Raw genomic sequence first — 136,209 nt, forward strand, 5'->3', positions numbered from 1 at the left:
CTAAAAATGAACTTTCAACTAAATTTATTTTTATATGATTAGAAATCAAATTATAAGTATAGATTTATTTGGATTGATTTTAGATTTACTTCCAGTTAAGTAAATCATTTACTTTTGCTCAATGACAAGACCGAGAAATAAATTAAATCGGATCAAATATAAAACGTGCTTTAGAGTATCAACAAGGCAGTTGCACATTTATATTAATTAAAGAGAACAAATAATATATAATTTATTTGATTATAATTTTACCCAGTGATAGTTTCTATACAAGGAATTTAGAAAAATTAAACTGAGCTCATTTAAATCTCCTCCTTGCAGATCTGTAATATTTTAATAGTAATAACTTTTGCACTTGCATGTTTATCAACTATTTCCCCTTTATATGATTAAATAGTGTGTATTAATTTGATGTTTTGTCAAATATTTCAGACTTTATGAGATAAACTGTCATATGGAAAGCTGCTGTTTACTGACACTGAGTGAAAAATACTTTCATTTTAAATATGAAATATTATCTAAAGTTTTTTGCAGCTGCAAATGATCCTTGATTGAATACTTCAGTGTGGTTTTATTGTATTCATGTGTTTTCTCAACAGCTCTTAAAAAATATGATGAGACTGATTTTTTTTAATTATTTTTATGATTCGCTTCAGAAGACTTGGACCACAGAGCATGAGATGAATGGACTACTGTTACGACACTTATTTAATCCTGGAAATGATGCTGAACAATCAGAGAAGAATATAATCTAAATACAGTATTTATTACACAAACATACTACTAATAATAACTACTAAATATAAGAAAAACTACAAAAGAACTAAAAAACAGAACAGGAACAAAACAGGGCAGAATGTAACCTAAAAGTCCAAATAACACAAACACAAGGTGAACTAAACCAGGTTTACTGTGTGTATCAGTTCTTTTAGGAGCTTGACACTCAAAATCAATTCTCTTCAGAGAAGCTCAAACAGAAAAATAACAGAACATTTAAAACTTTCATTTAATTTAATTGTAATTCAGTGAAATACAAAATCAATGAGAAATCAAATTAATAATAAAAAAACAATAATTAAAAACATTCATCCACCGACAGCAAACAGTGTTGAAGGAGAAACAGTGAACTGCACGATGAGCTCTTCATGATGCTTTTCATTCATCATCTACAGATCAAAACATTATTCATCATAAAGTAAAGCCTCTGTCTCTTAAAGAAATTCATATGTACATATAGGCATTATTTATATTTATTTACAAAAAAAGCAATTTTAAACATTTAAAGCAGAAGTCTTAAACCCAAAATATTTTATGATCACAGAAAACATAAAATCACCCTTGTGTGACCATATTTTTGGCTGGAAGTGCACATAATATTTAATATTTATTGCTGTTACACTGTTTAAATTGCATTTTGGTTTATTTCTGTGGATCGTGTAAATTCAGTCACTGATCTCATTAGTAATCATCACAGATAATCAGTGGAGTGGGGTCTTCATTATACAGATGCCCCAAACTAACAAATGGAAAGAGTTTCTCCTTGAAAGACTGATTAGTGAAAGAGTAGATAAGAGACATGGACTCCACATCATAAAAGAAGACGAGACCCTTCTCATAATTCACAAACACACCGATCCTCTGAGGATTCACACTCAGAGAAAGAGAGACAGATGAAGACTCATGAGCCTGATACACCCCATAAAACTGACCCACAGTCCAGTATCCATTCACAGGACTCAGACTGTTCGACCCCTTCCTTCTAACAGATTCTCTGCTCACTCCTAAATCCCACCAAGTTTGTCCCTTCACCTGCACCTCAAAGTAAAAACACCCCGAGGAGAATCCATCCTTCCCAAGAACACCAAGATATATATCAAATCTGTCTTTTCCTCCATCCACTCTTTCTGTTCGTCTCTTTCCATCTCTCACTTGTTTCCCATCATCAGACACGGTGAGACGAGGATGAGCCGAATCAGCATCCAGAATCACATTCACTGTGGAAAATATTGAAAAATCTGCTTTACAGATGAGTACATCATGAAATAAAGACAATTACTTATTTTTATAAGAATCATGAAAACTTTACAAGACAAACTAAAATAAAGATACACCACTTATCATTTAATACATTATATTATAAACAATAATGTTCATAATTCTGATAAATAATTATTATAAATAATGTATATTTAAATGAATAATTATGCCATGAAACATGCCTTTAATTAAAATAAATAATTATGTCTTTTACTCACCCTTGTGTGTTCTTGAATGTGTGAGAGCTAAAAACAGAAAGTATGAAGTTATGAAAGCTTCATCTTCAGATCAATAATGAAATCATCACTTGAAGACCAACAAAACCCAAGAAGACTTTATACAGTTCATATATCTTATAATAAAATTACAATGAACTGAATAAACATATGAATGCACAGCATGTTCATTCACTGTTTTGCAGAATAATTCAAAGTTAATCATTTATATTTTAATTAAGCATTATAAAACAAATTCACCTTGAGGTATGATAGTCTTCAGTTGATCACGTTCTAAAGAAATTCATAAAAAGAAGAGAAAAGAAGATTAAAGTTCTGTTATGTTTATTACTCTGACAAACAAGTAATGATCGTGTAGTTGTGTGTATAGTGTGTGTTAACGTGTGTTAACATCACAGGAGTGTGTATCAGGGGCTGTGTGTGTATAGTGTGTGTGTTAACATCACAGGAGTGTGTATCAGGGGCTGTGTGTGTATAGTGTGTGTTAACATCACAGGAGTGTGTATCAGGGGCTGTGTGTGTAAAGTGTGTGTTAACATCACAGGAGTGTGTATCAGGGGCTGTGTGTGTATAGTGTGTGTTAACATCACAGGAGTGTGTATCAGGGGCTGTGTGTGTAGTGTGTGTTAACATCACAGGAGTGTGTATCAGGGGCTGTGTGTGTATAGTGTGTGTGTTAACATCACAGGAGTGTGTATCAGGGGCTGTGTGTGTATAGTGTGTGTTAACATCACAGGAGTGTGTATCAGGGGCTGTGTGTGTATAGTGTGTGTTAACATCACAGGAGTGTGTATCAGGGCCTGTGTGTGTATAGTGTGTGTTAACATCACAGGAGTGTGTATCAGGGTCTGTGTGTGTATAGTGTGTGTTAACATCACAGGAGTGTGTATCAGGGTCTGTGTGTGTATAGTGTGTGTTAACATCACAGGAGTGTGTATCAGGGGCTGTGTGTGTAGTGTGTGTTAACATCACAGGAGTGTGTATCAGGGGCTGTGTGTGTATAGTGTGTGTGTTAACATCACAGGAGTGTGTATCAGGGGCTGTGTGTGTATAGTGTGTGTTAACATCACAGGAGTGTGTATCAGGGGTCTGTGTGTGTATAGTGTGTGTTAACATCACAGGAGTGTGTATCAGGGGTCTGTGTGTGTATAGTGTGTGTTAACATCACAGGAGTGTGTATCAGGGGCTGTGTGTGTATAGTGTGTGTTAACATCACAGGAGTGTGTATCAGGGGCTGTGTGTGTATAGTGTGTGTTAACATCACAGGAGTGTGTATCAGGGGCTGTGTGTGTATAGTGTGTGTTAACATCACAGGAGTGTGTATCAGGGTCTGTGTGTGTATAGTGTGTGTGTTAACATCACAGGAGTGTGTATCAGGGGCCTGTGTGTGTATAGTGTGTGTTAACATCACAGGAGTGTGTATCAGGGGCTGTGTGTGTGTGTGTGTGTGTATAGTGTGTGTTAACATCACAGGAGTGTGTATCAGGGGCTGTGTGTGTATAGTGTGTGTTAACATCACAGGAGTGTGTATCAGGGGCTGTGTGTGTATAGTGTGTGTTAACATCACAGGAGTGTGTATCAGGGGCTGTGTGTGTATAGTGTGTGTTAACATCACAGGAGTGTGTATCAGGGGCTGTGTGTGTATAGTGTGTGTTAACATCACAGGAGTGTGTATCAGGGTCTGTGTGTATAGTGTGTGTGTTAACATCACAGGAGTGTGTATCAGGGGCTGTGTGTGTATAGTGTGTGTTAACATCACAGGAGTGTGTATCAGGGGCTGTGTGTGTATAGTGTGTGTGTTAACATCACAGGAGTGTGTATCAGGGGCTGTGTGTGTATAGTGTGTGTGTTAACATCACAGGAGTGTGTATCAGGGGCTGTGTGTGTATAGTGTGTGTTAACATCACAGGAGTGTGTATCAGGGGCTGTGTGTGTATAGTGTGTGTGTTAACATCACAGGAGTGTGTATCAGGGGCTGTGTGTGTGTAGTGTGTGTTAACATCACAGGAGTGTGTATCAGGGGCTGTGTGTGTATAGTGTGTGTGTTAACATCACAGGAGTGTGTATCAGGGGCTGTGTGTGTATAGTGTGTGTTAACATCACAGGAGTGTGTATCAGGGGCTGTGTGTGTATAGTGTGTGTTAACATCACAGGAGTGTGTATCAGGGTCTGTGTGTGTATAGTGTGTGTTAACATCACAGGAGTGTGTATCAGGGGCTGTGTGTGTACAGTGTGTGTTAACATCACAGGAGTGTGTATCAGGGGCTGTGTGTGTATAGTGTGTGTGTTAACATCACAGGAGTGTGTATCAGGGGCTGTGTGTGTATAGAGTGTGTGTTAACATCACAGGAGTGTGTATCAGGGGCTGTGTGTGTATAGTGTGTGTGTTAACATCACAGGAGTGTGTATCAGGGGCTGTGTGTGTATAGTGTGTGTTAACATCACAGGAGTGTGTATCAGGGGCTGTGTGTGTATAGTGTGTGTTAACATCACAGGAGTGTGTATCAGGGGCTGTGTGTGTATAGTGTGTGTGTTAACATCACAGGAGTGTGTATCAGGGGCTGTGTGTGTATAGTGTGTGTTAACATCACAGGAGTGTGTATCAGGGGCTGTGTGTGTAAAGTGTGTGTTAACATCACAGGAGTGTGTATCAGGGGCTGTGTGTGTAGTGTGTGTTAACATCACAGGAGTGTGTATCAGGGGCTGTGTGTGTATAGTGTGTGTGTTAACATCACAGGAGTGTGTATCAGGGGCTGTGTGTGTATAGTGTGTGTGTTAACATCACAGGAGTGTGTATCAGGGGCTGTGTGTGTATAGTGTGTGTGTTAACATCACAGGAGTGTGTATCAGGGGCTGTGTGTGTATAGTGTGTGTTAACATCACAGGAGTGTGTATCAGGGGCTGTGTGTGTATAGTGTGTGTTAACATCACAGGAGTGTGTATCAGGGGCTGTGTGTGTATAGTGTGTGTTAACATCACAGGAGTGTGTATCAGGGGCTGTGTGTGTATAGTGTGTGTTAACATCACAGGAGTGTGTATCAGGGTCTGTGTGTGTATAGTGTGTGTGTTAACATCACAGGAGTGTGTATCAGGGGCCTGTGTGTGTATAGTGTGTGTTAACATCACAGGAGTGTGTATCAGGGGCTGTGTGTGTGTGTGTGTGTATAGTGTGTGTTAACATCACAGGAGTGTGTATCAGGGGCTGTGTGTGTATAGTGTGTGTTAACATCACAGGAAGTGTGTATCAGGGGCTGTGTGTGTATAGTGTGTGTTAACATCACAGGAGTGTGTATCAGGGGCTGTGTGTGTATAGTGTGTGTTAACATCACAGGAGTGTGTATCAGGGGCTGTGTGTGTATAGTGTGTGTTAACATCACAGGAGTGTGTATCAGGGTCTGTGTGTATAGTGTGTGTGTTAACATCACAGGAGTGTGTATCAGGGGCTGTGTGTGTATAGTGTGTGTTAACATCACAGGAGTGTGTATCAGGGGCTGTGTGTGTATAGTGTGTGTTAACATCACAGGAGTGTGTATCAGGGGCTGTGTGTGTATAGTGTGTGTTAACATCACAGGAGTGTGTATCAGGGGCTGTGTGTGTATAGTGTGTGTTAACATCACAGGAGTGTGTATCAGGGGCTGTGTGTGTATAGTGTGTATTAACATCACAGGAGTGTGTATCAGGGGCTGTGTGTGTATAGTGTGTGTGTTAACATCACAGGAGTGTGTATCAGGGGCTGTGTGTGTATAGTGTGTGTTAACATCACAGGAGTGTGTATCAGGGGCTGTGTGTGTATAGTGTGTGTTAACATCACAGGAGTGTGTATCAGGGGCTGTGTGTGTATAGTGTGTGTGTTAACATCACAGGAGTGTGTATCAGGGGCTGTGTGTGTATAGTGTGTGTTAACATCACAGGAGTGTGTATCAGGGGCTGTGTGTGTATAGTGTGTGTGTTAACATCACAGGAGTGTGTATCAGGGGCGTGTGTGTATAGTGTGTGTGTTAACATCACAGGAGTGTGTATCAGGGGCTGTGTGTGTATAGTGTGTGTTAACATCACCGGAGTGTGTATCAGGGGCTGTGTGTGTATAGTGTGTGTTAACATCACAGGAGTGTGTATCAGGGGCTGTGTGTGTATAGTGTGTGTTAACATCACAGGAGTGTGTATCAGGGCCTGTGTGTGTATAGTGTGTGTTAACATCACAGGAGTGTGTATCAGGGGCTGTGTGTGTATAGTGTGTGTGTTAACATCACAGTAGTGTGTATCAGGGGCTGTGTGTGTATAGAGTGTGTGTTAACATCACAGGAGTGTGTATCAGGGGCTGGGTGTGTATAGTGTGTGTTAACATCACAGGAGTGTGTATCAGGGGTCTGTGTGTGTATAGTGTGTGTTAACATCACAGGAGTGTGTATCAGGGGCTGTGTGTGTATAGTGTGTGTGTTAACATCACAGGAGTGTGTATCAGGGGCTGTGTGTGTATAGTGTGTGTGTTAACATCACAGGAGTGTGTATCAGGGGTCTGTGTGTGTATAGTGTGTGTTAACATCACAGGAGTGTGTATCAGGGGCTGTGTGTGTATAGTGTGTGTGTTAACATCACAGGAGTGTGTATCAGGGGCTGTGTGTGTATAGTGTGTGTGTTAACATCACAGGAGTGTGTATCAGGGCTGTGTGTGTATAGTGTGTGTTAACATCACAGGAGTGTGTATCAGGGGCTGTGTGTGTATAGTGTGTGTTAACATCACAGGAGTGTGTATCAGGGGCTGTGTGTGTATAGTGTGTGTTAACATCACCGGAGTGTGTATCAGGGGCTGTGTGTGTATAGTGTGTGTTAACATCACAGGAGTGTGTATCAGGGGTCTGTGTGTGTATAGTGTGTATTAACATCACAGGAGTGTGTATCAGGGGCTGTGTGTGTAGTGTGTGTTAACATCACAGGAGTGTGTATCAGGGGTCTGTGTGTGTATAGTGTGTATTAACATCACAGGAGTGTGTATCAGGGGCTGTGTGTGTAGTGTGTGTTAACATCACAGGAGTGTGTATCGGGGGCTGTGTGTGTATAGTGTGTGTGTTAACATCACAGGAGTGTGTATCAGGGGCTGTGTGTGTATAGCGTGTGTTAACATCACAGGAGTGTGTATCAGGGGCTGTGTGTGTATAGTGTGTGTTAACATCGCAGGAGTGTGTATTAGGGGTCTGTGTGTATAGTGTGTGTTAACATCACAGGAGTGTGTATCAGGGGCTGTGTGTGTATAGTGTGTGTTAACATCACAGGAGTGTGTATCAGGGGCTGTGTGTGTATAGTGTGTGTGTTAACATCACAGGAGTGTGTATCAGGGGCTGTGTGTGTATAGTGTGTGTTAACATCACAGGAGTGTGTATCAGGGGCTGTGTGTGTATAGTGTGTGTGTTAACATCACAGGAGTGTGTATCAGGGGCTGTGTGTGTATAGTGTGTGTGTTAACATCACAGGAGTGTGTATAAGGGGCTGTGTGTGTATAGTGTGTGTTAACATCACAGGAGTGTGTATCAGGGGCTGTGTGTGTATAGTGTGTGTGTTAACATCACAGGAGTGTGTATCAGGGGCTGTGTGTGTATAGTGTGTGTGTTAACATCACAGGAGTGTGTATCAGGGGCTGTGTGTGTATAGTGTGTGTTAACATCACAGGAGTGTGTATCAGGGGCTGTGTGTGTATAGTGTGTGTTAACATCACAGGAGTGTGTATCAGGGGCTGTGTGTGTATAGTGTGTGTTAACATCACAGGAGTGTGTATCAGGGTCTGTGTGTGTATAGTGTGTGTGTTAACATCACAGGAGTGTGTATCAGGGGCCTGTGTGTGTATAGTGTGTGTTAACATCACAGGAGTGTGTATCAGGGGCTGTGTGTGTATAGTGTGTGTGTTAACATCACAGCAGTGTGTATCAGGGGCTGTGTGTGTATAGTGTGTGTTAACATCACAGGAGTGTGTATCAGGGGCTGTGTGTGTATAGTGTGTGTTAACATCACAGGAGTGTGTATCAGGGTCTGTGTGTATAGTGTGTGTGTTAACATCACAGGAGTGTGTATCAGGGGCTGTGTGTGTATAGTGTGTGTTAACATCACAGGAGTGTGTATCAGGGGCTGTGTGTGTATAGTGTGTGTTAACATCACAGGAGTGTGTATCAGGGGCTGTGTGTGTATAGTGTGTGTTAACATCACAGGAGTGTGTATCAGGGGTCTGTGTGTGTATAGTGTGTGTGTTAACATCACAGGAGTGTGTATCAGGGGTCTGTGTGTGTATAGTGTGTGTTAACATCACCGGAGTGTGTATCAGGGGCTGTGTGTGTATAGTGTGTGTTAACATCACAGGAGTGGTGTATCAGGGGCTGGTGTGTGTATAGTGTGTGTTAACATCACCGGAGTGTGTATCAGGGGCTGTGTGTGTATAGTGTGTGTTAACATCACAGGAGTGTGTATCAGGGGCTGTGTGTGTATAGTGTGTATTAACATCACAGGAGTGTGTATCAGGGGCTGTGTGTGTAGTGTGTGTTAACATCACAGGAGTGTGTATCAGGGGCTGTGTGTGTATAGTGTGTGTGTTAACATCACAGGAGTGTGTATCAGGGGCTGTGTGTGTATAGAGTGTGTGTTAACATCACAGGAGTGTGTATCAGGGGCTGTGTGTGTATAGTGTGTGTGTTAACATCACAGGAGTGTGTATCAGGGGCTGTGTGTGTATAGTGTGTGTTAACATCACAGGAGTGTGTATCAGGGGCTGTGTGTGTATAGTGTGTGTTAACATCACAGGAGTGTGTATCAGGGGCTGTGTGTGTATAGTGTGTGTGTTAACATCACAGGAGTGTGTATCAGGGGCTGTGTGTGTATAGTGTGTGTTAACATCACAGGAGTGTGTATCAGGGGCTGTGTGTGTATAGTGTGTGTGTTAACATCACAGGAGTGTGTATCAGGGGCTGTGTGTGTATAGTGTGTGTGTTAACATCACAGGAGTGTGTATCAGGGGTCTGTGTGTGTATAGTGTGTGTTAACATCACAGGAGTGTGTATCAGGGGCTGTGTGTGTATAGTGTGTGTTAACATCACCGGAGTGTGTATCAGGGGCTGTGTGTGTATAGTGTGGTGTTAACATCACAGGAGTGTGTAATCAGGGCCTGTGTGTGTATAGTGTGTGTTAACATCACAGGAGTGTGTATCAGGGCCTGTGTGTGTATAGTGTGTGTTAACATCACAGGAGTGTGTATCAGGGGCTGTGTGTGTATAGTGTGTGTGTTAACATCACAGTAGTGTGTATCAGGGGCTGTGTGTGTATAGAGTGTGTGTTAACATCACAGGAGTGTGTATCAGGGGCTGTGTGTGTATAGTGTGTGTTAACATCACAGGAGTGTGTATCAGGGGTCTGTGTGTGTATAGTGTGTGTTAACATCACAGGAGTGTGTATCAGGGGCTGTGTGTGTATAGTGTGTGTGTTAACATCACAGGAGTGTGTATCAGGGGCTGTGTGTGTATAGTGTGTGTGTTAACATCACAGGAGTGTGTATCAGGGGCTGTGTGTGTATAGTGTGTGTTAACATCACAGGAGTGTGTATCAGGGGCTGTGTGTGTATAGTGTGTGTGTTAACATCACAGGAGTGTGTATCAGGGGCTGTGTGTGTATAGTGTGTGTTAACATCACAGGAGTGTGTATCAGGGGCTGTGTGTGTATAGTGTGTGTTAACATCACCGGAGTGTGTATCAGGGGCTGTGTGTGTATAGTGTGTGTTAACATCACAGGAGTGTGTATCAGGGGTCTGTGTGTGTATAGTGTGTGTTAACATCACAGGAGTGTGTATCAGGGGCTGTGTGTGTAGTGTGTGTTAACATCACAGGAGTGTGTATCAGGGGTCCTGTGTGTGTATAGTGGTGTATTAACATCACAGGAGTGTGTATCAGGGGCTGTGTGTGTAGTGTGTGTTAACATCACAGGAGTGTGTATCAGGGGCTGTGTGTGTATAGTGTGTGTGTTAACATCACAGGAGTGTGTATCAGGGGCTGTGTGTGTATAGCGTGTGTTAACATCACAGGAGTGTGTATCAGGGGCTGTGTGTGTATAGTGTGTGTTAACATCGCAGGAGTGTGTATCAGGGGTCTGTGTGTATAGTGTGTGTTAACATCACAGGAGTGTGTATCAGGGGCTGTGTGTGTATAGTGTGTGTTAACATCACAGGAGTGTGTATCAGGGGCTGTGTGTGTATAGTGTGTGTGTTAACATCACAGGAGTGTGTATCAGGGGCTGTGTGTGTATAGTGTGTGTTAACATCACAGGAGTGTGTATCAGGGGCTGTGTGTGTATAGTGTGTGTGTTAACATCACAGGAGTGTGTATCAGGGGCTGTGTGTGTATAGTGTGTGTGTTAACATCACAGGAGTGTGTATCAGGGGCTGTGTGTGTATAGTGTGTGTTAACATCACAGGAGTGTGTATCAGGGGCTGTGTGTGTATAGTGTGTGTGTTAACATCACAGGAGTGTGTATCAGGGGCTGTGTGTGTATAGTGTGTGTGTTAACATCACAGGAGTGTGTATCAGGGGCTGTGTGTGTATAGTGTGTGTGTTAACATCACAGGAGTGTGTATCAGGGGCTGTGTGTGTATAGTGTGTGTGTTAACATCACAGGAGTGTGTATCAGGGGCTGTGTGTGTATAGTGTGTGTTAACATCACAGGAGTGTGTATCAGGGGCTGTGTGTGTATAGTGTGTGTGTTAACATCACAGGAGTGTGTATCAGGGGCTGTGTGTGTATAGTGTGTGTTAACATCACAGGAGTGTGTATCAGGGGCTGTGTGTATAGTGTGTGTGTTAACATCACAGGAGTGTGTATCAGGGGCTGTGTGTGTATAGTGTGTGTGTTAACATCACAGGAGTGTGTATCAGGGGTCTGTGTGTGTATAGTGTGTGTGTTACATCACAGGAGTGTGTATCAGGGGTCTGTGTGTGTATAGTGTGTGTGTTAACATCACAGGAGTGTGTATCAGGGGCTGTGTGTGTAAAGTGTGTGTTAACATCACAGGAGTGTGTATCAGGGGCTGTGTGTGTATAGTGTGTGTTAACATCACAGGAGTGTGTATCAGGGGCTGTGTGTGTATAGTGTGTGTGTTAACATCACAGGAGTGTGTATCAGGGGTCTGTGTGTGTATAGTGTGTGTTAACATCACAGGAGTGTGTATCAGGGGCTGTGTGTGTATAGTGTGTGTGTTAACATCACAGGAGTGTGTATCAGGGGCTGTGTGTGTATAGTGTGTGTCAACATCACAGGAGTGTGTATCAGGGTCTGTGTGTGTATAGTGTGTGTGTTAACATCACAGGAGTGTGTATCAGGGGTCTGTGTGTGTATAGTGTGTGTTAACATCACAGGAGTGTGTATCAGGGGCTGTGTGTGTATAGTGTGTGTTAACATCACAGGAGTGTGTATCAGGGGCTGTGTGTGTATAGTGTGTGTGTTAACATCACAGGAGTGTGTATCAGGGGCTGTGTGTGTATAGTGTGTGTGTTAACATCACAGGAGTGTGTATCAGGGGCTGTGTGTGTATAGTGTGTGTTAACATCACAGGAGTGTGTATCAGGGGCTGTGTGTGTAGTGTGTGTTAACATCGCAGGAGTGTGTATCAGGGGCTGTGTGTGTATAGTGTGTGTGTTAACATCACAGGAGTGTGTATCGGGGGCTGTGTGTGTATAGTGTGTGTGTTAACATCACAGGAGTGTGTATCAGGGGCTGTGTGTGTATAGTGTGTGTTAACATCACAGGAGTGTGTATCAGGGGCTGTGTGTGTATAGTGTGTGTTAACATCACAGGAGTGTGTATCAGGGGCTGTGTGTGTATAGTGTGTGTTAACATCACAGGAGTGTGTATCAGGGGTCTGTGTGTGTATAGTGTGTGTGTTAACATCACAGGAGTGTGTATCAGGGGTCTGTGTGTGTATAGTGTGTGTGTTAACATCACAGGAGTGTGTATCAGGGGCTGTGTGTGTATAGTGTGTGTTAACATCACAGGAGTGTGTATCAGGGGTCTGTGTGTGTATAGTGTGTGTTAACATCACAGGAGTGTGTATCAGGGGCTGTGTGTGTATAGTGTGTGTGTTAACATCACAGGAGTGTGTATCAGGGGCTGTGTGTGTATAGTGTGTGTTAACATCACAGGAGTGTGTATCAGGGGTCTGTGTGTGTATAGTGTGTGTTAACATCACAGGAGTGTGTATCAGGGGCTGTGTGTGTAGTGTGTGTTAACATCACAGGAGTGTGTATCAGGGGTATGTGTGTGTATAGTGTGTGTTAACATCACAGGAGTGTGTATCAGGGGTCTGTGTGTGTATAGTGTGTGTTAACATCACAGGAGTGTGTATCAGGGGCTGTGTGTGTATAGTGTGTGTTAACATCACAGGAGTGTGTATCAGGGGCTGTGTGTGTATAGTGTGTGTTAACATCACAGGAGTGTGTATCAGGGGCTGTGTGTGTATAGTGGTGTGTGTTAACATCACAGGAGTGTGTATCAGGGGCTGTGTGTGTATAGTGTGTGTGTTAACATCACAGTAGTGTGTATCAGGGGCCTGTGTGTGTATAGTGTGTGTTAACATCACAGGAGTGTGTATCAGGGGCTGTGTGTGTAGTGTGTGTTTAACATCGCTGGAGTGTGTATCGGGGGCTGTGTGTGTATAGTGTCTGTGTTAACATCACAGGAGTGTGGTATCAGGGGCTGTGTGTGTATAGTGGTGTGTAACATCACAGGAGTGTGTATCAGGGGCTGTGTGTGTATAGTGTGTGTTAACATCACAGGAGTGTGTATCAGGGGTCTGTGTGTGTATAGTGTGTGTGTTTAACATCACAGGAGTGTGTATCAGGGGTCTGTGTGTGTATAGTGTGTGTGTTAACATCACAGGAGTGTGTATCAGGGGCTGTGTGTGTATAGTGTGTGTGTTAACATCACAGGAGTGTGTATCAGGGGCTGTGTGTGTATAGTGTGTGTTAACATCACAGGAGTGTGTATCAGGGGTCTGTGTGTGTATAGTGTGTGTTAACATCACAGGAGTGTGTATCAGGGGCTGTGTGTGTAGTGTGTGTTAACATCACAGGAGTGTGTATCAGGGGTATGTGTGTGTATAGTGTGTGGTAACATCACAGGAGTGTGTATCAGGGGCTGTGTGTGTATAGTGTGTGTTAACATCACAGGAGTGTGTATCAGGGGCTGTGTGTGTATAGTGTGTGTGTTAACATCACAGGAGTGTGTATCAGGGGCTGTGTGTGTATAGTGTGTGTGTTAACATCACAGTAGTGTGTATCAGGGGCTGTGTGTGTATAGTGTGTGTGTTAACATCACAGGAGTGTGTATCAGGGGCTGTGTGTGTATAGTGTGTGTGTTAACATCACAGTAGTGTGTATCAGGGGCCTGTGTGTGTATAGTGTGTGTGTTAACATCACAGGAGTGTGTATCAGGGGCTGTGTGTGTATAGTGTGTGTTAACATCACAGGAGTGTGTATCAGGGGCTGTGTGTGTAGTGTGTGTTAACATCACAGGAGTGTGTATCGGGGGCTGTGTGTGTATAGTGTGTGTGTTAACATCACAGGAGTGTGTATCAGGGGCTGTGTGTGTATAGTGTGTGTTAACATCACAGGAGTGTGTATCAGGGGCTGTGTGTGTAGTGTGTGTTAACATCGCAGGAGTGTGTATCGGGGGCTGTGTGTGTATAGTGTGTGTGTTAACATCACAGGAGTGTGTATCAGGGGCTGTGTGTGTATAGTGTGTGTTAACATCACAGGAGTGTGTATCAGGGGCTGTGTGTGTATAGTGTGTGTGTTAACATCACAGGAGTGTGTATCAGGGGCTGTGTGTGTATAGTGTGTGTGTTAACATCACAGGAGTGTGTATCAGGGGCTGTGTGTGTATAGTGTGTGTTAACATCACAGGAGTGTGTATCAGGGGTCTGTGTGTGTATAGTGTGTGTTAACATCACAGGAGTGTGTATCAGGGACTGTGTGTGTAGTGTGTGTTAACATCACAGGAGTGTGTATCAGGGGTATGTGTGTGTATAGTGTGTGGTAACATCACAGGAGTGTGTATCAGGGGTCTGTGTGTGTATAGTGTGTGTTAACATCACAGGAGTGTGTATCAGGGGCTGTGTGTGTATAGTGTGTGTTAACATCACAGGAGTGTGTATCAGGGGCTGTGTGTGTATAGTGTGTGTGTTAACATCACAGGAGTGTGTATCAGGGGCTGTGTGTGTATAGTGTGTGTTAACATCACAGGAGTGTGTATCAGGGGCTGTGTGTGTATAGTGTGTGTGTTAACATCACAGTAGTGTGTATCAGGGGCTGTGTGTGTATAGTGTGTGTGTTAACATCACAGGAGTGTGTATCAGGGGCTCTGTGTGTATAGTGTGTGTGTTAACATCACAGTAGTGTGTATCAGGGGCCTGTGTGTGTATAGTGTGTGTGTTAACATCACAGGAGTGTGTATCAGGGGCTGTGTGTGTATAGTGTGTGTTAACATCACAGGAGTGTGTATCAGGGGCTGTGTGTTTATAGTGTGTGTTAACATCACAGGAGTGTGTATCAGGGGCTGTGTGTGTATAGTGTGTGTTAACATCACAGGAGTGTGTATCAGGGGCTGTGTGTGTATAGTGTGTGTTAACATCACAGGAGTGTGTATCAGGGGCTGTGTGTGTATAGTGTGTGTTAACATCACAGGAGTGTGTATCAGGGGCTGTGTGTGTAGTGTGTGTTAACATCACAGGAGTGTGTATCGGGGGCTGTGTGTGTATAGTGTGTGTGTTAACATCACAGGAGTGTGTATCAGGGGCTGTGTGTGTATAGTGTGTGTTAACATCACAGGAGTGTGTATCAGGGGCTGTGTGTGTATAGTGTGTGTTAACATCACAGGAGTGTGTATCAGGGGTCTGTGTGTGTATAGTGTGTGTGTTAACATCACAGGAGTGTGTATCAGGGGCTGTGTGTGTATAGTGTGTGTGTTAACATCACAGGAGTGTGTATCAGGGGCTGTGTGTGTATAGTGTGTGTTAACATCACAGGAGTGTGTATCAGGGGCTGTGTGTGTATAGTGTGTGTTAACATCACAGGAGTGTGTATCAGGGGTCTGTGTGTGTATAGTGTGTGTGTTAACATCACAGGAGTGTGTATCAGGGGCTGTGTGTGTATAGTGTGTGTGTTAACATCACAGGAGTGTGTATCAGGGGCTGTGTGTGTATAGTGTGTGTGTTAACATCACAGGAGTGTGTATCAGGGGCTGTGTGTGTATAGTGTGTGTTAACATCACAGGAGTGTGTATCAGGGGTCTGTGTGTGTATAGTGTGTGTGTTAACATCACAGGAGTGTGTATCAGGGGCTGTGTGTGTATAGTGTGTGTGTTAACATCACAGGAGTGTGTATCAGGGGCTGTGTGTGTATAGTGTGTGTTAACATCACAGGAGTGTGTATCAGGGGCTGTGTGTGTATAGTGTGTGTGTTAACATCACAGGAGTGTGTATCAGGGGTCTGTGTGTGTATAGTGTGTGTGTTAACATCACAGGAGTGTGTATCAGGGGCTGTGTGTGTATAGTGTGTGTGTTAACATCACAGGAGTGTGTATCAGGGGCTGTGTGTGTATAGTGTGTGTTAACATCACAGGAGTGTGTATCAGGGGCTGTGTGTGTATAGTGTGTGTTAACATCACAGGAGTGTGTATCAGGGGTCTGTGTGTGTATAGTGTGTGTTAACATCACAGGAGTGTGTATCAGGGGTCTGTGTGTGTATAGTGTGTGTTAACATCACAGGAGTGTGTATCAGGGGTCTGTGTGTGTATAGTGTGTGTTAACATCACAGGAGTGTGTATCAGGGGTCTGTGTGTGTATAGTGTGTGTTAACATCACAGGAGTGTGTATCAGGGGCTGTGTGTGTATAGTGTGTGTTAACATCACAGGAGTGTGTATCAGGGGCTGTGTGTGTATAGTGTGTGTTAACATCACAGGAGTGTGTATCAGGGGTCTGTGTGTGTATAGTGTGTGTTAACATCACAGGAGTGTGTATCAGGGGCTGTGTGTGTATAGTGTGTGTTAACATCACAGGAGTGTGTATCAGGGGTCTGTGTGTGTTTAGCTAGAAATATGAGACAATGTTCTTGTTAATGTTTACTAATGTACTTATTAAAAGTTACCTAATGATTAACAGATCAGTATTTAATGTAAATTAAAATGTTTACAAATGTCATTAAACTTTCAATTTCATATGATCATGCACTTTTTAAAAATCTACAAATAATTTGAACAGAAATTAAACAGTGATTACAATCTTATTTGTTACTGTACTTGTGAATACTAACAAATGTCATTAAACTTCAGTTCATATCACATAATGCTCTTCTTTACATTTACAAATGTTTATTAAATAGCTTAATCAGACATTTTTAACTCTTTATTATTCAGTGAACTATTCATGTTATATTATTATTCATTAACTCATAATCACAATCTGTAAAGTTCATAGATTTGGTCTATGTTTGTTGTGTACACTTCTTCTCTTTACACATCTTTACAAATCATTTATTAATTATTTGTTCATGTTTTTGCAGAAGCCAGTCTAAAGTGGAAACTATTCATCATTTGTAAATGTTTATAAATGTTTAATAATCTTTCAGTATCTTTATGATCATTAGACTTTCATCTGCTGTAACAATGTTTGTGTAAAGAGTGATTAGTTAAGTTTATGTAAATGCTTCTTAAAGACGTAACACACATTAATTTGGGTGAAAAACATGTTTTTATTGCCTCAACACTTATATTAATATACTATATCATTAAACAGGGTATTCCTTTAATCATATTTCAGCAGAAGAAAACAATCTTTTTTTCAAGAAAAATACAATGTAATATAAACAGATTGAACCATGTTCTCTTATAGTAACCAAACTGACCCCTCCACACTCTTGACCTCTTACCCATCCCTTAAACACCCACCAAACCCTAACCTTCACCATCTCTCACCTCAACAGCAGCAAAAGTGTTGAACATTAACAAAAGCTTTAAATGATTGTATAACATCTGTTAAAATCATCTGTAGATTTTCAAAACGTGCATGATCATATGAATTAAGTTTAATGACATTTATGAACATTGTAATTTACATCATTTATCTGTTGATCCTTAGAAAATGTTTAGTAAACATTAACCACACATTATTTTATATTTCTAGTTATTTGAATATATATAAACTAGTGATCTGTTAAGCGTTATATAATGTTTGTTAACCCTCTGGCCCTCTTCGTTTAGGAGTCACACTTGCCTCATTTGTGGTCAAAAGTGACCGAAGCCTTGAAATGTAACTTTTTTATTCCAGGAAAATAAATGTAATATATTTTTGTTCAATAATATTTTTTTATTATTATTTATGATTTTGAGGGAATTTTATGATACTATGCAATATTTATACAATTTTAATGAGCTATTTTCTCCATTAGAATTCATATATATATTTTATTTATTTACTATTTTTTAATAAATGCAATATTTTACATAAAAATAGAGTGAAGGCATTTAAAAAACATTTTGTGAAGTGAGAATTGGGTCATCTGGAGGCATTAAAAAATTAAAACTTGTGCAATGTTGCATAACTTCTTGAATTACGACCCTGTACAGATACTGTATATACAGAGGCTTTTGGATTCTCGCTGTTTTTAGACATAATTTCTACATTTATGTAGGTTTTGCATTTAGATATATATCTAAACATTCTTAAAGACTATCTTTTGTCAAGGTTTAGATATTTTTGGTTAGATAAGTATCAGGTTTGACATTATGATTACAGTCAAATATTAAAATCTTGTTAGAAAGGGAACACATAGAAAACATTTTTGTTACTCAGTATTTAAAAATTAAAAAAATCTAACAAAATAAGGAATGGATAGTGATAATTCAAAACATTTTATACAAACATTTTGTAGTAAACTGACATTTTATTCAATGTTCAATAAATGTTATTTCATATATTTTCTAAATTTGCTCTGTTGCAGTCTTACCAGTTCATTTCTGTGTATATTTACAGGTGCATCTCAATAAATTAGAAAGTCGTGGAATATATTTAAATAATTCAACTCAAATTGTGAAACTTGTATTAAATAAATTCAGTGCACACAGACTGAAGTAGTCTAAGTCTTTGGTTCTTATAATTGTGATGATTTTGGCTCACATTTAACAAGAACCCACCAATTCTCTATTAGTCTGCAGAGAATTTCAGGCCGTGGTGAACTCAATGCGGTGTTTAGAAACATTATTTTTTCTTCTGCTGGTAAGTTAATACTGGGTCTTTCTCTTCCTTTGAATTGCATATGATTCAAGTTGATCATACAGATCCCTTTTATTGTATTTTAATTTATCGTCCACCTGGTCCTAACAGCTCCTTCTCAGATGATTTTAGTGATTTTTTATAATCTATTCTTGATCTCTCTAGAATTGTGATTACTTGTGTCTGGTCCAACTCATATAACGGGACATACTTTAAATCTTGTTTTTAGTCTTGGATTTAATATTGGTTCTGATCTACTGTATCTGAGGATCTTTTTATTTCAGATCTTAATTGTATTCTATTTAACATATTTATTAATTAAAATTCATCATCATGTAGACTGGTAATTAAGTCTCGCCTAACCTTTCTGAAGAAAACTTTTGTGCTGCTTTTGAAAATCCCTCAATTATTACGTCAAACAGTAGTGTTGATGTTCAAGTACAAATATTTAATGAGTATTGACTTTTTTTAAATCTTGGATGAAGTTGCTCCAATGAAACCCAGATCAGCTCATCTGTTTAACTCTCCTTGGATGAATTATAAATAAACCTGTCATAAAATTGAGCGTTTGAAGATATCTACTCGACGACTCACTAACAGCATTTAAAATAACTTCTAATAAATATAATAAATCATTTTTAAGTTGGTTGCTCAGTTTGCTGTGTTTTTCGCCAGTACACTCGGTTTCTTTTGTGTTCACTAAAAAACTACTGCTTGTGTTATATATTATTTTTGCAACCAGCCATAACATTATCTGAATAAATATACATTATAGAAACAACTGGTGCCCATTTACCAGATCCAAGATATACACAAAATAAAATTAATACACAGTTAAAACAGTGTTTAACAGTGACTTTAAACGAATAAAGAATCAATAATGTAATAAAGATAAATTCACCATGTTGTAGTCTGCTCTTCTCATTCTGTAGTGTACTCTTCTCATTCTGTAGTCGATCGTGATCTGAAGAAGATTCAGAATAAAGACAAGAGAAAACAGCATTCAGACAACAAATACAAATATAATATGTGAACAATAACTAGAAATTACATGACCTAAGATATACTCAAAAGTATATGAATACACAAGTTTACTAATGTACTTATTAAAAGTTACCTAATGATTAACAGATCAGTATTTCATGTAAATTAAAATGTTTACAAATGTTATTAAACTTTCATTTCATATGATCATGCACTTTTTAAAAATCTACAAATAATTTGAACAGAAATTAAACAGTGATTACAATCTTATTTGTTACTGTACTTGTGAATACTAACAAATGTCATTAAACTTCAGTTCATATCACATAATGCTCTTCTTTACATTTACAAATGTTTATTAAATAGCTTAATCAGTCATTTTTAACTCTTTATTATTCAGTGAACTATTCATGTTATAATATTATTCATTAACTCATAATCACAATCTGTAAAGTTCATATATTTGGTCTAAGTTTGCTGTGTACACTTATTCTATTCACACATCTTAACAAATTATTTAATTATTTGTTCATGTTTTTGCAGAAACCAGTCTAAAGTGGAAACTATTCATCATTTGTAAATGTTTATAAATGTTTAATAATCTTTCATTATCTTTATGATCATTGGACTTTTATCTGCTGTAACAATGTTTGTGTAAAGAGTGATTAGTTAAGTTTATGTAAATGCTTCTTAAAGACGTAACACACATTAATTTGGGTGAAAAACATGTTTTTATTGCCTCAACACTTATATTAATATACTATATCATTAAACAGGGTATTCCTTTGATCATATTTCAGCAGAAGAAAACAATCTTTTTTTCAAGAAAAATACAATGTAATATAAACAGATTGAACCATGTTCTCTTATAGTAACCAAACTGACCCCTCTACACTCTTGACCTCTTACCCATCCCTTAAACACCCACCAAACCCTAACCTTCACCATCTCTCACCTCAACAGCAGCAAAAGTGTTGAACATTAACAAAAGCTTTCAATGATTGTATAACATCTGTTAAAATCATCTGTAGATTTTCAAAACCTGCATGATCATATGAATTAAGTTTAATGACATTTATGAACATTGTAATTTACATCATTTATCTGTTGATCCTAAGAAAATGTTTAGGAAACATTAACGAGCACATTATCTTATGTTTCTAGCTATTTGAATATATATAAACTAGTGATCTGTTAAGCGTTATATAATGTTTGTTAACCCTCTGGTCCTCTTCGTTTAGGAGTCACACTTGCCTCATTTGTGGTCAAAAGTGACAGAAGCCTTGAAATTTAACTTTTTTATTCCAGGAAAATCAATGTAATATATTTTTGTTCAATAATATTTTTTGATTATTATTTATGATTTTGAGGGAATTTTATGATACTATGCAATATTTATACAAATTTAATGATCTATTTTCTCCATTAGAATTCATATATATATTTTATTTATTTACTATTTTTTTAATAAATGCAATATTTTACATTAAAATAGAGTGAAGGCATTAAAAAAAAAAAAACATTTTGTGAAGTGAGAATTGGACCGTCTGGAGGCATTAAAAAATGAAAACCTGTGCAATGTTGCATAACCGCTTGTATTACGACCCTGTACAGATATTGTATATACAGAGGCTTTTGGATTCTCGCTGTTTTTAGACATAATTTCTACATTTATGTAGGTTTTGCATTTAGATATATATCTAAACATTCTTAAAGACTATCTTTTGTCAAGGTTTAGATATTTTTGGTAAGATAAGTATCAGGTTTGACATTATGATTACAGTCAAATATTAAAATCTTGTTAGAAAGGGAACACATAGAAAACATTTTTGTTACTCAGTATTTGAAAATTAAAAAAATCTAACAAAATAAGGAATGGATAGTGATAATTCAAAACATTTTATACAAACATTTTGTAGTAAACTGACATTTTATTCAATGTTCAATAAATGTTATTTCATATATTTTCTAAATTTGCTCTGTTGCAGTCTTACCAGTTCATTTCTATGTATATTTACAGGTGCATCTCAATAAATTAGAAAGTCGTGGAATATATTTCAGTAATTCAACTCAAATTGTGAAACTTGTATTAAATAAATTCAGTGCACACAGACTGAAGTAGTCTAAGTCTTTGGTTCTTATAATTGTGATGATTTTGGCTCACATTTAACAAGAACCCACCAATTCTCTATTAGTCTGCAGTGTATTTCAGGCCGTGGTGAACTCAATGCGGTGTTTAGAAACATTATTTTTTCTTCTGCTGGTAAGTTAATACTGGGTCTTTCTCTTCCTTTGAATTGCATATGATTCAAGTTGATCATACGGATCCCTTTTATTGTATTTTAATTTATCGTCCACCTGGTCCTAACAGCTCCTTCTCAGATGATTTTAGTGATTTTTTATAATCTATTCTTGATCTCTCTAGAATTGTGATTACTTGTTACTGCTCCTACTCATATAACGGGACATACTTTAAATCTTGTTTTTAGTCTTGGATTTAATATTGGTTCTGATCTACTGTATCTGAGGATCTTTTTATTTCAGATCATAATTGTATTATATTTAACATATTTATTAATTAAAATTCATCATCATGTAGACTGGTAATTAAGTCTCGCCTAACCTTTCTGAAGAAAACTTTTGTGCTGCTTTTGAAAATCCCTCAATTATTACGTCAAATAGTAGTGTTGATGTTCAAGTACAAATATTTAATGAGTATTGACTTTTTTTAAATCTTGGATGAAGTTGCTCCAATGAAACCCAGATCAGCTCATCTGTTTAACTCTCCTTGGATGAATTATAAATAAACCTGTCATAAAATTGAGCGTTTGAAGATATCTACTCGACGACTCACTAACAGCATTTAAAATAACTTCTAATAAATATAATAAATCATTTTTAATTCGGTTGCTCAGTTTGCTGTGTTTTTCGCCAGTACACTCGGTTTCTTTTGTGTTCACTAAAAATACTGCTTGTGTTATATATTATTTTTGCAACCAGCCATAACATTATCTGAATAAATATACATTATAGAAACAACTGGTGCCCATTTACCAGATCCAAGATATACACAAAATAAAATTAATACACAGTTAAAACAGTGTTTAACAGTGACTTTAAACGAATAAACAATCAATAATGTAATAAAGATAAATTCACCATGTTGTAGTCTTCTCTTCTCATACTGTAGTGTACTCTTCTCATTCTGTAGTCGATCGTGATCTGAAGAAGATTCAGAATAAAGACAAGAGAAAACAGCATTCAGACAACAAATACAAATATAATATGTGAACAATAACTAGAAATTACATGACCTAAGATATACTCAAAAGTATATGAATACACAAGTTTACTAATGTACTTATTAAACGTTACCTAATGATTAACAGATCAGTATTTCATGTAAATTAAAATGTTTACAAATGTTATTAAACTTTCATTTCATATGATCATGCACTTTTTAAAAATCTACAAATAATTTAAACAGAAATTAAACAGTGATTACAATCTTATTTGTTACTGTACTTGTGAATACTAACAAATGTCATTAAACTTCAGTTCATATCACCTAATGCTCTTCTTTACATTTACAAATGTTTATTAAATAGCTTAATCAGTCATTTTTAACTCTTTATTATTCAGTGAACTATTCATGTTATAATATTATTCATTAACTCATAATCACAATCTGTAAAGTTCATAGATTTGGTCTATGTTTGTTGTGTACACTTCTTCTCTTTACACATCTTAACAAATTATTTAATTATTTGTTCATGTTTTTGCAGAAGCCAGTCTAAAGTGGAAACTATTCATCATTTGTAAATGTTTAATAACGTTTAATAATCTTTCAGTATCTTTATGATCATTGGACTTTCATCTGCTGTAAAAATGTTTGTGTAAAGAGTGATTAGTTAAGTTTATGTAAATGCTTCTTAAAGACGTAACACACATTAATTTGGGTGAAAAACATGTTTTTATTGCCTCAACACTTATATTAATATACTATATCATTAAACAGGGTATTCCTTTGATCATATTTCAGCAGAAGAAAACAATCTTTTTTTCAAGAAAAATACAATGTAATATAAACAGATTGAACCATGTTCTCTTATAGTAACCAAACTGACCCCTCCACACTCTTGACCTCTTACCCATCCCTTAAACACCCACCAAACTCTAACCTTCACCATCTCTCACCTCAACAGCAGCAAAAGTGTTGAACATTAACAAAAGCTTTAAATGATTGTATAACATCTGTTAAAATCATCTGTAGATTTTCAAAACCTGCATGATCATATGAATTAAGTTTAATGACATTTATGAACATTGTAATTTACATCATTTATCTGTTGATCCTAAGAAAATGTTTAGGAAACATTAACGAGCACATTATCTTATGTTTCTAGCTATTTGAATATATATAAACTAGTGATCTGTTAAGCGTTATATAATGTTTGTTAACCCTCTGGTCCTCTTCGTTTAGGAGTCACACTTGCCTCATTTGTGGTCAAAAGTGACAGAAGCCTTGAAATGTAACTTTTTTATTCCAGGAAAATCAATGTAATATATTTTTGTTCAATAATATTTTTTGATTATTATTTATGATTTTGAGGGAATTTTATGATACTATGCAATATTTATACAATTTTAATGAGCTATTTTCTCCATTAGAATTCATATATATATTTTATTTATTTACTATTTTTTTAATAAATGCAATATTTTACATTAAAATAGAGTGAAGGCATTTAAAAAACATTTTGTGAAGTGAGAATTGGGTCATCTGGAGGCATTAAAAAATTAAAACCTGTGCAATGTTGCATAACCGCTTGTATTACGACCCTGTACAGATACTGTATATACAGAGGCTTTTGGATTCTCGCTGTTTTTAGACATAATTTCTACATTTATGTAGGTTTTACATTTAGATATATATCTAAACATTCTTAAAGACTATCTTTTGTCAAGGTTTAGATATTTTTGGTTAGATAAGTATCAGGTTTGACATTATGATTACAGTCAAATATTAAAATCTTGTTAGAAAGGGAACACATAGAAAACATTTTTGTTACTCAGTATTTGAAAATTAAAAAAATCTAACAAAATAAGGAATGGATAGTGATAATTCAAAACATTTTATACAAACATTTTGTAGTAAACTGACATTTTATTCAATGTTCAATAAATGTTATTTCATATATTTTCTAAATTTGCTCTGTTGCAGTCTTACCAGTTCATTTCTGTGTATATTTACAGGTGCATCTCAATAAATTAGAAAGTCGTGGAATATATTTAAATAATTCAACTCAAATTGTGAAACTTGTATTAAATAAATTCAGTGCACACAGACTGAAGTAGTCTAAGTCTTTGGTTCTTATAATTGTGATGATTTTGGCTCACATTTAACAAGAACCCACCAATTCTCTATTAGTCTGCAGTGTATTTCAGGCCGTGGTGAACTCAATGCGGTGTTTAGAAACATTATTTTTTCTTCTGCTGGTAAGTTAATACTGGGTCTTTCTCTTCCTTTGAATTGCATATGATTCAAGTTGATCATACGGATCCCTTTTATTGTATTTTAATTTATCGTCCACCTGGTCCTAACAGCTCCTTCTTAGATGATTTTAGTGATTTTTTATAATCTATTCTTGATCTCTCTAGAATTGTGTTTACTTGTTACTGCTCCTACTCATATAACGGGACATACTTTAAATCTTGTTTTTAGTCTTGGATTTAATATTGGTTCTGATCTACTGTATCTGAGGATCTTTTTATTTCAGATCATAATTGTATTATATTTAACATATTTATTAATTAAAATTCATCATCATGTAGACTGGTAATTAAGTCTCGCCTAACCTTTCTGAAGAAAACTTTTGTGCTGCTTTTGAAAATCCCTCAATTATTACGTCAAATAGTAGTGTTGATGTTCAAGTACAAATATTTAATGAGTATTGACTTTTTTTAAATCTTGGATGAAGTTGCTCCAATGAAACCCAGATCAGCTCATCTGTTTAACTCTCCTTGGATGAATTATAAATAAACCTGTCATAAAATTGAGCGTTTGAAGATATCTACTCGACGACTCACTAACAGCATTTAAAATAACTTCTAATAAATATAATAAATCATTTTTAAGTTGGTTGCTCAGTTTGCTGTGTTTTTCGCCAGTACACTCGGTTTCTTTTGTGTTCACTAAAAAAATACTGCTTTTGTTATATATTATTTTTGCAACCAGCCATAACATTATCTGAATAAATATACATTATAGAAACAACTGGTGACCATTTACCAGATCCAAGATATACACAAAATAAAATTAATACACAGTTAAAACAGTGTTTAACAGTGACTTTAAACGAATAAAGAATCAATAATGTAATAAAGATAAATTCACCATGTTGTAGTCTTCTCTTCTCATTCTGTAGTGTACTCTTCTCATTCTGTAGTCGATCGTGATCTGAAGAAGATTCAGAATAAAGACAAGAGAAAACAGCATTCAGACAACAAATACAAATATAATATGTGAACAATAACTAGAAATTACATGACCTAAGATATACTCAAAAGTATATGAATACACAAGTGTAAATATTGTGTGGATGAAAACTGACTTAATACTGAATTAACTTAATGATCACACTTTAGTTTGGGGACCAATTCTCAATATTAACTAACTAACTAACTAACTATTAACTGCAATGTTTGCCTCAAACTAATTTGCTGCTTATTAATAGTAAGGTAGTTGTTCAGTTTAGATATGGACTATTTTTTGGCTAAAGCCATGACACAACCAGTTTTAAATTTGGCAAAATGTCTATTTATTACAGTGATAAAGCAAAACCACATTAAGCCAGAATATTATTTACAACTTATATACACTGTAAATCAAGCAAAAATAACGACTTACAAAAGAAAGAGGAAAAGGGAGAAGAACGAGACCGTGCCAAAACAAAGAAACCAAACATAACCAACCTTACAATCTAACTCAACCATCAATATTCACAAACAAACCCCTATATAAAAAAAAGAAAAGTCCTCAGCGTCAAAGACACCCTAAATAAACTGCTCTATCTACCAGCCAAAGAAAACATACAATCAATTGGCACATGTGACTAAACTTGTCTTCTATATATTTACATTACATTTACACTTATTCATTTAGCAGACGCTTTTATCCAAAGCAACTTACAGATGAAGACAGTGAAAGCAATCAAAAACAACAAAAAGAGCAATGATATATAATTGCTATAACAAGTCTCAGTTAGGTTAACACAGTACACCTAGCATGGGATTTTAAATAATATAATAAATAAAAAGAAAACAGATAGAATAAAAAAAAGAATAGAGCAAGCTAGTGTTAGAGGTCTTAATACACACACACACACAGATACAATTGCATAATAAATGAAAAGAAAATAGAATACAAAAAGATTAGAGAGGTAAGTATTTTTTAAGAATAGAATTTGAGTAGTGAGTGTTAAAGTTAGAGGGTCAAATAAAGATGGAAGAGATGTGTTTTAAGCCGATTCTTGAAGATGGCTAAGGACTCAGCTGCTCGGATTGAGTTGGGGAGGTCATTCAGCTCGTTCAGCAGAGAGATGTTGCTGTCACAGGTCTATGGTGGGGGCTTGTAGTCTGTAATGGTCTGTATCCCCTGCCACAGGTTCCTAGTGTCTCTGCTGTCGTTGAATTGATGGGCTATACTCCCGGAGTGCTGTCTCTTGGCCTCTCTGATGCCGTGGGACAGGTTGGCCCTGGCTTCTCAGGCCCACCTCATCTCCAGCTCTGAAGGCAGCATTCCGTTAATAACACTACCAAGATATGTGAAATCATTAACATCCTCAGCTGGCTCTCCTTCGATGTTAACTGGGTCAGAAACAAGAGCATTAATACGCACAGTCTGCGTCTTCTGTTTGTTTATATGTAACCCATATTGTTTAGCATATCTGCTCAGCCTATTTGTTTTTTCCTTAATGTGAGTGTGTGTGGGAATCCATTGAATGCCATGGGAATGGTCAGATGTTGTTTGACACATAACCCAGTCAATGGTGATCAGGAATAGAAGAGGTGAGAAAATACAACCCTGCCACAAGCCAGATCTGACTTCAGATGACTCTGTCATTATCGAGAATGATGAAAGTGTTCACAAAACTTCCCAATAAGTTTTACAATTTTAGGTGGTATTCCATAAGCTCTTATTATCTTCCATAAGCTCTCTCGGTGGACACTGTCAAATGCTTATGTGTCTATGAAATTTATGTAAAGTGGTACATTTCATTCCAAACATTGTTCTATGACAGGGATCCTCAAGTCGGACCTCGAGATCCACTTTCCTGCAGAGTTTAGCTCTAACGCTAACCAAACACACCTGAGAATGATAATCAATGCAAATCAATGTCTTTGGGATCATTAGAAAATCACAGGCAGGTGACTTTGATCATGGTTGGAGCTAAACTCTGCAGCGCATTGGACCTCCAGGGCAAGATTTGAGGAAGGGGGCTCTATGATGTTGCGAAGTGCAAAAATCTGGTCTATGCATCCTCTCCCACTTCAAAAACCTGCTTCTTCTTCTCTCAATTTGTGGTGTATGGCTCTATCGACCATCTTCAACAGGATCCTACAGAAAACCTTGCTGGGAATAGAAAGAAGTATAATACCCCTGCAGCTGTTAAAATTGATGATGTCTCCTTTCTTGGGCAGTTTGAATATGAGGCCTTTGCTCCAATCATACAATATCATATACATATCTGCCTTTTGTAGTTCTATTTGCAAGGAATCAATCCCTGGTGCTTTACCAGATTTCATGGCCTTAATAGCATCCACTACCTCTTTTTTGGTAGGAGGGTGAATGTCTATTCCTTTAGTATTATTGGTTGGGTTAGGATTGACTCATCTGGTTCCGGGCAGTTTAGTACTTCTTCAATGTATTGAACCCACCTGGCAGCCTGTTCTTTTTCTGTTGTTATTAGCTTGCATTTTTTGTCCTTTAATGGTATGGAGCTTTTTTATGACCAGTAAGCTGCTTAGTAATCTTGTAAACCGTATTCAGTTTTCCCTGTAATGCAGCATTGTCGGCTTCATATGCCAGTTTCTCTACAAAGGTTTTCTTGTCATTTCAGACACTCTTCTTTACTTCTCTATCTTTGGTCTTATACTCTTCCTGAGCTTTCTCGGTGAGTCTGGGTGATCTGGCACGCAGTCGTTTTCCCTTAGCTACTCTTCTTTCTCTTCTTTTAGTGTTTGGAATAACGGCGTTTAGAAGAACGGAGTTAGGTAACGACGTAATTTTTTCAGTAACAGGCTAATCTAACTAATTACTTTTCCTGTCGTAACAACGCCGTTAACATTACTGAACGTTAAATGTGGTGCGTTACTATGCATTGATTTAATAAACTAAGCAATCCGAACGCACCCCTGGCTCACAGCGATTGAACAGGTGGGGTAATAACGAGATAAGCAATTATGATTGGCTAAGACAGAGTCATGTGTTTCATGGTAGCCAATCAGAGCAAATGTTTTTACACATGCAGGCACACGCGCCAGCGGCGCCAAACTCACACACACACACACACACGCAACAGCAGAGATTCGCAGCAGCAGCAGAAATGGTAAGTCAGGAGCAATCCGATGAAAAGCTGGCATTTTCAAGGTGGAGATATAAGCACTACTTCAAATTCATTGTGGTCAAAGGCAAGAACGTGCATGTAATGTGTACATGCAAATGTGTGACACGCATCTACAAAGCTGGTGGCCAACAACACTTTTCTTACAAAGATAATACTTGAAGTGCAGGATAAAACTCTTGCTGTCTGTTGATGTGCAATGCATATCGAAAGTTATGTACGAACACCTGTCTGTTCAACTCATTTCAACTGACTTGTGAAAACTGCAAAAAAATTTAATAAAATAAAAATATATTTGACATTAGCATTTAAAAAAAAAAAAATGTACAGTAACGCAAATAGTTACTTTCCTTGGTAACGAGTTACTTTTATTATAGAGTAATTCAGTTACTAACTCAGTTACTTTTTGGAACAAGTAGTAACTATAACTAATTACTTTTTTAAAGTAACGTTCCCAACAGTGATCTTTTTCTAAGTAAGTAAGTAAAGTTTATTTATATAGCACATTTATCACAGCAAAGCTGACCAAAGTGCTAAACAAAGTCAAAGATAAACATAAAATAAACAAAACAGATTATACAGTAAAACATAACTGATAAAAACTGTTCTTGACAACTGTATTAATTTGTTTAGTTAAAGGCCGTGTTGCAAGGTTAATTTTTTTAAACGAATTTGTGCAATTTGCTTGTTGGTAATAAACATTTAAACTGTTATCCATTGTATTTTATGTTGTTGGGTATCACATAACGGAATATAATATGAAAAAGTAGGCACTATCTTACATGCTGAGATAGGAAATTTGGGTTTTCATGAGCTGTATGCCAAAATCATCAGTATTAAAACAATAAAAGACCTGAAATATTTCAGTTGGTGTGCAATGAATCTAAAATATATGAAAGTTTAATTTATCATTACATTATGGAAAATAATGAACTTTTTCACAATATGCTAATTTTTTGAGAAGGACCTGTATAAATTAAAAAGGAGTGGCCCTAAAATGGATCCTTGAGGCACTCCACAGATAATAGGAGCAACAGATGAAGAAAACGTACCCAACTCAACAGAAAAAAATCTGTCTCTAAGATATGAATTAAACCACTGCAAAGCAATACCCCCAATACCAAACACATTTTTAAACGGCAGAGAAGAATATAATGATCAACTGTATAAAAAGCAGCTGTAAGATCAAGAAGTAGCAGAACTGATTTTTTTACCACTATCCACTGCAAGCAAAATGTCATTGAATACTTTAAGCAAAGCAGACTCAGTGCTATGATGTGCAGAGAAACCAGATTGGAGAGGTACTGTTAAATTATCTGCATTTAAAAAGGAAATCAATTGTGAATATACAACTTTTTCTAAAAAGTTTTGATAAAAATGAAAGCTTAGAAACAGGCTGATAATTATCATTTTCCTCCAAACCCTGTTTCTTAAGCAAAGGTTGAACTACAGCATGCTTAAAACATTTCGGGACTACCCCAGCACTTAGAGACAAGTTAATCAATGACTGAATGGAAGTCCCAATTTCAGAAAAAGAGGCCTTAATAATCTCAGAAGGAATGACATCAAGTGAAGAGGCAGTTTTGTTCATCTTATTGACCAAATCACAGAGTTCCCTCAAAGAAACATTTTGAAAACAAGAAAAGGAAGCCGGACCTGCCAGCGAAAACAGTGACAGATCTGATGACTGCAAGGTAAAAGAGGAGTAAATAGCTAACACTTTCTGAAAAAATTTCACAACGTTCCACATGAAACTGAAAACCTGGATTATATATTAAATTAAGAGAGCAAGCATTGTTGTCGAGCCAATAATACGATTTCTGCCTGGGTGACTTTAACTTAAAAGGTGCAATAACATCTAAAATATTAGAACAATTTGTATAGAGAAGAGAAGTCAGTTCATCAGGCCCAATGGAAGACTCAACAGCATTCAAAATAGATCTTTCAACATTGTTAGCATGATAGCTTTCACTAAACTGAGAAGAAATAGATGAATTTATACAGATGATGTTTTTCCAGAACTGCAGAATTCTCAGCATGGACATTAAAAACAATAGGGCCGTGATCAGAGAAGGAGACATCTTCTATGTTTACATCTTCTAGTTCTACAGCAACACCATTTGACAAAATAAGGTCCAGAGTGTGACCATGAACATGAGTCGCTCCAATTATATGTTGCATAAAACCAAAAGATTCCCAAATATTACCAAATTCACTGACCAAGGGTCGACCTGGGCAGCACACATGTATAGATGGTTTCAACGGCAACAACATAAACAAACGTTACTGCGAATGCACGCTTTTGTGGCCCCAACTTAACTTCCGGTAAGTTAGACTCCCAACAATAGAATCAATAACAACAGTCAAGTCCCTCTAGAGTAGATTTTTTTTTTTTTTTTTTTTTTTTTTTGATAACAAACAAAATATGTTTGCTGCGTAAATCAGGTGGACTTAATGAAAATCCAAATTAATTATTTCCGAGCAGGAGATGCATAAAGCGCGAGAAATAGAGGTTTCCCCGGTAACAGCTGCTACGCTCACAAACGCTGCATTATCAGGCATATAACATGCATGTCTTCCTTCAGAAATAGTGAATAAACAGTTTGCGTCTCCAATACGCATTAATCCACAAATGACTTAAGCTGTTAACTTTTTTAATGTGTCTGACACTCCCTCTGAGTTCAAACAAACCAGTATCCCGGAGTAATTCATTTACTCAAACAGTACACTGACTGAACTGCTGTGAAGAGAGAACTGAAGATGAACACAGAGCCGAGCCAGATAATGACTCGTTCACGAGTCAAGAACCGGTAGTTTCAGTTTTCGGATCACCAGCAGTTCTTTCGGACAGTTCAATTTAATAAAGTAGTTGAAGAAAACGGTTCACCGGTTCTTTTGCGCTCGATGTAAGGACGTCATTAGTGATGATTGCCCTTGATTCAAGCATTCGGTTTACCCGCGCTCATAACACTAGCACACAGAATCAGTTGCGTAGCCACAGGTGTGCCAGGGTGTGCCTGTGCCACCCAGAGTGGCAGCTGGCACACCTAAAAATAGATGCAGAATTATTTTTTATAGTCTCAATAAAAATGTTTACTAAACTTGGGCTATTGTTGTTTACTTAGAGAATATATATATTTTAAATCAACCCTTTCACGCATAAATTACAAATATTTTAAATGACCCCTTGTTTCCATGGCGACGCGTCATGATTGTCACGTGACACACCGCAGCCACTAACAGATGTATCGGTATTCGTTTTATTTAGTTTTTCATTTTTTATTAAAATATATTCACAAACTTGCTTACCATGTCAACTATCTGATATTCCGATTCTTTGTTTAAAGGTCCCGTTTTACGCGCTTTTTTGAAGCTTTGATTGTGTTTACAGTGTGCAATATAACATGTGTTCATGTTTCGCGTGTAAAAAAACACAGTATTTTTCACACAATTCACCTATCTGTATACCGCTGTTTTCACGGTCATAAAAACGGGCTGATGACTTTCTTGTTCTATAAAGTCCCTCCTTCAGAAATACGTAACAAGTTGTGACTGGGCCAACGGTTCCTGTGTTTTGATTCGACAGCAGCTTACAGCACGCTGCCCTCCTGCAAACGCTAGTTTTGAGAAGCAAGTGGGCAGGAGCGTGTGCTGGAGATGTATTTATAGTCACAGGAGCGTTTTTACTGATGAGATGCGCATGAAAATCGCAATCGTTTTTTTGCACAGCCCTAACATCTAGTTAACAAAGCTAAACAGCGTTGCCCTTTGTGTAATAAGTTACAGAAACTGTTAAACGCGCCAACTTAAATAATAAATACACTTACTGGTTGTGGTCCATAAACAACACCTTCTCCAGAAAAAGAGGAAACTGCTCCATCTTTCAAGAATAATCTTTGTGCGAATCCGGCATTAAACTGATTGAGAAAGTTGTCCTCAGCAAGCTGTCCTCAGCAAAATTTGCTGCACATAGTTTTACATGTGGATTATAATTTTCCAGAACCGAGTTAAGCATAAATTGTAACCATTAATCTCCAAGTACAGCGTCCCTAAGAAGCCCAAAGATGACTGGACTCAGAGATGAAAATAACAGCGTTTCAAACGACATGGTGACAAACACAGCTCTTCCTTCTCTGTCGGAGCGAAACAAGGCCACGCCCCCCTGTTTGTGAATTCATGTGGGCGGAGGTTAGTCAGAAAACTGTTTTAGTGACGTCATTACTGCAGGAACTAGAAGGATGTAGCCCAAACGGGTGGTTTTTTGTAGGCGAATTCTGTTAAATCAAATATATCTCGCTTGGCATTGAACTTTGAGCTTTAGAATTTTACAGATATTCTCAAAAAAATAGCATATTGTGAAAAAGTTTATTATTTTCCATAATGTAATGATAAAAATTTAACTTTAATATATTTTAGATTCACTGCACACCAACTGAAATATTTCAGGTCTTTTATTGTTTTAATACTGATGATTTTGGCATACAGCTCATGAAAACCCAAAATTCATCACAAATCTAAAACAAATTGCATATTTCATCCGACCAATAAAAGAAAAGCGTTTTTAAAACAAAAAAAAGTCAACCTTCAAATAATTATGTTCAGTTATGCACTCAATACTTGGTCGGGAATCCTTTTGCAGAAATGACTGCTTCAATGCGGCGTGGCATGGAGGCAATCATCCTGTGGCACTGCTGAGGTGTTATGGAGGCCCAGGATGCTTCGATAGCGGCCTTAAGCTCATCCAGAGTGTTGGGTCTTGCGTCTCTCAACTTTCTCTTCACAATATCCCACAGATTCTCTATGGGGTTCAGGTCAGGAGAGTTGGCAGGCCAATTGAGCACAGTAATACCAAGGTCAGTAAACCATTTACCAGTGGTTTTGGCACTGTGAGCAGGTGCCAGGTCGTGCTGAAAAACACAAAAAAATCTTCATCTCCATAAAGCTTTTCAGCAGATGGAAGCATGAAGTGCTCCAAAAATCTCCTGATAGCTAGCTGCATTGACCCTGCCCTTGATTAAACACAGTGGACCAACACTAGCAGCTGACATGGCACCCCAGACCATCACTGACTGTGGGTACTTGACACTGGACTTCAGGCATTTTGGCATTTCCTTCTCCCCAGTCTTCCTCCAGACTCTGGCACCTTGATTTCCGAATGACATGCAAAATTTGCATTCATCCGAAAAAAGTACTTTGGACCACTGAGCAACAATCCAGTGCTGCTTCTCTGTAGCCCATTCCTGCACATGCCTGTGCACGGTGGCTCTGGATGTTTCTACTCCAGACTCAGTCCACTGCTTCCGCAGGTCCCCCATGGTCTGGAATCGGTCCTTCTCCACAATCTTCCTCAGGGTCCGGTCACCTCTTCTCGTTGTGAAGCGTTTTTTGCCACACTTTTTCCTTCCCGCAGACTTCCCACTGAGGTTCACTCTGGGAACAGCCTATTCGTTCAGAAATGTCTTTCTGTGTCTTAACCTCTCGCTTGAGGGTGTCAATGATGGCCTTCTGGACAGCAGTCAGGTCGGCAGTCTTACCCATGATTGCGGTTTTGAGTAATGAACCAGGCTGGGAATCTTTTGCAGGTGTTTAGAGTTAATTAGTTGATTAGGTTAATAGCTCGTTTAGAGAACCTTTTCATGATATGCTAATTTTTGAGATAGAGCTGTATGCCAAAATCATCAGTATTAAAACAATAAAAGACCTGAAATATTTCAGTTGGTGTGCAATGAATCTAAAATATATGAAAGTAAAATTTTTAGCATTACATTATGGAAAATAATGAATTTTTTCAAAATTTTTTGAGAAGGACCTGTATTTATACTCTAACAACAACATTACACACTAATTAAAGTTTAAAACATGGAATCACGAAGAAGGGGACCTTTAAAAACCTTTATAAATTATCTTGATCTATAACGAGATGAGCGCTGCAGTTCAGAGTCCTGTCAGCCGGATTTAACGTACAGCACTTGAATTCCCCAGTTTCTCCCGAAATACATGAAAGTAAGTAGCTGTTAAACTGGACGAAGAATAGAGTAAACTTTATTGTTCTGCTATGTGTGTATGATATATGAATAAAACACGTCGGCAAATTACATTTGATTAGATAGTTTTTGCTGCTTCCATAGACATCAGTGTGTATTTTACAAACTTTACCAATGTATTGTTTTACTAGTGATTATGTATATTTAAATGTATGAAACCTAAAATAAATATTATGTGGTTGAAAACACTGCATATTAATTGTGATACATGACAAGCGCTGAGCGCGTCCGTCTCTGGCTCAGCGCCATGCAGCAAACACGTGAAAGCTGTTTGAATCTGGCAGTTCTGTGACGCCACTGAACATTCTTACTCATACTCTCAGGGGCACAGAAATAAGAATCCAATATATGGTGCAATAATGCTAAAAATGTTCAAATGTAATTTACATTTTAAATTATTTTTGTTAAAATATATCTGCCGACATTTGGACTGCCAACCAATCAGCAAATAGCAGCTGACTGTGACCCCAGCAGTCTAAGATCTAAACAGATAATTTTTGATTGCACATTGCTAGCTAGCAATATGTTGCAGAGCTCCTTTCTTAATTTTTTAACCTTGGCTTGATGGACAGCCGGACACAAGGCCTAACGTTACACCTGATGAGGATGTTTCTCCCTCCCCGGGACCAACATCAACAGACAGTGTTGCCAGATTGGACGGAAGCAGTGCGACAAAAATACTATCCCATAATTTTGCACAGTAATCTGACAATAAATGTGGCACACCCAGATTTTCATATGCACACCTAGAGTCTCTTTTCTGGCTACGCTACTGGTTCAGAATCAATCACCAAAAGAATCAGTTCGGTTCAGACGCTCTGTGCTTCACGCTGAATCACACATGCGCAGTATCATCAGCTCCTCGGTTCTCGAATCGGACGCGTCTGACAGAAACGGTTCTTGACTCATAAACGAGTCATTATCTGGCTTGGAACCCTAACAATTGTTTCATATACAATATTATATTACAAATTTTATAATGATGTTATATCTATAAATGTTTATTAATTATAATAAAAAAGCAATTGAGTAAATATATAAATGTAATTTCTCTGTATAGTTTAGCTCAGAAAAAAATAGAAAAAAATAAAGTGTATGTTTTTTTATGTTTTTTTTTTTAAAGGATTTTCTTCTGCTTACCAAGCCTGCATTTATTTGATCCAAAATACAGCAGAAACAGTAATATTGTGAAATATTTTAAATATTTAAAATAACTGCTTTCTACTTGAATATATTTTAAAATTTAATTTATTCCTGCCATATCAAGACTGAATTTTTAGCATCATTACTACAATCACATGATCCTTCAGAAATCATGTTAACATTCAGATTTGCTGCTCAAAAATTGTTATTATTATTATCATGTTGAAAACAGCTGAGTAGAATTGTTTCAGGTTTCTTTGATGAAAAGAAAGTTTAGAAGAGCAGCATTTATCTGGAATATAAATATTTTGTAACATTATAAATGTCTTTATCAATTGAAAACATCTTCATTAAATAAAAGTATTAATTTATATAATCCCATTTTTTATACCACGGTGGAGTAATACACTGATTTTCTGTCATGGACCTCCTGAATTAGCCTTGGCCACTCCCTGGCCACCCCAACATTGTGTGTCTTTTCATTTACGCAGATGACACTCAAATCTATCATACAGTTAAGAAAAACAACTCCACTGCAATCACTTCCCTTCTCCAACATTTAGAGGAGGTTAAATTATGCCCAAAATTTCCTCTTCTTAAACGAGGACAAGACCGAGGTAATTGTTTTCGGTTCAAATGATAACTCTCAGTGTATAAGCCCTGAGCTAGAAAGTTGATCCGTTTTTAGATCCTCATGGGTGAAGAACTTAGGTATTATTATTGACCAACATTTAAAATTTGATAGACATATCTCCTCTGTTAGATTCAGCTTTGTTTATGGTCTAAAATTAAACACTTTCTCACGCCAAAATCTTTAAAAAATGCCTGTTCATGCGTTTGTTATATCACGTCTAGATTACTGCAATTCTTTGTCAGAGAATAGACTTTAAAATTCTCCTCTTCAATTATAAATTCCTTTCATAACAAAGCTCCTGTCTATTTATCTGAACTTCTTCATCCGTATACTCCATCTAGAAGCCTTCGATCCTGTGACCAGGCTTTTTTGGTGGTACCTCATGTTAGACTAAAGCGTAGAGGGGTATGTGAGTTTGCGGTGGCAGGCCCATGACTCTGGAATACCCTGCCTTTAGAGATTAGACTGGCATCTTCCTTGTGTATTTTAAGTCCTTGCTAAAAACCTTTTTATTTTCTTTAGTGTATTGACTACTGTGATATGTACAAATTTTAAATGGATGGTTTTAAATTTGTGTCTGCTATATTTTCCATGTATGTGTAATACTCTTGCTCTTCTGTAAAGCACTTTAGTCAGCCTGGGGGCTGTTGTAAATGCGCTATACAAATAAAATTGAAATTGAAATGTATAAAACCGCCACTGTTTGAATTACCATTGTGTATGAAATGTGCTTCATAAAAAAACATGCCTTGCCTTAAAAATGATCTCCGTACTGCTTTATTTACATACAATATATGAAATAAGAAAACAAGTATTTTACCTCTGTTTTTACGAGCAAACACAGCTATCAGTATTCCAGCAATCACACTGAGCACAACAGCAACTGAAATCATGATGACTGAAGTCCTCCAAGAAATAAACATATTACCTGCAAAACAAAACAGTAATTAAGCACATTGTGTAAAATAAACATATTTTAATGAAATTATTAAAACATATAATGTTCAGTTCTGAGATGTACATAGACAGTAATATGTTTTAGCTTTGAATAATGTAATGGATTGAGCTGGTAATTATTAGATAGTTTTACTGCATCAAAAATACCACAAAAAGATGACAAAATAACAGTAACAGAAGTCAGTACTTACTTGAGCTGATAATCAGTGTCTCCAGCATGTGATGTCTCAGTCTGACTCTGCAGTGAATCTTGTTGTCGCTGTGATGTACAGTAGTGGTGTGTTTCACACTGAATCTGTCTGTGTTTCTCTGTGTCTCTTTAGTTTCTGAACTCAAACTGACTCCTTCACTGTCCAGCCACTCAAGATCAGGTTCAGGATACCAGCCTTCAGATTCACACTGAAGATGAAGTCCTCCTGAACGATCAAACCCATCTACAGTGATGACTGGAGGACGTCCTACAGCTACAGATCAACAAGAAGAACATTATGTTGTTGTTCTGGCTTTTTAAAGTTAGTTAGAGCATGTAAAGGCTGGAATACACTACACCACTTTTGCCCTGATTTTATCCCAATTTACGGTCTGGAGAAGTTGACTCTAGTTTTTGAAAGTACATAGTCTGCAGATCTGAGTTGACAGATATCCTAGAAAACCATGCAGTGTATGATGTACACAGACTCAGATTTTTTTGGATCAAACTTTTCAGCCAATTTTAGAACACATATTGTTTTCATTTGTCATGCGTCTCCTAGCAACAAGACCCATGTGAGTTTATCAGAAAAACTTGAAAGGCTGGTGTGTGATGGCCAGCTTTATTTTGTGATTAATTACAAAGTCTGTAAGTGTATGGTTTTAAAATCCGTAGGTTTTAGAAGTCGTGTATTTCAGCCTTTAGTTTTCACTGGTTTACTTACCTTCAACTCTGACTTCAACAGTGGTATCATCATACCAAGATTTGGACTCAATAAAACACTTATAAAGTCCTTCATCAGAGACTTGGACTGATGAGAGTTTGAGTGATGCATCTCCTCTCTGTAGTTCTTGATGATTCAGTTTTGTTCTCTCTCTGTAGGACTGACTCTGATCTCTGTTTCTGTCTTCATGATCCTCATAAAGATGCACTTGTGAGTCTTTCTGATCAGATCTAAACCACTCCACTCTCATGTCCACAACACTGGTGTTGGGTTTGACTGAACAGGGCAGAATCACATCTTCACCAGCTACAGCAAACACAGGATCTGCAGATCCCACGACTTCATACTGCTCTGTTAAAGAGAAAGAGTGCAAGTCTAATTAAATGTGAACCTCCGGTCAGTTGAACTGTCATCCTTCCAGGACTACAGTGTTCACATGTAAAGCAGTGACTGTCCTTCTCCACACAGCTCTGCATCTGATCATCTCTGCTTGAAAACACTGCTTGTGTCTGTTTTTCCTCTTGTTTTATTAAACATTAATAAATGGCTCTCTGTAAACTTAATTCTAATCAAGTAGCCATGTAATAAATGGCATAATGTACAGTGACCTGGTCACCTGAACTATAAGCTAAAGTTTAATTATAGCCTAAATATAGCTTCAGCTCTTTTCATGGGTGTGAATAATTACCTGATATTGAATCTGTAATTCCACTAATAATCAGCAAAGTCAAACAAATGAACTTCATCTCTAAAGGACACAAGGGGAAATAAAACATTTTAATAAACAGTCAGCTCGTGTTTTAACATGCATGTGTTCACTCTGAATACTTACACATCTACAATCAACTAGTTAAATTAGTCTAAAGCAAGACACAAAAGCAAAGCGTGTATCAATATGTAGTATTGTTTCAATTTATCTTTTTTTTTAAATGTATTTGTATGGTTTAGTATCACTTCTAGACCTAACTAACCGGTTAAACACATCTGAAGTCACACACTTGTTCAGGTAAATGTGTTTTCGGTCGGTTCTCGACTTACCTTCAGTTGAGCATTAATGTGTTCACAGGAGTTTCTGAAGAAATGATTTATATGATTATTAGATATTAACAAAATGTTGATACGAGAGTTGTTTAAGATCGAAAGGAGAACATCCTGCCTCAGTTTCTCTTTCACAATCTACCTGTTCACAAAGACACGCCCTAATCCTCCTGCAGCTGTATACTTGAAAAAATGTCCTACAGCACACAACAGACTGAGAGCAGAGGAGACGCTCCACACCATCATCAGAGACACCACAACATTCAACATCATGTTTATGAGCATTATACTGATCAAAAGTGACATCTATAATGTCAAAGATTTATATTTCACAAAATGTGGTTTCTTTTTATTCATCAAAGAATCCTAAAACAAAACATCACAATTGTTTTCAATATCAATAGCATCAAATCAGCGTTTTTGGCGCCACATATTGTTGTGGTTGTATCACTGACATGTCAAATATATATATTACACAGGCTTAGTGAACATAAGACACTTCTTGAAAACACAATTTAAAAAAACTTACGATCTAAAACATTTGAATGGTAAAGTTTCAGAAACTAAGGTTATAGTATACTATATGTATTAAAATGTTGAACATAAACTACGGAAGTTCTAAGCGGCCATGCATTATAATTTTTTTCCTTTTTGTTTTCTCGTTATAACGACTTAATTTTCTCGTTATCTCGACATAACGAAAGTTTGTTTTCTCATTATAACGACATGACAGTTTTACTGTTGCTATAGTAACGAACTCAACTTTGACAGGCATCTGATGGACAACTATGCAGGCGCTCTTACTGTAGCCTATATTTCTGCAAATTTAGCTTCGCCTAGGTAATAACGTCTACAATACTGTATATAAATAAAGGCTGATCAATCACTGTTGATTTTTCCAGAGACAGTACAACGAACGTTTTGTTTTTGTAATTAACATGTTTAAATGGCAACACCGCGAAATTAGAGCTGCTTGGATTAAACTCACTTTTCATTTTCCCTTTATTTGAAATAAAATTATATATAATTTGTAATTTGTAGTAGTCATTATATGATGTGGCAGATATCATGTGTGTTACAAGCTTCTGTTTGAAAAGAGCGTCCATGTGTACGTGTAATGTGTGTGTATGTGTGTGTGTAGAAAAAAACGATTACAACATTATAGAACAAAACTGAATTAAATAAGCCTATGGATTTTACATATACATCACATTTCTCATTAATATGGTTAACAATAAAGATTAGTAATAAGGAAAAGAAGCACATCAGCCTACATCGTTAAATCCCGTCCTACTGTAGATAAACAGAATACAGTGATGTCAACCTTGGTTTTGATAAGCAGTTATTTTATGACACAGAACGCGTTGGTGAAACTCATGCATCTAGCAGGAACTTAATACACAAAATATTCATATTTATTCAAGCATATTTAACATTTATGAATTAATTAAATGTCAGTAATGAAGACTGCACAAATTATAGCGATCACGAGGAAGGTCCGCGTACAGTAAAGTGTATAGTATACAACACCCCATCAGTTATATTCAGGTCTATAGTGCCACCTGCTGGTGCAGTTTTGTAACTTCTTAGAGAAAACTAGTTCGTTATAAGGAGAAAACGAACTTCGTTATGTCGAGAAAACGAACTTCGTTATGTCGAGAAAACGAGAAAATGAAGTCGTTATAACGAGAAAACGAGAAGAAAAAATATTATAATGCATGGCCGCTTAGAACTTCCGTAGATAACCAATACACTTGTCAGGCTAATTATTTGATTTCATTCAAGTTTTCATCATTAATCTATAATTTATCTGCAATATATTTCCCCACTGTAGATTTATTTGATTAAAAACTAATCACATAAGTACATATATTTAATCAGCTAGTATGGCTTAATAATGTAAATTGTCTTAGCTACTGGAAAAAATTTTACACTAATAAATGTCATTTTTATTTTCATAAAACAAAAAAAAAAAAAAAAAAAACCCAGAAATATCCACATAAATTGTAATAATAATAACAATGCATAAATGGAAGAAAATTATTTATATTGATCAGTCTGTAACTCAGTGGTTTTCTGGCACACACCTGCTCTGTCAGGTGTTCATCCTAGCGCTCAAAGACACCTTCACCATCCAGGTTCCTTCAACACACACAACTCATCCATCACGGCTCTGTGAGGGGCTCGAGAACAGAATCATGCATCAGAATCAGATTCAACAGCTGTTAATCCTACTTGTTTCAGACCACTCGTGTTCCGTTAATGTCACTCAATTTAAATTATCAAACGTTGCAAGGGAAAATGATGAAGAATAGCTTTTCTATTGCTAATGTGTGTAGTTCCACCTAAGCTGTTTTCAGACCTTTCAGTCATACAAATAATCAACCATCTACAGATCTCTCTAGTGCACATATGCCTCTGTGTGGTCATAGCAGTCATTGCAGATAAAAAGGTGTGTTATTGGTTGAAACGCTCAACATTGCAAAAAGCAATGCATTAAAATGAATCTTTGATGCAACTTGAGCAGATATAACTACAAAATGACAATTGAAATGTGCATTTAAAGCACTAATTTAAAAAAATTTCTAATTTAAATGCAAATATAAGCATTCAAACTTAAGTTACAGTGTTATTTGTTATACATTAAATTTAAAATTGAACACATATATAAAAAGTATAAATATTATGTATTGACATGTTTTAAAATTATATAGAAATGATTAATGTTATTTTAAATTAGTCTAATATATCAATAAAAAACTGAATAATAAAGCACCAATTCATAAATAAATTGTATGCAATTATATATTATATTACAGTTAAATTTATTCATTTAGCAGATGCTTTTATCCAAAGTGACTTAAAAATTAGGACAGTGGAAGCAATCAAAAAGTGCAATGATATATAACTGCTATAACAAGTCTCAGTTAGCTTAACACAGTACACGTAGCAAGGGCTTTTAAAAAATATAATAAAAGAAAACAGATAGAATAGAAAAGGAATAGAGCAAGCTAGTGTTAGAGGTCTTATATATATATATATATATATATATATATATATATATATATATATATATATATATATATAAATTCCACCAGGAGGGAACATTTAATTTAAAAGTCCGTAAAAGTGACTGTGCTTCTTTGGGATGGCACAATCGAGCAACGTTCACTTGCAGAACGCAAGCTTCTAGAGGGCACATAAGTCTGAAGTAATACATTTAAGTAAATGGGTACAGAGCCAGTAGTGGTTTTGTAGGCAAACATCAATGCCTTGAATTTTATGCGAGCAGCTATTGGAAGCCAGTGCAAATTGATAAACAGAGGTGTGACGTGTATTCTTTTCGACTCATTAAAAATTAATCTTGCTGCCGCGTTCTGGATTAATTGTAAAGGTTTGATAGAACTGGCTGGAAGACCTGCCAAGAGAGCATTGCATAGTCCAGCCTGGAAAGAACAAGAGCTTGAACCAGGAGTTGTGCAGCATGTTCCGAAAGAAAGGGCCTGATCTTCTTGAGGTTGAATGAAACAAATCTGCAGGATCGGACAGTTTTAGCAATGTGGTCTGAGAAAGTCAGCTGATCATCAATCATAACTCCAAGGCTTCTGGCTGTTTTTGAAGGAGTTATGGTTGATGTGCCTAACTTGATGGTGAAATAGTGATGAAACGATGGGTTTGCTGGAACCACAAGCAGTTCTGTTTTTGCAAAGTTGAGTTCAAGGTGATGGTCCATCATCCAGCCATCCAAGAAATGTCTGTTAGACAAGCTGAGATGCGAATAGCTACCGTCAGATCATCAGGATGGAATGAGAGGTAGAGTTGAGTGTCATCAGCTTAGCAGTGGTATGAAAAGCCATGTTTCTGAATGACAGAACCTAATGATGCCATGAAGACAGAGAAGAGAAGTGGTCCAAGAACTGAGCCCTGAAGCACCCTAGTAGTTAGATGTTGTGACTTGGACACCTCACCTCTCCAAGATACTTTGAAGGACCTATCTGATAGGTAAGACTCAAACCACTGAAGTTTAGTTCCTGAGATGCCCTTTGCCAGTAGGCTTGATAGGAGAATCTGTTGGTTAACCGTGTCAAAAGCAGTGGACAGATTGTGACGAGTGGGGCGGGCCCGAGGGATGTGGGAACACGAGCGAGGCCGGTGGAGTGATTGGGAAATCAGCGACACCTGCGGCCCAACACCGGTCTGGTGTCCCACAGAGGAGATGGAAGGATATAAAACTGGAGCGACAGTGAAGGACGAGAGAGGACCAGACCTGGGCTTTATTTTATGTTTGCTTTTTATTTGTGCGCATCAGTCGTCCGCGAGGGGCTGGTGCACTGTTTTGTTTATTTTGAATTATTAAAGTTTCATTTGATTGTCCCCCAGTTCCCGCCTCCTTCTTCCCGATGATTAGGAAGTTTTTATTATTACAGTGGTACCGGAGCCCGGGAGAAGGAGGGACGCGCTACTGAAGATCCCTCGCTGCTGTGGTGAATCCGCGGTGCCATCGAGCAGGAGAGGAGTGTGCTGCCATGGACGCTCGAGGCGGTGGAGGGGCGGCTGCCATCTGTGAGGGAGCGGAGGAGTCGGCGCCGTTCGCCAGGGGGCCGGAGCCTTCTGCCTACGTGAAGGAATCCGGAGGAGCAAGGAACGGGGGACTCCTGCCGGCTGCCCAAAACCGGAGAAGCCATCACCGTCCACCGGGCAGTGGAGCGGTTTCGTGCCGTCCGCCGAGGGCCGTCCAGTGCCACCGCCAGGCACCGTGGAGGAGATCGCCCAGCTGGTGGAGGGCCGAGCAGCAGTGCGTCTGGGAACCGGAATTTTTTTTTTTCCTCTCTCCCCTCTCTCATCTCTGTCGCTCCTCCTTCCATCTCCTTTTCTCTCGCCTCGTCTGTCCTACCCCCAGGTTCCCGCAGGTCCCCGTGAGCGGTCCCCCCCGGAGGGAGGGGGAGAGTAGAGCGCAGTCTCGGGAAAACCCCCCCGGCCTGGGAGGGGCGATGGGGGTATGTGACGAGTGGGTCGGGGCCGAAGGATGTGGGAACATGAGAGAGGCCAGTGGAGTGATTGGGAAATTAGCGACACCTGCGACCCACCACCGGTCTGGAGTCCCACAGAGGAGATGAAAGGATATAAAACTGGAGCGACGACAGTGAAGGACGAGAGAGGACCAGGCCTGGGCTTTATTTTATGTTTGTTTATTTTGAATTATTAAAGTTTCATTTGATTGTCCGCCGGTTCCCGCCTCCTTCTTCCCGATGATAAGGACGTTTTTATTATTACACAGATCAAGCTGGATAAGTACTGAAGATTTGGATTCCGCTCTTGCCAGTCTTGGGGCTTCAACAACTGAGAGCAAGGCAGTCTCAGTTGAATGTCCACTTCTGAAGCCAGATTGGTTGCTGTCAATGAGGTTGTTCTGTGTGAGAAATGCATAGGCTTGGTTGAACACAGCTCATTCAATTGTTTTGCAGTGAAAGGAAGAAGGGAAACTGGTCTGTAACTCTCTAAAAGAGATGGGTTGATGGTGGGTTTCTTAAGTAGTGGAGTTATACAAACCTGTCTAAATGATGAGGGAAAAACACCAGTGTGGAGGGAAGTGTTGATGATGTGAGTGAGTGCAGGTACAACTGCAGGAGAAATGGTTTGAAGGAGATGAGATGGAATAGGATCAAGCGGGCAAGTAGTAAGGTGATTAGAAAGGATGAGTTTTGAGACTTCTGCCTCAGAGAGTGAAGAGAAGGATGTAAATGAGTGTATGTTTACAGGTGATATGAGCTTGACTGATTGTGGTGTGAAAAATTGTGCGATGATGTTTTTAATTTTATTAATGAAAAACGGGGCAAAGTCGTTAGCTATTAGAGATGAAGCAGGAGGGGGAGGAGGAGGGCATAGAAGTGAGGAAATTTTTTTTAAAAGCATGCAAGAGTTAGATGAATTGTTAATTTTGTTATAGTAGTTTGTCATTTTAGCAGTGGAGACATTATCAGAGAAGGAAGATAGGAGTGACTGATACACATTAAGGTCAGTAGTATTTTTGGATTTGCGCCACACTCTTTCAGAAGCTCTAAGCTTAGAACGGTGTTCACGTATAACATCAGATAACCAAGGGGCAGAAGGGGTGTTATGGGCTGGCCTGGAAGACAAGGGGCAAACAGTGTCTAAACAAGATGTAAGAGTGGAGCAGAAAGTATCAGTAGCACTGTTAGCATCAAAAGATCAAAAGATGCTAACAGTTTAGGGGAAGGAAGTGAAGATGAAACGATTGATAGCCTGGAGGGTGACATTTGGAGGGGTAAGTGATGTGTCAGGGACCATGTTGAGGTTAAGAGTGAGGAGGAAGTGATTGGACGTGTGCAGTGGAGTAACCAGAACATGATCAGTAGAGCAGTGTCGCGTATAAATAAGGTCCAGTTAGTTGCCTAATTTGTGAGTAGCAGTAGTTGACATTCGGTTGAGATCAAAGAGGCAAGCAGAGTGGGGAAATCAGCATACAGAGGTTTATCTAGGTGGATGTTGAAATCTCCAAGCATAACTAGGGGAGTACCATCCTCAGGAAAGGTTGAGAGCAACACATCCAATTCATCCAAAAAGTTACCCAGTGGTCCTGGGGGTCGATAGACAACTACAAAATGTATTTTAAGAGGGTAGGTAACAGTAGCTGAATGAGATTCAAAGGAGCTGTTGATACCCAAAGATGGTAAAGGATTAATTTTCCAATCATTGGAGATGAGCAGACCAGTACCTCCACCTCTTCCAGTCAAACGGGGGGAGTGGGAAAATGAGAAATTATTGGAGAGTGTAGCAATGTCCTCTGGTTTGATCCAGGTCTCTGTTAGGGCCATGAGATGAAGCTTTGAATGACTAATAATAGAAGTAATGAAATCGGCTTAGTTTACAGCAGACTGGCAATTCCAGAGACCAGTAGAAAAAGAAAGTAGTGTTCTAGCAGACATAGGCAAAGTGTGCAGGTTGTTAAGATTGTGTCGCCTACATTGTGCGATGCATCGTTTGCGAGTGGTAGTGATAGTAGGGATCTGGAAACACATAGTAAGAATGTGAATTATACATATCACTCTTCTTTCTTACATAAATTTTCAACCCAAATGAATATTATAGGTCCATTTGTTTGGTAATCAGCTTATTAATGATTCTTTGTTTTGTGATGTTTGTAAATATGTGTGAGCAGAAAGCTTCCATGTTTGTCGTGAGATGGTCCAGTGTGGCTCTGTACAGCAGGAGGTTCAGATCCAAACCAAAGACACACACATTCTTCTCAAGTGACTGCGGTTCCTACAAGCTTAGATGAGCATCCAGATACATGCATGAATAAACTTTAAATATCCATCCATCCATCCATCATCTTCCGCTTATCCGGGGCCGGGTCATGGGGGCAACAGTCTAAGCAGAGACGCCCAGACTTCCCTCTCCCTAGCCACTTCTTCCAGCTCTTCCGGGGGGACCCCGAGGCGTTCCCAGGCCAGCCGGGAGACATAGTCCCTCCAGCGTGTCCTAGGTCTTCCCCGGGGCCTCCTCCCGGTGAGACGTGCCTGGAACACCATCTGCAAAAAGCAGCGACGAAATCGCATAGTCCCCAAACCGGACACTCTCTGGCCTTTGGCTGCGCCTAGAAATTCTGTCCATAAAAATTATGAACAGAACCGGTGACAAAGGGCAGCCCTGCCGGAGTCCAACATGCACTGGGAACAGGTCTGACTTACTGCCGGCAATGCGAACCAAGCTCTTGCTCCGGTCGTATAGGGACCGAACAGCCCTAAGCAGGGGACCGCCGACCCATACTCCCAGAGCACCCTCCACAGGATGTCGCGAGGAACACGGTCGAATGCCTTCTCCAAATCCACAAAACACATGTGGACTTGTTGGGCAAACTCCCATGAACCCTCCAGCACCCTGGAAAGGGTATAGAGCTGGTCCAGTGCTCCACGACCGGGACGAAAACCACACTGTTCCTCCTGAATCCGAGGTTCCACTATCGGCCGAATTCTCCTCTCCAGTACCCTGGCATAGACTTTACCGGGGAGGCTGAGAAGTGTGTTCCCCCTATAGTTGGAACACACTCTCCGGTCCCCCTTCTTGAAAAGAGGGACCACCACCCCGGTCTGCCAGTCCAGAGGTACTGTCCCCAGCCGCCATGCGATGTTGCAGAGGCGTGTCAGCCAAGACAGCCCCACAACATCCAGAGACTTGAGGTACTCGGGGCGGATCTCATCCACCCCCGGTGCCTTGCCACCGAGGAGCTTTTTAACTACCTCGATGACTTCAGCCCGGGTGATGGATGAGTCCTCCTCCGAGTCCCCAGCCACTGCTTCCTCAACGGAACACAAGTCGGTGGGATTGAGGAGATCCTCGAAGTATTCCTTCCAGCGCCCGACGATATTCCCAGTTGAGGTCAACAGGTGCCCATCTCCACTGTAAACGGTGTTGGTAGGGCACTGCTTCCCCCTCCTGAGGGCCGGGTAGTCCGCACTGCCGTTCGGCCCGTAGGCACAAACAACAGTGATAGACCTATCCCCGACTCGAAGGCGCAGGGAAGCGACCCTCTCGTTCACCGGGGTGAACCCCAACACATGGCGGCTGAGCTGGGGGGCTATAAGCAAACCCACTCCAGCCCTCCGCCTCTCACCATGGGCAACTCCAGAGTGGTAGAGAGTCCAGCCTCTCTCAAGAAGTGTGGTTCCAGAGCCCAAGCTGTGCGTGGAGGTGAGCCCGACTATCTCTAGTCGGTAACTTTAAATACATTATTAGATTAATACAAATATGTTTTAAAAATAAAGGAAAATTGATTGTCATGTGATTGCATTTGCGGACATTCCTTTGAACCTCAGCAGAGAGCTTCTACAGGAAAGTGGTTTAATCAGGTACAAACCTGCCTGAAATATGATGGTATACCTTCTGCATTGTGTAAAAAAAAAAAAAAAAAAAAAAAAAAAAACCATAACATACTTTTTTCTTTCAGGGAACTGCAGGATGTTTTACAGCAGCGGGTCATTGGGTTCCTGTTGGAACAGAGCAAGAAGGATCCGGAGAAACACACTCGCTTCTTTGACGACTACGGGCTGTTTCTGCGCGAGGGCATCGTGACCACAGCAGAGCAGAGCGTAAAGGTATGAGACGCCTCATTTGGCCTTCTTAATCAGCCTGTTTCTCACTGATTGTTGTGCCATGACAAGTCTCAGTTAGTCTAGTATAGAATGCATAGCCAGTTTTTTTTTTTTTTATAAATGAAAAGACAAGAAAAGTAAAAGTGCTAGTGTTAGTTGGTTAAGTGCAGGCGAAAAAGATGAGTCTTTAGATGTTTCTTGAAAATTAGTAAAGACTCAGCTGTACGAATTGAGATTGGGAGGTCATTCCACCAGCTCGGCACAGTTCAGGAAAAGGTCCTTGAGAGTGATTTTGAACTTCTTTGGGATGGTACCACAAGGCGTCTTTCACTAGCAGAGCGCAAACTCTTGGAGGGCACATAAGATTTAACCAGTGAGTTTAGGTAAATTGGTGCCGTGCCAGTGGTCGTTTTGTAGGCTAGCATCAGTACCCTGAATTTGATGCGAGCAGCTACTGGTAGCCAGTGTAACCTGATGAGGAGTTTAATTGAGTTTAAATCCGATCTGACTGGTAGAAGCATGGTAGTGAATACTGGGCCTGCTCATCTAGATCAGCACCGATCATGTGTGGTGTGCCTCAAGGCTCCATCCTTGCTCCTGTTTTATTCTCTTTATATGATTTCTTTGGGAAATATTTTCAAGAAATATAATAATGAAATATACAAATGTATTTGCCACTGTCACATGAAAATGGTTTAGGCAGGCAAGGCAAGTTTATTTATGTAGCACATTTCATACACAATGGTAATTCAAAGTGCTTTACATAAAAGAAAGTAAAATAGTAATGAAGAAAAATAACAAGAATAAAACTAGCAATTTTAAAACTTTTACAATTATTTAAAAAAAATGTACTTATTTAAAATAAATTTAAAACAGAAAATGATTTTACATTAAAAAAAAAACAGTGAAAGTATAGTGCAATCAGTTCGGACATTGCACAGTGCTCATTCAATAAATGCACAATTAAACAGATGAGTTTTGAGTCTAGATTTAAATGTGACTAGTGTTTTAGCACATCTGATCTCTTCTGGAAGCTGATTCCAATTGCGGGCGGCATAGAAACTAAAAGCAGATTCCCCTTGTTTTGTGTGAACCCTTGGTATTTCTAACTGACTCGATCCTAGTGATCTGAGTGCTCTGATAGGTTAATATTCAGTGAACATCTGCAATATATTTCGGTCCTAGGTCATTTAGTGACTTATATACGAGTAAAAATACTTTAAAATCAATCCTAAATGTAACTGGAAGCCAGTGTAAGGACCTGAGGACTGGGGTGATATGCTCAGATTTTCTGGTTCTTGTCAGTATCCTGGCAGCAGCGTTCTGCATGAGCTGCAGCTGTCTAATGGTCTTTTTGGGAAGAACGTTGAGGAACCCTTTACAATAGTCCACCCTGCTGGTGATAAAGGCATGAACAAGTTTCTCCAAGTCTTGACTGGAAACAAAGGTTAAGAACCTCTTATGGCTGTCTTTGCACTTAAAACATGGTTGGCTTCTAATTTTTACATTTAAATGAAAATGTAAAATGAACAGAGACTATAATTTTCAGTTCCAGTGTAGCCAGGGGTACAGCACAGCTAAATGTTGGCTCTGTCACCTCGCGACAAAAAATGTGTTTAAAACTTAAGTGTGTATATTGACAGCTCTCTAAAACTGGACAAACAGTTAAATTATGTTGGAAAGTCAAGCTTCTAGCAAATATGAAATCATGTTTTGACATTTAAAGGCCTTGAAATTGTGATCCATATTTTGATATAATCAAGACTTGACTACTGCAATGCATTATAGAAGGGAAACAGCCAGTCATATATTTCTCATTTGCCAAAAGTTCAAAACCCTGCTGCTAGACTCTTAACGTGAACATATTACTCCCTGGTCTCCCTGTATTGGCTTCCAGTTTTTTTATAGAATTGGTTTTAAACTTTTGTTATTGGTGTACAAATCCTTTCATGGACTCATACCGTTCCTCTTTCAGATCTCTTAACTGAATATCAGACTGAACGAAGTTTGAAATCAGTGACTCAGAAGTTACTCAAAATTATGGCTGTAAACCATTGCTTCAGGCCAAAATGTGAGGCCATAAAAACATAAGATGTAAATGGATGGACTGGAATTATGTGGATTATTGTGATGTTGTTAACAAGCTGTTTGAGCTCAAATAAAGCATACTGTACTTGTATAATATATGTAACATCAAAGATTTGTCTCCAGACATGATCTGATCGAGAAGCTTCATGCACTGAAGGACTCAATCCCTGAACTGGCACAGCTTCTCCTCGAGCAGTTAAAGAAAGAGTTTCCACCTCTCTTTCATCTCAATACTATTTCTAATTAAAAGCTAAATGTTTTTTTTTTATATATATATATATATATATATATATATATACGTTCCAGATTTACGACAACGCCATGATCTCCTCTGGCCTCAACGAGGACCCTCGTCCGATGATCTCGTGGCTCAATCAGCTCCTCTCTCAAGCTCTGGAGAAACACTGACACCTGTGCTGGAGTTCAGCCTGATGGACTTGTTGTGCCTTTATTAGAGCCATGCATGGATGCACAAAGGGGGCTTCCAGCGCCACAGAGGTCATCATTGCACTCTAAACACAAACAAACATTGTTCATATGAAGACTTGAGAATCTTTGTGCAGGTGTGACATTGTGGTTTTGTTGGGAGTCATGTTTAACAGCTGATATGACTGAGATTTGTCTTTCCATTCAATGATAAAACAATACATTAATCAATTCAGTAGTTTGTTTTGCTACAGTTGTACTCCTGAATTTACATGGAAAGATGCAAGATAATGAATGATACCAGGGAAAACATTTTCTGTTAAATATTAATGTCTTGTCTGTTTTTTTCATGTGTGAATTAAAGTTGGATGAAAATAAATCAAACATGCATAGATAAGCTATGACTAACTGTTCCTGAGATTGCTTAGTTTGAACAAAAATAACAATTTCATAAACTCGAATGCAAAGCCGTCTTTCCTAAATAAAATGTGATTATGTCCAGCTCTTTGAAATGAAACAGGAATCCAGGAGAACTGCGCCTGAGCTGCAGTCGCGTCATTCAGACAGCAGGAGGCGCAGTGACGCCATGATGATGAGCACATAATGAGATCCGTGACGCTGATAGAGGTAAAGGCTGATGGATTTTAGTTCACGTTTCTGTTAGAAATCAGGAAAAAAAGAGAAAACAAAAAGAAACCTGCTTTAATGCTGCAGTGCTTGACTCTGGATTTTCAGACAGTTCAGACAAAACGGATCAAATCTTTGGGTGAACTATCCCTTATATTATAAACATTTATGTGAATCTATAGAAAGTGTTTTTTTCATTCTCGTTCTAGACATTTTTAGTCTTATTGGCATTTCATTTTTTTTAAGATGCTCCTGCCGCGTTACATTGAATATTTGGACGTTTAAAAATTAATGTAATTGTTGAATTCATTTGAGCTCATATAACTTACATGCTGCAAGTATATGATTACAAAGGAATGAACAAACTGTTTCCAGCTTTAGATGGGGAGCTAGATTAAGCGGTTTCATATACTCTCAATACAGTTCACGAAGCCTTAAACACGATTGCACGCCTTGCTGCTGTGGGCCCTTCACACAGAACTCGTTCTTGCGTTTAAAATGTGAGAAACGAATGAAGAAAACTTGGTCTCGAGGCGCGTTTAACTTTATTTAGTCTTAAACGCTTCATAACGATGAATCAACAGCACGGTTACGAATGAAAACTATTACAACGCAGCGCGATATGAATGGAACGCAAAACGTGTTCTGTGTGCGCGGTTTGAAAAGAAGTGCTGCCACAATTGTCAGTTTATTTTGCTGGACACCCTCCAAAATAAGGCAAATATAACGAAGACACATTTTCAAATTAAATTGTTTAGCGCCAACACAAATGGACCGTTTCCCTGTTCACTGCGCTTGTGCTCCGGAACACAACGAGCACGAGGTCACGTACCCACTGAGAACTCAAGAGTGACACCTGCATTTAAAAACAGCAGTATTTTTGAGGATTAATTTTGTTATTGTACAACTATAGTGCTCTTGGTCAACCCAAAGTATCAACAAACCCTAAAATCTGAACATTTTAGTAAAAGTGAAGTTTTGGCGTTTTTTAAGAGAATCTACATGTACACCATTATTAGTCAACTATTAGTGTGCAGAATTATGCAACTAAATGAAAAAAGACTTTCCCATCTCGTTTGTTTATTATTATCTCGTTTCCCATCCCTGTGAAAGACGTTTTACAATTTTTGACTTTTGAGATTCAGTTAAATCTCTTTTTGGCCCATTTTTCCTGAGGAGAAGAATCTGCCTAATAATTATGCACACCTTGATATAGGGTGTTGATCTCCTTAGGCCACACCCTCCCTCGTTACACAAATACACATCAGATGATATGCATTAACTCCAATAAGCATGTCACTTTATACAACTTGGACTTGGAAATTATGGATAAGATGTGTGTGCACATGAAGTGATTATTAGGCAGGTGATTATTTTGACCATGTGTGTAAATAAAGATAACTGACTCACAGCTGTAAACCCATTTCTGCCACACAAGAAACATGCTGTGGTTATGGTTATGAGATGAAGAGTCCACATTACGGTTTCAAAATCATGAGATACAAAGGCATTTTGTCAAAAATTTAAAACTTATAATTGATATAAAATTTTATGCATCAATTTAAATCTTTTATATCATGAATATAACTTTGACAATTTAGATTGTCATTGTTACGACTTGGTATGTCAATTCCAACTGAACCCTGAATATTTTAGAACTTAAAAATCTATTTTCTCTTTGTGAGGCAGACATGGGCTCCCACCTACAGGTGCTGGTCATATAATTAGAATATCATCATCAAGTTGATTCATTTCACTAATTCCATTCAAAAAGTGAATCTTGTATATTCATTCATTACAAACAGACTGATATTTCAAATATTTATTTCTTTTAATTTTGATGATTATAACTGACAACTAAAGAAAATTGCAAATTCATAATCTCAGAAAATTAGAATATTGTGAAAAGGTTCAATGTTGAAGACACCTGGTGCCACAGTCTATATCAGCTAATTAACTCAAAACACCTGCAAAAGAGGCTGGCTGTTCAGAGAGCTCTGTGTCGAAGCACATTAATAGAGAGGCGAAGGGAAGGAAAAGATGTGGAAGAAAAAAAGTGTACAAGCAATAGGGATAATCACACCCTGGAGTGGATTGTGAAACAAAACCCATTCAAAAATGTGGGGGAGATTCACAAAGAGTGGACTGCAGCTGGAGTCAGTGCTTCAATATCCACTACACACAGACGTATACGAGACATGGGTTTCAGCTGTCGCATTCCTTGTGTCAAGCCATTCTTGAACAACAGGCAGCATCAGAAGCATCTTGCCTGGGCTAAAGACAAAAAGGACTGGACTGCTGCTGAGTGGTCCAAAGTTATGTTCTCTGATCAAATTAAATATTGCATGGATAGAGTGCCAGAGTCTGGAGGAAGAGAGGCGAGATACACAATCCACGTTGCTTGAGGTCCAGTATAAAGTTTCCAGTAAGTGACTGTTTGGGGTCCATGTCATCTGCTGGTGTTGGTCCACTGTGTTTTCTGAGGTCCAAGTTCAACACAGCCGTATTCCAGGCAGTTTTAGAGCACTTCATGCTTCCTGCTGCTGATCAACTTTATGGAGATGCAGATTTCATTTTCCAACAGAACCTGGCACCTGCACACAGTGCCAAAGCTACCAGTACCTGGTTTAAGGACCATGGTATCCCTGTTCTTTGATTCTTATGGCCAGCAAATTCACCTGAACTTAACCCAATAGAAAATCTATGGCTTATTGTGAAGAGGAAGATGTGATGTGCCAGACCCAAGAATGCAGAAGAGCTGAAGGCCACTATCAGAGCAACCTGGGCTCTCATAACACCTGAGCAGTGCCACAGACTGATCGACTCCATGCCACGCTGCACTGCTGCAGTAATTCAGACAAAAGGAGCCCCAACTAAGTACCGAGTGTTGTACATGCTCATACTGTTCATGTTCATACTTTTCAGTTGGCCAAGATTTCAAAAAATCATTTTTGGTCTTAAGGACTTTCCTTGGCAAAGGAAAATTTGGAATTTTCCTTAGTTGTCAGTTATAATTATCAAAATTAAAAGAAATAAACATTTGAAATATATCAGTCTGTGCGTAATGAATATAATATACAAGTTTCACTTTCTGAATGGAATTAGAGAAATCAACTTTTTGATGATATTCTAATTATATGACCAGCACCTGTAACTAAAAATTTTATGCGTCAATTTAAACTTCAGTTTAACTTCAATTTAAACCGTCATAACCATGACAATTCTAAATTGACAAAAAGTTATATTCATGTCAGTTCCAACTGAACCCTGAACATAAAACTTAAATTCGATTTTCCCCTTGTGAGGCAGACATGGACTTTCATGTAAAACAAATGATCCTGTCCATCAATTTTTAATAAATGATTAGTAATAATTGCCAGAGAGGGGCAAAGTTTTTGACATCTCGCATAAATGTAGTATCTGCAAGACAAAGCATTTCTAGGTAAGTGAAGACACATACCTCAGTTTCTGTGATTTTCTATCATCACTCTTCAGACAGCGTCAGTGTGCAAGAGTCTAGGGTTTCTCTAGAAGGGAAGATTGCGGTCATCCTATTACACTTATTGCAAAGAACAAACTATAAAGAGGCCAAATTTAGAATGTAACAACATTATTTTCACAAAAAATTTATAACGGCATATTTCACAATGCTAATCAAATGTCGGAATGCGCATAGAAATTGTGAATTGCAGTACAAGGGCTCTAAACTGCAGTTGCATCTCTCGGGCTCCAGGAGGTGCAGTGAAGCCAGTGCAGAGCACACACTGCAATCTGACGCTGAAGATATGTAAAACGGCCAGTTTGTTGAACTAGCTAAACATTTTCAGTTGCAATTAAACAGTAAATCTGATCATTACATTTCTAATGTAATGTTCTGGTACATTAAAACTACACTGGCTTTATGTAAAAAACAGTCAGTCAGGTGTTCATTTAAAACTTTGCTAAGATCAGAATTTTGCGAACATGCAAATCGAAGTCACCAGAAGCATCACATCTGTTGCACACAGTTTATTTAACAATATTGTATATAAGTACGAAACAAGTTCTTAACCAGTTTATACAGCGATCTCAATCTTTTTTCCTTTTATTTACAGTATGTCATCAAGCTGCATGATTTACATTAAAGAATCGTTCACCTTCAATTCAAGTTTCATGAGAAGAAAAACAAAAGAGGTTGATTGAAGAACTCTTTGAACAAATCAGCAGTCAGACGAAGCTCCGGCCTCATACGCGAGGTGGAGGGGACATCATTGATGTTTCAGAGATCAAACGAGAAAACAGGAACATCTTCCTACAAGAGACAACTACTGAATCCAGGCCAATAAATTAATGCATTTGGGCACCTTGAAAAATAAGAGCAACTTTCACAATTTGCTCACGTTTGTGTGTGTGTGTATGCGTGTGCGCAGTATCCAAGCTCCTTTCTGTACAAATGAATACAGGTCCTCTGTACAAACTCCACAGTTTGGAGAGAAAAAGGCGGCGTGTCCTTTACCAAACCTGGTAAATGTGAATACTTAGCAGACAGGAATAAGGATTGATCCTGATCCTAATTCCACACCGAGTATCTTACAGTCCCCTAAACACGCACACACTCACAAAACACAAAAAAAACTAAACAAAAACGCAATTCAGTTTGCAAACATACAAAACGAAAGTCTTCAATAATAAAATCAAATATTTTGCCTTGAGAAATTCCATTTAAAAAGTCCATAAGCTCAAAATACCCCCTTCCCCGAAAAAAACAACGAAAACAAAACAATTAAAAATGTAACTCGTAGACCAGGACTGCAATTCGGCCGGTCTGACAACCCTCCCAGAAAAAAAAAACCCTTTGTGATTCCGCTCTTTACACAGTAATTTCAATCCCTCCAACAAGGAAGAAAAAGTAGTCCATTGGTTGTGTAAACCTATTAGTTCATTTAGTCGTCTTCTCAAATTTTATTTTTTTTGTGTAGAAAACACACCTCTCTTTTCAAAAAGAACGTCTCTTAATGCTACAATCCCTCGACAAACTTCTCTAACGTGTCTCCCGTGGTGTCCCCAACCATACTCAAGTCGTTGGTCAGCCCTCCACGGTTTGGCGTGTTCAGCTGCGGAAGCATTGCATTCTGTTCGGGTGTGCACAGGTGAGCCTGGTCCATGGGGCCGGACATGGGTCCCGCCAGGCTGGGGTGGGACACGCCAGAGTGCAGGGCGGCGTGCTGAGGCGACGGCAGGGGCTGCATGCGCGGGGACGGGCTGGAATGTGGCGGCTGTTGGGACGGGGGACGGGGCGATTGCACAGGTGCAGGCGACCTCACTTGGTTGCCCAGCACGTTGGCCATGGCCTGTCCGGACAGGTGAGCTCCCTGCGGCTGTCCTGCAAGCATGTGGGGCTGGGGACTCATGGAAGCAGCCTGTGCCGGTGATCCCATTTGCTGCTTCAGCATCTGCTGCTGCTGCTGTTGTTGCTGCTGCTGCTGCATCATGCGCTGTTGCAGCATGTTTTGCTGGGCGTCCATGCTCATCCCAGTCTGGCCCATCTGAGCCATGGGCGGCATCTGACCCATTGGCCCAGTGCCTCCTTGCATGGACATCTGCTGCTGCATGCGGATTTGCGAGTAACTGGCCGGGCCTTGAGGTTGCGGGAATCTTCCTTGTCCTGGAGGCATTGCTCCCTGTTGTTGCTGTTGCTGCTGCATGCGCATTAGTTGCCTGCGGAACAGCTGCTGGTTTCCATTGTGCGCAGCGTTCATCATTTGTCCCTGGGATCCTAGGGCGCCCATGGCTTGGGTGGCGGCTGGCTGAGGCTGCTGAGGTGGCATGACGGGTCTCTGAACGGGGCCTGTTTGCATCGCAGCCATGTTCTGCATCCCTGGCTGACCTGCGAGCATGGCCTGCGGGTTCTGCTGCTGCGGTTGGCTGGCTTGGTATTTCGCCGTCCGCTGTTTGATAAACGCGGCCATGAGATGCGGGTTCGACTTGAGGATATTGAGGACCTGCTGTTGCTGCTGAGGGGAACTTGGTGATTTTAATGTGCGCAGCAGATCCTGCAGTGCTCCTGGAGCAATGCTGCTGGTCAACCCTCTTTGCTGCATGCCTTGTTGCTGCGGGGCTTGTGGTTGCGCTTGTTGGGGCGGCATGACGGACTGCATCTGTCGTGGCTGCTGCTGTTGCTGCATCATGGCGCGCTGCATCATTTGCGCCTGTTGCGGTGTCTGCGCTACCTGAGACTGCTGCGGGGCCATGGCCATCTGCTGCGGTGGCACTTGCTGTGGCGGAGGCGCCTGCGGATTCTGCATGGACCCTTGCATCCCAGCTGGCCACTGGCCAGGCTGCATGTTCTGAACCATCTGAGGACCACGAGGTGCCATCATTTGCATGGGTGTCATCATACGAGGTTGGTTCATCGGCATGCCATTCACGTTCATATTCATCCTGTAGTCTTGCTGCTGCTGCTGTTGTTGTTGCTGCTGCTGAACTTTGGTCATCATCTCTATTTGTTTCGCAACCTTCAAAGCCTGCTGTTGCTGCGGAGAGGGCTGGGGCTGTTGTTGAGGCGGCATGGGCAGGGGTGACTGCTGCTGGGGCAGAGGTGAGGACTGCGGGCCTGGCTTACCCTGCGGTCCTGGTGTAGGTGGTTGGTTGGGGAAGGTCTGCACCATTCCAGCCACATTCGGATGGGTCTGCTGGGGCTGGTTGGCTAATGGCTGCGAGGTCTGAGGCGTGTTAGGCTGCTGTAGCTGCTGAGAGTTGGGCGTCCCTGGACCTCCTGAGGTAGTTGGGGAGGGCAGACTGGAAGGCATTCCTCTGCCCTGCATGAGTGCCATTCGCCGGCGCATCATCTGTGCCTGCTGCAGCCGCTGCTGAATCTGCTGCTGCCGCAACTTGTGCTTGATATTGAGACAGAAGGGCACGGGGCACTTGTTCTCCTGGCAGTGCTTGGCATGGTAGCAGCACAACGCGATGAGTTGCTTGCAAACGGGGCAGCCTCCGTTGGTCTTGCGCTTGCAGCCCTTGGTATGCTGCACTACACGCTTCATCTTCTGACAAGATGGCAGAGAACAGTTGGCATTGCGGCACTGGCAGGCATGCACCAGCGACTGGATGCAGCGTTGGATGCTGAGGCGTCGACTCTCCTGTGGGCTCTTGTTGGCTTCACCGCCCTGGTTGTTGCTGTCGTCGTCCAGGCCCAAACCCCACTTCACCATTTGGTGCTCATGGCCCTTGGAGTTGTAGCAGTTAATGCATAGATCAAAGTCCTGAAAGAAATCAGAAAAATAATTGATATAATCTTCTGGACATTCCTAGCACAGAATGTTAATTCACTGTTGTATGACTGGAGATTGGTGTTACATTCTCTGTTGGAGAAACAGTTGTCAAGCAAGGTTCGCTCCTTGAGAGGTTTGAACCTGCAACATTGTAGTTTAAACCTTATTTATATCTTAATAAATTTGTGATAAAATAGTAGTGTCGGTTTTTACAAAACATCTGTTGGATTGCAAACAATGGCAACAGACTTAACAGCTCTGTCAAAGCCACAAAGAGAAGACTGACCTCGCAAACGGTGCAATGCCAGCGTGTCTCTACGTGGTGCTTGCATACGTTGCAAGTGTACACAAATCGGTCATGGCCCTGATTGTGTAGCTCCACCAGCATGCACATAGAGCTCCATTTGCAGCGGCGTAGGGAACTGAACTCCCAGTGCTTGTCCCTGGCCAGTGTCAGGAAGGCATCACGGCCGTCCATCAGATCGCAGGTCAGCAGCGGGTCAGGATCCATGATCGGAGGCAGGGTGTTGATCATTGGACCAGCATGCAGGTGGATCACGAAGAAGACCTGGATTTTAGGAAGCAAAAGGGGTTCTGGTAAGTACTTGGCACACCAAGCGAAATAAATGGTATTCAAGTAAGCAAAATTGTCAGGTCCAACCTCTTTGTGCTTCTCCATTGTTGCATACAGCTTCTGGGATAGGTCATTAGCTACATTCGGCATCCCAGGCTTCTTTTTGTTTGCGCGGCTCATGCTGCTCTTATTTTTATTGGTCTTTTTATTGTTCTTCTTTTTGGCATTCTTGCTGTCAACTTGGGTTCCCTGTGGAAGAAAACACTATTTTAAAAAATGGCTACAGACTACACTAAACACTCATTCACACCGTTTGACTCTCTGACTAACCTCTGTTGTCTCAACGGTGGCTGTATTCTCCTCCTTCTTCCTTTCCTCCTCCTCTTGCTCCAGCTCCTTGATGCTTTCCTCTAGAACATTAGGCCAGAAATCACCCTCGAAATAGGGCAGCTCGTTGGCACTTGTAAGCCGGTCCTCTGTGGCCTGCTTAAATATGTCCTGCATAGCACAAGTGAGTCATATTTGTGTAAGTGTGACATTAACCTGTTGTGAAAGAAAACTAACAGACCGCGTATCAATAAAAACTAATTCAGTATTGGCATACTTTATAGTCATGGAGTATTCTTTCTGCAAAGGCTTTGTCCAGCATTTTGCGGTACCACTCCTGCAGTCTTTTAGGCTTGGGAATCTTCTGATCAGAGGGGTGACAGTGGAAGATGTAGTCGTCTCCTTCACTAGGTGGGCAGGCCCAAATATGGCCAGTCACATACCTGTAGGTGGGAAAATCAAACCCATTAGTGTATAACCCTACCAATTAGATCACAAAAGCATTTAATGGTGAAGTGAAAAATAAAAACTTTTAAACAAGTTTCCCGGTTTATTTTTTGTTGGACCAACAGCTTATGAATGGTTTATTTATTGTGTACTCGTCATTTTAAGCTGAGATTTGAGAAAGCAAGTATTTTAACACTAAAAACAATTACACACATAATCTTTAAGAAACGATTTTAAACTTCAAGGTGGTACATACCCAAGTTTCTTAACATACTCCAAATAACCGATGAGGATTTCATGGTACACTGCGGTTCTTAGCATCCGAGGCTTGAAGAAGTGAATACTGTCAAGATATGATATGTATACCCGTCTGGAAAGAGAAGTCAAATAAGACAACCAGTCAGTTAAGTCTGTTCAAGACAATATCCCTTTTTCTAGGGATGCACCGATACCACTTTTCCAGTTCTCACCCGAAACGATACTTTTATTTCTGGTACTTGCCGATACAGAGTGCTGATACAGTTTTTTTTATAGCATTGTAATTTTTTTTTTATATTGGGTACAGAAACCAAAAGGGTATGTATAATGTTAGCTGGTTGACTTTATTAAATAGATAGTTAAACCAAAATCTTCAGACACCTTCAACATTTTACATTATCACAGTTTATTCTCTATAGTTTAGGATATGGTAATAAAATATGACAAGAACTCATAGTTAAACTGTGTCAGAACAAATTCATCTTGATAAAATTAGATAGCTGATAGAAAGGAATGCAATGGATTACAATCAACAATCAACTAATCAATACATAGTCGGGCAACCCTTAGACTTAATGACAGTCCACGGTTTAAAGAATTTTGGGGTATAATTTCTCAGTTTATTTCGCAATCCTCACTTACATTAATTAACTGTAGTGTCCTGTACCCACTAGTAAAAAAATATATATACATAATACTTTTTCCACATTGATCAGTATTTGCATGATACCTGGTGTTAGGAAAGGGACACTCAGATCCGTATTCCTGAACGTGCATGCCGAAAAAACACACATCGACTCCATCAATCTCCTCAAATGCAAAAAGTGCTTTGGTTCTGTAGGGAAAGCTTTCTGACATCTCTCCTGAGTCAACAAACCTGCAGAGAAATGATGTGATGCAACATCAGCTCCTGTCAATTCAGGTACATGCCAGACTTTGTCAACATGAAATCAAAACTGAACCGGTTTACTTCTGAATACATTAAATTACCTGGATTTCATCCCAGGTTTGATCTCCACGGTCTTATCAGAGCTGGCCACCACCCGCACAAACACCTCTCCGGCCTCAGGGTGATTCTGCCTCTTCAAGTACTTGTTCACTCGGTCCTCTATGTATGAACCCAGTCTTGTGCTCTGCAACCCTGATCAGAAAAACACAGAGGGTTACTAACTTCCCTCTGCAATAGACAGAGACAATCAAGATGTGTCAAAAGCACTCACTTTTAGCAGAAAACTTGTTTTCCTTTCTCGTTTTCCCTGACTTCTTCAGGCAGTTGTCACAGATGAAACTGTTAAAGGAAGAAGAGACAAAGCAGTTGTAGGATCATGTCATGTCCTGCTAAATATCAGGAGAATAGCGGGACAAGATGCCTACCCTGATGGCCAGATGACGTCATAATGCAGTACACAGATTTGATGCATCTTCCGACCACAGTCTTTACATTCGACAAAGCTGTTAGACAAAAGGTGTTAAAAACCCAACTTCGACAAACATGTTAACTTTCATATATATATATATATATGCATTATTATACATACTATAAAGACATCATTCTGTATATAATCTAAACCTCATTGGAGAAAAATAATTAAATGCATTAAAATGGTCTTACGGCTCAGGGTCCAACATGTCATTTTTCTTCTTTTCAAACTGCTCCTTTGATATCATACTGCAGAGAGATATATAAGATCAATTCTACACCGCACCTTCATACGTGCACAACTGAAAGATAAACTGTGTAATTTAACAGAAGTAAAACCTCAAAGCCTTCTGGGCGGCAGATACGTACGTCTGCGGCTGGGCTGGGTCGTCTCCCAGGGTGACACTGTCGCCCTGAATCTCGTTGAAGCACTTCTCACAGAAGTGATACCTGTCGGCAACAAGGCCATATTTGGGTGAACTGGGGCCAGCACACAAGAGCACAGGCAAACCGGCACACGGAGAGCAGCACAAGAGCGCAGAACACAGGGTCGGGCAGAGATCGACACACAGCAAACAGGCCAAGGCAGAGCACAGGTTAGCATTCAAACTCACAAATGAACGTGAAATCAAAAAATGATGGATGACTACAAGATGGTATGTCTTTTCATGCACTAGAAAGTAACTACATGCCTTTTCTGGTTGACTTTAAGAAAAAATTAAAAACATGAAACAGAAATGAAGACAATGAGATGGAGATGAGAAACATGCTAGGGCTGTGCAAAAAATCGAATGCGATTTTCATGCGCATCTCATCAGTAAAGATGCTCCTGTAATTAGAAGTATATCTCCAGCACGTGCGTTCAGATCAGGGTTGCTAGGTTTTCACAACAAATCCTGCCCAGTTGCTTCTTAAAACGAGTCCAAAACTAACCCAGTTGCTAGTCGCAATAAAAATTCCTCCCCGGGGTTAAAATATAAATTTTTTGGAAGGGTTGCCGTGGTAAAATTCGCATTTTAGGGGATAAATATCACGTTATTGGTATTGGGATTGCTTCAAACCGCGGACATGAAAAACAATCGCAGACTTGGCAACACTGATTCAGGTGGAGCGGCAGTTAATACACAGAGCCGAAATCTACTGACAACTAACACAAAATCGCTTTCAAAATTGACAAAGAATCGCTTGCGATTTTAACATCGATTTTGTATAGATTGTCAGTGAATTTCGGCTCTGTGTTGTAAATTCCAACTGGTGTTGCCAAGTCTGTGGTTGTTTTTCATGTCCGCATGTCTAAGCGACCCCAATACAAATAACGTGATATTTAGCCCCTAAAATGCGAATTTTACAAAGGCGAACCTGATAAAAAAAAAACGCATATTTTAATCATGGGAAGCAATTTTTTTTACCAGGGAACCTCCCGGAAACGCAACTGGGCTAGTTTTGGACTAGTTTTGAGAAGCAACTGGGCAAGATTTGTTGTGAAAACCTGGCAACCCTGATCTGAACGCATGTGCTGGAGATATACTTCTAATTACAGAAGCGTCTTTACTGATGAGATTTGCACAGCCCTAAAACATTCACTAATGTCAGTTATAGAAAAGTGATGCACTAGAGATAAAAACTGTGATTTACAGGGTTGCAGTTCTGTAAAAATTGTGAAGTCATATTTTGGTTTTATTCTGATTAAATGTGCAGCCCTAAAGAACAGTTTTCAGGATTTACACAAGCACTATTGGGCTGGTGGGTTGGAGATCGAGGCTTGACCCACAAAGTATCACCAATTTAACCTTAAGCAAGACGCTTAACCTTTGAGCTTGTTTTTATGACTGTTTATTAGGTGCAAACAACTTTTAGTTAACTGAGTGGTAAAAATCACAAGCCTGATCTCAGTGCATCACAGTCCCACTCAGAAAGTCATTAATGGCCTTCTCATTTCTCACACCACTGATCATGTCAAGGGTTACCTGTTTTGGTAGCTGTAATATGTGCCGTCTCTGGAGATCGTACAGAGCTGTTTGCCATAGCAGCAAAGCGTCTGAGGTGAAAACTCGTACTGTGGAGACAGAGAAAAAGCAATTCAAGTTCCAGGCTTTTTAACAAACAGAATTAAGTTTTCAATCCAACTTGTTGAAAAAATGTAATATAAACTGTGGCTGTCAAATGAAACCTGACAGAAATTACAGATTTACTAAAGTTTTCAAAATTATAATTTGATAATAGTTATAAAACTGACAGTTTAAAAGCTCAGACTTTGTTTTATATCAAATGTAAAAAAAAAAATTCGTATTGCGATTTTAGGATGGAAGGCGAGGTATAAATGCTTTACAATTGTATTCATGCACTGAAACAGCACTGACTAAAATATATTGATTAAGCGTTGGTTTTGGCTGGAACCAAAAACTTTTTTAACAGTTTATATTGTAGTTAATAATAACAACATTGAGTTGCACTTCAGAGATGCTCTCAGTTTCAGGTTAATGGAGTTTGAGCTCATTTGAAGCATTCACTTAAGCTAACCACTCTTTTCCTGGAGAAAGAAGCTCCAGTTCTCACCTTGCGCCCACAGCAGTATCCCAGACTTTGCATGACAGGGTCAATTTCCTGCTCGAACACCTCGGACAGCTTCGAGCAGTACTTGTACACTCGAGATGTTTTGCGGTTGTAGAGCCAGGCATTGTTGAACATCAGCCAGATGTCGTCGACATACTGCCAGGGCTCCTGGTACTGTCCCGTGTCTAGCTTCCTCTTGATAGTGGAAAGGTCGATTGGGTTCTTTACAATGTCAAAGTAGTCCTGAAAAAAAGAAAAGAAAAATCAAATACATGGTGATAACACTGCCCTGCAACATACAGGTGCCGGTCATATAATTAGAATATCATCAAAAAGATGATTTTATTAATTCTATTCAAAAAGTGAAACTTCTATATTATATTCATTCAGTACACAGACTGATATATTTCAAATGTTTATTTCTTTTAATTTTGATGATTATAACTGGCAACTAAGGAAAGTTAGAATATTGTGAAAAGGTTCAATATTGAAGACACCTGGTGCCACACTCTAATCAATTAACTCAAAACACCTGCGAAGCCTTTAAATGGTCTCTCAGTCTAGTTCTGTAGACTACACAATCATGAGGAAGACTGCTGACTTGACAGTTGTCCGAAAGACGACCACTGACACCTTGCACAAGGAGGGCAAGACACAAAAGTTCATTGCAAAATAGGCTGGCTGTTCACAGAGATCTGTGTCCAAGCAAATTAATAGAGAGGCGAAGGGAAGGAAAAGATGTGTACAAGCAATAGGGATAACCACACTCTGGAGAGGATTGTGAAACAAAACCCATTAAAAAATGTGGGGGAGATTCACAAAGAGTGGACTGCAGCTGGAGTCAGTGCTTCACGAACCACTACGGACAGACGTATGTAAGACATGGGTTTCAGCTGTCGCATTCCTTGTGTCAAGCCACTGTTAAACAACAGACAGCGTCAGAAGCGTCTCGCCTGGACTAAAGACAACAAGGACTGGACTGCTGCTGATTGGTCCAAAGTTTGGTCCAAAGTTATGTTCTCTGATGTAAGTAAATTTTGCATTTCCTTTGAAAATCAGGGTGCCAGAGTCTGGGGGAAGAGAGGAGAGGCACACAATCCATGTTGCCTGAGGTCCAGTGTAAAGTTTCCACAGTCAGTGATGGTTTGGGTTGCCATGTCATCTGCTGGTGTTGGTCCATTTTGTTTTCTGAGGTCCAAGGTCAACGCAGCCGTACAGGAAGTTTTAGAGCACTTCATGCTTCACCTGCACACAGTGCCAAAGCTACCAATACCTGGTTTAAGGACCATGGTATCCCTGTTCTCAATTGGCCAGCAAACTTACCTGACCTTAACACCACAGAAAATCTAAGGGGTATTGTGAAGAGGAAGATGCGATATGCCAGACCCAAGAATGCAGAAGAGCTGAAGGCCACTATCAGAGCAACCTGGGATCTCATAACACCTGAGCAGTGCCACAGACTGATCGACTCCATGCCTTGCTGCACTGCTGCAGTAATTCAGACAAAAGGAGCCCCAACTAAGTACTGAGTGCTGTACGTGCTCATACTGTTCATGTTCATACTTTTCAGTTGGCCAAGAAAATCCTAATTTTAGAAAATCCTAATCCCTTTTCTAAAAATCCTTTCTTTGTATTGGTCTTAAATTATATTCTAATTTTCTGAGATACTGAATTAGAGATTTTCCTCAGTTGTCAGTTATAATCATCAAAATTAAAAGAAATTAACATTTGAAATATATTAGTCTGTGTTTAATGAATGAATATAATATACAAGTTAAACTTTTTGAATGGAATTAGTGAAATAAATCAACTTTTTGATGATACTCTAATTATATGACCAGCACCTGTATTTGCTGACTGTATGGAAAGTTTATAATGATATATTTTAGCTCAACATCTAGAGATGTTCTGATACCCTTTTTCTCTTCCCGATACCGATTCCGATATCTGGGCTCAGCATATCGGCCGATACAGAGAACTGATCCGATACCTGGGTGTGTATCTGTATATACAGCTGTATAAACTACTAGCCCTGTGTAAATTGCTAAAATTATTTTATGGTGTGCTTCAGACTGATCCCTTAATAAAACATGAACAAATACATGGTGAACTACTGTATTCATTACAGTATTTTTATTATCTGACATAAATTTGACAGTATTATTTACTTTCTTATGCGAAAAAGAACTTCAAATGCAGCCAAAAATCTAACAACGCAAACTAAAAAAGGTATTTTAGTTTTACAATATAACTGTATAAAAAACTGCAACAAATAAGTCTAGATATATATGATATATTAATCAGATAATCTCTTTACAACAAAAGTTAAAAACAAGCAACCGTCTGGGCATAATTATTATCATTAATAGAGACGTATTATTATTACTACATAGAGACATAGCTAAATCTACTGTAGGCTACAACAGTAGCTTAATATATTGTCAATTTACTCGCCATGAAGATCTTTGAGTGTCTGTGTTTTTGATATGAAAGTTGTCTCAAATGAAACGGTAAATTCTCATGAAGTGACGGTTTATGCGTTTGTGTCCTCATATTGTGACACACGGCAGAGACTACAAAACAGCGAGCTCCCGCGCATCTGCGCCCGTCACCCACAGAGATGTAGAATTTGCAGGAGTAATATATAAATAGTATTTTGCAGTATAATATTCACAGACACTAACAAATATTCAGCTACTGTCTGGAGCCCTGCGCTTAGACTAACTGCGGGTACCGAATATACTCAGGAGTCGGTAACTACCGGTACTAAAGAGACATACTGCTAACCACTGATCTATAATATAGAAGCGGCTTCACTATCTGTTAGCAGTTTAGAACGCGATGAGCGATCCAGTCATATATAGATCAGTGCTGCTAACGCGTTTTCATTTCTTCTTCGCTGATCCAAACGGGGGTTGCTTGTTGCAACACAGCACAATTTTCTGTGTTTGCAATGCATTCTGAGCAGCGAAGAAGAAGCGTGCAGAGGTTAGGCAAAGCTAGCGGTCATAACTAGGTCTTGTTTAAGAAAATGGTATCGGATCGGTATATGGGTTCATGTACTCGCCGATGCCAGAATTTGTTGTCGTATCGGAGATATTTCTGATACTAGTATCAACATCGTTAGGTTTACTAGGCCAAATCAACAGCAATTTTTTTTTTTCAAAATACAAGTTTGTTTTCTAATATATTTAGAACATTTGAAGAGATACCCATAAAATATCAGCCCAGTAAATAGGTGTATGGGGTTTACCGGGATGCCCAGTAGAGTGGGATCCACCGGCTGGCGGAAGGGCAAGGACTCTGGGTCTTGACGATACAGAGCTTCTAATGTAGGCATCAGCGCCTGCCTGAGCTCCTCTGGCTTGAAAACTGTAACAAATCATCATGTTATGCGACTAATCAAATTGCAGAAATGATTGAATATGGTTTCAATGTTTTCAGAAAATGGTCTGTACTTTTCCTGCGAGACTGGGCGGATTGACTGGATGGTGTAGTGCTGTTGGTGCTGGACAATTCCTCCTCTTTTGGCTCGGTCTTTATCTCTGGTTTCTTCTCCTCCGTCTCCATCTGTTCCTGCTTAGTTTCTACAGACTCTGGCTGCTCTTTAACTTCAGGAGGTTTGACATCTTCATCCTAATGAAGAAAATGAATTACGTTTAGATGTTTACTAGAGACTGTGTCATAAGTTGAGTATTAAATCTTGTGAAACAAGAGAAGAGCATTAAAACTAGCATTAACTGAAATAAAACTGGAGGCAAAATCAGTTGAACAGTTTCAGACCAATTCAGTTATATAAATGTCAATATAACACAGAGAAAGTGAATATCTACAAATCAATGAAAATGAATGAGAATGAAATCTCTATTTCTATGAAATACAGTATCGTTCAAAAGTTTGGTGTCAGTAAGATTTTGTTTTTGAAAGTCTCTTCTGCTCAAGACAGCATTTGCTCAGAAATACAATATAAAAAAAGTAATATGAAATATTATATTATGTAAAATAATTGTTTTCTTTTTTACATTTTATTAAATGTAATTTATCCCTGTGATCAAAGCTGAATTTTCAGCAGCATTACTACAGTCTATGTCACATGGTGCTTCAGAAATCTAAAGTATAATATGCTGATTTGCAGCCCAATAATTATTTATTTTTTATCAATGTCAAAAAAGTTGTGCTGCTTTATATTTTTGAAGAAACCATATTTGTTTTTCAGGATTCTTTGATGAATATAAACTAAAAACAGCAGCATTTATTTGAAATATATATTTTTACATTATAAATGCTTTTACTGTAACTTTTGATAGATTTAAAGCACCATTGCTGAACAAAAATATTAATTTCTTACCAGCACTAAATTTCTTACTTTTGAGCGATAGCGTAAAACTCAACCAAATAAAGTCAAGAATTGCTGAACCAGCCAATTGTAAGTTTGGTTTCAACAATGTCACACCTCCATCTTGAGATCGGGCTGCTTTTTCCCAGACTCATAGTCCTGCTCGTCGTCTTGATGCTCGGTTTTGAGTTCGGCAGCAGGGTAGTCAGGTGGCAAAGCATGCTGGGAGTGGGCCTCTTTCACAGATGCAGGTGTGGGGACTCTATTATCAACGCTAGCGGACATCTGAGAGAGCTAACAAACAGACAAACGAGGAAGAACATGAGTTTAAGGGTGTCATGGCATACAACTGCAAACAAGGCTGTGTTTTTCAGGCGATCCTCACCGGAGTGCTGGGCTGCTGCGCTTGCACAGAGGTGGGCTGCTGCATCTGCAGGGAGGGCTCTGGCTGGGACTGCAGGGGCGTGAGCGGCTGGGAGGGGGCAGGAGAGGAGCCCAGGACTGAGGGAGGGCGAGGCAAGCCACTGGGGATGTGGGTGGGCGTGACGTGGCCCCCGGCCGAGGCCGGCGTGGAAGGCTGGGTCTGGAGTGGCTGTAGGTTAGCGGCAGCTGCTGGGGTGGAGGCGGAGGGCGGAGGAGGGGTGGAGCACAGGGCGGATTGGGAGCCCAGAGGGCCCACAGAATTCAGGGTCAGGTTAGCGTTCGGCTGCTGCTGCAGAGAGATGGAGGGCATTCTGACTCAGACACAGCACATCAATCTACACTAGAGTTCAACAGACGGGTCCCCGAAATAAAAACATTTGTGTTCTCCATAGGGAAAAAAGATTGTTAACTCATAAACCTTTAAAGAGCTCTGAGGTTGTTAATCAATGCTATATGATTATGCTGAGGCCACCAGGCACCATTATTCAAACATGTCACAGCAGAAAAGCTGTTGAAAAACTACATTACCCATAATTCTGCAAAGAAAACTCCACCAGAGAGGCATGTGTGGGCAAATAGCACCAAAATGGGAACGTACCTCCCATGAAGCACCGCTAATGACAATCAAGTCTGTCTTACCACGCTTTGTTTCTAAATATGAATATTTTGAACTAAAAAATATTAGTGCTGTTAAAAATAATTAAATAACTGAAATTTTTTCTCAAATTAGCCAAGATTAATTTGATAATTCACATTCAATCTTCAAATTGTTTCCTTAAAACAATCTTCACATAACCCCAACATAATAAATGCCTTATTAACTTGTGTCCTTCAACAAGTAGGAGATATACAGAAATTGAAGGAAGTCATCAAACACTAAATTCTAAATTAAATCTAGATGAATCCTTAAAGCTACAAAAGTGGCTTATTTGCTCTTTTTCTATAGTTTTTTTGATTAACAGGCATGTTATTAAGGTTTTTTGGCTGCATTAAGAGCTGATGCTGCTGAATGTGACTCAGATCTGACACGCATCCTATTTTCTCACAAATCTTTACCTTTTCTGGCTCACCTCAGGTCTTAAAGTCTCTATAATGAGCAGAGGAGCTGAATCAGGTGTGTTAGATGAGGGAGACAATACTGCTGCTCCAGGACAGTTTTGAAAACCACTGCATTTCAGAGACATGTTCGTAAATGAGACTCTACTCTTAATACTTACATGCACAGTATTAAGGCAGCTTTCTAAATCGCCTTTTTGGTAACTTCATGACTTCACTGACAACATACCTACTTCATTGCATGCTCTACATTTCTTTTGCTCTAAGTTTATTTTAAACAACTTTAAATAAATAGTTTTACATTTCTCCATTTTTATTTTGGGATTGCAGTTCTTTCCCTCTTTAAAGTCATTAAGTAACCAAGTCTTGTACCTTGTGTTTCAGTTGATTTTCAAATACTTTTTTTTTTGCTTCAAATAAAAGTTTTGCAATGTTGTGATTTTCCTCATAGCTGGTTGGTTTAGTTCTAACTTTTTTTTATCTCTATGGAAAAACAGCCAAATAACAATGAAACCACGGTGAAGTTGTGACGTGTCTTTCTCCTCACCTGTGGGACAGTCTGTCCTGATTGCTGGGCCGGGTTTACATTCACATTCATGCCTCCGGCTGAGGTTGGGAATGGCGTCTGGTTCATGAACTGGTTCTGGTTGGGCGGCTGGCCCACCATGTTGTTAGGATGGCCTCCCATCATGGCTGGTGTCTGCTGCATCCGAGAGGGAGACATACCCCTCTGCAAAAGAATGGAGGGAAATTAGATTTGAGCCACAAAACTAATTTTGGCACAACATGACATGATAAAGCTATTGATCAATTTACTTATTAGTGAAATATGTTTTTGTTGAGGGAAATCCAAAATGGCACACAACTCAAGAACAATGTTGACTATAAATAACTTAAAACTAAGAAATACATTTAAATCTAACCAAAAATACACTGTTACAGTAAAATTCCAGACCTGGAACCGCATTTTGAAGCTCACCTGTGGAACGGCACCCATGCCCATCTGAGGAGGGTGGGTCATAGGGGACGCAGCCCGAGGAGCTCCCACCGGTGACTGGGACATCTGCACGTTCTGCATGGTCACGGGGTTGAACTGTCCCATTCCTGAACAACATGATGAATAAACACGTTAAAATAAAAAGGAGAAGAGCTTTGCTGTTCAATGGGAGATTGAAGCTTCTGAGTATTTTCTGTGCTACCAATATGACCTTCCCAGCTGCTTTGGACCCACCCAAGTCAACATGAAATGGTATTCCCATCCTGCTGTAAAGAATCCATTATAGAAGAGGTCCACACAACTCCGGGGGGTTAACAAAGGTCTTTGTATAGAAAAAATGGCAGAGGATTTCGATATAAGCCAAGAGGAAACTTGTTCTCCTTTGCTGTAAACAAAACTTGTTTCTTGCGAGACTAGCATATTCTCACCAGAGCTTACGCTACGTCATACGTTGGACACCACTCTCTCGTGAACGAGAAAGGAGATTAAGGTTTATAAAGTTGTAAATATGAATATACACAAACTCATCTCTTCACAAGGCCTTTACCCCCCTGAAGCCACATGGACTTCTTTTATAATGGATGGGTGTCATTTTTGAATGGTACTGTATGAGTGTATGCAGAATGAAAAACCATACCTTGAGGGACCTGCATCCGGGCCATCAACTGATTTGGCACATTGGACATAGGAACAGGTCCATCTGAGGAAATAAGACATATTTTGAGCCAGGGAAACACAACATCTAGAAGATCACAGCATTAAAAAACAAAACCACTAACTTGGAGGCCGGATGGCTTGTCCAGGTCCCATAGCGTTGGGCTGGGGAAGACCAGGCTGCTGAGGACCCTGGGGACCCATTTGGGGCTTCGACAGCCTGGACTTTCTCTTCTCCTCCAGCTCCTTCTGGATCTTATAGATCTTCTCAGCCAGAAAGTGGTAATACTCATCCTGATATTAACACAAGATATTAAAGGATATAAAACATTGGCCACCTAGTCCTTTCTTACAGTCACAAAACACGTCCTGAAGGAAGGTTAAAACATAGCATGAAAGGTTCAGGTGCTTTACCCTGCTGTTGGCAGACTCATACATGTCCCCTTCCACCTTGCGCGCATAAGCCACTAAGTTCTCCATGCGTCTGTCCTTCAGTGCTGCAGGGTCTGGGGTCGGGAATATGGCTTGAACTCTGCATGGAATACAGTGTTAAGAGAATTGGCCTTGACAAACCGTGATTATGAAATGACAACTTCTCCAACTCACAGCTTGTGCACTAGGTGGTTCCTCAAGTCCTGAGTGACGTGCTCGTGCCAGGGCTTCTTCATGCCAGGCATTGACAGCGGCGCAGCTGTGGGCAGGTTCCCCGTCATGCCCATGTTCGACCCGTCTGACATCATCTGACTGTGAGAGCAGGATTACAACATTAGTTTTCAAATCTCACATGGTAGAACTCATTCTCAAAAACATGCATTCAACAAGTCAAAAAGGAAAAACTAACAGGTGTGACTTAATTTAGCAGAAAATCAATTAAAAAAAAAAAAAAAATTATTTTAGTAGTTTTTGAACAAAGCAGTTCTTTGACAAAAAAAAAAAAATCTTCGATTTGTCCCTTTTATAATCTCAGATTTCAACATTCAACCTCTTATAGCTACAGAATTGCACATTCCACAATGACATTGCAGGGCTCCAGTCTACGATCATTTTTTCTGTCGGTGCGACTCATTTTTGTGAACGTTCACAATGATGCGACAACCACAAAGCCCAACTCGTAAGCACTGCCATTTCTGTTGCATTTGAGAAGCAACACACCGCAAACGAAAAGAAAGCGCGACATTTCAGCTGCACAGCTCCGACCGTTTATCAGCTCAGACCATGACGCAAACAAACTTGTCAGAGCTCAGAACAGCTGTACTCGGGAGCCACAGTTGATTTTGCGACACTGTTTCTGCACAGAGGCAACAGTGCTGCGAGATCCAGTGAGAAGCGTTTAAATTCTGCACAGAAATCTCAGTTATAAACAGCACTGACATATGTCAGGAAACAAGAAGTGGTAACGCTAACTGTAAGCAGTTGTGGTAGAAATAGGCAAATGCATTATGTCATTCATTTCAGGGTTTGTACAACCTTTCGAGAGAGAAATTCAAGCACTTTTAAAGGACTTTCAGGACACAACTTATTTCCAACAGCTCTAAGATGATCCAGTCAATGTTATTTTTAATGGGATGAACAAAATATACTTTGTGGTAAACAAACACTTATGTAAAATTTACAAAACATATCAAATCACAATTATAACCAGTAGACAGCAGCAGAGGAGCACTTATTGCCTTATTAGTCATTCATCAATACTTTTTCTCTACATTTAAAAAAATATTTAATCACTATTTTAAAATAAAATCATCAAGAAATCAGATTTTGTCAGAAATATACACTTTTCTTTTGTGTATGTAGTAAGAGAAGTCACAAACTTTTCTTCAATTTTCTACTAAATCACACACAAAATCACTGAAGTTGGTCAGTTCCATATGCTAGGAAAATAATGGTACATTTTCTGTACATAAAAAGTAGATTTTGCACCTTTGTTAATAAAAGTAAATTTTAAATGACTCAAATGTTAGTCTGGAGCCCTGCATTGTTTGTTCTCTTACATTGCTAGATTCTGCAGATGACCATTTCTCACTCTGCAGTGTGTGTGAGAGGTTAAAGGTGAGGGGTGAAGGTGAAAAGACTCACTTGCTGAGGGATGAGGGGAGAGAGGAATCAGTGTGAAGGTTCGTCTGATCGGTCATACCGTTACCGCCGATGTTCATCTGGTTAGTGCCTGAAGATGTTGATGGGAAACCAAACAAGGGTTACACACAGATACGAGCAGCAGGACATTTGAGTGCATACTGACAGCAGATGCAAGAATGACAGCAGCTTTCAAGGTTAATAATGAACATGGAACATTGACTTGTTTGCAATAAATATTCAGCTCTTCCTCAAAAAACACTTTTTAACTTTCTTTGCAAATTGAAGGTGATACCTAATGCAGACATGGAGCGCATCTGCTGCTGCTGGGTCTGTGTGGGCTGCTGTCCTGGGACCTGTGTCTGTGGAGCCGGCTGGTTCCCGTACGGGAGGCCCAGGGCTGCGTACGCCCTCTGCATAGAGCTGGGGTCTATGTGTGTGCCGCTGCTCATGGCGGGTGCAGCGGGTTGACTCGTGCCCACGGGGCCCAGCGGAGCCTGCATGCCAGTGTTAGGAGAGCTCAGCATCGCTGCAAACAGCAGAAACAAATGTTTGTTGAACTAAATCAATCTACTTTTAGTCATATATTCAGAAAGTTTTTATATATCATTTACCTGATTTACATATAATTCCTAAAACAATGGTGAAAATGTTTTTGCTTTTCTGGCTGTTGACATAAAGAGATATTCAAATGCCCTATGCTTTGTCTAATTTGTCAACTAAATGAAGAAAATGTTGAACCTGTCTTTATGCAATGTTCGGATTTTTGTTCTATAGGTGTATGGAAAATTAGTGCATGAATATTAGATAATGCATCATTTGCATATTTAAACTTAACATTTAAAAAACTTGTAATACAAAAAAAATGTGCAATGTAATAAATCAACTGGGGAAGTGTGGTGATGTCTATCAATTTATTTTTTAGTCATCTGGGCTGTCTTAAAACAAAATACATACACTACAATAATTATTATTATTAGGAATAAGTGGAATCTTGCAGTGATTCCACTGAAACAAGACTGTGGAAAAGCCATTTTGCAAACATTGAGCTGAGTAGCGGCGGAGAGCAGAACTGCACGAGACACTGAGAGAACGTGCTTCTGTTGCCACTACAGGGGGATTTAAACGAGTCAGCCATCGGCTGTCCAATCAGAGAGCAGGAGATCTGTGTCCAGGGGTGGAGCCCCTCCCCCGCGGTGTCAGATTACAGTCCCGCTGCCTGCCGGAATCCGCAGCTGGTCTCATGCTTTCACACTGAGAGCGCAGCCGAGCTGCTCGCACGACCTACAGGTGGCAGCACTCATCTGAACGGATCCCGTATCTCAAAGCATGAGATGCAAACACACAATCAGTAGAGGAACAAACCTGCGTTCATTTAAATAATTTTCGCTTTTTCTATACTTTCAAAATTTTGTATTAGGGCAGAAAGGATGATTTTCATAAGTGTATTATCTTTTTTGCAAATGCATTTAATTGTAAAAAATCTTAATGGCCCTAATAAGAGACTAAATATATAAGCAATATATGTTCAGTTAACTGTGAGATGCAGTCATTAATTGTACCAATTAAATCACATGATAGTTTTGATGCAACTTTTTTTTTATGCAATGTTGCCATACAGTACTGTTAAGTATAATCTTTATCCATAAAATATGCTCAAAATCCTGCTTGGAAATTAAACTCAAACAGAGAATGCATCAGAGCGAGTGGTTTATTTTAAACAGGAGCATGACTTACGCTGCTGGTTTCTCTTGTCACTGGCGTTTTTCAGGGGCAGACAGACGGGGCAGTCGTGCCGAGTGCAGTTCTTCCAGTGCGAGATGATCTGTCTAGAGGAGGCGCAGTGAGCCACTGTAGAAACAGAGGGAAAATAAATCAGAAAAACTTTGAAATCCTGCAAGGACAAGTAACACTACTGAGCAATTACAACCTGAACAAAACTGAGGAATAATAATCTCCAAAACACATTCAGAAACTAGAAGAAAACACCACCCATGTCTATGGTAACTTCCTAAACTATAAAATGATGTCAAAACTATGATTTGTACAATTTCACAAGTTTTATAAAATACTAAACATTACATTTCAACCATTATGCATATTATATATAATTTGTGTATAGAAAAATAGTAGGCGGGCGGAATGAAAATGCCAATTCACCCTCTGATATAGCACTTATGAAAAAACTTAAATACAGCAGTTACACTGTACACAAAGCAGGACTGAGCTTACACACACCTCTGTATGATGCCTAATACTTTTTCTGAACACTGTCAGTATCCTCCAGATATACTTTCATACAAAAAAACGTCTCAGATTTGCACCAATCACATGAATCGGTTGTTTCAACATAGTAACGGCAAATTTAGAAAAGACAGACAACATTGTTTGCAAGTAAACAAGTGTTTTGTTTATGTTACTGACCCAATTCAAAGGAGCCTGACAGTAAGTTTGTATTAGGGCTGTCACTTTTAGTTCGAAAATCAATTGCACAATCGATCGGACCAACCAAAAAAAGTTTCGAAAATGAAAATAGGGAATCGATTTTAACCAAATATGTACAGTATTAATTTTAAAATAATTAAACAATTAAAAAATATAGATGTAACAGAACTCACAACCAAGCAGAAAAAAAAAAATATAGAATTCAGAGAGTGCAGTAGTGTTGTCAAAAGACCCGGTACTTTGGTAATAAAAAAATTAAAATGTGACAGTACCAGGTTTCTTTAAGTACCTGTAGTACCGAGGTCCCCTTCAAACCCGGTTCTTGACGCATACAGCTCTATGATTACCGCGAAGCAGAAGACGCGGACGGAATCTCAAATCGCATGTTCTGCGTGTCTCTGTGTGAATTTATGAATGGCAGAGATGTGCGGGTTTGTTTACTACATAGCAACCCTCTACATTGCGAGTACATCACTCGCATATGCGACTAAATCTTCCTTCTGGCGACTAAATGATGTCTAATATTAGCCAATGGCTAATAAATTCTCAGATTTTACTCGCCATTTTGTGAGTTGGAGGATAAGTATAAGTTTAGCTCAGATATATGTTCACTCGCCGAACACTCTCTGACTGAGCGCTTTAAAGTTTCACTCTCAGTCAGGCGATCTGTGTGATTCAGTTCATCTCAATGGATGCACAGCGCACCTGTGTTTACCTCTAGTGTGAAGGCACACAGATCGCTTTCGCTTTCTCTCACACACACGCAGAGACCGAGAGAGAGAGAATTGACGCACTACATTTAAACTATCCTCGAGTGTATTTTCCTGTCAAAATAGTGGCATATCTATGGAAATCTTCAGTTTTTAAGAATAGCTGGGTTTTCCTTTAACGTTAGTGTGTTGAGTTAATGCGCAAATGGCAATCTCATTGGCTGGCGCTCACCTATTATCGTTCGTACTGATTTCAGCAAATCAGTTCGAGCGGATGCACAAAACCTGATTAATATTCATGAATCCAGCAGCTAATTAATCCTTAGTAATCTTTAGTGTGTTTTTATAGTTCTTCTTATTAGAATTCGTGTCAGTATTATCTTATCAGTATTTTTTTTTTACAGAATCACTGAATGACAAAAAAAAAGCACCACCACCATTCCAGTTAAAATGTTCAGTTAAATTGACTAATATGCATTTAAACATGGTTATCAAGTTTACTTCTAATTACTAAAGTTCTAATTATATATCAGTCTGGCGAGTAAACTAAAATATTTAATGGCCAATGGCAATTCAATTGCAGAGGTGTCCGTAGAGAGCTGTGTCCGTAGAATGTGTTCAAATTTCATTAATTAAAAGACAAATAAAATTTGGGTGAAACTTGTTAACTGTTTTTCATAATTGTATTACTTGTAAAAAAAAATAAAAAAAAAATAAAAAAAACTTTACAATTTTAAATAAGTATAAAGAATGGCATTGGTTTTATTTTTAGTGATAAAAAGTGTGTTTTTTATTTTTTATTAGCATTAAAAAAAAAAAAATGTTTTGCTTTGGTACCGAAATTGGTACCGAGAACCGTGGATTTTCACTGGTATCTGTACCGAATACTGAAATTTTGGTACCGTGACAACACTAGAGTGCAGTATGCATTGCGCAATTTTACCAGCAATTTTACGCGCCTATAAGACCCAGTGACGTCGAAAGCGACCGCTTATGCTGTGTTCACACGCGAAAAGAGAGTCTGGCGCAAATTATTTCAATGTTAAGTCAATGTAAAGACGCGTTTATGCGCGTCTGGAGGTCTCGCGGCGTGGTAGACGCGAATTCACCTCATTCGTGCATCTAGTTACAGGAGATTCTGAGTTATGAAAAGGACCATTGCAAGCTGACAGCGGCCGGTAATACCCCCACCTTGCGCAGCTGTACCTGAGTGTCCCTGGGACATTGCGGTCGGAGTGCGTCTTCTCAACAGCTGGACATACAGTGAATAAAAAACGCTCTGCTCTGGACCCCGAAAATGTTGATCGACTTGTTTTCCTGTCCAATAAATTTGTAATGGCCCTAGCCTTTTTGCGCATTTCATGCCTGCCTAGTGCCGCCTAGCCTAAGTGTCGGTTACGTTCAATAAAAAAAACACACATGGCCTGATATCATGTCCATTTAAAGTTTCATTTTTTGAACAGTTGTTTGAAATGTGATTGAAAGATTATTTAAAATAATCTTGGAGATTTTTGAAATGCCTAAATCATAAATGCAGCCGGTTTGAAGCCTGCAGTGATGTTTTTCTTTTGTTATGGCAGCCGTCCACTCTGCATATATTTTTTCCCGAGAATGTTGCATTCCTGCTGCTGTTTGTTATTCTGCATGAAACTTCATGCCAATAAATAAAAAATATTGCTGACTTGTGCATTTCCAGTGGTCTCTTTACGTTCGTCCGTTATTTGACGTTGAAAAAGGAAACGTCTTTTTTTAGACATGGAAAATCAATTTTACAATCGATTCAATGAACACTTATGTCTTAAAAATTGAAAATGATTTTTTCACAAAAGTGACAGCCCTAGTTTGTATTAACTGTTTTATCTACTAACAATCAAAATTCCAAGTAAACAAAAATCACATTATATTTTACAAGTCAGCACAGATATACAGAATTCGTGTCACACTGCACATTTCCAGTGTAGAGTGGTTCATTATAATGGAAGCAAAGTAGCTTAGCGACAACTTGGTTGTTATTTAAACATGTTTCCATCCCAGTTTCTGCTGGATGTGTGTGAAATGGTCCAGATTGGGTGCAGAAAAATAGCTTATGATATTAAGGTTTCTAGACATGGTTCAGGTCCCTCCAGCAATGCAAGCCAAGCATTTAAAAACAACAAAAGCAGTCAGGCTCATCTTAACAAGCACAACTAATAAATCAGACAAAACACTATTGATGCACAAGAGAGTTTTTGCCAATGTGAAATCATGTCAAGGAATAAACCGAGTTTCTATGTTCCAGACTCCTTCATACTTAGACAGTGAGACCACAAGAGCCATGAGTGACTTCCCAAGTTTACATGAAGCCTGAGTGAGCGGCCAGACAGTTTAACAACGCTGAGATGTACAGTCACCACTGAAATATGGTTGTGGATAAACAGAGATGGAAGGAAAACAAAAGCACTTTCAGATCAACTAACACAATTTCACATGACGGACCACGATTTCTATAAAATTCAGAGCTTGGGGTAAAGTGCTGGACTCTAGTTATATATTAACATTACTGGTCTGATTTGGCCTCTCACCTTGGCAGGACTTCCCCGCCTGGCAGTGGGTCATGTGGTTGAGGACGTTCTTCATGGTGCGGCAGTGGGGCAGGGCGCAGGCGCGCACATCGCCGTTAGCCAGCTCTCGCCGCTGGCACTTGTGGGCGTGGAGCAGCAGGACCAGCTGCTGCTGGATCAGTTTGCGCTTCTCTGGGTCGGCCGTGGGGCCCGTCGACACCCCCTGTCCTGGGACCATGCCCACCGAGGGCACCTGCTGCTGCAGCTAGAGGGAAGAGTTTGGATTAAATAGAAGCTCCATTTCAGTTATTATACAAAAAAAACATACTTTAAATATTCTCAGTTGGTTAGAATAAAGGTGTTAAGCATCTATTTTATGCCTTCATCAAAACAATGTGTTCTGTCATCTTGGCTTCAAGAACACAATTTATATAACATTTCTTATTTGTAAATTTTGCAGCCACAACTTGATAATATTCAGAAATATTATTGCAATTTAAAATACCAGTTTTTTTTAATTTAAATATATTTCTGAATGCACAGACACTATTTAACCGAACAGAGATGATGACATCACTGAATTCAATGATGAACTGCCTTTAACTATCATTTTGCATTATTGACACACTGTTTCCTAATGAATGTTGTTCAGTCGCTTTGACGCAATGTATTTTGTTTAAAGCGCTAAATAAAGGTGATTTGACTGAACGTAATTCATGCCTGTGATGCAAAGTGAAATTTCCAGCATAATTATTTTAGTTTTTAGTGTCAAATGATCCTTCAGAAATCAATTTATGTATTTATGCACCATTTAATTAATGTATTAAAGAAAACATGTACTGACCCCAACTATTCGGTGGTAAAAAAAAAAAAAAAAGCTAGTTACAATAAATATACTTTGTGGACCCATTTACACAATGCTGGAGCAGCCGGGATTAATTTTCAGCTATGACTGTTCAATCACAATTTTATGCTTCATTCAGTCAGTTCATCCACTCTTTACGTTGTATTCTGTCGCATGTAAACATGCACTTCAATTAGCTCTTCGAATAAATAAATCGCTGCTGAACAGAAGTGTGACGCAGAGACAAAAGAGGCCTGAAGTGTTGTGTTCTGGAACTGGAGCCAGCTGTGGAGGGTTACTCACCAGATTTGGCACGCTGGAAGCACCCTTCAGGGTGGGCTGGAGGTTGTTGGGAAGAGCTGCCTTGTTCTGGATCTGAGCGTTTAATCCAGCGCTGGACATCTGCGGGACCGAACCCTGCGAGTACTGCTGCCCGAACGGGCCGTTAGCGGTGGCAAGACCCATCTACAGAGGAAAAAGAAGACCATCAGCACCTGTGAACCTCACTAGATCTCAAGCACTTCACCTAATGTTCATGAAACAGTGGCTCAAAACGGCTGCCAGTGAGGCATTTCAATTTAAATTCATCGAGAGCGTTCAAGACATTACACAAGCACGAGGTCCTGCTCTCTGTCAGTGTAGCGTAGACGCTGTCGAGCCAAACATTCATAGGTCAAAGTGTACTAAAAGATACTGTCATCAGCTGCTCAGCGACATATTTTCTTCTATACCAGTTTAATGCACAAGTAGGGCTTGGTATGGAGTTCAGTACTTTTTAGGCACCGAACAAATTGCCTCTATACCACTGAGTATCGAAACATTTCTTGTCGTTAGGAACCAAATGTTATACCTAAGGGGTTAATCTGGTCAATGCCAGTGAGCCAATAAGCACATAGCATGGTTAATGTGCCTAAATTACGTGCTGGTGGTGAAGCATCCAGGAAAAACTCTAGTTTACGGTTCTGCCCCGAGACATGGTTCACACGTGAGGCTGTAGTGTGTAAGCGAAGGATTGCTACTACACTTTTAGTCAAAACTCATATTAAACTACCATTGAGTGTTTGAAATAATTTCCAATTGTGATCTAATGTGTTTTAGCCATATAATGTTGCTGAAATATGATAAATGTAGCCTTTTATATCAAGCTAATCACTACACCTGCTTGGGATTTCTCATGCAAACACCCAGTAATATAAAAATAGGCAGAATCTCACACAAAAAATACAAATCAAATACTGTCACAATTGTGTGTTTATCAGCTTTCCGTTTCATCCGTGGAAGTGTTTGCCTGGGTCTCTTATGTACAGAACTGGACTCAGAAGTGAAACAGAAATTCATCAGTCAGGGTGGGTTATAAACGTGTAACATGATTGACATAAACAGCCAATGAGCTTCCTCTTAGTCAGAACAGAAATCGCAGAACAGAAAACACAGGCAGACAATGCTGGAAGCAGCTAATGCTCATCAGTAAATCAGCACAAAATTAATAATGATGATCGTCTAAGCTAGTGTAAAAGTAGCTTAAATGGGGGGTGAAATGCTATTTCATGCATACTGAGTTTTTTACACTGGTAAAGAATTGGATTCCAATGCTAAACATGGACAAAGTTTCAAAAATTAAGTTGTACGTTTGAAGGAGTATTTCTGTTCCAAAAATACTCCTTCCGGTTTGTCACAAGTTTCGGAAAGATTTTTTCGAGTATGGCTCTGTGTGACGTTAGATGGAGCGGAATTTCCTTATATGGGTCCTGAGTGCACTTCTCCCGGAAGAGCGCACGCTCCCGTATAGCAGAGCACTGAGAGCACAGACATTCACTGATCAGAGCGTCGCGAAATGTCACAAAAGAAGTGTGTTTTTGGTTGTCAGGGCAAGACAACCCTGCACAGATTACCTAAAGAGAAACAGCATTAAGGGACCATTGGATGGAGTTTATTTTTACAGAGCATCAACGGAGTTGTGCAAGTGTTTTTGTTTGTTCCCAGCATTTCGAAAATGCTTGTTTTTCAAACAAGGCCCAGTTTGATGCCCGATTTGCACATCGTTTATTTCTTAAGGATAATGCAGTCCCAACGAAAAAGGGTTACGATCGTGTGTTGGAATGGCATGCGGTGAGTAAAACTGCTTCAAATATCTCTGCCTCCTTGTTAGTGCGTCCCCTCCCATGCGGAGAACCGGGTTCGAGCCTCGCTCAGAGCGAGTCGTTGCTGCTGCTCTCGTTCAGTTTCACCCTTCACAGCTGTCACAGCTTCCAAACGCTCTCAACGCAAAAGCCTACTCACGCTCGTGATTCTTTATCTCCGCCCACACGCCACGCCTCCAGGCGCTCGTGTTTTTCCGGGAAAAATCGGTACAGACTATCTTTCTCTTATGAATATAATAAAACTAAATATTTTTTGGAGTTATGAAGGATGGAGTACTACTCTATAGGTACTCAAGATTAACAGGATATTGAGTGAAAACGAGCATTTCACCCCCCCTTTAAAGGATGTCGTAACTGAAAACTATTTGAACATTATTAAAACTACTGGTACTGATTTATTTGTTGTGCTTTTTTGTTTCTTTCTGCAGTGGCTCAGGAGTGGCTCCATGTGAATAAGCTGAAAAAATAAAACCAAAAAGTGCTTGAACTGATTTATAATGTAATCTTGTTTAAAACAGATTTCATTAAATTGGTATTGAAAAAGGATCGTTCAGGAACCAGTATCAAGGTATTGAAATGTTTGAACAATAAACAGCTCAAGTTACTCCAAAGGAATACACAAGTATAAATAATTTTCTGATATCATCCACCAACAGAAATACAATGGAGCAAGTTCATCAGATGATTAACCATTTTTGGAGCATTTAAAAAAACTGTTATTTTTTTAAATGTAATGCATTTACATTACATTTCTTTTCTTTTTTTGTTAAAAAACATGCATGGATGAATATTTCACAATATGATAACATGCATTAATAAAAAAAAATTGGAATGTTAATTTCACATCAACTTTAACATTTACTGCTACATAATTAAGTGCATGTAGGGGAATAACTGCATTAAACCTGAGTTACTTGGAGCACTTTTCAGCAATGCTTTCACTGTATGGTTCTGCAGCGGAGCACCAGATCAGAGCTCCTCCAGCAGCGTGTGTAAACCGTCCCATCCCCCACCATGACTAACACGAGCCCGTAGCCATTAGCTCTGCACGCGCCGCTGCTGAACGTGCCACACTGAGGAACTCTCTGTCCTGAGCAATACACATCTCTGCTGCCAGACGCTCTCCCGCTTTCACTCTGACACTCGGTCCATGATGCCATTACAACAGCAAGACATAAATCCTCTCTTCCACAGTCATTTGACTTTTCTAACTAGCAACAACCATAAACACTTTGGTGATTTGGCTTTTAATGTTTAGTTGTTTATTAAATACACACACAAAAAAAAAAAAAAATATTTGACACTGAAAAATCCCTCAACACAAAGACAAAACAAAATATGGCAAAAATACTGCAGATGTATAATTTTGAAAAAGAATTGCCGTAAATAAAAATTTGTGTGAAGGCAAAATATTTTTCCATACACACATTTCACAATGGGTTCAACTTGTTTAATGTGCATTTAATTAATTGACAAACACAACCTTGCTTGGATTGAACCAACATTTTGTGTGAGCTACTGACAATAGACTATGAACCTTTAGCCCGTGAAAGTTTGGGCTGCAGTTGATGCAGTTATTTTTTGATGTAAAATAACTGATATATACATTATGAGTTCTAACCTATATATTAAAATCAGGAGGTAATGTGATGTTACATACAAGAAGAAAATTTAACGATAAGGAAGAAAAATGTAGGAGACAGAGTTATAAATATGGCTGTCAAATGATTAATCGGGATTAATAACATCCAAAATAAACATGGGTTTACATAATATGCACGTGTTTACGGTGTCTTTATTGGGTATATAAATACACACACATGCATGTATACATAAGGAATATTTTATATTATATTTGATATATATATAATTATATTTGTGTGTCATATATATATTCATTTACTTAGGGGTGTAACAGTTTTAGTCTGGCTTCAAAAACGTAGACAAACCAGACACTCTTTGCAAATGTTATATCACACGAGCGCAGGTAAGACCTGAACAGCACACATTGCTATCTGTGTGTGAACTAAACTCATTCAGGAGCCAGAAGATGTGAATGAGAACTTACACGCCATGGGAAGATGTGTGTGCAATCATCTGAGGCACACAAACCCACGTCTCAGACAGCGTGCAAATACGGAGTTCTCTTTCAAGACTTGTGCTTACTGTATTTTTCAGACTATAAGTCGCACCTAAGTATAAGTCGCATCAGTCCAAAAATATTTAATGACGAGGAAAAAAAACATAAATCGCATAAGTCACATTTATTTATAACCCAGAGAAAACATTACCGTCTACAGCCATGAGAGGGCGCTCTATGTTTTCAGGGAGAGGCTACAGGAGCCCTCTCGTGGCTGTAGATGGTAATGTTTTCTCTTGGTTCATTTCTCTGTTCATTTCAAATTAATTTTGATAAATAAGTCGCACCTGACTATGAAAAAAAGTGCGACATAGTCCGTAAAATATGGTAAATGAACAAATTCACACAAAAATGATGTCAACATGCCTGTGTTGGTGAGTATCCTAGCAGACTTGTGTGGTGTCCGAAATTGCATACTTCTACTATATAGTATGTGAAAAACAGTAAGTGAGCTGAGCAGTATGTCCGAATTAATAGTATTCAAAAAACTCTAGGAGAGAAGTACCCAGATGACCTACCGTATTTTCCGGACTATAAGTCGCACTTTTTTTCATAGTTTGGCTGGTCCTGCGACTAATAGTCAGGTGCGACTTATATATGTTTTTTTCCTCATCATGACGTATTTTTGGACTAATGCAACTTATAGTCCGAAAAATATGGTACTATGTCCTGTGTGTTTCTGAAGAGCACATTCAATGAACACTTTACTATCCCATGAGACCACTGGAGAGAATTCATGAATGGAAGAGAAGCAAGGCAATGGACTAGGTCTGGGTGATATGACGATATTATTGTATATCGACAATGTCTCGTATGCATGACAATGTCGATTTCAACAGCCAGGTAACAGACAACTATTGACATTCGGTGGGTGGATGGGGGCAGCACATTCAAATCATGTAATGACTGTGGCAACTTTAACATTTGAAAGGATATTATGGCAAAGTCATTGCTTTCTTTATTCAAACTGACTTTTTTCATGAATATATGGTTTACATGAAGAATGAAAGCTATATCATACACTTGTAAATTATGAGCTAGATCACCACTTATCGACATTACACCTAGCTCACGAGATGAGACAAAATACAGATACTTGGTTCACTACAATTTGACAATATTTTAATACTATTTTAATTACAAAAAGCAAAACAATCCAGTTGTATTTAGAAATATTTTAACTAATCTAAGGCTGTAACTAATTATTTTGGTAATCAAGTAATCAACTGATTATTTTGACAACTGAGTAATATGATATTTTTTAATAACACAAACCAGGCTTCAGTATGACTATTTATATATAAACTAACAATGAGGCAATAATAATTGGCTCAAATAAAATATAAAAACCAAGTAATTACATGATTTTATTGAACAGCGTTGTTAAAATACATAATATAATATGCCTATACATGATATGAACATATAAAACAATGTACTGAAGTTGGTTAACAAATACCTGCAGAGTGTGCCAACAACGTTGTGACGTTTAACTTGACAGTGTGATTAAACCATGTTTAAATACATTAAATTTTAATATTTGGCCACAGGCACAAACTTCTTTTGAAATCACGATGTACAATACATGGCATGTTTAGACATAGGTTGATGTATTCTCCTGTGTTGGCAAAGGTTTATAAATGATTTGCGTTACAAATCTGGTGAGATAATGCACAATGTTTTTCCAGATGAACGTTAATTCACATTCACAGCATATACAGAAGAAGAGTTTAGCCCCTTTCACACATAGTCTTCACTCATAAATTACAGGTAAGTTACCTAATTAATAGATAATGTGTGAACAGGACCTTTTCAAAAATCCCAGTAAATTTGTTCTGGCAATCACATGGTCCTTACGGAGAAGACCTGATTACTCTGCTACTTCATAATTTGCTTTTCTATGTAAATATTCGCTATATGAAGATCTTTGACCATTTCACTTTGCAGCATTTGGTCGCACTTCTCCACTTTTTCATCAGATCTGTGACTCTGCAATTGGATACTATTATACATGTCTCATGTTTATAAGAGCAAATCATTCTGATTGGCTAGTAGTGTTAGTTTGTTGAGAGTTTGTTGAAGCTGCTCCTCTCATATCATTGGTAGGGATGCACCGATCATGATTTTTCATGGCCGATTCCGATTTTTTACAAACAAATTGGCCGATTCCCAATACCGATTTACGTTTTTTTTTTTTTATCTTTAAGCAACAAACAAGAAAGAAGGAAAGTGTGCATAAACAAGATGTTTATTTGGTATTTAATAGGCCAAACTGGCTTTTGGCTATTGAAAACAATAACTGCAACCATCTGAAATTAACAGCTACATTACAGACATCAGCATTTAGCTTTTGTTTTTGAATTGGGTTGAAACTACATAGAACTGGCCTTAAATTTAAAGATTAACTGTAACCATGTGAAATTAAAGGCAATAACTGCATAGTTCTACAATCCAAACCACACAATCAACACACATTCAATAAGATATTTCTTGATCAGCATTCAGTATTTTAGTTTTTAAATTTGGTTTTAAATAAAAAAAGGTCTTTACCAGTGTCTTTATTTACAGACTAAATAAAAGTATGCTATATAAATAGATTATTCCAAAATGTTAAAATCAAATAATGTTGGTGCGAATAAAACAAAGATGCAAAGTGTTTTCATTCATCCAATAAAAAAAAAAATTAGGACAATGATTCACATCTATATTTTTTTCACTTGAGCAAATGAAAAATAAATAACTATTCTCTCAAGTAAAAAAATATAGATGTGAATCATTACCCTAAATTTTTTTAATTGGATGAATGAAACACTTTTTCTCAGTGTGCTACAGCAGGTGATTTTTAAATCAAATTAAGTCGATGTAATTTTTTAGGTAAAATAAAAATAATCATCCAGAACTGTCGTTTACTTCTGGCTTGTCAAACGTGTTTGCAAGTTCCACTTTACAAAAAAAAAAAAAAAAATTGTGTCACAGTTTAGTCCGTTTCGTTTCTCATCCAACACGTGAGAAGTTGATCTGAACATCTCTTCATGGTCTACTCGTGTTCAGGGCTTGGACCGGTAACAGTAAGCTCGCGCAGCTTCAGGACTTCCGGAAAAATCGGCCTAAAGAAGACCAAAAACCGGCCGATTGCCGATCGCGTATTTTAAGCAAAAACCGGCCGGTTCCAATTTATGGACGGTCAACCGGTGCATCCCTAATCATTGGTAGGCAAGCTTTAACGGGTGGTTAAATTTGCGGTCTGGCGTCGACTGATCATTGCAAACCTCATTTTGATGCAGGCTATATAGACCACAAACAAACTGAAATCTTTGTCAAAAACATGTTTATTGTATGAATTTCAGGTGAGAAGAAAAAAAATTAGGTACTGTTATACTGTTTTACTTGCATCTACCGCTAGGTGTCAATGCAACCTACAAATGAGAGAGTGTTTACTTTGCTTTCTTGGGTTTTCACTTTGAAAAAAAATCCTGTTTGATTTGAGAGACAAGTGTTCATTGAATCAACTGTAAAATCGATTTTGAATGTCTAGATACGTGTGTCCCCCCCCCCCCCAAAAAAAAAACACCTGGACGCGCTCCGAAAAAAGGTCATTAAAATCAATTTCTATTTTAGTTTCAAAACCTGTGTTGGTTGGTCCAATTGATTCATGCAAAAGATTTTCAAATATAAAGTGTTTTCGAATATACAGTTTTAGACTAGATGGGAGAAGAGGTGAGAAAAAACTTTGTGCCCAGTTAAAAGTGGTGTCGAGCTGTTTTAATGAATTTTTTAGATGTATAATGGTGCCCGAACCTGTATGACTTTGAACAGTGACCGCGAACATTTTGTTTACTGCAGACGCAGTCATTACCAAGCGCGAACCATTGACTCTGACAGTGAATGAGAGTCTGAGACGAAGCGAACGCACGGGCCATAGTGTGACATCTGTTAACCAATAGTGTAAACAATACTTACTATAATATAATTATATAAGTCGGGGAAGCTGTGGTCGGGGAAGTCGTGGCCTAATGGTTAGAGAGTCGGACTGGCAATCGAAAGATTGTGAGTTCCGAGTCTCGGGCCGGCAGGAATTGTGGGTGGGGGGAGTGCATGTACAGTTCTCTCTCCACCTTCAATAACCCCCCTCTGAACCCCCAACTGCTCCCCGGGTGCCGCAGCATAAATGGCTGCCCACTGCTCCGGGTGTGTGCTCACTGCTCTGTGTGTGCGCACTTCGGATGGGTTAAATGCAGAGCACAAATTTTTGTATTAGAAAAAAATTGGTCGGTCCTAACGCAAATGTACAACCAGCAAGTCGGTCGGCCTAAAAGCAAAAAAATAAAAAGATAATTGAGTCTGTCCCAAACTGACAGGGTCGGTCGGGTTACGGCAAACAAGAATATTTTTAAGGATGGCCTTAGGGGTAGTCTCTAAGATATCATGATTGGATCCAATATCCTGACACACATCTAATTTCTTTCTTAGTGGTTCACGTTTACTTAAGACATAACTGACTGTTTTTGAGAATACTTGCCAAGACGGGTATTTGACACACTTCAGAATGTTTTTGTTAAATCGCACTGTGCATACAGAACACAATGAATGGATTTGTTGTGTGTGTCTTCTTGTGCTTGAATGCTTTAAAATCGCTTGAATGTTCAAATTGAAAAGGTGTATGTCCATTAATATGCAAAATGATGCAAAAGAGGAATCAATTTGGGGCTTGTACATTTTGGGTCAGTAATCAGTATCTTGGATGCAATTCCACAGTTAGGACATCTTTATATTAAAAAAAAAAAAAAAAAAAAAAAAAAAAAAAAAAAAAAACAGCATGCATGATTTCTTCACAATAAGACCAATAAACATGCATTAAAAAAATCAAACCGGTGAATTATTTCATGTCGACATTAAAGCAGCAAGTTATGACCTTCCTGATTCTCATGCTGAAATAGAATAAATCAGTTCAATCTGACAGGCATACAAAAACTTCCACTGCAATATAAACAGAAAAGCAATATCTCACCAACTGCACATACATATCACACCACCCAGCTGTAAAATTAATTAGTTATATTTTCATTTGATTAAAGACGTGTTTAAAATATCAACTTTGTTATTAAACTGCTAAAGATTAACTAATTAATTTGTTTAGACATTATGAAGATGGACTGGATAATTCTATAAACAGAAGTCAGAATTAGTGAAACATCTAAAGCAGATTTCCTCTGTGCAGCTATAGGTCAGAGCGAGCGGACAGCACAGACACGAGTGTTGGCACTCTGCTGTGGACTTCACCTGCACTTGTGACTCTCATAATCTGTGTGCAATGCAAACACACGCCACACTGCCGACAGCACATCTATTCACCTCAGAACAAACACCGCAGATATGGAAACCCGAGATCACTGGCAGCCTGTGTGATGTTATTCACAATATTTCAGTGGCAAACTCCACAGACTGGCAGATTTCTCAATATGAACCCAACATCTCATCCAAGAGCGTTCGCTGGTGACACCAGCACAATGAGAGTTGAAGACTGGTTTCCGATTGGTTTCCTGTAAAACCACAACAGTCAGACACATGCGATAGCCACAACTACCTTTCTGTGCAATCTTTCCTTCACAGAACTGTATAGCGCAAGCTGGCATAGATTAAAACACCGTATTGGTTCAGTTCATCATTTGTTAGAATTCTCCTTTACATTCTTGTAAATGAATAATTTACTTGTAATATACTTCCGCATCCATTCATGTAAATGTAAGCATATGGACAATGAATTAAAAGATTAAACAAACTACAGTGTGTTTAGTTCTCCCATCTGCAAGCATTTAGGCAGATCTAGGCAGATTTCTGTCCTGATTCAGATGAGGCGACTTTTCACAGGAGAAAACAGAGGACTCGTGTTTTAGTTAAAATGTCTTGATGAATTAACAATGGATTTGCCACACAAGATGTTCACTGATGGACTGGAGTGCTGTGGATTATTGTTAGGTTTTTATCAGCTGTTTGGACTCTCATTCGACGGCACCCATTCACTGCAGAGGATCCATTGTTGAGCAAGTGATAATTATAACACAACTACTATAGCGGAGTACCACTGCAATATTAACCAAACCAAACAAAAAACAAATGCCAATTACAATCATCTGAAGCACAATGTTTCAGACAGAATATCCAAATTACCAGGCAAAATAAAAAAAAAGTGACCTATTAACTACCTTTAAGTGTAAAAAGCTTATATTTTTAATTTCTTATTCAATCATATATGAGGGTTGCAACTGTCTTTCAGCTTGTCACAGAAATTATACATTGAAACTTAAAAATAAACATACACAAAGCTGGTTGAAACAAACAATTTCTTTATCTGCATTCATGTTAGCTTACCTAACCATTTAACCTAACCACACTGAAAAATTTTTTAGGATGCAAAACTTCAAAAGTAGCAGTGTCGAATTACCTTGTTCATGTTTCCAGCTTGCTGGGGATTGATGGCATTGTGTGTCCCCATCTGTGGTGCACCCTGGGTAAGCGTCTCCGCCAATACACTGCCAGAAACGTTTACCCCTTGTCCGCCGCCTGGTGCTCCCTGCATGGTCTGACCCTGGTACTGCATCCCTGGAGCTGCCCTGCCTCTTCCGGTCGGCCCCATCACACCATTCATCATCTGCCCCTGCGGAGCCATGTTCTGCCCCATGAGTCCATGAGCCTGGTTGTTATTGTTCATCATGGCCGGATTGAAACCTGCATTGAGGCCCATACCCGGACTGTTGTTGCCGGAAGGGTTGCCGACTTGCTTCGGAGGTTGGGTCTGGTGACCGGGTGAGCCCTGACCCATGGGACTCTTCCCCAAGGCACCCAGTTGGCCACCCATTCCAGACTGTGGGCTGTGGTTTCCAGCCAGACCAGAGCCGCTTCCTGCCTGCAGGAGCTGGGACAGCTGCCTGTGCTTGGCAGCAGCGTCCGGGACGGTGCCCCCCATCCGGCTCCCCACCCCTCCGTCTCCATTAGAGGGCATGGACATCAGCCCCAGGTCTCCGTTGGGTATCAACTCATCTGGAAGATCATTCTCCAAGTCGAACAAGGACACGAAGTCTAGAAAAAGAGCAAAAAGGGTCATCGTACCATTAATTAACCAACATACAACTCCGAAATAAAGTAATTTATGAGTTTGATCAAAAAATGTGCCAATATTTGACCAGTTAACTTGACACTACATTGACAAATGGCCCTTGAAGGGATCGACTCATCAATACTCAACTCTATTTCAGTTTTTTTTTGTTGGTGTTGTTCAATATTTAGTGAGTCTAGTAAATTGTGTTTGTCTCAATTGCTATTATTATAAATGGAGATAAATATGCATAAGTAATGCAATTTATTATCATTAGGTTATCCTGCTATTAAAACGTTGGCTTCGGCCCATCAGTCATCAACTTTGTTTTGGTTTGAAAACTGCGTGAGGAAGTTGACGCTGTTGTAATGTCTCAGCAGGAAGCACTCAGATTCATGGCTAAAAATAAGAATCACTCCAGCCGCTCATCTGTTACCCTTCGCGCCCCCTAGTCTTCAACAGCTGCATGTTAGTCTGGTCTACCTCTTCACCACTGAAACCAACACAGCCAGTCATATGTACAGCCAGCAATGACAGAAGAACAGCGGCGCTTATGTTTTAGGGTTAAAATAAGGAAAATCTGACTAGCATTCCAACCAGACACAGGATAAAAGATAATGTACTGTGAACTGGCCTGAATTAAATGCACATATTAATAAACTGTATAATCTGATTGACTGTAAAATGCATAAATCATCCATCAAATGTATAAATGTATACAACTACAAAAAAGACACTTTCGAAAAGTACCAATTGCAAGACACGTTCAGGCATTTAAAAAAAGAGCCAGTTGGAGCACTGGTTCTGAAGTTTTGAATGTTTGCCCCTATAAACAATGGCTAAAAATAGACAGGTCTTAGGTCTTAATCCACTTTTAAGAAATTATTACAGTAAAAACAACACTTATGGCATAAGACTCAGAAAAACCTGTGTACACAGACCAACATTTAAAATCATGTTTAATGACACATAATCGAAGCATCTTCATTTTATTTCACAAACTGTATACTGTATGCATAAAAAAAAAAGTCTGATGCATCGTAAAATGCATGCACCAAAAAGTCTGGATTGATCACACTAGTCATAAAAAAATAGTTTACTGGAATTGGTATTGAATGAGCTAAAAGTTGCCTGAGAATGTGGTTTGAAGGTGCTCCTTAAAAATGTGCTCCTAAAACTTTTAACACTACTTTTTTATAATGTAAACACAGAATATATTAGCAGCTTTATCGGCATCTAGATTTTTAGTAAATAAAACCATAGGGAGAGTTCACTCAGAAATTTTTATTCTGTCATCAAATACTCAACGGATGTTGTTCCAAACCCATAAGACTTTCACTCACCTTTGAAAGATATCATTTATAATAATTTCGGTCTCTCAGTTCAAAGTCCACGCAACCAAAACTTTGATACTTTACGTTTTATGTCTGTGTAACAACATAAGGGAGAATATTTGATGACATTTTTGGATGAACTAGCTCTTTAAAAGTTGAATAGTTTTAGAAGACTAGTGTAGGAGTAATATGGACCACTTTTATGATGCTTTTTATATACGGAAATACAGATTTGCCAGTATAATTGTCTAAAATTCAAAAATTCAAAAGGAAAAGTCTTAAAGATTTAGAACAAGAAGATGGCAAGTAAATGATGGTTTTCTTTTTTTGGTGTAAGCAAACAAGCTTTAATATCTGTCATTATATTAACTGTAATAAATATCATGTCAGACTAATTGTCTACATCAGGTTCCATAAAGCACCGTGTCCTTGAATCCTTGCTCAAACGCCATCAGATCTCATCTGCTTTCTGATGTTCTCCCCAAAGCATCCTTTCCCAAATCAGTCATGCTTCAGCCAAGACGTTAAACCACACAGCGAGCCGTCTGCCTCAAGCTGGTGGAGGGCAGCATTTACACGCTTGGCTGTGTTTGTATGTACACTAATGCAAACACGGCTGGAATAAAAGCGCACCCACGGCTGCCACACGCTCACAATAACTAGAGGAGGAACACCCAGCTGGCAAACAACACACCCACTGGAACCATCTCTGACAACAGAAAACGGCAACAAAAAATAATGTGGAAAACAAAAAGACCACAAAGACTTTGACAAAGCCACAAATTAGCATGCATACTGGAGGACACGCGCGTGCATGTGTGCCGTTCTCACCCCAGCGGCCCACATTACAGTTACACTACAGCAGAGCGCACTTAATGGAGGAGACGTTCACACATGGACCGTTTACTGACGAGTCTTCAGCAGCACTGTTAACTATTGATTGTTTTGAGTTGTGAAATTTACTAGCAAATTTTGAGTGAAAATTGTTTCAAAGGAAATCCTAAACCAGATTTTTTTTCCCCAGTGTATGACTAATCTTGCAACTAAAGAAAGTTTATTTAGTGAATTATGATAACATTTGTTAAGCAGCATTACATGCTAAAAAACACCTCAGACACCTAAACTAATGCTGGGATAAAAATACCGATTTCTCGATTTTAACTCATATTGATCATTAAGTCCCAAGAATCGGTCTATGCTGTTTTCAGTTGATGTGTGAACAAATTAAATTAACTTTAACTTTATTTGTAGCACCACTCCCATCCAATAAATCACAACCATATTTGTGTTTTGTCACTTTTAAAATGAAAAAGTCTTAGCCTATATCAGGGGCGATTCTAAGATTTTGATTTTAGGGGGGCTCAGCCCCCAATAAGGGTATGATTAAAAAATATTATTTTACTATTAGGGTAGGGTTGTATACTACTAACCTTATTGCAATCCACTATTCCATTATATTCCCTGTATTTCATATATGGGAGTAGGAGTACTGACTGAGCCATATATAACACTGTAAAAAAAACTAATACAGTTTTTTAGATGTGACCAGTCACTGGAAAATTTTGAATTGGATTTTTTATTTTAATTTTTTTTACAATAAAGACTTCCTGATTCAGTATTAGGACATTCATGTTTATCCTTTGATGATACCACTGCTTTTTCTTATGAAATGTACATGGAAATTGGCAGAAAATTAAAACAACATAAGGGTTCAATGACTGCAATGAATCTTGGGAACACAGTGGTATTGTGTGTGTGTGTGTGTGTGAGGCTGTCTGTTCTATTCTCACCTGACTGTTGCTCATTTGCAGACCTACTCCCGCACGACAAAAAAAAATGTTGTATATCCATCTACAATGAAATATAAATTATTATATTTTATTATTATTATTATTATTATTATTATTAATTTTTAGCTTTTTAGCCTTTATAATCAACAATACGGTTGGTTATACATCAAGTCACCCCCTGAACATTTATTTCATTTCAAATCATTTAACTAACCAGCTAATATTCATTAAGAATATAGACAAAACATGTATTAATGTAATTGTCTATTGGCAATATGTTTAATCTGTTCTATATTTATTTATATTTATTGAAAATAACATCATTATCAATTTGCCACTTCTATAAATCAATTACTTAAAAAAATAAAATAAAAAAAATCACAGATCCCTTTACTCTTACTGTAATATATGTATCATGATACACTAATGACTAATTATTACTTAATACAAAATTATGTTTAATAATAGAAAACAAAATAACTCCACATGATGTTTCTCTCTCTGTGCCATTTAGTACTTTCAGACAATGATGTGTGTCGTTAATAATTTCTTTTGCATGGCTGCATAATGTAATGCCGAAATACACAATAATATGTTTTAAATTTCAAAAAGTAAATTAAAATAAATCATGATCGTTTTCTAAAGTATGTTTTCATGGGTGTTAATCGCTTCATTTTTGTTGGAAGAAAAAACATCTGTCACACTGTGATAAAGGCTGAAAGTGAAAGCAGCGAAGACGTACTGGTATTGGATGCGAGAACACACACACCACACGCACACACACACACGCACACACACACACACACCTTGTACTCTCTGATGTTCGCTCTGCTCGGCGCCCCTGTGGATTGAAAAACGCGCTGAATCCATGCAGACTCAGATAAGGGGAGGAGCCGGAACTTGATGCAGCTTGCCACCGTCTCAAATGAGTTTTTAAAGGGGACTGAAGCGATCACTAATTAATTAATCAAATAATTTTTTAGGGGGGCTGGGCATAAGTTTAGGGGGGCTGAAGCCCCCCTAAAAAGGGCCTAGCGACGCCCCTGGCCTATATCAATTAAAAAATAATAAGTTTTATGGTTTAGATTTTTATAATGCATCATCATCTTTTTATTGATCCACCAGTTCACTTATTCAGCTCTGCATGTTTGCAGAACACAAAGCCGCGCAGCACCAGACTCTGAAACGTGCAGCGCTTGTGTTTATTAACCATCGCCTTTTGAACGGTCACATTAAACCAAATCACAAATTCTGGACTATTCGTCCCCAAATTTTAAGACCTCCTGAAATCATAAGACTTTAAGTAGCCACAGGAACCCTATAAAATGAGGGAAAAATACATATGTTAGGGATTAATTCTTAATGATCACAAAATTTTCCCCCACTTTCAAATCATGTCGCCCCAAATAACAAACTTGACGTGCCTTGTCTAACAAAACAAACCGTGTTTAAATTGAGGAGAAATAAAAGTCAGAAACCCATGATATTTCTATAAAATAATTATATTAGTTTACACTAACAATGCTTTCTGTCATTTTGGAAAGTACAAAGAATATGGTCTAATTTATTTTTTTGCAGCTGTAAAAGAGATGCAAAAACGGATTAAAGTGAATTTTACTTACTGAATTATTTATATTTAATACATTTTTTTAAATTTGCATCCAACCCACAAAACAGAACACGAAGCTGTTACAGCACTTAACGGCATGCATGCAAAAGCATGGTCGCGATACAACACTTGCCTGCTAACCAATTATTTCTCTTAGAAACAAAGCTTTGTACCTCACTTGAGTGATAATATTCACAAAAACATGTTTCATGTGATCAACAGAGGAAGACAATCACTAACGCAAAACACAGCACCTACGTTTGGGATAATTTTATTTTAAATGGCGATAATATCAATCGCAAACATTGCTATTGCATTTCAAAATACAAAGAACACCATGAATCCATTTAAAAAGGTGCATTCAGCAGTTTCTCAGACAGACAGAAAACTGCCAACAAACTCCATTTAAAGTGAAATGATCCCAAATGAAACTACTGCACGCTCTCATCGTTTTTATAAATGATTATCATCAATTAATCATCAATTAATTTTACAATCCTGCTATTAGCCTTTTATTCAGACTAAAAACCCTTTCACTGGGGTGAGGAAGCTGGTGTTTAAGGAGGCATTTGCTCATCACGTCACGCTATAAACCACTGCAATAGATGCATTTTGCAGAATTGAGGTTAACAATTAATTAATCAAATGATCATTCATTTAAATGAGGACTGATCATGGAAAATGACATCCCTACTATACATCCAACCGAATCAGTATTGTACTGAATCACAAGATTGCAAATCAAAATCAAAACTAATTGTGAAGTTTGTCACAAAACCCAGCCCTATTATCAACCTCCCATGACTCTCTAGCATCAGTCACTGCTTTAGCAAGAAGGCACCGCTGACGTAACCATCAGTAAAGTCTAGTTTAGTGTGAAATAAACTTCAGCGTGCACTTTAAGATGCATGTTAATCCAAGAACACGGCAGACAGGAAGTAACGGATCTCTGCACGCAGAGCTGTGGAATTTCCTCATGTGAGTCTTTAGTTATGCTCTTAAACAAAAAACTACTTTCTGCAGCACAAAACATCAAATCCACTGAAATCTGGAAAGCATGCTGGATTCAGCTTACTAAAACAAGACTACTGAAACGACCATGTTTGTCTTCATCTCGCCTAGCGCCTGTCATCACATTTTTAACAATTTTACATTTTCTAGAGAGTGAGTGATGCTTTTCTGTGCAAAACTCATGGTCTTGATGCTGTGATGTGGGTGGCTGCTCCTATAAGCAATGACTAGAAAAATCATCCATTCATAATTACAATCCTACACATCCAAACACTAAAGCATGCTTCTAATATTTGTCTAATACAATGAACTGCTCAATCACAGTAAAACACACTAAAGCTTGAAATGCTTCGACACTCAAAAGATATGAAAGGTCACCTGCAGGATGACTTTATATTTAACATGTTTAATATTTAAATTATTACCGAGACAATATAGAGAATATTTCTAAATTATATAATATACTTAAAATGTAAATATATATTAAAAAACAGTCTAACTCTTAAATAAAATGCTAAGAAAAGACTAAATCTAGATGTATTTCTCTGTGGATTTGAAACTCACTCATACGCCTGTAAAGTTGGAGGAAGATGTGAATCTTCTCCTAGTACACCAAGTAAGACCCCTGGACCGTAAAAAACAAAGAATGTTGACCCAGCCGCGGCTTCAGAGCCAAGCTTAATGGAAGTCCAGAACAACATTATACAGATTCTTTCAGAAAAAATCAATAACCGAGCAGACCACCTGGAAATAATGATAAAGAACAACTCCAAAGAAATTGAGAGCATCTGCGAAAGTTTAAACTCAATTCATTCTGATGTTATGGGTCTGAAAAAAGAAAACAAAAGTCTAAAAAAAGAAAATATGGAATAAGAATAAGAAAAAAGCTGCAGAACTGGAATAGCGGATGAACGACCAGGAACGATACAGCCGTAGGTGATGCCTGTGACTTCATGGGGTGGCTGAAAACTCCTCGGAAAAGGTGAAAGAGAGAGTGAAGGAGGTCTGCAGAGCCGTGGTCCCAGAGGAGCAGAGGAACTAAGTGATGGCGGCGGTGGACATCGTACACCGACTCGACCGACTCAGAGGACTCGGAGGATCAGCGGGGGAATCCACGGCCGATCATCATCAGATTTACTTCAAGAACGGCGAGGGATCTCATTTGGAAACACGCCAGGCAGAGTCCCTTTCTGCAAACTTGAGGCTTACCCTTCAAGGAGGATCTCAAAGCCGCAGACAAGGAAGCAAGGAATCGACTGTGGCCCGCGGTGGACCAAGCCAGAAAAGAAGGCAAAGCCGCTTATTTCAGCCGGACTTTTGTCTTTTTTCTTGATGTCTCTTTATGTTTGTTCTGTCAATGCCAGAGGTTTAAGAGATTAACTTATTAGGAAAGCTTTTTTTTGTACTGCAGAGCTAAAAATGCAGACTTTTATTTTACTAATCTTAATCTTTTTGGAAGAACCAATGGGGGAGTGAAATATGGTTTTCGAATGGAGATAATCGATCAGCAGGCGTGGCTATTTTAAAAGGAAACTTTAAGGGTCAAATTCTACATAGTGAAAAAGACGTTTCAGGAAGATTAATTATTTTAGTATGTGAATTGTAGCAGAAACAATTTATAATGGTTAATATTTATGCCACCAATGACAAAATTAGAAATCAGACTCTCTTTAAAAATGTGGAGGCAAGAATTTGTCAGTTTAATTAGAAATTTTCAGAAGCTAAGGTTTTATGGGGAGGTGATTTTAATACAGTTTTTGATGATAACTTGGATAGATGGCCTCCAAAACCTGCAAACATAAATTGTGAACTTAGAAATACATGTTTGCGTCTAGGACTTATGGATATTTGGCGTGAAAGGAACAAATCACAGAGAATGTATACTTGGAGCAATAGAAGTCTGTCTTTGCAGTCACGCATAGATTTTTGGCTCATCTCCAATGACCTTGAAGATAAGGTCAAAGATGTTATGATAGAACCAGCTGTATTAACTGACCATAAACTTATACTTATTAAAATTTACTTGAGCAATTGTTTTTCTCAGAATAATACTTCCAGTTACTGGAAACTTAACAATTCATTACTTAACAACTTAGATTTTAAACTAGAAATTATTAGGATCATTGAAACATTTTGGAAACAAGCCTGTAATTCTGATAACTATGGACAAAATTGGGAACTAACAAAAATTTGAAATTCGCAAGATGGCTATTAAAAAAGGGAAGTATTTAGCAAAGCAAAAAAGAGAAAATGAATCACAAGTCATTAAAGCAATATTAAATTTACAAATAAAATCTAGCGGTAATCTTAATGAACATGAGAAAGAAAATCTGATTTTATTACAAAGTAAAGTAGACGACATATACATAGAAAAAACTAAAGGTGCCTTTGTTAGATCCAGATGTAAATGGATTGAAAAAGGAGAGAAAAATACAAAGTACTTTTTTGGATTAGAAAGGAGAAATGCTGAATATAATTCAATAAGTAATTTGTCAGTCAATGGAAGTATTACCAATAATCATAAGGTAATCTCAAAACATGTTGCTAGCTTTTATAAGGATTTATACTCATTCGCTTCCACAGGTTCTGGCATAGATTAGTTTTTAAATAAACATCTCCACAAATGCTAAGAAAATAAATGAAGTGATGTGTTAAACTTTTAAAAGACAATAAAACGCCCGGGAATGATGGCTTAACGGGATAATTTTATAAAGTATTTAATGACAAACTCTCTCCTTTCCTGCTGTCTGTGTTTGAAGAAGCTGTTGAAAAAGGTGAACTTCCTCCGACTATGAAACAGGGCGTGATTACTTTAATTCCTAAACCAAATAAGAATAAATTACACATTGAAAACTGGAGACCCATTAGTTTTCTTAACAATGATGCAAAGTTATTTGCTTTAATTTTTGCAAAAAGACTTAAACATAGCCTGAACCAAATTATAGATGAACAACAATCTGGCTTTATGCCCAAAAGACACATAAGCAATAACATAAGTTTAATTTTAGACATGATAGATTACAGTGACCTCCTTCCGAATAATAGCTTCATACTATTCATTGACTTTTATAAGGCTTTTGATACCATCGAGCATAACTTTATATTAAAATCTATTTCCTTTTTTGGTTTTGATAACTATTTTTATAAGGCAATTCAAACCTTATACTAAACCTATATAATGGATGTTCTAGTTCTGTTGAACTGAAAACAGGAACATCAGAAAGATTTAGTATATCACGTGGTATTAGACACCACCATTTTTGTTTCTCTTAGCTGCTCAAACGATGGCTACACACATAAAATTGTCTCCCTTTTCAGGAATTAATGCTGTTGGTAAATAGTTTAAAATATGCCAACTTGCAGATGACACAGCCATCTTTTTAAGTGACCGGAACCAAATTGGGACTGCAGTAAATAGTATCAAAAAATGTAGTGATGTATCAGGGTTGGTAATGAACATTAATAAATCAGTTTTGTTCCCCCTGAAAAATTGCAATCTGGCCAATTTTGATGGAATACCAATTAATGAAAAAGTGACATATCTTGGAATTGTAATTTGTAAAAATAAAGAGGAACGTCATAAGTTAAATTTTGATCCAATTGTTAAAAAAATAGAATCTAAACTAAATTCATGGTTAATGAGAGACTAATGAGAGACTTGTCTCTATTTGGCAGGGTCTTAATATCAAAGGCAGAAGGTATATCACGCTCTGTATATGTTGCCTTATCGCTGGATATCCCAAAAAATACAATTAAAGAATTGGATAAAATACTGTATGATTATATCTGGAGGAAAAAAAAACATTATCTCAAAAAAGATGTTATCACAGGATGTAGAGACCAAGGTGGTCTGGAAGTGCTGGATTTTCATACTATAAATAATACTTTTAAAATTAAATGGATTATAGAATTCTTGAAAAGCCCTGACAGCATCTGGAACGCTTTTCCATCATATCTGTTCAATACTCTTGGTGGCATACATTTTCTACTGAAATGTAATTTTTCTATTGATAAAATTCCCTTGAAATTAGCTGACCTTCACAAACAAGCCCTTCTATCTTGGATATTGATCTATAAACACAACTTTAGTCCGCATAGATGCTTTATTTGGAATAATAAAGAAATTCTTTATAAAAAGAAGTCTCTGTTTTGTCAGCCATGGTTTGATAGAGGCATTCTGTTGGTAGGACAGTTATTGAACAAAGATGGTTTGATCATGTCATATTCAGAATTTCTTCAGATCTTTAACTTCAGTGACACCAAAAGAATACGCAGTTGTATTTGATGCAATCCCTACAGGTTCACTTCAAATTCTAAAACACATATCATTGACAGATATTAGTGCTGAATTTAATAGAATTTTTATTGGAGATACAGACATTACAAAGAAAGAATACACCAATAAATATATTAGAAATCAAATTTCATGCTCAGTTCCACCTGCTGCAAAGTTTTTTTTTGGTATTCAACCATGAGTGATTTAAATTGGGAAAAATCAAATACTACTATTTATAAATATTGTATTAATAATAAAATAAAAGAAGATTCATTGTTAATTTTACATCAAATTTATCCTGTTAAAGATACGCTAAGAAGATTTAAAATAAACATAGAAGAGTCTTGTGTCTTTTGCCAATCAAATAGGGAGACTATTTTTCATTAATTTTATCACTGTATGTACACAAAATATTTTTGGTCTGATTTGGAAGAATTTATAATCACAAAATTGAATGTAAACATCAGAATCAATATTTTTGATGTCATGTTATACTTTTATTTATGTGGTTTGTCCAAAACTTAAATTTTTGTTATTCAACTGTTTATTATCTTCGGAAAATACCATCTGGACTTTAAAACATTTTACAAAACAATAGAAAACATGCAAAATATGAAGGCTACAAGAACATTTCATCTCCTGAAGGAACTGAATATATTTTAATTTTCCCCTTCTATAAAGTAATATGTTTTTATCCTCTGGTCTGTACGTGTCTTTTTTTGTTGTGCAGTTTGCACAGTATTTGTTGTGTTCTCTATTGTCCTGTGCATTGTTCATAATAAAGTAAAAAAAAAGAAAAAAAAAAGAAAGTAGTGTTTTTTAAGTTTTTTTCATTTATTGAAACAACATTACAACCAAACAAGGAAGCTTGAAAGGACATGGCGGTGAGTAAAAGATGGCAAACTATTCATTTTTGGGTGAGCTCTCCCTTTAAATCAAATGAGGCATGTCTGATGATCCACGAGGTCTACAAGTTCTTACAGGTTTATTAAATACCAGATGTTAAGATTCTCATGTACTTGATCTCTTGTGATAAACCAGCAGCAGAAACAACAAGAGACACACCTTTCCTAAGAAACCTTTTTCCTCATTCCACACGTATCCACGTAAAACAGCAAGGTTTGCACTATCTAGAAAATCTAGATCAATATTATGATGATTTCTTTGTTTATTTGGTGAGTAGCTGTGTAATAAGTCAGATAATGTACAGTGAGTCTGTCATTTCAAAAATAACCACATAAATAACTTACTGTATTCCTTGCATAATTATTACATCTTCCTCCCTCTTTCTTTAATAAGCACACACTTCATCTCTTTAAAACACAACTCTTCTAGTCAAGTCAAGTCAAGTCACCTTTATTTATTTAGCGCTTTAAACAAAATACATTGCGTCAAAGCAACTGAACAACATTCATAAGGAAAACAGTGTCAATGATGAAAAATGACAGTTAAAGGCAGTTCATTATTGAATTCAGTGATGTCATCTCTGTTCAGTTAAATAGTGTCTGTGCATTTATTTGCAATCAAGTCAACGATATCGCTGTAGATGAAGTGACCCCAACTAAGCAAGCCAGAGGCGACAGCGGCAAGGAACCGAAACTCCATCGGTGACAGAACGGAGAAAAAAACCTTGGGAGAAACCAGGCTCAGTTGGGGGCAGTTCTCCTCTGACCAGACGAAAGCAGTAGTTCAATTCCAGCAAAGTCAGATTGTGCAGAAGAAAAAAAGAGTAAATCATTTCCTGATATTAAATCCATAATTCCACTAATGTTCACCAGAGTCAAGCAATTGAACTTCATCTCTGAATGATACAGATGCTGAAATAGAAATATGACAAGTGAAAACATGTTTTATAATAAACTCACAGAATGGTGTTAACATGCAAATGTTCTGCTTCAAAATATTCACATACACAAACACATCAAATACATTTTCATAAAAACATCTACTGTACAATCATTTTCTGTTCCAGGAAAACTGTTAAACTGAAACGCACAGCACACTCTGTCACACGCACAAACAGATTCAGACGTCTGTGAATTCAGGCAGTCGATAGAGTTTACTTACATTTTTCAAAATCCTGTTTCATAATTGTGTCTGAATTAGTTCTGCTGATATGAGCATTCATAAGACGATTGTAAATAAGTTATTACTGGATTAGTTTTACATTTCTGTATCACTGAACTTAAATGATGACTCAAAGAAGTGAATTTTTTTGCTCCGAGTGTTGATAAATCAAAATGTGACATTTTCACTTTTGGACCTTATTATATGATTATTGCAATGATAATGTTTTTATTGTGTATTAGAACATAATAAACAAAAAATACTAATGTACACTGAACAAAATGTGTCGTTGGATCAACTTAAATTACATCAACTTGTTACATGTAATCGATTTATTTACTTCTCAACTGATTTCTATAGTCAACTGGAACTAAAAATGAATTTTCAACTCAATATATTTTTATATGATTATACATCAAATTATCAGTATAGATTTATTTGGATTGAATTTGTTTTACATGTTTTTTAATCAAATATCCAAATAAATACAAATCTACATTGTATAAATGAAGCAGTTTCTTCACCTTCAGAATGTGATTTTACTGTTAAATGTCACTGAATTACTACATTTACACTCTTGAGAGTCAAACAGTTTTAAATGTTAATTACATCACATTGAAATCTTCAACACTCATTGACAATTTCCACTTTTGGAATTTGAGGAAGAATTTAGAAAAGTTAATAGTGAAAATTGGTTTAAAATGTAATTTTGTGAGGAACACAAGATGGCCGTCGATCAGAAAGTTCTCAAACCCAGCCTCGATGACGTCAGCGGTCACGTGGTTATCACAGAACGCCAAATTATTGATTTAATGTGTAACAAATAGTTTCAATTAAACCAACAAAATTTAAATTTACTTCCAATTAAGTAAATCATTTACTTTTGCTCAATGACAAGACAGAAAAATAAATTAAATCGGATCAAATATAAAACGTGCTTTTGAGTATCAACAAGACAGTTGCACATTTATATTAATTAAAGATAACAAATAATATATAATTTTTTTTGATGGTTTATAATTTTACCCAGTGATAGTTTCTATACAAGCCTTTAAAATGAGCTCATTAATGAAATTAGAAAAATTAAACAGAGCTCATTTAAATCTCATTTAATAATCTGTATTATTTTAATAGTAATAACTGCACTTTTTGCACTTGCACGTTTATTAACTCTTTCCCCTTTATATGATTAAATATTGTGTATTAATTTAATGTTTTTTCAAATATTTCACAAAGACAGATAGAAACACGCTGTCAGACTTTAGGAGATAAACTGTCATATGAGCAGCTGCTGTTTACTGACACTGACTGAAAAATACTTTCATTTTAAATATGAAATATTATCTAAAGCTGCAAATGATCCTTGATTGAATACTTCAGTTTGGTTTTATTGTATTCATGTGTTTTCTCAACAGCTGTTAAAAATAGGACTATATTGAAATTTTGTTTGTTTGTTTGTTTGTTTGGAAGAGAGAATTCAGAAAATTATTCTAAAATAATACGTTTTTAACAAAAAGTAGAGACTCACATACTGAGCACATATTATAATATTTTATATAAAAGTGTTGAATGAAAGATGTTACAGTACTGAATTCACATCAGACATTTCACTCAGATATTTGTGAACTCTGTCAGAAAGATGATGATCAATGATTAGCTTCAGAAGACTTGGATTACAGAACTAAAGAGAAGAATATGATCTAAATACAGTATTTATTACACAAACAATAATTCTACTAATAATAACTACTCAATAAGAAAAACTACAGAAGGACTACAAACAGAACAGGAAACAGGAACAAAACAGGGCAGAATGTAACCTAAAAGTCCAAATAACACAAACACAAGGTGAACTAAACCAGGTACTCTGTGTGTATCAGTTCTTTTAGGAGCTTGGCACTCAATTTAAATTTCATTTAACTGTAATTCAATGAAATAGAAAATCAATGAGAAATCAAAAAAAAAAAAAAAAAACAATAATTAAAAACATTCATCCACCGACAGCAAACAGTGTTGAAGGAGAAACAGTTAACTGCACGATGAGCTCTTCATGACGCTTTTCATTCATCATCTACAGATCAAAACATTATTCATCATAAAGTCACTGTCTCATAAAGAAATTCATATGTATATATAGGCATTATTTATATTTATAAAAAAAGAAAAAAAAAAAAAAGTAATTTTACACATTTAAGGCAGACGTCTTAAAACCAAAACATTTTAAGATCACAGAAAACATAAAATCACCCTTGTGTGACCATATTTTTGACTGGAAGCGCAAATAATATTTAATATTTATTGCTGTTACACTGTTTAAATTGTATTTTGGTTTATTTCAGTGGATCATGTAAATTCAGTCACTGATCTCATTAATAATCATCACAGATAATCAGTGGAGTGGGGCTTGTATTATACCGATACCCCAAACAAACAAATGGATAGAGTTTCTCATCAAAAGACTGATTAGTGAAAGAGTAGATATGAGACATGGACTCCACATCACAAAAGGAGACGAGACCCTTCTCATAATCCACAAACACACCGATCCTCTGAGGATTCACACTCAGAGAAAGAGAGACATCTGAAGACTCATAAGCCTGATACTTTCCATTACACAGACCCACAGTCCAGTATCCATCCTCAGGACTCAGACTGATCCAGCCCTTCCTGTTCACAGATTCTCTGCTCACTCCTAAATCCCACCTAGTTTGTTCCTTCACCTTCACCTCAAAGTAGAAACACCCCGAGGAGAATCCATCCTTCCCAAGAACACCAAGATATATATCAAATCTGTCTTTTCCTCTATTCACTCTTTCTGTTCGTCTCTTTCCATCTCTCACTTGTTTCCCATCATCAGACACGGTGAGACGAGGATGAGCCGTATCAGCATCCAGAATCACATTCACTGTGGAAAATATTGAAAAATCTGCTTTAAAGTTGAGTATATCATGAAATAAAGACAATTACTTATTTTTATAGGACTCATGAGAACTTTACTAGACAAATATAATATATTATAAAGATACACCACTTATCATTTAATACATTATATTATAAACAATAATGTTCATAATTTTGATAAATAATTATTATAAATAATGTATATTTAAATAAATAATTATGCCATGAAACGTGCCTTTATTAAAATAAACAATTATGCCTTTTACTCACCCTTGTGTGTTCTTAAATGTGTGAGAGCTAAAAACAGAAAAAATATAAAGTTATGAAAGCTTCATCTTTAGATCAATAATGAAATCATCTCTTGAAGACCAACAAAATCCAAGGTGACTTTAGACAGTTTATATATCTTATAATAAAGTATAATTAATTGAATACACATATGAATGCACAGCATGTTCATTCACTGTTTTGCAGAATAATTCAAAGTTAATAATTTATATTTTAAAATTAAGCATTATAAAACAAATTCACCTTTAGGTATGATTGTCTTCAGTTGATCACGTTCTAAAGAAAATTCAGAAAAAGATGAGAAAAGAAGATTAAAGTTCTGTCATATTTATTACTCTGACAAACAAGTAATGATCATGTAGTTGTGTGTAGTGTGTGTTAACTTCACAGGAGTGTGTATCAGGGGCTGTGTGTGTATAGCTAGAAATATGAGATAATGTGCTTGTTAAGGTTTACTAATGTACTTATTAAAAGTTACCTAATGATTAACAGATCATTTTTACAAATATCATTAAACTTTCAATTTCATATGATCATGCACTTTTTAAAAATCTACAAATAATTTTAACAGAAATTAAACAGTGATTACAAGCTTATTTGTTACTGTACTTGTGAATACTAACAAATGTCATTAAACTTCAGTTCATATCACATAATGCTCTTCTTTACATTTACAAATGTTTATTAAATAGCTTAATCAGTCATTTTTAACTCTTTATTATTCAGTGAACTATTCATGTTATAATATTATTCATTAACTGTTAATTCATTAACAGTCTGTAAAGTTCATATATTTGGTCTAAGTTTGTTGTGTAGACGTCTTCTATTCACACATCTTTACAAATTATTTATTAATTATTTGTTCATGTTTTTGCAGAAGCCAATCTAAAGTGGAAACTATTCATCATTTGTAAATGTTTATAAACGTTTAATAATCTTTCAGTATCTTTATGATCATTAGACTTTTAGCTGCTGTAACAATGTTTGTGTAAAGAGTGATTAGTTAAGTTTATGTAAATGCTTCTTAATGACGTAACACACATTATAATTTGGGTGAAAAACATGTTCTTGTTGCCTCAACACTTATATTAATATACAATATCATTAAACAGGGACTTCCTTTAATCATATATCAGCAGCAGAAAACAAATCTTTTTTTCAAGAAAAAAAACTTGTTAATTTATCAAAACAATGTAATATAAACAGATTGAACCATGTTCTCTTATAGTAACCAAACTGACCCCTCTACACTCTTGACCTCTTACCCATCCCTTAAACACCCACCAAACTCTAACCTTCACCATCTCACACCTCAACCGCAGCAAAAGTGTTGAACATTAACAAAAGCTTTCAATCGTTGTATAACATCTGTTAAAATCATCTGTAGATTTTCAAAACTTGCATGATCATATGAATTAAGTTTAATGACATTTATGAACATTGTAATTTACATTAATTATCTGTTGATCATTAGATAATGTTTAGTAAACATTAACCACACATCATTTTATGTTTCTAGTTATTTGAATATATATTAAGTAGTGATCTGTTAAGCATTATATAATGTTTGTTAACCCTCTGGCCTCTTCGTTTAGGAGACACACTTGCCTCATTTGTGGTCAAAAGTGACCTTTTTTTCCCAGGAGATTAAATGTAATATATTTTTGTTCAATAATATTTTTTTATTATTATTTACGATTTTGAGGGAATTTTATGATACTATGCAATATTTATACAATTTTAATGAGCTATTTTCGCCATTAGAATTCATATATATATATATATATATATATTTTATTTCTTTCTTTATTTACTATTTTATTTTAATAAATGCAATATTTTAAATTAAAATAGAGTGAAGGCATTTAAAAAACATTTTGTGAAGTGAGAATTGGGTCATCTGGTGGCATTAAAAAATAAAAACTTGTGTAATATTGCATAACCTCTTGTATTACGACCCTGTACAGATATATACAGAGGCTGTTTTTAGACATAATTTCTACATTTATGTAGGTTTTGCATTTAGATATATATCTAAACATTCTTAAAGACTACCTTTTGTCAAGGTTTAGATATTTTTGGTTAGATAAGTATCAGGTTTGACATTATGATTAGAGTCAAACATTAAAATCTTGTTAGAAAGGGAACACATAGAAAACATTTTTGTTACTCAGTATTTGAAAATTAAAAATCAAACAAAATAAGGAATGGATAGTGATCATTCACAACACTTTATACAAACATTTTGTAATTAACTGATATTTTATTCAATGTAATTCAATAAATGTTATTTCATATATTTTCTAAATTTGCTCTGTTGCAGTCTTACCAGTTCATTTCTGTGTATATATTTACAGGTGCATCTCAATAAATTAGAAAGTCGTGGGAACGTTCATATATTCATTAATTCAACTCAAAGTGTGAAACATGTGTATTACATAAATTCAGTGCACACAGACTGAAGTAGTTTAAGTCTTTGGTTCTTTTATTTGTGATGATTTTGGCTCACATTTAACAAAAACCCACCAATTCTCTATTAGTCTGCAGATAATTTCAGGCCGTGGTGAACTCAATGCGGTGTTTAGAAACATTTTTTTTCTTCTGCTGGGTAGTTAATACTGGGTCTTTCTCTTCCTTTGAATTGCAAATGATTCAAGTTGATCATATGGATCCCTTTTACTGTATTTTAATTGATCGTCCACCTGGCCCTAATAACTCCTTCTTAGATGATTTTAGTGATTTTTTATAATCTATTCTTAATCTCTCTAGAGTTGTGATTACCTGTTACTGGTCCTACTCATATAACGGGACATACTTTAAATCTTGTTTTTAGTCTTAAATATTGGTTCTGATCTATCTATCTATATGAGGATCTTTTTATTTCAGATCATAATTGTATTATATTTAACATATGTATTAATTAAAATTAATCATCTTGTAGACTGGTAATTAAGTCTCGCCTAACCTTTCTTTTTTTATGAGTATTGACTTTTTAAATCTTGGATGAAGTTGCTCCAATGAAATCCAGAGCAGCTCATCGGTTTAACTCTCCTTGGATGAATGATGAATAAACCTGTCGTAAAATTGAGCGTTTGAGGATATCTACTCGACTACTCACTAACAGCATTTAAAATAACTTCTAATAAATATAATAAATCATTTTTAAGTTGGTTGCTCAGTTTTCTGTGTTTTTCGCCAGTACGCTCGGTTTCTTTTGTGTTCACTAAAAAAATACAGCTTTTGTTATATATTGTTTTTGCAACCAGCCATAACATCATCTGAATAAATATACATTATATAAACAACTGGTGACCATTTACCAGATCCAAGATATACACAAAATAAAGTTAATACACAGTTAAAACAGTGTTTTATGGCTGACTTTAAATGAATAATGAATTATTAATGTAATAAAGATAAATTCACCATGTTGTAGTCTTCTCTTCTCATTCTGTAGTCTGCTCTTCTCATTCTGTAGTCGATCGTGATCTGAAGAAGATTAAGAATAAAGACAAGAGAAAACAGCATTCAGACAACAAATACAAATATAATTTGTGAACAATAACTACAAAATACACAATCAAATATATACTCAAAAGTATATGAATACACAGTCTGTTAATTAAATATTTTGTGGATGAAAACTGACTTGACATTAATACTGAATTAACTTATTGATCAGACTTTAGTTTGGGGACCAATTCTCACTATTAACTAACTAACTAACTATTTACTGCAACGTTTGCCTCAAACTACAGGTGCTGGTCATATACCGGTAATTAGAATATCATCAAAAAGTTTATTTATTTCACTAATTCCATTCAAGAAGTGAAGCTTGTAAATTATATTCATTTCATTCATTACACACAGCAACATCAGATGCCTCAGGAGCGCAAGTGGCCGAGCGCTTTGGAAAGAAGGAGAAAGCAACGCTAGCGTTTTCCACGCGTTTTTAGGCGCGACATGTGAACGGCCCCTAAATGAGCCTTGGCCCAGAGAAAACGCCTCCGCTTCTGTTTAGATATGGCTTATTTTTTGACCTATAGAGTTTTAGCCGGCAACGACGAATGGCACGGTGGATTGTGTTCAACGACAATGTTTTCTGGAAGTATTCCTGAGCACATGTTGTGATTTTCATTACAGTAGCATTCATGTATGAGATGCAGTGCTGTCTAAGGGCTGAAGATCAGGGCATCCAGTATGGTTTTCTGGCCTTGACCCTTACAAACAGAGATTGTTGATATGCACTGTAGATGATGATAACTTTAAACTCTTTGCAATTTTTGCAAACAGAAACTCCTTTCTGATATTGCTCCAGTATTTTTCGCTGCAGCATTGGGGGAATTGGTGATCCTCTGCCCATCTTGACTTCTGAGAGACACTGCCGCTCTGAGAGGCTCTTTTTATACCCAATCATGTTCCCAATTGACCTAATAAGTTACAAATTGGTCCTCCAGCTGTTCCTTATATGCACAATTAACTTTTCCAGCCTCTTATTGCTTAGTGTCCCAACTTTTTTGGAATATGCAGCTTTCATGAAATCCAAAATGAGCCAATATTTGTCATGACATTTCAAAATGTCTCACTTTCAACATTTGATATGTTATCTATATTCTATTGTGAATAAAATAGAAGTTTATGAGATTTGTAAATTATTTCATTCCTTTTTTACTCACAATTTTTACAGTGTCCCAACTTTTTTGGAATCGGGTTTGTACTACTGGATAAATTTGGCATTCAGCATCTTTTTAACAATGTCCTCTGCTAACCATTGTCTGTGCTCAGTTAGAAGTGTAGAATAGTGAGAAAAAGTCTCTCCACATGCACTGAAGTAGTGGGGTGATGCAGGTACAGTGCACTGAAGTAGTGGGGTGATGCAGGTACAGTGCCCTGAAGTAGTGGGGTGATGCAGGTACAGTGCACTGAAGTAGTGGGGTGATGCAGGTACAGTGCACTGAAGTAGTGGGGTGATGCAGGTACAGTGCCCTGAAGTAGTGGGGTGATGCGGGTACAGTGCCCTGAAGTAGTGGGGTGATGCGGGTACAATGTCCTGAAGTAGTGGGGTGATGCAGGTACAGTGCACTGAAGTAGTGGGGACATGCAGGTACAGTGCCCTGAAGTAGTGGGGTGATGCAGGTACAGTGCACTGAAGTAGTGGGGTGATGCAGGTACGGTGCACTGAAGTAGTGGGGACATGCAGGTACAGTGCCCTGAAGTAGTGGGGTGATGCAGGTACAGTGCACTGAAGTAGTGGGGTGATGCAGGTACAATGTCCTGAAGTAGTGGGGTGATGCAGGTACAGTGCACTGAAGTAGTGGGGTGATGCAGGTACAGTGTCCTGAAGTAGTGGGGTGATGCAGGTACAGTGCCCTGAAGTAGTGGGGAGATGCAGGTACAGTGCCCTGAAGTAGTGGGGTGATGCAGGTACAGTGCCCTGAAGTAGTGGGGTGATGCAGGTACAGTGCACTGAAGTAGTGGGGTGATGCAGGTACAGTGCACTGAAGTAGTGGGGTGATGCAGGTACAGTGCACTGAAGTAGTGGGGTGATGCAGGTACAGTGCACTGAAGTAGTGGGGTGATGCAGGTACAGTGCACTGAAGTAGTGGGGTGATGCAGGTACAGTGCACTGAAGTAGTGGGGTGATGCAGGTACAGTGTCCTGAAGTAGTGGGGTGAGGCAGGTACAGTGCACTGAAGTAGTGGGGTGATGCAGGTACAGTGCACTGAAGTAGTGGGGTGATGCAGTTACAGTGCCCTGAAGTAGTGGGGTGATGCAGGTACAGTGCCCTGAAGTAGTGGGGTGATGCAGGTACAGTGCACTGAAGTAGTGGGGTGATGCAGTTACAGTGCCCTGAAGTAGTGGGGTGATGCAGGTACAGAGCACTGAAGTAGTGGGGAGATGCAGGTACAGTGCACTGAAGTAGTGGGGTGATGCAGTTACAGTGCCCTGAAGTAGTGGGGTGATGCAGGTACAGTGCACTGAAGTAGTGGGGTGATGCAGGTACAGTGCCCTGAAGTAGTGGGGTGATGCAGGTACAGTGCACTGAAGTAGTGGGGTGATGCAGGTACAGTGCCCTGAAGTAGTGGGGTGATGCGGGTACAGTGCCCTGAAGTAGTGGGGTGATGCGGGTACAATGTCCTGAAGTAGTGGGGTGATGCAGGTACAGTGCACTGAAGTAGTGGGGACATGCAGGTACAGTGCCCTGAAGTAGTGGGGTGATGCAGGTACAGTGCACTGAAGTAGTGGGGTGATGCAGGTACGGTGCACTGAAGTAGTGGGGACATGCAGGTACAGTGCCCTGAAGTAGTGGGGTGATGCAGGTACAGTGCACTGAAGTAGTGGGGTGATGCAGGTACAATGTCCTGAAGTAGTGGGGTGATGCAGGTACAGTGCCCTGAAGTAGTGGGGTGATGCAGGTACAGTGCCCTGAAGTAGTGGGGTGATGCAGGTACAGTGCACTGAAGTAGTGGGGTGATGCAGGTACAGTGCACTGAAGTAGTGGGGTGATGCAGGTACAGTGCACTGAAGTAGTGGGGTGATGCAGGTACAGTGCACTGAAGTAGTGGGGTGATGCAGGTACAGTGCACTGAAGTAGTGGGGTGATGCAGGTACAGTGTCCTGAAGTAGTGGGGTGAGGCAGGTACAGTGCACTGAAGTAGTGGGGTGATGCAGTTACAGTGCCCTGAAGTAGTGGGGTGATGCAGGTACAGTGCCCTGAAGTAGTGGGGTGATGCAGGTACAGTGCCCTGAAGTAGTGGGGTGATGCAGTTACAGTGCCCTGAAGTAGTGGGGTGATGCAGGTACAGAGCACTGAAGTAGTGGGGAGATGCAGGTACAGTGCACTGAAGTAGTGGGGTGATGCAGTTACAGTGCCCTGAAGTAGTGGGGTGATGCGGGTACAGTGCCCTGAAGTAGTGGGGTGATGCAGGTACAGTGCACTGAAGTAGTGGGGTGATGCAGGTACAGTGCCCTGAAGTAGTGGGGTGATGCAGGTACAGAGCACTGAAGTAGTGGGGAGATGCAGGTACAGTGCTGTGGGGCGAGTGTTGGGATGCGATCTTCTCAGCAGCTCACCACTCCACTGCACTAACCTCACCCGCATCACTCTTGTCCGTCCAGATGTAGTGATGTTGCTCAATGCAGGCACAACTTGAACATAATTCATAACATCAGGTTTTAAACCAGATACCTTGGAAGGATCAAAGATTCTAAGGGCTTTGAATAGTTCAGTGCATGTCTCTCCATCATTGTCTGTAGCTTGGAGGAACATTCTTCCATTGCTTCATTAAAAAGCTCTGAACCTCTCATCGTCATTTAACTCCTTCAGTTCTTCTCTAGTCTTGGGAGTCCTCAGCTTCTGCAATGCACTCATTTACTCAAACAGCATGCTGAGTTCCTCCAGCTGGCTGAAGATGGTGGCAGCTGTGGGTCTGCATGGTTTGGGTGGCAAGAATATCTGAGCTGTGCTCCATGATGAAGGTGGCCTGGACTTTCAGGAGCTTTCTGTTCATTTCTAACAGAACTCGAAGGTTTGTTGTTGTTGTTTGTTGTTAAGCTTTACTGTCCCTCCTGGGGGAAACTAGTTTTGCTGCAGTAAGTCACAACACATACATACAATAAATAATCTCCATACAACACCTTCACATAGCTGGCCAATCAGCGTACACCTTGCTTTTCAGAACTTTGTAAAAATCGATGTGTTTCAGAAGGCAGGGCATAGAGGAAAAACAATAAATGTACATTATGTGAAAACTAATTAGTTTTTTAACCTTTAACTGCATAAAAACAATGCATTACAACAAATACACAATATAATGTTCTTTATAGCAACGTCATATGACCTCTTTAAAAGATAAAGGATAGCATCCTCCACACCTCTATCTTCTCTGCAGGTTAACTGTAATGAGTCAAAGCTGGTCTCTGTCTTCTGTAAAATCAATTCCTTTACTTTTTTTTCAAAGCATTTCAAAATTCATGACGTTGATGATGATTTTGCAACTGGTCTAAAATCATTTAAAATCTTGGTAACTTTTTGGCACAGAGACTATGTTAGATTTTTTTACATATTTTGGGGAATTTTTGTACTTTAAGAGACTCTAAAAATATAATGGTGATTTCACATAATTGATCTGCACAGATCCTTAACACCTTATCTCTATGTTATCGGGCCTTGGACGCTTCTTGACATCTACATTTTGAAAAAGACGTTTAACCTTATGAATTCAGTATTTCCATAATTACTAGATAGTGTTCTCTGTTTTAATTAATTTATTTCTGCACTAAAATCACGATTGTCAAACCTTAAATAATACTCATTTAAATTATCCACAAAATGTATAGTGGAGTTAAAAGCATCCAGTCTGATTATTTTGGTATCCTTCTTCTCACTTCCTGCCAAGGTTTTGACCCCAAGACTGCTGATCTTACATTTTTTTCCATTCAGCTGCTCTTTGGTGCACACACCGTCTCTGTAAGTTCATCAATATTGCTTGAAACGTCCTCAAAAACAGTCAGTCTGTGCAATCAAAGCACCCCTGTAAAGTCAATGAACTGTCCTCCGTCCAAACTCGGACTCTTCGCTCTCTATGTAGCACTGATTTATACACAGGTAACAAATAAACTGTTATGATCAGAAAACCAGCAATAGATTTCATTGTCCCCTTGATGGAGCCATAACAGAGGTCAATTGACTTATTCTGTCTTGTATTACAAGTAACGTATTGATAAAAAATACTCAGTGACTTGTTGAGCTTACAGTTATTAAAATCCCCAAGTATAAAACTCCAGCACAACTTTAGAGGTCTGTGGCAGCGTTGGGATGAAGCCATGCAAGACATCAATATTTTCTGCCAGGTATTGCACTGCTTTTATCCAGAATCTTAATCTTGTCGGGACATTAAACACTGGCATGAGAGGAGACAGGCCCTGCGGCATCATGAAGACCCTCAGTTCAAGACAACACTGGGGCGACACTTTACCAAACCACACATCCGGTTCAGTTGTACAGATGTGTCTGAAACACCTCTAAATCCAGCTGATGCAGATGTGCCAGATGTGCAAGTCACATGCTCAAGGAAGGGATAAGGCCCTCCTCTTGAGACTCTGCACTCTCTCTCTCTCTCTCTCTCTCTCTCTCTCTCTCTCTCAGATAACAGTTTACGCACATGCTGGCTACATTTAACTGTTTGTGTTTTACCATCCTTCATCTATTTTGTAACCAGTTCAAGTATAAGCATAATGAAATACTGTTATTAAACCATTCCCATTATAAAGGATGTGCTTGCTGCTAACTAGTCTCAATTCAACATTAAAATTAAAGTGCTAACTATTGCAATACAAAATAGTCACATAATATCAATGCTCTCCCACATATTTATCTGTTCTAACTGCTCTTATTTCTGTGGTTGGTATAAGTGGCAGTGAGGGGTAATAGACAAGAAAACAGACAATTTTATACCATTGTGCTGTTAACGTTTCTTTAGTTATTTCATCAATCCTACAGCCTGAACCACTGCAGAGAAACCACCCTCACAATCCTCATTTTATTATTATTCTCAAATGCTTTAATTTTAAAATCAATTTTTTTAAATATAATTTTAAATTTGTAATATTTTGCTTTTACTGTTGTGATTATTTGTATGATTGTTTTAATCTTTTTTTATGTAAAGCACTTTGAATTACATATATAAATAAACTTGCCTTGCCTTAAAAATTATCTCCATACTGCCTTATTTACCGTATTTTTTGGACTATAAGCTGCACCTGAGTATAAGTCGCATCAGTTCAAAAATACATCATGACGAGGAAAAAAACATATAAGTCGCACTGGACTATAAGTCGCATTTATTTAGAACCAAGAACCAAGAGAAAACATTACGGGCTAATACGCATTACGAGGGCGCTGTATGTGTGCTTCTGTAGACTACACTGAAGACATAGAGCGCCCTCTCGCGGCTGTAGATGGTAATGTTTTCTCATGGTTCATTTCTCTCGGTTCATGTCAAATTAATTTTGATAAATAAGTCGCACCTGACTATAAGTCGCAGGACCAGCCAAGTCCGGAAAATACGGTACATGAAATATATAAAAAAAACAAGAAAACAAGTATTTTACCTCTGTTTTTACGAGCAAACACAGCTATCAGTATTCCAGCAATCACACTGAGCACAACAAATACTGAAATCATGATGACTGAAGTCCTCCATGAACTAAACATATTACCTGCAAAACAAAACCATAAACTAAGCACATTGTGTAAAATAAAGGTAATTTAATTAAATTAATAAAAAAACAATGTTCAGTTATGAGTTGTACATAGACAGTAAAATGTTTTAGCTTTACATAATGTAACGGACTGAGCTGATAATCATTAAGTCTTTTTACTGCATCAAAAATACCACAAGATGACAAAATAATACTAACAGAAGTCAGTACTTACTTGAGCTGATAATCAGTGTCTCCAGCATGTGATGTCTCAGTCTGACTCTGCAGTGAATCTTGTCGTCACTGTGATGTACAGTGATGGTGTGTTTCACACTGAATCTGTCTGTGTTTCTGTGTGTCTCTGTAGTTTCTGAACTCAAACTGACTCCTTCACTGTCCAGCCACTCAAGATCAGGTTCAGGATACCAGCCTTCAGATTCACACTGTAGATGAAGCCCTCCTGAATGATCAAACCCATCTACAGTGATCACTGGAGGACGTCCTACAGCTACAGACCAACAAGAAGATCATTCTGTTGTTGTTCTGGCTTTTTTAAAGGGTTAGTTCGCCCAAAAATGAAAATTATGTCATTAATAACTCACCCTTATGCTGTTCCAAACATGTAAGACCTCCGTTTATCTTCGGGACACAGTTTAAGATATTTTAGATTTAGTCCGAGAGCTCTCAGTCCCTCCATTGAAGCTGTGTGTACGGTATACTGTCCATGTCCAGAAAGGTAAGAAAAACATCATCAAAGTAGTCCATGTGACATCAGGGGGTCCGTTGGAATTTTTTCAAGCATCGAAAATACATTTTGGTGCAAAAATAGCAAAAACGACGACTTTATTCAGCATTGTCTTCTCTTCCGTGTCTGTTGTGAGAGAGAGTTCAGTCAGTGTACTGTTTGAGTAAATGAATTACTCCGGGATATTGGTTTGTTTGAACTTAGAGGGAGTGTCAGCCACATTAAAAAAGTGAACAGCTTAAGTCATTGGTGGAGTAATGCGTATTAGCGATGCGAACCGTTTTAAACGATTCAGTTCGATTTGGTGAACTGAATGATTCATCGCGAACCGGAAATCCAGCTGCTTTGATTTGAACTCTCTCTCACAACAGCCACGGAAGAGAAGACAATGCTGAATAAAGTCGTCGTTTTTGGTATTTTTGAACCAAAATGTATTTTCGATGCTTCAAAAAATTCTAACTGACCCTCTGATGTTTTTCTTACCTTTCTGGACATGGACAGTATACCGTACACACAGCTTCAATGGAGGGACTGAGAGCTCTCAGACTAAATCTAAAATATCTTAAACTGTGTTCTGAAGATAAACGGAGGTCTTACATGTTTGGAACAGCATAAGGGTGAGTTATTAATGACATATTTTTCATTTTTGAGTAAACTAACCCTTTAAGTTAGAGCATGCTAAGGCTGGAATACAGTACACAACATTTTCCCCAATTTTCCCCCAATTTACAGTCTGGAGAAGCTGATTCTAGTTGATGAAAGTCAGAGCTAGTCTGCAGATTTGAATTGATTTGAGTTGCGTAGTGTATGAAGGTCACAGACTCCAATTTTTTAGCTTCAGACTTTGATTCCATCCAGTCAGAGATCAAACACGTGTGATATTTTCAGCTGATTTTAGGACACATATTGTTTTAATTTGTCACGCGTCTGTAAGCAACAAGATGCATGTTTCTGTGAGTTTGTTATCAGAAAAACTTGAAAGTCTGGTGGTGTGTGACCCTCAGTCGTTTAATGTGTGATGGCCAGCTTTACTTTGTGATTATTTACAAAGTCGTTAAGTGTATGGTTTAAAATCTGTTTTTTAGAATTTAGAAGTTGTGTATTGTATTCCAGCCTTTAGTTTTCACTGGTTTACTCACCTTCAACTCTGACATCAACAGTGGTATCATCAGACCAGGATTTGGACTGAATAAAACACTTATAAAGTCCTTCATCAGAGACTCGGACTGATGAGAGTTTGAGTGATGCATCTCCTCTCTGTAGTTCTGGATGATTCAGTTTTGTTCTCTCTCTGTAGGATTGAATCTGCTCTCTGTTTCTGACTTCATTATCCTCATAAAGATGCACTAGTTGTGAGTCTTTCAGATCAGATCTAAACCACTCCACTCTCATGTCTACAACACTGATGTTGGGTTTGACTGAACAGGGCAGAATCACATCTTCACCAGCTACAGCAAACACAGGATCTGCAGATCCCACGACTTCATACCGCTCTGTTAAAGAGAAAGAGAGCAGGTCTAATTAAATGTGAACCTCCTGTAAGTTGAACTGTCATCCTTCAAGGACTACAGTGTTCACATGTAAAGCAGTGACTGTCCTTCTCCACACAGCTCTGCGTCCGATCATCTCTGCTTGAAAACACTGCTTGTGTGTGTTTTTCCTCGGTTTTATTAAACATTAATAAATGTCTCTCTGTAAACTTAATTCTAACCAAGTAGCCATGTAATAAATAGCATAATGTACAGTGACCTGGTCACCTGAACTATACGCTAAATTTTAATTATAGCTTAAATATAGCTTCAGCTCTTTTCATGGGTGTGAATAATTACCTGATATTGAATCTGTAATTCCACTAATAATCAGCAAAGTCAAACAAATGAACTTCATCTCTAAAGGACACAAAGGAAAATAAAACATTATAATAAACAGTCAGCTCGTGTGTTAACATGCATGTGTTCACTCTGAATACTTGCACTTACACATCTACAATCAACTGGTTAAATTAGTCCAAAAAGCACAATATGTAGTATTGTTTCAATTGATCATTTTTAAAAATGTATTTGTATGATTTAGTATCACTTCTAGACCTAACTAACCGGTTAAACACATCTGAAGTCACACAGACACTTGTTCAGGTAAATGTGTTTTTCGCTCGGTTCTTGACTTACCTTCAGTTGAGCATTAATGTGTTCACAGGAGTATCTGAAGAAATGATTTATATGATTATTAGATATTAACAAAATGTTGATACGAGAGTTAAGATCGAAAGGAGAACATTACAGCCTCAGTTTCACTTTCACAATCTACCCGTTGACAAAGACAGGCCCCAATCCTCCTGCAGCTGCTCCTACTTGAAAAAATGTCAGCCTCTAGCGAGCATACACAGTAACAATGATCAAATCCAAACCGTTTGTTTGGTCAGTAAACATCAGTGCTGTTTAATTCTGCCTCTCTTTCTTCGTCAGTTGATAGTAATGTTAGACAGCAGACCTGAAGACTGTGCTGCTGTCAGTGTCTCATCGCTCCTACAGCACACAACAGACTGAGAGCAGAGGAGACGCTCCACAGCATCATCACAGACACCACAACATTCAACATACACTCATGTTTGAGGAGCATTATACTGATCAAAAGTCACATCTATAATGTCAAAGATTTACATTTCACAAAATGTGGTTTCTTTTTATTCAAAGAATCCTAAAACAAAACATCACAATTGTTTTCAATATCAATAGCATCAAATCAGCGTTTTTGGCGCCACATATTGTTGTGGTTGTATTACTGACATGCCAAATATATATATATATAACACAGACTTGGTGAACATAAGACACTTCTTGAAAACACAATTTAAAAAATCTTACAATCTAAAACATTTGATGGTAAAGTTTCAGAAACTTAAGTTATAGTATACTATATGTATTAAAATGTTTAAAAGTATGTTTGTTCAAATAAGGATCCTTCTTCAAACATGAGCTCCAAGCAGAGTAGAAGAAACTGCTGGATATTGTGGCCAGATCACTGTAATCTGAGAAAGAAGTGATAAATGAACAAAAACAGGTTTAATGCTGTCATGTTTGATCAGTTCTCTTGATGAAGTCAAGACTGTATGAACATACAAACCTACAGGACTCAATCGAATGATAACCAATATACTTTAATTATAATAATTATCTGATTTCATTCAAGTTGTCATCATTATTCTATTATTTATCTGCAATATATTGTCCCCCCTGTAGATTTATTTGATTAAAAACTAATCACATAAGTACATATTTTATCCGCTTGATATGGCTAAATAAAGTCAATTGTCTTACTGGAGAAGTTTTTACACTAATAAAGATGGCATTTTATAAAACAACTAAAAAACAACCCCAGAAATATCCACATAAATCCTAATAATAACAATGGGTGAATGGTAGAAAAGTCATATATATTGATCAGTCTGTAACTCAGTGGTTTTCTGGCACACACCTGCTCTGTTAGGTGTTCATCCTAGCGCTCATCAAAGACACCTTCACCCTCCAGGTACCTTCAACACACACAACTCATCCATCACGGCTCTGTGAGGGGCTCGAGAACAGAATCATGCAGCAGAATCAGATTCAACAGCTGTTAATGCTACTTTTTTCAGGCTACTCGTGTTCCGTTAATGTCACTTTATTTCAATTATCAAGCATTGTAAGGGAAAAAGATGAAGAATAGCTTTTCTATTGCTAATGTGTGTAATTCCAAAGCTGTTTTCAGAGCTTTCAGTCATACAAATAATCAACCATCTACAGATCTCTCTAGTGCACATGTGCCTCTGTGTGGTCATAGCAGTCATTGCAGATAAAAAGGTGTGTGATTGGTTGAAACGCTCAACATTGCAAAAAGCAATGCATTAAAATGAATCTTTGATGCAACTTGAGCAGATATAACTACAAAATGACAGTTGAAATGTGCATTTAAAGCACAATTTTTACACATCCTAATTTAAATGCAAATATATGCATTCAAACTTAAGTTACAGTGTTATTTGTTATACATTAAATTTGAAATTTAACATATATAAAAAGTATAAATATTATGTATTGACATGTTTTAAAATTATATAGAAATGAGTAATGTATTTTAAATTAGTCTAATATGTCAATGAACAACTGAATAATAAAGCACTAATTCATAAATAAATTGAATTACATTTAAATTTATTCATTTAGCAGATGCTTTTATCCAAAGAGACTGAAAAATTAGGACAGTGGAAGCAATCAAAAAGAGCAATTATATATAATTGCCATAACAAGTCTCAGTTAGCTTAACACAGTACACGTAGCAAGGGCTTTTAAATAATATAATAAATAAAAAGAACAGATAGAATAGAAAAAGAATAGAGCAAGCTAGTGTTAGAGGTCTTTATATATATATTATATTATATATATATATATATATATATATATATATATATATATATATATATATATATATACATAAATAAAATTCCACCAGGAGGGAACATTTAATTTATAAGTCCGTAAAAGTGACTTTGTACTTCTTTGGGATGGCACAATCAAGCGACGTTCACTTGCAGAACTCAAGCTTCTAGAGGGCACATAAGTCTGAAGTAATACATTTAGGTAAATGGGTGCAGAGCCAGTAGTGGTTTTGTAGGCAAATTGGAAGCCAGTGCAAATTGATAAACTGAGGTGTGACGTGTATTCTTTTGGACTCATTAAAAATTTATCTTTCTGCCACGTTCTGGATCAATTGTAAAGGTTTGATAGAATTGGCTGGAAGACCTGCCAAGAGGGCATTGCAATAGTCCAGCCTGGACAGAACAAGAGCGTGAACAAGGAGTTTTGCAGCACGTTCAGAAAGAAAGGGCTTGATCTTCTTGATGTTGAATAAAGCAAATCTGCAAGATCTGACAGTTTTAGCACTGTGGTCTGAGAAAGTCAGCTGATCATCAATCATAACTCCAAGGCTTCTGGCTGTTTTTGAAGGAGTTATGGTTGATGTGCCTAACTTGATGGTGAAATAGTGATGAAACGATGGGTTTGCTGGAACCACAAGCAGTTCTGTTTTTGCAAGGTTGAGTTCAAGGTGATGGTCCATCATCCAGCCATCCAAGAAATGTCTGTTAGACACACTGAGATGCGAGTAGCTACCGTCAGATCATCAGAATGGAATGAGAGGTAGAGTTGAGTGTCATCAGCTTAGCAGTGGTATGAAAAGCCATGTTTCTGAATGACAGAACCTAATGATGCCATGAAGACAGAGAAGAGAAGTGGTCCAAGAACTGAGCCCTGAGGCACCCCAGTAGTTAGATGTTGTGACTTGGACACCTTGCCTCTCCAATATACTTTGAAGGACCTATCTGATAGGTAAGACTCAAACCACTGAAGTATAGTTCCTGAGATGCCCTTTGCCAGTAGGGTTGATAGGAGAATCTGGTGGTTAACCGTGTCAAAAGCAGCGGACAGATCAAGCAGGATAAGTACTGAAGATTTGGATTCTGCTCTTGCCAGTCTTAGAGCTTCAACAACTGAGAGCAAGGCAGTCTCAGTTGAATGTCCACTTCTGAAGCCAGATTGGTTGCTGTCAATGAGGTTGTTCTGTGTGAGAAATGCAGAGACTTGGTTGAACACAGCTCATTAAATTGTTTTGCAATGAAAGGAAGAAGGGAAACTGGTCTGTAATTCTCTAAAAGAGATGGGTTGAGGTTGGGTTTCTTAAGTAGTGGAGTTATACAAACCTGTCTAAATGATGAGGGAAAAACACCAGTGTGGAGGGATGTGTTAATGATGTGAGTGAGTGCAGGTACAACTGCAGGAGAAATGGCTTGAAGGAGATGAGATGGAATAGGATCAAGCGGGCAAGTAGTAGGGTGATTAGAAAGGATGAGTTTTGAGACTTCTGCCTCAGAGAGTGAAGAGAAGGATGTAAATGAGTGTATGTTTACTGGTGATATGAGCTTGACTGATTGTGGTGTGGAAAATTATGCAATGATGTTTTAATTTTATTAATGAAAAACGTGGCAAAGTCGTTAGCTATTAGAGATTAAGCAGGAGGGGGAGGAGGAGAACAAAGAAGTGAGGAAAATGTTTTTAAAAGCATGCGAGAGTTAGATGAATTGTTATTTTTTTTATAGTAGTTCGTCATTTTAGCAGTGGAGACATTAGCAGAGAAAGAAGATAGGAGTGACTGATACACATTAAGGTCAGAAGTATTTTTGGATTTGCGCCACACCCTTTCAGCAGCTCTAAGCTTAGAACGGTGTTCGCGTATAACATCAGATAACCAAGGGGCAGAAGGGGTGTTATGGGCTGGCCTGGAAGACTACGGGCAAACAGTGTCTAAACAAGATGTAAGAGTGGAGCAGAAAGTATCAGTAGCACTGTTAGCATCAAAAGATCAAAAGATGCTAACAGTTTAGGGGAAGGAAGTGAAGATGAAATGATTGCAGATAGCCTGGAGGGTGACATTTCGAGGGGTAAGTGATGTGTCAGGGAGTTGAGATTAAGAGTGAAGAGAAAGTGATCCGACGTGTGCAGTGGAGTAACCTGAACATGATCAGTAGAGCGGTGTCGCGTATAAATAAGGTCCAGTTGGTTGCCTAATTTGTGAGTAGCAGTAGTTGACATTCGGTTGAGATCAAAAGAGGCAAGCAGAGTGGGGAAATCAGCATACAGAGGTTTATCTAGGTGGATGTTGAAATCTCCAAGCATAACTAGGGGAGTACCATCCTCAGGAAAGGTTGAGAGCAACACATCCAATTCATCCAAAAAGTTACCCAGTGGTCCTGGGGGTCGATAGACAACTACAAAATGTATTTTAAGAGGGTAGGTAACAGTAGCTGAATGAGATTCAAAGGAGCTGTTGATACCCAAAGATGGTAAAGGATTAAATTTCCAATCATTGGAGATGAGCAGACCAGTACCTCCACCTCTTCCAGTCAAACGGGGGGAGTGGGAAAATGAGAAATTATTGGAGAGTGTAGCAATGTCCTCTGGTTTGATCCAGGTCTCTGTTAGGGCCATGAGATGAAGCTTTGAATGACTAATAATAGAAGTAATGAAATCGACTTTGTTTACAGCAGACTGGCAATTCCAAAAAGAAAGTAGTGTATTAGCAGACATAGGCAAAGTGTGCAGGTTGTTAAGATTGCACTACCTACATTGTGTGATGCATGGTTTGCGAGTGGTAGTGATAGTAGGGATCTGGAAACACATAGTAAGAATGTGAATTATACAAATCACTCTTCTTTCTTACAGAAATTTTCAACCCAAATGAATATTATAGGTCCATTTGTTTGGTAATCAGCTAATTAATGATTATTTGTTTTGTGATGTTTGTAAATATGTGTGAGCAGAAAGCTTCCATGTTTGTCATGAGATGATCCAGTGTGGCTCTGTACAGCAGGAGGTTCAGATCCAAACCAAAGACACACATTCTTCTCAAGTGACTGCGCTTCCTACTAGCTTAGATGAGCATCCAGATAAATGCATTAATAAACTTTAAATGGATTATTAGATTAATACAAATATGTTTTAAAAATAAAGGAAAATTGATTATCATGTGATTGCATTTGCGGACATTCCTCTGAACCTCAGCAGAGAGCTTCTACAGGAAAGTGGTTTAATCAGGTACAAACCTGCCTGAAATATGATGGTATGCCTTCTGCATTGTGTAAAAAAAAACATAACATACTCTTTTCTTTCAGGGAGCTGCAGGATGTTTTACAGCAGTGGATCATTGGGTTCCTGTTGGACCAGAGCAAGAAGGATCTGGAGAAACACGCTCGCTTCTTTGACGACTACAGGCTGTTTCTGCGCGAGGGCATCGTGACCACAGCAGAGCAGAGCATCAAGGTATGAGACGCCTCGTTTGGCCTTCTTAATCAGCTTGTTTATCTCTGATTGTTTTCAAACTTCTGATTTATGTAATCAGAGGAAGACATTGCTTTGAGTCATCAGCACTTCCTGCGGGACAGCAGACCAGCCTGATGGAGCCTGATTGGATGAAGGCAGGAACATTTACATTACATTTACATTTAATCATTTAGCAGACGCTTTTATCCAAAGCGACTTACAAATGAGAACAATAGAAGCAGTCAGGTCAACAAGAGAACAACAACAGTATACAAGTGGCATGACAAGTCTCAGTTAGTCTAGTATAGAACGCATAGCCAGTTTTTTTCTTCTTTTTTTTTTTTTATAAATGAAAAGACAAGAAAAGGAAAAGTGCTAGTGTTAGTTGGTTGCTACTACTAGCAGGCGAAAAAGATGATCTTTAGATGTTTCTTGAAAATGAGTAAAGACTCAGCTGTACGAATTAAGATTGGGAGGTCATTTCACCAGCTGGGCACAGTCCAGGAAAAGGTCCGTGAGAGTGATTTTGAACTTATTTGGGATGGTACCACAAGGCGTCGTTCACTAACAGAGCGCAAACTTCTGGAGGGCACGTAAGATTTAACCAGTGAGTTTAGGTATGTTGGCGCTGTGCCAGTGGTCGTCTTGTAGGCTAGCATCAGTACCTTGAATTTGATGCGAGCAGCTACTGGTAACCAGTGTAACCTGATGAGGAGAGGAGAACATGAGCTTTTTTTGGCTCATTGAAGACAACCCTCGCTGCTGCATTCTGGATCATTTGCAGAGGCTTGATAGTACATGCAGGAAGAGCCAGGAGGGCATTACAATAGTCCAGTCTGGAGAGAACAAGAGCTTGGACAAGAAGTTGGGTGGCTTGCTCTGACAGGAAGGGTCTAATCTTCCTAATGTTATATAAGGCAAATCTGCAGGACCGGGTCGTTGTAGCAATGTGGTCTGTGAAGCTTAACTGATGATCCATCACATCTCCTAGGTTTCTGGCTGTCCTCGAAGGAGTAATGGTTACGAGGAACATTTACTATCTGTGTGCACTGAATCACCACCTGGCCGAACACTCGCCATACTTTGAGTCCTTGAAACAGAAAGATATGGAGGTGAGACTAGAGACTTAATGTTCACACTATTGAAGAGCCAGTGGGTCTGAATCAAGTTCATGCGAAGGCTGATAAAAATTCATTGCTTATTAGCTGGAAACAACAGCTACTGTAATTAATTTGCAATTAAAAATGTACTCAGTTCAGTCCAATTTTGAAAGCATAAAATGTCTCAGTTCTCATAAAATATGGTGAGGAAGAAATAACTTTCTGAAGATGAAAACTAGCAAACAATGCAATGTCTTGCAAAAGGCATCAAAACAAACAATATAGAAATAAGCAAATAGAGATTATTGAACTGTGAGTGACTTCGAGCACAGAAGATCTTGTTCAGATGAAGATTTATTAAGGAATTTTCTGTCAAACAAATGAACTGTATTGTAATGCTAGCTGTAAAAAGCCATTGTTGAGCAGCAGATATGTGTTTAAAGCTACTGGAGTCTCAAGATCCTCTCCATGCAGACGGACAGTTGTGTGTAAAGCTGCATTTCAGTCACTGCTAACCAAACCTCACAAAGAGAAACCTGTACAGTGACTGTAGAAACACATTTTCAAATGTTTAGCGCCATAGTATTTATGCAGCATGGGACAGTGTGTTATCCTGCTTGAGAATCATTTTATTTCCGAGAACACTATTCTTCATTTTATACCACAGCAGAAAATGGTCAGTTATGAACTCAAAACATCTGATGTTGCAGAAGTCATTTTGACACCCTAAAATTACCTTACACCTCACTTCCCAATATCCAACCCAAATCATCACCCACTGTCTCCTTCCTAATGTTGCCGTCTCATTGGAATAGGATGGCCATTCATCAAATATTGGAAATCCATTTATCTGGACCATCCATTAAACTGAAGCATTCAGAAGTGAATAAAACTATTTCTAACAAGTCAGTGCAGAGTTCATCATTTCTGTTTGTTATGGCCATTTAATAAATCCTAAACACTCTTTGTATTACTGAGATGACCAAGGTGCTTAAACCAAATCATTTTTGATATCCATACTTAATTTTCTCACAAATGATCATGGTGCTGGAGATGAGTGCAGCTCAACACTTCGTGCACACAAAGCAGCTCGTCTGCAGTTCAGAGGAGATAGCCCAGATCCTGCAGCCCACAACTGAGATCAATGCTGGGTATGAGATGGTTAACTTTAACACTTCAGCCGAACACATTCAGTTTACATGAGGAGAAAACAGTCCAGTCCAGAATCATTTCCTAACAGTGATGAACATACTGTTATATTCCTGACGTGTCTCAAAGGAAGTTCACCCAAAAATTAACATTTGCTGAAAATGTACTTTTGATCCAGTTGATAATAATAATAATTCTTTACATTTATATAGCGCTTTTCTAGACACTCAAAGCGCTTTACATAGACAGGGGGTATCTCCTCATCCACCACCAGTGTGCAGCATCCACCTGGATGATGCGACGGCAGCCATATTGCGCAAGAACGCCCACCACACACCAGCTTACTGATGGAGAGGAGACAGAGTGATGAAGCCGATCAGTAGACATGGGGATTGTTAGGAACTGAGTGATGCTCTCACAGCTGGAGGAGTTTGTGGGGGTTCAGAGGAAAGTCCTGAAGTGGTTTAAATCCGATCTGACTGGAAGAAGCAAGGTAGTGAATACTGGGGCCTGCTCATCTAGATCAGCACCGATCATGTGTGGTGTGCCTCAAGGCTCCATCCTTGCTCCCGTTTTTATTCTCTTTATATGATGTCTTTGGGAAATATTTTCAAGAAATATAATAATGTTTTTCCACTTGCTAATACAAATGTATAAAATTGTTTAGGCAGGCAAGGCAAGTTTATTTATATAGCACATTTCGTACACAATGGTAATTCAAAGTGCTTTATATAAAAGAAAGTAAAATAATACTGAAGAAAAATAATAAGAATAAAACAAGCAATTTTAAAACTTTTAAAATTATTTTTTAAAAATGTACTTTTTAAAAATGAATTTAAAAAAGAAAATGATTTTACATTAAAAAAAACAGTGAAAATATAGTGCAATCAGTTCGGACATTGCACAATGCTCATTCAATAAATGCACAGCTAAACAGATGAGTTTTAAGTCTAGATTTAAATGTGACTAGTGTTTTAGCACATCTGATCTCTTCTGGAAGCTGATTCCAACTGCGGGCAGCATAGTAACTAAAGGCAGACTCCCCTTGTTTTGTGTGAACCCTTGGTTTTTCTAACTGACTCGGTCCTGGTGATTTCTGAGTGCTCTGTTAGGCTTATATTCAGTGAGCATATCTGAAATATATTTTGGTCCTAGGTCATTTAGTGACTTATAAACGAGTAAAAGTACTTTAAAATCAATCCTAAATGTGACTGGAAGCCAGTGTAAGGACCTGAGTACTGGGGTGATATGCTCAGATTTTCTGGTTCTAGTCAGAATCCTGGCAGCAGCGTTCTGGATGAGCTGCAGCTGTCTAATGGTCTTTTTTGGGAAGAACGGTGAGGACACCTTTACAATAGTCCACCCTGCTGGTGATAAAGGCATGAACAAGTTTCTCCAAGTCTTGACTGGAAACAAAGGTTAAGAACCTCTTATGGCTGTCTTTGCACTTAAAACATGGTTGTCTTCTAATTTTTACATTTAAATGAAAATATAAAATGAACAGAGACTATAATTTTCAGTTCCAGTGTAGCCAGGGGTACAGCACAGATAAATTTTGGCTCTGTCACCTCGCGTCAAAACACCCATTTAAAACTTAGGTGTGTATATTGACAGCTCTCTAAAACTGGACAAACAGATAAATTATGTTGGAAAGTCAAGTTTCTAGCAAATATGAAATCATGTTTTGACATTTAAAGGCCTTGAAATTGTGATCCATATTTTGATATAATCAAGACGTGAGTACTGCAATGTGTTATAGAAGGGAAATAGCCAGTCATATATTTCTAATTTGCCAAAAGTTCAAAACTCTGCTGCTAGACTCTTAACGTGAACATATTACTCCTAGTCTCCCTGTATTGGCTTCCAGTTTTTTATAAAATGGGTTTTAAACTTTTACTGGTGTACAAATCCTTTCATTGACTCACACTGTCCCTTCTTTTAGATCTCTCAACTGAATATCAGACTGAACGAAGTTTGAAATCAGTGACTCAGAAGATACTCAAAATTATGGCTTTAAAACATTGCTTCAGGCCAAAATGTGAGGCCACAGTCCATAAAAACATGTTAATTGATGGACTGGAATTATGTGAATTATTGTGTATTATTGTGACGTTGTTAATCAGCTGTTTGAGCTCAAATAAAGCATACTGTACTTGTATAATATATGTAACATCAAAGATTTGTTTCCAGACATGATCTGATCAAGAAGCTTCATGCACTGAAGGACTCAATCCCTGAGTTTACACCACTCTTTCACCTCAATACTATTTCTAATTAAAAGCTAAATGTTTTTTTTTTTTTTTTTCAGGCTTCATTCCAGATTTCCGACAACGCCATAATCACCGCTGGCCTGAACCAGGACCCTCGTCCGATGATCTCGTGGCTCAATCAGCTCCTCACTCAAGCTCTGTAGAAACACTGACACCTGTGCTGGAGTTCAGCCTGATGGACTTGTTGTGCCTTTATTAGAGCCATGCATCGATGCACAAAGGGGGCTTCCCGCGCCACAGAGGTCATCATTGCACTCTTAAACACAAACAAACATTGTTTATATGAAGACTTGAGAATCTTTGTGCAGGTGTGACATTGTGGTTTTGTTGGGAGTCATGTTTTACAGCTGATATGACTGAGATTTGTCTGTCCATCCAATGATAAAACAATACATTAATCAATTCAGCAGTTTTTGTTGCTGTAGTTGCACTCCTGAATTTACCTGGAAAGATGCAAGATAATGAATGATACCAGGGAAAACATTTTCTGATAAATATTTTTTTTTTTCCCTCTTTGAACTGATTCACATTCAGTCTATTGTTTCTGTAAATTTCTGTACATTTTTCATTTGTAAATTAAAGTTGGATGAAAATAAAACAAACAGATAAACTACGACTAACTGTTCCTGAGATTGCTTAGTTTGAACATAAATAACACAATTTCATAAACTCGAATGCAAAGCCGTCTTGCCTAAATAAAATGTGATCATGTCCAGCTCGTGGAAATGAAACAGGAATCCAGGAGAACTGCGCCTGAGCTGCAGTCGCGTCATTCAGACAGCAGGAGGCGCAGTGACGCCATGATGATGAGCACATAATGAGATCCGTGACGCTGATAGAGGTAAAGGCTGATGGATTTTAGTTCACGTTACTGTTAGAAATCAGAAAAAAAAAAGAGAAAACAAAAGAAACCTGCTTTAATGCTGCAGTGCTTGACTCTGCATTTTCAGACAGTTCAGACAAAACGGATCAAATCTTTGGGTGAACTATCCCTTAAATTATAAACATTTATGTGAATCTATAGAAAGTGCTTTTTTTCATTCTCGTTTTAGACATTTTGTCATATTGGCATTTCATTTTTTAAGATGCTCCTGCCATGTTACATTAATTTTTAAACGTGCAAATATTCAATGTAATTGTTGAATTCATTTGAGCTCAGATAAATGCTGCAAGTATATACATGTCCTTCTCAAAAAATTTGCATATTGTGATAAAAGTTCATTATTTTCCATAATTTAATGATAAAAATTAAACTTTCATATATATTTTAGATTCATTGCACACCAACTGAAATATTTCAGGTCTTTTATTGTTTTAATACTGATGATTTTGGCATACAGCTCATGAAAAAAATTATATCATGAAAAGGTTCTCTAAACAAGCTATTAACCTAATCATCTGAATCAACTAATTAACTCTAAACACCTGCAAAAGTTTCCTGAGGCTTTTAAAAACTCTCAGCCTGGTTCATTACCAGTGGTGTCAAAAGTACTGGCATTCATTACTCAAGTAGAAGTATAGATACTAGGTTTTAAAAAGACTTTTGTTGAAGTATCAACTCAAGCTTTTTACTCAAGTAAAAGTGTAAAAGTACTGGTTTAAACTACTTAAAGTATAAAAGTAAAAGTAATGTAAGGAAAAAAATGCCATTAAGAACAAAAGCTTGGGCCGTGCCACAGGGGCCTATTGTGCACTAAAAAAAACATTTTTCTAAAGGCCATAATGACTATAATGTTATATTAAAATGTTCATGTTGAAAAGTTTGGGATGCACTAGGCTACCTGTTTCAGCCACATATATGCCCATTGAAAATGAACTCATTTTAGTACAATGCAAATACATTAAAGAGCTAGAGATATGATGACTAGTTGCCAATAAGTATTGTTATGGTGCAAAAAGTCAAACTTCAGAGGCATGTCATCAATAACCTTGAATGGAATGTAAATGTACATCCAAGCTTAGCTGCAGGACTCTGTGAGGGCAATGGACAAGAACATTGGTGCAGGCTAAGAAACAATTACTCTTGTGTGGTTGTCTATTTACAGTAAACATTATAGTGCTGTCAAAATCAATGATTAATCTAAGTGATTAATCAAAAACTAAAAATGAAAAATAACTCATGATCCTGATACTTTGTTGACTGATAGCTCCTTGTATTCGGTACATCTGCTATGTCCAGTGTTCGTGGGGGTAACGAGTTACAAAGTTGATATAGAGCTTCACAGTCCCACCCACAGCCCGAGAGAGCTCTGGTGCCGGAAGTAATTTTCCCATTCATTTCTCCCATTCACTTTCGGAAAAATCCGTGTCTAAAGAGTTTTAGAGCATGTGTGAAGATAACCAGCTACGGCTGAACTCATAAGCATATAACATATCATTTCAAGTGAAAAAATTAAGACAAAATCCAAAATTCAAAAGGTACAAGACTGTGTACATATTTTCATTTCGAGCGCAGGAACTACTCATCCCATAAACCACCGCGCCCCATTGAATTAGACTGAAGCCACAACTGCGAACGAGGCAACGAGCCTTTTGAGCGACATCCAAATCTGATGACGGCCGCTCTCGCGAACTTTTTCCTCCAGTGAATTTTATTTTATATATTGAATGTGCAGTAATTATATATTGTGTGCGTGTGTGAAAGTGGTTAACGATAAAGTCAGCAATGGTGCAGTGCTTTGTATCTGACTGCCATCACCGCTCAGTCGTCAACACATGTCGTTGCCATTACACAAATGTTCAGTAAATGCACAAAAAGGTATGTCTAGGCTAAATATTGTTTTGACAGTGGCATAATAAAATGCTTGATATGACTCATTTCATATGGAGGCTACAGTAGCCTAGCTAAAGTGGATGATAATGCTAACTAAAGTTACCAACCTCCCTGCCAAACTCTCAATGGCAGCCAAGGAGATCATGATTGCACTGATAAGTCTACCGTGCAAAAACACAATACAGGTTTTTATTTTATTTTTTTATTAATGATATTCAGTCTTCACGGACCTTCGAGGGGTTTAACCAGACGGTTATACGAGCTCCACCAATCAAATGCATCACTGTGGGATTGTGGGATTGTTCAGGATTGTGGGTAATGAAGTACTTAGCCAAGACATCGCGAATAAAAGGCATTTAGATCAAAACAAGGTTAGTGCCCCATGATCTTTTTACGTTTATATGAGCATATACTGTTGCTTAGTACAGCCGTAGCTGGTTTTAAGTCTACCATGTATGGTTACATTTTAACGGCTTATACCCCAAATGTCAATGCAGAAATTGCATTGAATTTTTAGTTCCGGCACCAGCTGTGGGTGGGACTGTGATGCTCTATAGCCTAGATATCACAACATTGTCATTTGTGTCATCAATCGCAAACGATAATTTATTAAAACGTCTAACTACCCAACTACCTACAGTAGCTTAATTTGTGGAGGACGAAGAGAAAGCACCCATTTGGCAAATGAGCCAGTAGTGAGAAATAAATAATAACTTTTAAGTAGGGTCCAGTGCCTTTTCGATACTTTTAAAATGGTACTGGCGCCTCAACGTGCCTGAACCGATACTTAAAAAAAAAAAGAACTACCAAAAAAACTATGGATAACATAAAAGAACATTACAAATATTTAAAATAAATCCATAGCTTTCAGCTTGGATGCTCTCATTTCCCAAGTTGTGCTTCCCTTAATCTAAGGCTAATAAATGTATTTCACAATCTGGGTCATTATTTAACACAAAACCACATATAATGTTTCTACTGTATCTCTGTCACTCACTCTGATATTTAGTTAAGATGAGTGCTGTCTGTCACTGTCTTAAATCAGTTCTGTGAATGACTGTATGCTCATTCTTTATAAAGTAGCAACAATCTCGTTTTTAAAATACAGTACTGTGCAAAAGTCTTATGGAAAAGAAAGAATAGTGTTTTCACCCCAAAAAAAGGGTTTTAAGCCAGTTATTTATATCTTTTGCTGCAATGTGTCAGTAGGACAGTAGTTTGCCATTAATTTTATCTAGTGCAGTAATCAAGCAGTTTGACAATGGCAAAATGAATGTTTGGAAATGTAAACTGATATTTTATACTGACACTCTACAGCAAAATATATAAATAACTGGCCGAACACCATTGTTTTAAGTGAAAATACTAACGTGTCTAAGACTTTTGCACAGTAGTGTATGTATAAAGTACGTATGATTAAATTAAGTATATTTAAATAAGTGTAAGGAAACTTTACAGTAGATGAGAAACCGACTGATCGTGACCTTTTGTAAACTGTATTTATGACAAAGAACTTCACAGATACAGATATTCTAGCAATCTATCGGTAAACACACACCTTGTGTCCTCTGTCTCTGTCTGAGCTCGCGCTGCTCCACCGTGGTCTGCGGATTGAAGAGCGCGCTGAAAGACGGAGAGGAGACCGGACTGACGCCGGTTTCATTAGAAATTTAAGCGGACTGACTCTGAGGCGATCGGATGCTACTGGTTCCAACCTACTTTTAAGAAATATATTTTTTGATAAACGAACCCAAAACTGTCTATGCAGTGTGATGTGACTTGTGTCATGTGCAGGTGTGATGGATCGCGTATGGACCAATAGGGTGTCGGAATGGTGTGTATCTCATCCAACCACAATCAAATTCACTCCATCCTAATGGCGCGATTTATCTGGATAGGTTTTTTTTCTTTCTCTCTCTCTGAACGATAACAATCCGGAATGAAATAGCAGTAGCGAAGCTATTTTTTAAAATGTAAGGAGTAGAAAGTACAGATACTTGCGTGAAAATGTAAGGAGTAGAAGTAAAAAGTCGGCTGAAAAATAATTACTCAAGTAAAGTATAGATACCCCAAATTTCTACTTAAGTACAGTAACGAAGTATTTGTACTTCGTTACTTGACACCTCTGTTCATTACTCAAAACCGCAATCATGGGTAAGACTGCCGACCTGACTGCTGTCCAGAAGGCCATCATTGACACCCTCAAGCGAGAGGGTAAGACACAGAAAGAAATTTCTGAACGAATAGGCTGTTCCCAGAGTGCTGTATCAAGGCACCTCAGTGGGAAGTCTGTGGGAAGGAAAAAGTGTGGCAAAAAACGCTGCACAACGAGAAGAGGTGACCGGACCCTGAGGAAGATTGTGGACTGAGTCTGGAGTAAAAACATCCAGAGCCACCGTGCACA

The 136,209-nt window shown here is 38.3% G+C and overlaps 2 protein-coding genes and 1 pseudogene across 8 annotated transcripts; 1 reads left to right on the forward strand and 2 right to left on the reverse strand.

Moving 5' to 3' along the window:
• Nucleotides 1-655: 655 nt before the first annotated feature.
• Nucleotides 656-121,002, reverse strand: LOC113048347 (butyrophilin subfamily 1 member A1-like). 3 transcript variants are annotated; one of them, XM_026210125.1, is made up of 12 exons: nt 120,832-121,002; nt 120,493-120,552; nt 119,803-120,156; nt 118,154-118,426; nt 117,829-117,936; nt 111,142-111,204; nt 25,943-26,005; nt 22,705-22,767; nt 19,463-19,525; nt 2,514-2,546; nt 2,256-2,282; nt 656-1,994 (listed from the first exon to the last, which is right to left on the reverse strand). In XM_026210125.1, exons 2-12 carry the CDS (start codon nt 120,548-120,550, stop codon nt 1,459-1,461), a joined length of 1,641 nt encoding a protein of 546 aa, XP_026065910.1. In that variant the 5' UTR covers nt 120,551-120,552; nt 120,832-121,002; the 3' UTR covers nt 656-1,458. The 3 variants fall into 3 exon arrangements, with proteins under 3 accessions (XP_026065910.1, XP_026065920.1, XP_026065928.1); XM_026210135.1 differs by lacking the exons at nt 111,142-111,204; nt 117,829-117,936; nt 118,154-118,426; ... (1 more) ...; nt 120,493-120,552; nt 120,832-121,002 and adding exons at nt 37,813-37,920; nt 38,141-38,413; nt 38,864-39,214; nt 39,552-39,611; nt 39,902-40,038; XM_026210143.1 differs by lacking the exons at nt 656-1,994; nt 2,256-2,282; nt 2,514-2,546; ... (1 more) ...; nt 22,705-22,767; nt 25,943-26,005 and adding exons at nt 106,069-107,431; nt 107,698-107,724; nt 107,959-107,991.
• Nucleotides 56,149-92,473, reverse strand: LOC113048313 (CREB-binding protein-like). Of its 5 annotated transcripts, none has more exons than XM_026210068.1 (30): nt 91,789-92,473; nt 81,369-81,530; nt 80,243-80,486; nt 76,264-76,377; nt 74,822-75,055; nt 74,530-74,617; nt 73,060-73,197; nt 72,868-72,985; nt 72,579-72,747; nt 72,437-72,499; nt 71,782-71,906; nt 71,350-71,532; nt 69,709-70,032; nt 69,441-69,617; nt 68,446-68,623; nt 68,241-68,359; nt 64,991-65,230; nt 64,402-64,490; nt 62,774-62,914; nt 62,627-62,683; nt 62,389-62,466; nt 62,235-62,302; nt 62,005-62,155; nt 61,745-61,891; nt 61,013-61,126; nt 60,587-60,752; nt 60,313-60,480; nt 60,070-60,231; nt 59,695-59,976; nt 56,149-59,399 (listed from the first exon to the last, which is right to left on the reverse strand). In XM_026210068.1, exons 1-30 carry the CDS (start codon nt 92,446-92,448, stop codon nt 57,153-57,155), a joined length of 7,206 nt encoding a protein of 2,401 aa, XP_026065853.1. In that variant the 5' UTR covers nt 92,449-92,473; the 3' UTR covers nt 56,149-57,152. The 5 variants fall into 5 exon arrangements, with proteins under 5 accessions (XP_026065853.1, XP_026065846.1, XP_026065872.1 ...); XM_026210061.1 differs by having other exon boundaries at nt 69,709-70,035; nt 91,789-92,466; XM_026210087.1 differs by having other exon boundaries at nt 62,804-62,914; nt 69,709-70,035; nt 91,789-92,465.
• Nucleotides 121,003-126,037: 5,035 nt separating the features above from the next.
• Nucleotides 126,038-131,175, forward strand: LOC113054009 (heat shock protein 75 kDa, mitochondrial-like; annotated as a pseudogene).
• The last annotated feature ends 5,034 nt before the right edge of the window (nt 131,176-136,209 follow it).

The sequence above is a fragment of the Carassius auratus genome, chromosome 3 (assembly GCF_003368295.1).
Source record: "Carassius auratus strain Wakin chromosome 3, ASM336829v1, whole genome shotgun sequence".
Lineage (NCBI taxonomy): Eukaryota > Metazoa > Chordata > Actinopteri > Cypriniformes > Cyprinidae > Carassius > Carassius auratus.

Bases quoted from the DNA above. Each gene is read 5' to 3' on its own strand.
- LOC113048313 (XM_026210061.1), bottom strand. From the start codon at position 92,448: ATGACCCTTTTTGCTCTTTTTCTAGACTTCGTGTCCTTGTTCGACTTG. The intron at 68,624-69,440 runs GTGTGACATTGT...TTTCTTCATTAG, and splicing joins AGCCCGATCTCAAGATGGAG to GATGAAGATGTCAAACCTCC. The intron at 59,400-59,694 runs GTCAGTCTTCTC...GATTTCTTTCAG, and splicing joins GGCATTGCACCGTTTGCGAG to GACTTTGATCTATGCATTAA.
- LOC113048347 (XM_026210125.1), bottom strand. From the start codon at position 120,550: ATGAAGTTCATTTGTTTGACTTTGCTGATTATTAGTGGAATTACAGAT. The intron at 120,157-120,492 runs GTAATTATTCAC...TCTCTTTAACAG, and splicing joins AATTACAGATTCAATATCAG to AGCGGTATGAAGTCGTGGGA. The intron at 1,995-2,255 runs GTGAGTAAAAGA...TATTTTCCACAG, and splicing joins ACATTCAAGAACACACAAGG to TGAATGTGATTCTGGATGCT.